The sequence below is a fragment of the Uloborus diversus genome, chromosome 3, assembly GCF_026930045.1.
Source record: "Uloborus diversus isolate 005 chromosome 3, Udiv.v.3.1, whole genome shotgun sequence".
NCBI lineage: Eukaryota > Metazoa > Arthropoda > Arachnida > Araneae > Uloboridae > Uloborus > Uloborus diversus.
Window position 1 is genome coordinate 65,309,395 of NC_072733.1, and position 135,117 is coordinate 65,444,511.

Here is a 135,117-nt window from a genome sequence, read left to right on the forward strand (position 1 = left end):
TGTTTGTGTATGTGTGTAGGTGTATGTATGTGTGTGTATGTGTTTGTACGTGCGTGTATGTATGCGTGTAAGTATGTAGGATATTGACGCAACCTGGAGATGGCTTTCGCTAGAAGAACAGCATCGTGAGGAGCCGGTCGACGGTGATGCTGCAGAGGGTGCTGGCGGGAAAATAAAATGATAGCACATCAAAACAGTCAAATGAAAGCAATAAGCAATTGTGATTGCTCAAAAAAAAATTTGAAGCACGTTTTACGTTTTTCTCATTAATTGGTTGTTCAAGAAAACATCCAATTCTGCTTTGTTTTTGGAAATTTAGGCATTTAAGCATCGTATCTACTTCTATATTGTGAATGTCCAAACATGGCGACTACGTTTCACACGTTGCTGAAAAGACGTTTCGATCAAAAAATGTTTTTTCCCGATCGACCTTCTCATCCTCACACTGCAAAAAATAAACTGTTGTTTTTACAGTATAATACTGGCAGCTCACATTCCAAAGAAAAACTAAAATTTACAGTTCTAAACTGTCAAATTTGCAGTAATATACTGTCTTATAACAGACTTTTATTGTGAAATTTACAGCGCTAAACTGTAAAATTAGCAGTAATATACTGTCTTTCAATGGAATTGCCCTGTGAAACTAACAATGATTAACTGTAAAATTAGCAGTAATATACTGTTTTTTAATGGAACTGTCCTGTAAAACTTACAGCGTCAAACTGTAAACCTAGCAGCAATCTACTGTTTAAGGAATGACTTGACTTGTAAATTTAACAGCGATAATATGTAAAATTAACAATAATATACTGTTTTTTTAACGGAATTGCCCTGCAAAATTAATAGTATCAAACTGTAAAGTTAGCAGTATTATGCTGCGAAATCAGCTGAATTGCACCACAAAAACAGCAGTAGCATACGGTTTTATAAATGATTTGTACAGTAAAATTAACTGCAGTAAACCATAAAATAAATAGTTATCAATTTTTATGCAAAACGTATCGTTGTCTCTTTTCATAGCCGAAATCACTGCTTTTACAGCTGAAGAACAATATAGAAAAGTAAAGCAATTAATTATGTATGTACGGTGTAGAAATCAGCCTACATACGAAATCTGTTCCTTTTCTAAAGTTTTTCAGCAACAAAAATAATGTTTTAGGCTATGAAAAGCGACAAGTAAATAAATATAAAAGCCTTTTACATAAAAATAGTTAACTGCTGCTAAATCTATGTTTTATTGATATTAATTTCATTGTACACAAAATAAATCAATGCCCCCCCCCCCAAATCTCTATATTTTATAAACACTTGTTAAAGAAGAAAAAGTGGCGCATTTTCATTTCTACAAAAACTTTTAGCTCTACTGCAAACTTAAAAATTTACAAATAGACGGAAATTGCAAAATATGGTCTGAAGCTTTATTTTAAGAACAGTTATTGCCTTTTCATAAAACAAAACTTTTTGATAAATGAAGGTAGTAAAAATGAAGTTTTTTTATATATAACTGAAAAAACTACATCGTATCTTCACTAAAAGTACTTTTTTCACTTCCAGCATTATTGTGTTGCTAAAATGTGCAGCATAATGTGGGAAATGTTTTGCAGCATGCAATCCATTTATGCCTTTAAGTTTATTTTAACTTCATGCATGCAATTATGTGGATTTATTTCCTTTTCGGGTAAAACAGATTATTTTCATGGTTTTCCTCTTTTTTTAATGTTATAAGTTGCACTTGGACCAATACTTTATTTGAGAAGTACTACCGACAAAATTTATTTCACACCATATGAGCAGTATTCAGTATTTAGAATGAACAAAATGGTTATTATTGTAAACTGATTATTATAGATTAGATAATAATTTATCCTATTAACCATTTAAAGTTTAAATACATGAAAACAATAAAAATGTGACGGTTCAAATTTCCAAAGCTACTGAACAGAAACAATTTTTCACTCTTTATAATAAAATCCGTTACGTTTATGAGTACTTGTATTAAAAGTTAAAACTTTGTTTTACTACTCCAAAAATTATGTAACTTTATATTCTGTTATACTGTTTACATGAGAAAAAACGAAACATTCACACCATTGCAAATTGTCAAATTATTTTATTTTGTATACATTACCTATAAATATAGATTAGTCATTTTTACAGTTGAATGAAAAAATTCATTTAAAATCGAATGCTATTTTTTTCAAGATCAACATTTTTACATCACGAACTTGATTCTTCTTTGTGACATCTTTGCCGACTTAGTTGCCATCATTAGAACTTATATTATGAAAGTATCTGTCAAAATAAAAATTGTTAGAATCTCATAAAACTTGTAGACACCAAAAAACATACATGGAAAAATCGAATTACGTAAGTATAAAAATACGCCCTAAAATGGCTAAAATTATGACTCTGAATGATCTGAAATTGCCTTGGGAGTTGCTTTTATTTTGAAACCGCTCAACATATACCTAAATTCTAATTAAACCGTTTATTTCAGGAATCAGTTGAGCGCTAAATATATTGTTTTCAGAAAAAAAAAACTTTCTGGCAGTAATTTGCAAGCGTAACGGTGGTTATTAATGTCTAATTAAAGTAGACCTAATCTGGATACTTTACATAAGAACCCAAAAAAGAAGGAAAATAATATCTTACATTTTCTGTTCCATGTAAAGAAATGCACTTATACTGGTTTCTGAAATACAATTTTAAAATAAAAATACTTATAATTTTCGGTATTTTTGAAGGATTTTGTAATTACATATGAGTATGGTTGATTAAGAATAATATTTATTTTTTCGATCACCTAACTGAAGTGATCGGGAGAATAACCCCTTTTATAAGTCAAGAATTCAAAAAAAAAAAGAAAAAACGGAAAGTTGTCCAAAATGGGAAAGCTAACATCGTTGCCTAAAGAAAAAAATTAAAATGTTTTAAGGATGATAAAACTTGAAACTAGTTTCTTCTTATAATAGGCTCCAGATTATCGGATTGCAATATGTTTACTTCAAAACAATAACTAGGATGAGGTAGAGAATTATTTTTTTAGAAAATGGAGCAAGGTCGACATTTAGGACAACCAATTGGGAAATATTTAGGTATTCATTCAAAACAATGAATACTGTATCTATCCTCTTTTAATCCCCCCCCCCCCGAGTTGCTATAGTAGCACTGAAAACCGTATATAGATGGTTTTTCTTTCTTTCTTTTTTTTTGGTAATCCATATTCCTTTCCAACACTTGTTAACAGCTCGAGCTATGTTCAACTGATACCAGCTTCATCTTCTTTTTCTTTGACAGCTGCACATTATTGAAATCTGAATATGAAACAAAGTGTGACGTGAAATAATTATTTAGAACTCTGTCTGTACTTAATGTGAAATATTTTACTAAATTTTCAAAATATTTTTTTCATGCATTTTATTCCGTAATTGTGTTAAAATTTAATTTTTTAGAGCTTTTTTCTTAAGTAATAAGGAATCAAATAAAAGAGTCATTTGAGTTGAAATAAAACAATACCGTAAGAACGTTCTATCTTATATATCTCTTAATATTTAAGCATAATTTAAAATGTTTCATTTATATTCTATGTCTTTCAAAATGGGGAAGCCTCCCGCCCCGAACCCCGTTTTTAACAGCTATCGATGTCCCTATTTAAGCCACCAGCGACTTTTTTTTAAGGGGCACTTCTTTTGAGAGGATTTAGACAATTTATCTTTAAGTTTTTCAGAGTTTACCTGAAATCTGGAAGAAACAATTCTATATTCCCAAAATCAAGATGGATTAGTTAAAGTCAATTCAGTAAAAAATTAAAATCGGTCAGAAAAATTTAAAGTTTTTAACAAAATAATAAATCATCAAACATGTCAAAAAAGAGTAAATCTGGTAGGGCCAGTTCTAATCATTGAGAAATTGTAAGTCCACATTTGGCCCGCCGTCTTTGTTGTAAACAATGCTACCCTTCTTGAAAATACTTTGCCAGAAGACCGCACCACTTTTAACTGTAGATTTAAACATGCTCACATTTACAAAATAACTGCTTTTTATTTACATTACAATAAAAATAATCTATAATTTTGTTTGATAAGTGTCACACAAGTCTGAATATGCGAAGAAAGTTTCATACGCTGTAATACATCGTACTTTTACGAGAATGTACGTCTAATTCAGCTCTAGCAACAGAAATTTCTATATTCCGGTGATTTTTGAAGTGCAAACTGCCATCTTGATAAAGACTGCCATTCAGTTCTGGTCACAAGTTACGTAGTTCTTTACATTTGCACACACTAAACTAAAAGAAATGATATTGCATTAGTGAATAAATTTAAATGAAGTAAATTCAGGCGGTTAGAATGAAATTTATAGTTTAAATTTTTCCGAAATACATAACCGCAAAAATATAACCGGGCATAAATTCAAAATGAAATCAACTACAATTGTTTTTTTTCCGTGCGCTGGAGTGACAGGAACAAAATATTCGCTAGCAAATACCCCCCTTCTTGGCAAGCCAGCACAAGCAAAAAATGAAATAATACAAGAAATGAATAAAAAATACATTATAGGCTATCCGATTGTGTGCACAAAATATAGCTTAAACATAATGGAATAATTGAAACATTTCAGAAAAAAAAAAAAAAACTCTAGAAAAATATGTCATTGCAATTCAAGCTTTACGTAAATTTTCCCTACAGAAAGGTTTTGTGAAACAATCAGCTAAATTATTTTTAGTTTCTCAACAAATTTTATTTCAAATTCATTTTTGTCAATCGAATTCCTCAGGAAATGGTACCCCACATTAATCTTAGTTCTGCAATTTTCTATTGCAGAACTAGAAAAATCGATCGCAACTAGATTGTCACAGTGCAGAGTACTATTAATCAATCTAAAATTCTGAACTCTTTTCGTGGCCAATTAATTCATTTAAAATTTTTTTGATCCACATAACTTCCTTAGATTGTTCACTAATTGAAATATACTCCGCTTCCATCGTTGACAGTGCTATGCATTTTTGTTTGAATGTACACCATATTATTCGTACCCTATCCAAAAACACTACAAGCGCCCCCCCCCTCCCCGGCATTGGAATCCGGTCGTCGTGATTTGAGGCGTAATCTGTATCAGAATAACAATGATTTATTCAATTTACAGACAAAATTTAGATTTCAGGGATCGTCAAACCCTTCGGTTGTCTCACAAATCTCCTCCTTTAAATCCGCATATTGATACGCATTGCAAACATCTGCTTGGAAATGGACTCAATGTAGCTTATACACAAAAACTGAAAAGAAAGCCTCAACCAAAGGAAAAGAAATTACTGGAGAGAACACCTTGAAAAAAGTATCCCCCCCCCCCATAGCTGGTTGTTACCTAAAATTACCAGTCTGGCCTTGAAGCGCATTATTTCGTTCTTCTCATCTGTTCTGTTGCGTTTTGCCAATCTTCACTTTCTGGCGTTCTCAAACTTTGTTTCAAATTTGAAGGAATTACATCTTCGGAAATGTTAGCTTCCAGCTTACTTGAATTATCCCCCCTATCTTCATCAGAATCTGATATTTTTCTTGAATTATCATCACAAGTGCAATCAAAATATTTTGGGTCATATTCAATGTTATTTTCAGAACAATATCCCTCGACTTCGCGATTCGGACTTTAGAACCGTCGTGTCAATATATACTTTGCCTGGGTATTTCTTTAACCCATTTAATTCTCACAACATGCTATTTTATGATTTTCAGGATATTCATATTCTACTTCAGATTTACTCAGAAGTGAAATAAAACTGTATATCTCTGTTTCCTGTTCCTGTTTTTTTTTCCCCGTCCAAAATTTATTTTCATCGAATTAAACATTCAGAGTTTCTGTCACTTCGCTATTTTCGGGATCCCAAATTCTATAACCTTTCGTATGAAACGCATATCCTACCATGACTACCTGTTTAGCTTTCATATCCAATTCTTTATTTTCTGTTTTGGAATTCCAATATACGAAATACAGCCAAAAAACACGGGAGTGTTTAATAGATGGCTTTCTTCCCTCAAATAGCTCAAAAAAGGTTTTGGTTTTTCTTTTTAAAACCGCTCTAGTGCGTAAGTGGTGGAAGCAACTAGCTGCTTCGGCTCAAAACTGCTTATGCAAACCCGATTTATTTAAAAGTGTCCTAATTCCATTCATTAATGTTGAGTTATAGTGTTCTATGATGCTACTTTGTTAACTGGAGGATTTGTTGATTTTTTCGATTCTTATACTTTGATCGCTAAGGTAAATTTCAAACCGGGAGTTCAGAATTTCCTTTCCGTAATCGGATCTTTCCCGCAAATCTCTCTGTTCTTTTTTTGAAACCTGACAAAATATTCAAAAACCTCACTTTTTTGAAAATTCGTCTATTATTGTGAAAATAATCCCCCTCCCCCTAAAGAACTCAACTGCTAAGGAACCCATCGCATTTAAATGCAAAAGATCTTACCCGGCTTTGGCTTGAATCTCCGTTACAGGTTTAAACGAAATTCCCCGATTTTTCCATTTTACACGGATAACACTCTGACACATTTTTACTTTTTATATGCAGTGAAAGACAGTGAAGTACAGAATCACACTTTTCAGTATATATAATATACTTTTTTTTCTTCAGCATAAACACGTTGGCGCCAAACTTTAAGACTCAAAGGGTTCTTAAAGTTAAAATGTAAGGAAACTGACGAGTTCAAGGTTACAAGAGTTTCAAATTCTACTGTAGTTCTCGAGAATCTACTTTTCTGAATGAGCATGTCCTTCATGCTCATTCAGAAAAGTAGAGGATGTCAATATATGACAAACAATGCATAATAATGTAAATTTTCTACTTTAAATTAAAAAACTGTAATTTTGACGAGAACGCAACACTGCCAGATCAGAAATGAAAAGCTGAAAATTATAAAATATAGCCAGGCACGGCCTGAACTTAAATATATTGGAAGGCGTATAATCTCAATTTGTCGAACGAAACTTACATACTTGCCGATTAATAAAATACTGGTGCATGCACACATTAAGTACGCACAATTAAGTACAATATCTAATAAATTTTGGACATTCGAGAATTCAAAAATTGCAACATTACAATTGTCCCCAAATTTGCCGAATCGCCAGACAAAATTTTCCCAATATGGCAATTTTGGGGAGGTCATAGAGACTTCCCGTGACCTCCCATCAAGTGCCTTTGAATATAGTTTCTAAAATTATTTTTAGGTTCACAAGTTTCAATGGTACTAGTGCATTTTTCCTGAAGTAAAACTTTAATTTCCTACTGACGCAAATATAAAACTTTTTATACACAAGGGTTTCGTGTTTGTATCTAAAAATGCTTATTTTTATTATTATTATTATTATTATTTTTTTTTTTTTTTTTTTTTGAGTGCTTCATTGATGATTTTTTAATTATTGTTATTTTAGTTTTGTTCGATAAGTATGAAAGCTGGCTCGAGATTTCAGAGAATTTCGAGTCGTTCAGACATCAGAGTATTGTATTTCCAGAGGGGCAAAATCTTCAACAGAAAATATCAGTAAACTTGATACTGTTTGCATGTCTCTCGGTTACGTTGTTATTTTATTTATTTACATTTTATTCATCGAATTATGTACAGGATATAAAAGTTACGGCTCTCCTCTGATATGCCCCCCTCTTGGCGAGATTTTAATTTTTCGCTCGATACGAAAATCGCCAATAAGGCGATAACTTGGCAACCCTGGTTTTGCAACTTGAACGCTGGAAAGTAGTTTCTCGAAGTCTCTTTTTGCACGTGTCTGTGTGGTAGGAGGTAGGTGCTCATATGTTTCGCTCTTAGGGAGATTTTAAGTTGAATACTCTAAAATAAAGTTTCAATTCAAACTTTATTTTAGAGTATTCTTTTTCTTGTTGTTTTTTAATGTTAATTTAGTTGAATTTTTTATTTTAATTATGAGTTCGGTTTGTGATGTTGTCCAAATGTATCAATTGAAATTTTTGAATGAATCTTCTTTTTCTTTTTCGTCAGGTCGTCCAACGGGGACGACCTGACGAAAAAGAGTACAAAATACAAGTAAAATAAGGTTGTTGTTTTTTGGAATTTTTTTTGTCAAAACAAACATAATTTAAATATTTTTGTAAAGTAATGATAATAAAAAATGGGATAATTTCCCTAAGAGCGGAACATATGTGCACTGCCTCACGTGAGGAAGTAAAAGAAAAGTAAAAAAGGTAAGTGAACATATTTTGAATTATTGTGTTTTTAGTGTGTTTCTGGTAGTTTCTATTTTGATCTGGTTGGCATTTTTGTAGCACAAAAATGGTGTTAATTTCACATAAAATCTGTGACTTTATTGTATACTGAACGGAGGAGATCTGTGACTTATATCCGACTGTGATGTATATTAAAAGTCGGAGGGATAACGGACCGAGCGGCAGCGAGGTCCTGGCGAGCCCGAGGTCTCATAGTACTTTCGTAATGAGACCGAGGCAGGGCCTCGTATCCCGGAGAAACAACGGAAAAAAATTAATGCATTAATTTCATTAAATAATTAATGACATAATTTGAATTTTTCCTGTTGGCGCTAAAAAAGCATCGCTAAGAACGATGTATGACATATGACGTCATACATAGTTTTCTTGGCGACGCTTTTTTGGCGCCAACAGGAAAAAGTCGCCAAGAGGGGGGTATATCAGATTTGTTCCAAAGTTACTTACGCTATAGCGTAAAGTTTATCAATAAAATATTTAAATGCAAACTGTTAAAGAATTTAAAACTGAACATAAGAAAGAAAAAGAAAAAAAGAAGAAAGAAATCAATCGCGATACGCTAAAAATTTACTAGAAAAGATATAAATTTAAATTTACTAGAAAACATATAAATTTAAATTTACTAGAAAACATAAGAATTTAAATTTTAAGTACTCACATCCTGTATAACACAAAATATAATCGTAAACAAAGTCTAATGTTCTAATAACTTTAAATACGATCAAGAAAGGAATTGATTTATTTTTAAATCAAATTTGAATTTCAGAAAATGTTTAAAAACTATCATCGTGCAGTAAAATATTCAGGATCACAACAACTACTCGGACTTTTGCTACAAAGCAATCGCTACAACTTAGCAACTAAAAGAAACTGCAATGTCAACATCAAAGAATATTGGAATACGCATTATGATTTCAAAATACACACTATTATTTTACATACATTATCGATGATAAAGAAAACTACATTTTGAGAAAAAGGGAATGAATAATATAACTATTACTTACCTTTAACTTGAATTACAGCTGATCAGTCCTGTCTCAGCACACCCTCGAAAAATTACTAACATGGCTATCGATACCTCGAATTCATTCGTTTATCTTCCCGTATGAAAGGAAACACCTTTTGCGCATCGTTTTGCGCAATTTAAAACAGTTTTACAGTTTTTCTCTGTTATTTAGCAAAGCAGTATTAAACTGTAGGAAAATACAGTATATTACTTTAAAAACAACAATTATTTTTTGCAGTGCAGGTTTGTGCTTCAGAAGCTGAAAACTGTTCCCCCCCCCCCCTATTGAGTTTGTGCATAATTCCTGTTCACCCAAGGAATTTTTTTCTTGGGAGCTATTGAGGACCAAATATGGCGAATGCGGATTTTTTTTTTTTTTTTTGGCGGGGGGGGGGGGGGGAGGTGCCACTTCTTCATTGCTAGCCTCATAATTTAAAATTATTTTTAAGGAAAAATCGATAAAAACGAAGATTAGATCTCATAATACAAAATTCCCGGGGAAAAGATTGGAAAAAAAAAAGGCTAAAGTTGGAAAATTCTCTGACTTTTGCCTGACATTTTTAACCATCTCATTTTCCCTGACAATTCCAGGTTTTCCCGTAGCGTACGAACCTTGTGTATGTTTTTCTCACTGTGATTCATTTTTTTTAATTTTTTACATTGATCTATTCCCACGATCCGTCCGTGTTTATTACAAAAATGTGATTTGAATTTTTCTGAAACAAATTCAAGTTATCTGTTTATTTATTTACTTTTCATTTGGATGGGTGAGAAGCACCCTTCTAGTTGAAGTAGTTTTCTAAAAACGAAATTTTTCTTTGGTACCAAATATGTAAATTATGTATATACCAAAAAAAAATAAAACGAATAAGAAACTCGTTTTCATCGATATGAAGTTCCAACAATTTTATTTTACTGCATGGTATATTTTATTACATGGGAACATTTTAAATTCAAGCAGTAAGACAGGCCCATGTCCAGGACTTCCTAAAAGGAGGGGTTATGGCTTCAATGCTTTCCATTCTTAGCTGCATTGTTAAAAAAAACACAACAGGGTGTCAAACAGTTCATTTTTGGTTAATGCTCACAATGAGTGGCGAAGAGGGGGGGGGGATAGTTCGAATTCCCACAACATTAGGTTTTAAGTATATAACCAATTCTGAAAAGATAAGTCTGCTTATTTAAGAATGTTTTTGCTTATTAGCCGGATTTTTGGATTGCCCAGTTAGTCAAGATAAATGAGGTTGTACAGTTCATGACAGGGCTGTTAAGAGCATCAACTTCCAGAAGGTAAATTCTGGCTGCCCTTCTAACCTCAGTACACTCTGGTGGATAATTGCTAAGGACGGATTCCAATAGGTTATGTAGCGCGTGAAAAAGTAAGTGTATTTCGATGCCAAGTAAAATAAACTAATGCCAGAACTCCAGAACATTGCAATGACGATAATTTATTGTGCTCTGAGATGTAAAAGGCGTTGAAAAGTGTTCAAAGGACGAAACGATCATTTTGGGCTTAATACGTAAAAGTGAATAAATGTGATTACCGCCCCCAGGCGTTCCAGCGTAAGATGTCAATATGGGATATGGCTACCATGGAGAGCGATGCAAGCTTCCACACGTCATGTGATGCTTAACACAACATTATCCAGCAGCTGTTGGGGTAATTTTCCCCATTCTTCTGTCAGTCACGGATAAGGGTCTCCTTGCTTATTGAATAGCGTTGTGGACCAGCAAGACAGCTCCCCAAACATCCTAAACATTTTCAATATGATTCAGATCTACAGAACGTGCTGGCCATGCGATGGGTTAAATATTATGAGTGAGCTAGACACTCCTGGACGGTGATTGTTAATGACATCTTACGATGCCATCCATGAAAACGAATCTATCGCCCACAGCACCACAGAACACGTGAACATGAGGCAGTAGAACAACATTAATGTACCACTAGCCGTTATAGTTTGTTTGGAAGCACACGAGTGACGTCCGGCCATTGATTATAATCCTACCCATACCATGACACAACTTGTAGGATACTAGTCCTTTCCTTTTAAGTTTGCCGGCTTGTATGCTGTACCACTCTCATGCCAGGTCAGTTGTCGTCAGCAATTAAACGACAGACTGGAACCTGCTTTCATCTGAGAATAGTACACAACCCCAGTCGACATTTCTCCAAATGCGATGCTGAATAAATCATTACAAACGAGCCAAACACTGACTTGTAGACAATGGGATATACAAAACAAGCTGACGGGCGTATAGTCTTAGTGCATTCAAACGTCTGGCTACAGTGTTCCGGGATATTTGCTTGCTAGTAGCAGAAGGAAACTGCTTTGCTACCTCAGTAGCTGTGTTGCGCTGGTTTCTTTTCGTTTCTAGCACCAATCTTCTTCTGACGTCGTATTACGTACACGATCTACCTCGTGACATCCATTGGTTTGAAAAGATTTCCCAACTCTCGAAACAACCCTGTAGCTGACGTCGAACTCCCTAGCAACATCTAATTTTTCCTGCCCTTCTTCGATGTTGCCAATCACGCGGCCACCCATAAAATCATCTAAGGGATGTTGGGAAGACATACCGATAAATGCAGGTTCGTCAATTGATTCTTTCCCGTCAAATTTTGCTTTTGAACAACAATGGTCATCACGCACTCAATCCTTTATATCGCTTATCAGCACTATCACGTGACCAGCAACGTCATGAATCTAAAATTTGCATACTCACAACACGTCTTGCTGTATCCCGAACTCATGCTAACTTTCATATTTCCATTGCCTTCCGTTTTGTGGTTGCATCGCTGCTATTGCCTTCCGTCCTTAGCAATTGTCTACCAGTGTATTCATTCATTTTACTGCTTGTTTAGATTCAAACCTATGACCTGTTAACTGTGCGGTACATTGAAACAAGAACTTAAAAAAATTTCACAAAATCTTTTATGACATATGTTTTCAAGTTTTATATTCTAAGATAATGCATAGCAAACTATATAGGAAGGGGTTCGTTGCAGATGCAAATTACATTACCAAACACAATCACTATTCATCTTTATAGCAGCAACTACTTATCTCTTTTTGTGAAATGCCCAAGTCATCATGGCCTCCTTATAAGGAGCAATATTAAAAGCAGTGAATGCTTTTGATTTACAGTACAGTCAACAGTTCCTCCATCAATGTTTTTCCAAAATATGATTTTAGTCGATAAAGAGTAGAGGAAAATCATAAATTGCCGGAAAATTTCAAAGAAAATTTTATATATTTTTTATTTTTTTAATGCTGCACATAAATTTCAACATTTAAGTTAGTTACAAGTCAAATGTGCACTTTTCCTTCATATGGTTTTTTATTATTTTCCCCAATGGAAGGGGTTTAACCCCTAAAACACTCCCCTTGGATGTGGCTCAGACGTAATCACATTGTTTTTTAGTGTCATATGAGAAAGAAAACCAGAGAACTGAATTACAACGAATATCCCTCCTATGCCAAATAAAACTTATCAAGTTAAAAAAGGAATTAAGTACAATATTAGTAACTTTTTTCAAAGATTTTCTATATTTAAACAAATAGCATTTAAATTACAAACTTTTAATTCAAAGAAAATAATTTACATTTTGATTGAAGATTTTAAAGAGATAAATAAATATATATATATATATATATATATATATATATATATATATATATATATATATATATATATATATATATATATATATGGTGTTCCAAAATTATCTTTACAACTTCAAAAATTCATAACTTCGAAAATAAACAAGATATTTTGTTCTGTCTTTTGCATGTATTACTGCAACTAATAAGTTTTTTTTAGTACACTTCAACTTGCGCACCATTGGTGGCCCTAAGCACTTCCAGTCTGTAATCAATTTATTTGTAATCATTTTAATATAATTTTGGAACACCCTGTATATATTTTCGGCCCTGTTCTGCCACATAAATTATTTCTAAGATTCAAAAATTCTGTTGGATAATTTACAGCTTCGTCAGCTTCTGTATCGAACGATTTGTATGATACCAAGTCGCCAGGTCGTATCTTGAAGTTTATAAATCGTCAACCTCCACATTTTTTGCTGCCAAATATGGCTCTTTCTGCCAGTGTACTGCATGTACACTGCAAAAAATAAACTGTTGTTTTTACAGTATAATACTGGCAGCTTACATTCCAAAGAAAAACTGTAAAATTTACGGTTCTAAACTGTCAAATTTGCAGTAATATACTGTCTTATAACAGACTTTTATTGTGAAATTTACAGCGCTAAACTGTAAAATTAGCAGTAATATACTGTCTTTCAATGGAATTGCCCTGTGAAATTAACAATGATTAACTGTAAAATTAGCAGTAATATACTGTTTTTTAATGGAACTGTCCTGTAAAACTTACAGTGTCAAACTGTAAACCTAGCAGTAATCTACTGTTTAAGGAATGACTTGACTTGTAAATTTAACAGAGATAATATGTAAAATTAACAGTAATATACTGTTTTTTAACGGAATTGCCCTGCAAAATTAACAGTATCAAACTGTAAAGTTAGCAGTATTATGCTGCGAAATCAGCTGAATTGCACCACAAAAACAGCAGTAGCATACGGTTTTATAAATGATTTGTACAGTAAAATTAACAGCAGTAAACCATAAAATAAATAGTTATCTATTTTTATGCAAAACGTATCGTTGTCTCTTTTCATAGCCGAAATCACTGCTTTTACAGCTGAAGAACAATATAGAAAAGTAAAGCAATTGATTCTGTATGTACGTTGTAGAAATCAGCCTACATACGAAATCTGTTCCTTTTCTAAAGTTTTTCAGCAACAAAAATAATGCTTTAGGCTATGAAAAGCGACAAGTAAATAATTATAAAAGCCTTTTACATAAAAATAGTTAACTGCTGCTAAATCTATGTTTTATTGATATTAATTTCATTGTACACAAAATAAATCAATGCCCCCCCCCCAAATCTCTATATTTTATAAACACTTGTTAAAGAAGAAAAAGTGGCGCATTTTCGTTTCTACAAAAACTTTTAGCTCTACTGCAAACTTAAAAATTTACAAATAGACGGAAATTGCAAAATATGGTCTGAAGCTTTATTTTAAGAACAGTTATTGCCTTTTCATAAAACAAAACTTTTTGATAAATGAAGGTAGTAAAAATGAGGTTTTTTATATATAACTGAAAAAACTACATCGTATCTTCACTAAAAGTACTTTTTTCACTTCCAGCATTATTGTGTTGCTAAAATGTGCAGCATAATGTGGGAAATGTTTTGCAGCATGCAATCCATTTATGCCTTTAAGTTTATTTTAACTTCATGCATGCAATTATGTGGATTTATTTCCTTTTCGGGTAAAACAGATTATTTTCATGGTTTTCCTCTTTTTTTAATGTTATAAGTTGCACTTGGACCAATACTTTATTTGAGAAGTACTACCGACAAAATTTATTTCACACCATATGAGCAGTATTCAGTATTTAGAATGAACAAAATGGTTATTATTGTAAACTGATTATTATAGATTAGATAATAATTTATCCTATTAACCATTTAAAGTTTAAATACATGAAAACAATAAATATGTGACGGTTCAAATTTCCAAAGCTACTGAACAGAAACAATTTTTCACTCTTTATAATAAAATCTTTTACGTTTATGAGTACTTGTATTAAAAGTTAAAACTTTGTTTTACTACTCCAAAAATTATGTAACTTTATATTCTGTTATACTGTTTACATCAGAAAAAACGAAACATTCAAACCATTGCAAATTGTCAAATTATTTTATTTTGTATACATTACCTATAAATATAGATTAGTCATTTTTACAGTTGAATGAAAAAATTCATTTAAAATCGAATGCTATTTTTTTCAAGATCAACATTTTTACATCACGAACTTGATTCTTCTTTGTGACATTTTTGCCGACTTAGTTGCCATCATTAGAACTTATATTATGAAAGTATCTGTCAAAATAAAAATTGTTAGAATCTCATAAAACTTGTAGACACCAAAAAACATACATGGAAAAATCGAATTACGTAGGTATAAAAATACGCCCTAAAATGGCTAAAATTATGACTCTGAATGATCTGAAATTGCCTTGGGAGTTGCTTTTATTTTGAAACCGCTCAACATATACCTAAATTGTAACTGAACCGTTTATTTCAGGAATCAGTTGAGCGCTAAATATGTTGTTTTCAGAAAAAAAACTTTCTGGCAGTAATTTGCAAGCGTAACGGTGGTTATTAATGTCTAATTAAAGTAGACCTAATCTGGATACTTTACATAAGAACCCAAAAAAGAAGGAAAATAATATCTTACATTTTCTCTTCCATGTAAAGAAATGCACTTATACTGGTTTCTGAAATACAATTTTAAAATAAAAATACCTATAATTTTCGGTATTTTTGAAGGATTTTGTAATTACATATGAGAATGTTGATTAAGAATAACATTTATTTTTTTCGATCACCTAACTGAAGTGTTTGGGAGAATAACTCCTTTTATAAGTCAAGAATTCAAAAAACGGAAAGTTGTCCAAAATGGGAAAGCTAACATCTTTGCCTAAAGAAAAAAATAAAAATGTTTTAAGGATGATAAAACTTGAAACTAGTTTCTTCTTATAATAGGCTCCAGATTATCGGATTGCAATATGTTTACTTCAAAACAATAACTAGGATGAGGTAGAGAATTATTTTTTTAGAAAATGGAGCAAGGTCGACATTTAGGACAACCAATTGGGAAATATTTAGGTATTCATTTAAAACAATGAATACTGTATCTATCCTCTTTTAATCCCCCCCCCCCGAGTTGCTATAGTAGCACTGAAAACCGTATATAGATGGTTTTTCTTTCTTTCTTTTTTTTTGGTAATCCATATTCCTTTCCAACACTTGTTAACAGCTCGAGCTATGTTCAACTGATACCAGCTTCATCTTCTTTTTCTTTGACAGCTGCCCATTATTGAAATCTGAATATGAAACAAAGTGTGACGTGAAATAGTTATTTAGAACTCTGTCTGTACTTAATGTGAAATATTTTACTAAATTTTCAAAATATTTTTTTTTCATGCATTTTATTCCATAATTGTGTTAAAATTTAATTTTTTAGAGCTTTTTTATTGAGTAATAAGGAATCAAATAAAAGAGTCATTTGAGTTGAAAGAAAATAATACCGTAAGAAGGTTCTATCTTATATATCTCTTAATATTTAAGCATAATTTAAAATGTTTCATTTATATTCTATGTCTTTCAAAATGGGGAAGCCTCCCGCCCCGAACCCCGTTTTGAACAGCTATCGATGTCCCTATTTAAGCCACCAGCTACTTTTTTTTAAGGGGCACTTCTTTTGAGAGGATTTAGACAATTTATCTTTAAGTTTTTCAGAGTTTACCTGAAATCTGGAAGAAACAATTCTATATTCCCAAAATCAAGATGGATTAGTTAAAGTCAATTCAGTAAAAAATGAAAATCGGTCAGAAAAATTGAAAGTTTTTAACAAAATAATAAATCGTCAAACATGTCAAAAAAGAGTAAATCTGGTAGGGCCAGTTCTAATCATTAAGAAATTGTAAGTCCACATTTGGCCCGCCGTCTTTGTTGTAAACAATGCTACCCTTCTTGAAAATGCTTTGCCAGAAGACCGCACCACTTTTAACTGTAGATTTAAACATGCTCACATTTACAAAATAACTGCTTTTTATTTACATTACAATAAAAATAATCTATAATTTTGTTTGGTAAGTGTCACACAAGTCTGAATATGCGAAGAAAGTTTCATACGCTGTAATACATCGTACTTTTAGCATGCTGTTTTGGTTCCTTCGATTTTAATAACATGTAAAAACAAAGAATCAGTGTTTCAAAATTTACTGGAAAATTTTTAAAAAATAATGAAAGAAATGTACGTCTAATTTAGCTCTAGCAACAGAAATTTCTATGTTCCGGTGATTTTTGAAGTGATAATATTCAACTACCCGTAAAATCTAATATTAAATTACAAATTAAAAAAATTCAGACTTAAATGAATTGTATGACCGATCACATTTCAATCAAAACAAAATAAAATTTAGTTTATCTTGTTCCAATACATAGTTCTTGATTGTAACATAGAACCTGACAACGGGCCACAAAAATCAGCTTCAGGGGCCCAATACGGCACGCAAAATGTAGGATAGGCTTCAGTGGCTAAGAACGCTCTAAAACTCAAAAGCATTGGTGAATACAAATTACATCCGAAAACACAAAAATATAAATAAAAAGACATACTTAAAAACTTCCGTTTTCCGTTGCCGGCATTCATGTCACAAAGTGAATCATCGCAACATCATTCAGACTAGAGGCTTCTTTGAAATTCCAAACGGAACACAGATGCAAACTGCCATCTTGATAAAGACTGCCATTCAGTTCTGGTCACAAGTTACGTAGTTCTTTACATTTGCACACACTAAACTAAAAGAAATGATATTGCATTAGTGAATAAATTTAAATGAAGTAAATTCAGGCGGTTAGAATGAAATTTATAGTTTAAATTTTACCGAAATATATAACCGCAACCATATAACCGGGCATAAATTCAAAATGAAATCAACTACAATTGTTTTTTTTTCCGTGCGCTGGAGTGACAGGAACAAAATATTCGCTACCAAATACCCCCCTTCTTGGCAAGCCAGCACAAGCAAAAAATGAAATAATACAAGAAATGAATAAAAAATACATTATAGGCTATCCGATTGTGTGCACAAAATATAGCTTAAACATAATGGAATAATTGAAACATTTCAGAAAAAAAAAAAAAAAAAAAAAAAAAAACTCTAGAAAAATATGTCATTGCAATTCAAGCTTTACGTAAATTTTCCCTACAGAAAGGTTTTGTGAAACAATCAGCTAAATTATTTTTAGTTTCTCAACAAATTTTATTTCAAATTCATTTTTGTCAATCGAATTCCTTAGGAAATGGTACCCCACATTAATCTTAGTTCTGCAATTTTCTATTGCAGAACTAGAAAAATCGATCGCAACTAGAGTGTCACAGTGCACAGTACTATTAATCAATCTAAAATTCTGAACTCTTTTCGTGGCCAATTAATTCATTTAAAATTTTTTTGATCCACATAACTTCCTTAGATTGTTCACTAATTGAAATATACTCCGCTTCCATCGTTGACAGTGCTACGCATTTTGTTTGAATGTACACCATATTATTCGTACCCTATCCAAAAACACTACAAGCGCCCCCTCTCCCCGGCATTGGAATCCGGTCGTCGTGATTTGAGGCGTAATCTGTATCAGACTAACAATGATTCATTATATTTACAGGCAAAATTTAGATTTCAGGGATCGTCAAACCCTTCGGTTGTCTCACAAATCTCCTCCTTTAAATCCGCATATAGATAGGCATTGCAAACATCTGCTTGGAAATGGACTCAATGTAGCTTATACACAAAAATTGAAAAGAAAGCCTCAACCAAAGGAAAAGAAATTACTGGAGAGAACACTTGAGAAAAGTATCCCCCCCCCCCCCATAGCTGGTTGTTACCTAAAATTACCAGTCTGGCCTTGAAGCGCATTATTTCGTCCTTCTCATCTGTTCTGTTGCGTTTTGCCAATCTTCACTTTCTGGCGTTCTCAAACTTTTTTTCAAATTTGAAGGAATTACATCTTCGGAAATGTTAGCTTCCAGCTTACTTGAATTATCCCCCCTATCTTCATCAGAATCTGATATTTTTCTTGAATTATCATCACAAGTGCAATCAAAATATTTTGGGTCATATTCAATGTTATTTTCAGAACAATAAACCTCGACTTCGCGATTCGGACTTTAGAACCGTCGTGTCAATATATACTTTGCCTGGGTATTTCTTTAACCCATTTAATTCTCACAACATGCTATTTTATGATTTTTCAGGATATTCATCTTCTACTTCAGATTTACTCAGAAGTGAAATAAAACTGTATATCTCTGTTTCCTGTTCCTGTTTCCCCCCCCCCTTCCAGAATTTATTTTCATCGAATTAAACATTCACAGTTTCTGTCACTTCGCTATTTTCGGGATCCCAAATTCTATAACCTTTCGTATGAAACGCATATCCTACCATGACTACCTGTTTAGCTTTCATATCCAATTTTTTTATTTTCTGTTTTGGAATTCCAATATACGAAATACAGCCAAAAAACACGGGAGTGTTTAATAGATGGCTTTCTTCCCTCAAATAGCTCAAAAAAGGTTTTGGTTTTTCTTTTTAAAACCGCTCTAGTCCGTAAGTGGTGGAAGCAACTAGCTGCTTCGGCTCAAAACTGCTTATGCAAACCCGATTTATTTAAAAGTGTCCTAATTCCATTCATTAATGTTGAGTTATAGTGTTCTATGATGCTACTTTGTTAACTGGAGGATTTGTTGGTTTTTTCGATTCTTATACTTTGATCGCTAAGGTAAATTTCAAACCGGGAGTTCAGAATTTCCTTTCCGTAATCGGATCTTTCCCGCAAATCTCTCTGTTCTTTTTTTGAAACCTGACAAAATATTCAAAAACCTCACTTTTTTGAAAATTTGTCTATTATTGTGAAAATAATCCCCCTCCCCCTAAAGAACTCAACTGCTAAGGAACCCATCGCATTTAAATGCAAAAGATCTTACCCGGCTTTGGCTTGAATCTCCGTTACAGGTTTAAACGAAATTCCCCGATTTTTCCATTTTACACGGATAACACTCTGACATATTTTTACTTTTTATATGCAGTGAAAGACAGTGAAGTACAGAATCACACTTTTCAGTATATATAATATACTTTTTTTTCTTCAGCATAAACACGTTGACGCCAAACTTTAAGACTCAAAGGGTTCTTAAAATTAAAATGTAAGGAAACTGACGAGTTCAAGGTTACAAGAGTTTCAAATTCTACTGTAGTTCTCGAGAATCTACTTTTCTGAATGAGCATGTCCTTCATGCTCATTCAGAAAAGTAGAGGATGTCAATATATGACAAACAATGCATAATAATGTAAATTTTCTACTTTAAATTAAAAAACTGTAATTTTGACGAGAACGCAACACTGCCAGATCAGAAATGAAAAGCTGAAAATTATAAAATATAGCCAGGCACGGCCTGAACTTAAATATATTGGAAGGCGTATAATCTCAATTTGTCGAACGGAACTTACATACTTGCCGATTAATAAAATACTGGTGCATGTACACATTAAGTACGCACAATTAAGTACAATATCTAATAAATTTTGGACATTCGAGAATTCAAAAATTGCAACATTACAATTGTCCCCAAATTTGCCGAATCGCCAGACAAAATTTTTCGCAATATGGCAATTTTGGGGAGGTCATAGAGACTTCCCATGACCTCCCATCAAGTGCCTTTGAATATAGTTTCTAAAATTATTTTTAGGTTCACAAGTTTCAATGGTACTAATGCATTTTTCCTGAAGTAAAACTTTAATTTCCTACTGACGCAAATATAAAACTTTTTAAACACAAGGGTTTCGTGTTTGTATCTAAAAATGCTTATTTTTATTATTATTATTATTTTTTTTTTTTTTTGAGTGCTTCATTGATGATTTTTTAATTATTGTTATTTTAGTTTTGTTCGATAAGTATGAAAGCTGGCTCGAGATTTCAGAGAATTTCGAGTCGTTCAGACATCAGAGTATTGTATTTCCAGAGGGGCAAATTCTTCAACAAAAAATATCAGTAAACTTGATACTGTTTGCATGTCTCTCGGTTACGTTGTTATTTTATTTATTTACATTTTATTCATCGAATTATGTACAGGATATAAAAGTTACTTACGCTATAGCGTATAGTTTATCAATAAAATATTTAAATGCAAACTGTTAAAGAATTTAAAACTGAACATAAGAAAGAAAAAAAAAAAGAAGAAAGAAATCAATCGCGATACGCTAAAAATTTACTAGAAAACATATAAATTTAAATTTACTAGAAAACATAAGAATTTAAATTTTAAGTTCTCACATCCTGTATAACACAAAATATAATCGCAAACAAAGTCTAATGTTCTAATAACTTTAAATACGATCAAGAAAGGAATTGATTTATTTTTAAATCAAATTTGAATTTCAGAAAATGTTTAAAAACTATCATCGTGCAGTAAAATATTCAGGATCACAACAACTACTCGGACTTTTGCTACAAAGCAATCGCTACAACTTAGCAACTAAAAGAAACTGCAAAGTCAACATCAAAGAATATTGGAATACGAATTATGATTTCAAAATACACACTATTAATTTACATACATTATCGATGATAAAGAAAACTACATTTTGAGGAAAAGGGAATGAATAATATAACTATTACTTACCTTTAACTTGAATTACAGCTGATCAGTCCTGTCTCAGCACACCCCCGAAAAATTACTAACATGGCTATCAATACCTCGAATTCATTCGTTTATCTTCCCGTATGAAAGAAAACACCTTTTGCGCATCGTTTTGCGCAATTTAAAACAGTTTTACAGTTTTTCTCTGTTATTTAGAAAGCAGTATTAAACTGTAGGAAAATACAGTATATTACTTTAAAAACAACAATTATTTTTTGCATTGTATAAAAATTGCATTTCTCTTGCGTTTAGGGGATCAGTAATAAATTAAAGAAAACAAAAATTGTTTTTGATCATCATTCATTGTAAAGAGCTGAGAATAAGTTGTAAATTTCAGAAAATAGTTGCTTATGTACAATTATTTTACATATTTTTGATCAAGTATCACTGATACTCATGAAGATATGAGCATTTCTTCCAAAACTACAAACTTTATTTGAAGGTTTTTAGCTCATAACACGCAAAGTTTTCCATCAAAGCTTTCCAAACTTTTAGAAAACTTAAAAGCATACAAGAGAAGCATAATACTAAAATTTGAAGCTAAAATAATGAAAATTTGATAAAGTATAGACATTTAAAGCAATTAATTTTTTACTGTGCATGCGCGAAAGATAGCAATTTGTAACTTTCACAATCTAAACCCAACTAGATTATTCAACTCATAATACAATTCCACTTTAATATCTTAAAAATTCAGAAAGTTATCAGCGACCTAATGAGCCGAATTTCAACAATTCTTGGATAGGCGACGTGTCATGAGGGGTTGTTCGCAAGTTTTCAACATTTACTTGCAGCCATTAAGTGTGATTCATGATAAAAATAGATAAAAACAGATTATTTGCGAACGATCCCTATCGACTCGTCGCCTATCCAAAAATCGATGAAATTCGGCTCATTAGATGGCTGATAACTTTTTCAGTTTTTAATATATTGAACTGGAATTTCATTATGAGCTGAAGAATCTAGTTGGGTTTTAGAATGTGAAAGTTATAAATTGCTGTCTTTCGTGCTTGAGCAGTGGGAAATTAATTTCTTTAAATGCCCATATTTTAACAAATTTTCATTATTTTAGCTTCAAATTTTAGTAATAAGCTTCTCTTGCATGCTTTTAAGAGTTCTAAAAAATGGCAAGCTTTGATGGAAAACCTTGCATGTTATGAGCCAAAAACTTTGAAATAAAATTCCTAGTTTTGAAAGAAATCCTCATCTTCGTAAGTATCAGTGATACTTGCTCAAAAATATGTAAAATATTTGTACATAAGCAGCTTACTAATTTCTGAAATTTACAGCTTATTCTCAGTTCTTTACGATAAATTATCAAAAACAATTTCTGTTTTCCTCAATTTATTACTGATCCCCTAAACACAAGAGAAATGCAACTGGTATAGAAAAATGACAGCTGAAACATGCCTTTTGCATGACAATAGTTAATAAGCAATTGCTCTTTTATTTCTTGATAAATCCTTAAAAATGTGAGTTTGTGAAAGTGTCCCAATGCTTTTGGTCATATAGTGTGTGTATGTATATATATATATATATATATATATATATATATATATATATATATATATATATATATATATATTCACTGGTATAAGAAATTAAGAGAATTTTCAGATTTGGTCAATCATTTTCAGAACTACTGGACCGATTTTAATGAAATTTGGTATGTACATACATTGAAACAATACAAAACAAATAACCACCTAAAATTCAAAATGCACAAGCATGAGCATAAATAGCACTCGTTAGAGTCGTATGGTATGAAACAGCAATTGCAAAATTTAAAAAAAAGGGGGATTAGTAGGGGGTTCGGTCTTTTCTAACAGACATATAGGCCTCGCAGTGTGACTCCATACTTGAAATAAAGCAGTTTATGAGATCCTTAAGCAATTATTTTCACTCGTTCAACAATGTCGTTCTCAGGCTATGGATAGTCCCCGGAAGGGTGCTGCGAGATGTTATTGCCCTCCTGAAAGCGTTCCAAACATGTTCTACAGGATTAGAGTCTAGAGATCTGCTTGGCCAATCCATCGAGTGAATATCCTCCTCTTCCAGAAGTTCGTCGACCAGAAGTTCTGTATGTGGTCTTTGTTAACATCCATTAAAACTAACTTGGGGCTAACAGCGCCCCTCAAGAGGGGATCAAAGGGCTCCATGACCACATCCCTATATCTCGCAACTGTCACAAAGCCTCTCTCAAAGACGTGGAGGGGTGTGCGGCCATCCAACATGATGCCTGCCCAGACCGACAAACCTCCTCCTCCATAATGATTGATTTTGCGGATATTGGAGGACAAATAGCGAGTTCCGTTTCAGTTTAAACGACTATTCTTGTCCTACGTTTACATGGATAGAAGCAGGAACCTGCTACCTAACCTCCAATATCAGCGAAATCGACCATTATGGCGGTGGTGGTTTGACGGTCTGGGCAGGCATCATGTTGGATAGCCGCACACCCCTCCATGTCTTTGAGAGAGGCTGTGTGACAATTTCCAGGTATAGGGATGTGTTTTTGGAGCTCTATGCTCACCTCTTGAGGGGTGCTGTTAGCCCTGAGTTATTTTTGATGGATGTTAACCCAAGGCCACATACAGCTCTTCTGGTCAATGAATTTCTGGATGGGGAGGATATTCGTTCGATGGATTGGCCGAGCAGATCTCTAGACTCCAATCCTATAGAACATGTCTGGGACGCTCACGAAAGGGCAATAGCAACTCTCAACACCCCTCCGGGGACCATCCATAGCCTGAGAACGTTGTTGTAGAACGAGTGGAAATAATTGCTTAAGGGTCCCATGAACTACTTTATTTCAAGTATGGAGTCACACTGTGAGGCCTATATGTGTGTTAGAGGGGACCATACGTCCTACCAACCCATTTTTTTGTTCAATTTTGCAACGGCTGTTTCATGCCATCCGACTCTAACGAGTTATTTATGATCATGCGTGTGTATTTTAAAGTTTGGATGGTTAATTGTTTTGTATTGTTTCAATGTATGCACATACCAAATTTAATTAAAATCGAACCAGTAGTTCTGGAGATAATTGACCAAATCTGAAATTTCTCTTAATTTCTTACACCAGTGTGTGTATATATATATATATATATATATATATATATATATATATATATATGCGTGTGTGTGTGTGTGTATATATGTATATATATATATGTAAAATGTTTAAAATTTGAAAAGAAAAATAATTAATTGAAGGGCTCAGGGCAAGAATGTGATATGCCATAATGTGAATTTTTCATTAGGCCAATTTCCAACTTATCCATTGTCATGTTCATTTCGAAACAAAAATTTAGCAAAAAGTCACTCCTTGTATCTTGTCACATTTCTGCCCTGAGCCCTTCAATTGATGTTTTGGAAAATTTTGCAAAATCTCAAACCATCGGGGTTTGAACTGACGACCATGCTGGTAAAGAGCACATGTTTTCACTACACTGCTAGACAGGCTGAAAGATAAAATGCTTAAGTAAATTTTAAGCACTTTGAGTCATACATTGCACAGCTATTAAATTTGCATGTGCAGCAAAAAAGCTGTTTAAATTTACTAATTCCTTCAATACACACCTTTGAAGATGTAATTTATACCTAGAAATTTATTTCAACTTTGATTATTATTATTATTATTTTGTGATTTTTTGAAGCTTAAAACTAAGAGCATATTCAGAAAAGCTCTCTTGATACTTTGCTACAGGACACCACTTTTTTAGTACAAGTACTTTAAATGCTTTTTTTGAAATCTTTTTCTTCGTTTCTTTCTTTTTGAGTTTCTTTTACCGAAAAGTAGGCTAACATGAAAAACAAAAGCGTAGTTCTCATCGGTAACCAATTGGTTTGGTTCAGTGAGTTCCATTAAAATATTTTTAGGGAGCTTTATTTTTAGGAGACAATATATAGCATGCATAACTGTTCATTACAAAGTGAAAAGAAACTGCATTCACTAAACACAAAAAACATCTATATAAGAAGCTTTAAGAACATTATTAAATATGACACCAACACCCTAGCCTATGCTACCCCAATACAAGATACCGGTAGCGAAAATGAAAGCAATGTGGCGAAGGTGTATAATGATGTCAGGCCAATTTGTTGGGTTTTTGCGTCCCGTTATATTTAATCAATTTTCTCTCTTTTTTCAATTAAATATTAATCAAGAGAAAGCAAAATTACTTTTCATAATCAGTGAATTATGATTGATTAAAATCACATTAAATATAACGTTTTCCTCACATATGCAAATACCTCATTGAATTTCCTTTGTAAACATGCTTCCATAAAAAGGAATGACAAAACACAATAAAATTCATAAGACATATAAATTTATTATCACAAAGCAATTTGTCACATAATCTTGTGAATTTTATACCATAATTCACATACAATGAGATAGAATTACAAAAAAAATGAGGTAAATGAACATAGTTGTACCTGCGGTCAAAAATTGCAAACAATATTTAATTCATACAATATTGAAGCAATCAAAGAACATAATTATACCTGTAATTCCAAGATTGTAAACAATATTTACTTCAAATAATATAGAAGCAATCATTGTCATGTGTGGTAAATTTGTAGAGAAAACACATACACAAACATTAAACAAACTTATAAAATATATTTCTAGCTTTAAATAAAATATATTAAGAGTATTTTAAAGAAAACTAAAATTTTGCTAGGCATATAAACATGTAACAAAAAATAGTACTCATTTTTTACAATATAAGTATATCTAATATTTTTAAATAAAACTTTACTCACATAAGATGCAAAAAGGCAAATGAAAATGATTTTGAGTATGATTTGCACTAGATATATTGATCTCAATGATATGGTACACTTGGAAATACATAAAAGCATTTTTCATCACAAGCATGAAGTATATACATATGTTTAGAAAAAATTAAAAAATCTGAAGCTCTAGTCTTTGTGTAGATGAACAAAGCCAAATTTGGCAAATAAAAGACGGAAAAAGATTTTGTTACGTATATTCACTATTGACACTGATTAATGATTCTGTCTGTTCATAATCTATGCTGTGAACCCTGAAAAATAATAAATAGCAATTAATACAATACATGATGCAACAAAAGTCTTCATGTACAGTAGACCATCGTTTTACGCAGGGGTTTTGTTAAACGGAAATAAAAACCACATAAATTAAGACTTAATAGTAGTGTTAAAATAGGTTCCGTAGAAGAAAAAGAATATTAAATATTTTATTGTAGTGATAGATAAATATTTATAAAAAATTTTATGTGTATTTATTCCGATACATATTCACAACGTGCATATACAAAACATGAATTAACTTAGTGTTAATAGATCATTTGTCATTGTCAAGGAATGGCTCCAAATTTGCAGTGTGAAAGTTTTTGGTTGTTTGTCAATGATATAGGTATTTTGTAGGTCTTTTGTCACTTCTCTTCTTTCAGTGAGCTCTGTGTGGGTGAGTTTAATAACTATTTCTGGAAAGAGCTCTGGAATCATTCACAAAAAATATCTCCGCTCACCCAAGCTTGCTTATTAGTACTCTAAAATAGTTTCTTATGTGTTATCTGCATTTTCAGGAATTTGGATTTTGAAAGAGGTGAAAATTTGATCTGTTTGCAATGCTGCATCCAAAAAAAAAGTCATCCATGGGAAATAAAATGAAGGTCTCAAATCTTAAACAGTATATAATCAAATTGGCGTAAAATAAACCCACATAAAACAAGGGTCTACTGTAACATTAAACTTACTTATGGACCACAGAAAGAGTGTTTAGTATTTGAATTTATAATTATTGCAGTTTGCTATTAATTTACATTGAATATGTTACAATTTTTAATAAGAACTATGTTTTGTAAGCCCTAAATTTTTTTTTTTAAAAAGTCAATTTCAACCGTTATTGCACCAAAAATCACCCAATAAGATAGACATGCATTCAAATGACACTTCCATGTGATAAAATAACTGAAAGCCAAAGCTTGTGCCAAGTGAAAATTTTAATAGAGGCATATATTTTTTTCAATTGTTTGAATGTTTTTCCCTAAAGTTATAGTATGTTAAAACCTCCTTTGTTTTGAAAAACTGGAAATTAGAGCTGGGCCATGTCTTTCTTTTTAATGCTCCGTTCATCAAAGGATCGCTCATTCTTTAGATCCATTCATTCAACTCGTTCATTTTAATGACTTCATTCATTTAAAAAACTTGCAGGAGATTTATCTGCACAACATACTCACGTATATTCAAAATGTTTCATTAGATCAGTAATATTACTTGGTAGGAATATAACAAAAATTATATAATAGAGTAAGAAAACATGCATATGAAAAATGAATCTAAAAATCTTTATTCAGGTTTAGATGTAAAAAGCAATTATAGTTCATTCTTAAAGATATTTCTCAGTTGTCAATTGGTAAGATATGTTTCCCATTCCAAAAATTGCAAGACCCATTTCAGCATGTCAAAAAATGAAGTTACTAAATTTTACTATATAAACAATAAATAAACTGTTTGTGACATCAGAAAATTTGCAAAATTGAACTGACGTGAAATAGAACACTTATTCTAAATAGAACTATCATACCTCCAAGTAGTCACAGTATGGTCAAAGATAAAATAAAAGAAAAAAAAATTTTGAATGTGTACTTAAGGTTACATTTAAAACTAAATCAATAAAAGTGAGAACTGCCAAAAAAAAAAGGAACAGGCAACAAAAAATACAAATAAAAAAAATGTTATGTTAAATATATGTACGTTAAATATGCATAAACTTAACAACAATATTACAACTATAAAAAGTCTGTTTTTTAAATAAAGACTGGCGTAAGTTTTCGAAACTAACCTTTTTTGACCCTAAAACAAACATCTGGCAACCATGACATCTACCCCAAAAAAAAGAGGTGGGTTCCTTCAAATATTTTTTTTCGGCTACAGCACTGTATACACACATATAGCATTACTAATAGACTGTATAGACCATGTACAACGGAAAAAGTAACAAATATATTGGTAGCTTAGCCAGAGTACCAGATAAATTAATTAAAAAAAAAACTCACCTAAATATTAGGGAGCTTCCAAATTATTCCACAATACCAATGAGAACAGAAAAAAAAACACTTTTTTAAATAGGGGGAAAATTTACGACAGTAATTATCCTTATTAAAAATCTCTGGATATTGAATGTAAAGGAAGCAACTTGGAAGTTGCCAAGCAAGTTAAAAATAAAGCCAAATCAATATAGATGGTAGTTTGGCAAGTCGAAATATTTTTTTAGTTAGGAAATCGTATGTAAGTATGTCCAATTATTTTTTAGTTTTTAGTTCCTCTTTGTTTTTTGAAGTCGGTTCTTATTTATTCGAAAATAATTTTTTTTTCTTTTTAGTGCTGTAAATATGAAACGCTGCACACGAGCGGCTACTGCACGATAAGACAATCCAGCTTCATGTAGGTTGACGATTCTGCCCCATTCAAACTCAGAAATTTGCTCAAATTTTGCTTTCTTTCGACGAAGAGGCATAGTAAAGATTCAGTTAACGTTTACTCTACCATATAACCACTGATAATCATACACGCCTAGCTACAGCCGTCTATTTATATTCGGTTCGATCCGCCGTTTAGAGGGAGCTGCTCAGCATAGGCATGCGATTCCGGTCTGCAATTCTAATCATTTGCATATCATGCCCTACTTTACATTTCCTGCAATTTTCAGCTCACTCGCGTAAGTCCTTCGTGGTGTTGCAATTTTCACAAACAGGAGTGTATTTACAAAAAAAACCTTTCGTTGTTTTAAGTTCATGTTAAGAGAAAATTCTGACATTTCTTGCAAGATAAGGTGAGTTTGGAGCAGAAGAGAAAATTAATTGCAAAGTTAACACTTTCCGGTCCATTTATAAAGAAAAAAAAAAATTCTGTTCGGTAAATGTAAAGACATTATAAAATGTAACTGGAGAGTATTAAAAATCAGAAAAGTATTGTAGGATTGTGTTTCAATACTTCATTTTACGTTCATAAAAATTGCGTAGCAATTCAAAACAGGTATCAGAAACTGCCTGACATCGAGCCGCAATGGCATAGTTTAAATGTTGGATTGAGTCTGATGTAGGACTACAAAGGGCTTAACACTAGAAAGACGGAGGCGGTCATTTTGACCGCAAATAATTTTCAAACGCTCATATTTGCTGCATTTAATTTTCAAACTCTTTTCTCTTTATTGAGTTTTCGTAACTATTTATTAACATCTAACAAAAGTAAATTTTATTTTTTTAAGCTCATTATTACAGTTGCTATTAGTATTTATACCTAGAAAGACTGACGGTGGTCATTTAGACCGCTGTCATTTATACTTCCGGTTTAGTTCACTTTTCTCTTATCAGGTATGTACACTATGGATTTTTTGTTATTTGTCACGGTGAATAGCATTCTTTGTAATTAGTGGGTTTGAGTAGCATTTGCTGATCAAGTGCAGTTATTTGGACCATTAGGAAAATGTGAAACACCTGTTGGTTGGTTGCTTCTTTTTTTTTCTGCTGTTATAGCAGGGGGCAAAGTTGAGAAAGGTTACTTTGAAAAGCATGTGACCGGACACATAATATTATTTTGGTTTTGAAAAAGAATTAATTTATAACAAGTGGATTCTAAAAGCATGTGCTGGAATTATATCGTGCACCAAAACATGTGTTTTGCTTGAAACATAGGCGTTTGTTTCCTTCGAAGTTCTTGAAAGGTTCAGTATAATAATTATCTTTATGATGTAGCAAAGAACAATAAATTCCTGCAACTGTTGCAGGATTTGTCTAAAATTGATTCTGGTTTGGATGTGTAGTCTGAATTACCTGAAAAGGAATACATTCCTAGCGATGAAAATAATAATCTTCATCAGTTGATTGCGATAATTTTTCGAAATCTAGCATCGCAAAAAAGGATAAAGTTTTTATCTGAGAGAAAAAACAAAAACGATGTCAACTGAAATAATGCGGAAATAAAACTATGATTATTTGTTCTGATTGCAAAAAGACAGTTTGTAACTCATGTACAGGCAAAGTGATAAATATGATTATTTGTAAATATTGTAAAGAAGAGTAATGTAAGTAAATTACGATATTTGTGCATTTAAGAAATGAAACACCTGAATAGTTGAAAATACTTGTTAGTGATTACATGCTTAGAAAATGTTCTCTACTTTGTACAATTTTAAACTTTCGCAATATCAATTACTTAAGGTATATATGCTTTTCACTTGATAGAATATAAAATTAAATTTAAAAAAAAACTGTCTCAGACTAATTTACAGGTTGTATTATGATTAAATTGTTAAATGAATTTATAATGCATCAAAACAAATCTTTTCTATGATTAAAAAACCTGAAAATAAATGATTTTCACATTTTTAAGTATAGTTGTCAAAATGACCGCTGGTAGTCTTTCTAGGTAAACAGAAAACTTCGTCTTTCTAGTGTTAATCTATATTCAGAAAAATAAGAAAATTTGTAAACAATTCTGAAGATTTTAATACTATTTCAAACATTTTCAAAATAAATATGATCTATTTTAAACAGTTAAAATATACAAATTCACCTTTGAGTGAATTGCATATTTCATGAAGATAGTGGAGCACAATTTGTCTCCCCCCCCCATCACATTTCTCTTTATATATTGTCACCTCAGAGCAACACTAAGACATCGTCTAATCCCAGGAATAACTCTAAGATATCCTACTGTTGCTCTCAGGCAATGATATACAGTGGAACCCTGATTTAACGAATTCATTGGGATAAAAACTTCTACACGTTAAATTGAGGCTATTCGTAATCTTGGGGTGAGAAAAAAATGAACTTACCTTATCTAAAACCCTAATTAGCAACTGCACAAAACAGGGTGTCTACTCAAAAAAAAAAAAAAAAAGTCAACTTTGCTAACTTTTCCAATTTTCCATACCAGAAACAATTTTTTTCCAGGTGCTTTTTTAAAGGTTAGTTCTGCTGCTATCGCTATTTTTTTTAATGGTTGTATGCACTTATGTGACATTTTATACACATTACGTCTATAATTCATCCCTAAAACAGGCTTTGTTTTTTTGGGAAACTGAGAACTTTTAAGAAAGCACTTCATTAAATTGTAAAACATCAAATCACACAAGAAAAGGGCCATTGGTTTACCAGCTTGGAGTCTTATTAAAAAACCCTGCAATTCTGATGCCACCGAAATAAAGGAACCCAACTTTGTTTCAAAATTTCACTGCACTTTAACATTGATTTTACTGTGTCATAGGTATTTGTATTCGGTTCAACGTTTGCATACTCTGTCTTTTGACTAAGACTTTTGAGTGTGGCAAAATGTCTAAATTCCTCTGTGCAACAGCTGAGCTCTTTACACTTTTTATTCAGCATTCCGTGACTTATTACACACTAGTTAATATGAAATTTTAAAGTACTGAGTAAGTAGATGCTTTACAATTTCCATGATACTTGACTCAAAATAGTTCTCTTTCAACTTAATAGAGAGAAGAAAATACTGTGCCATTTAAAGCCTGCTGCATAAGATATGGTTTTACAGTTTCCAGGCCATGTAAAGCATTTTAAAAAGTAACAGATTTAATGGAAGTGTCATTATCGCCTTTCTGCATCAGGACCAATACTCATTGGTTGCCCTCTTGCCTGTTAAAAATGGCTGATTCCAAGAAAAGTATTTTTCTGCTTCAGACAAGATGCGTGTATCATTTGGAAAACTTCAATATTTCCCCAACTCAATTTAACAAAAAAAAATTTTTTTTGGCTGTTAAAATAATTCATTAATTTGGGGTTTATTATTTGGTAAATAAAGGTTTTCGCCTTCATTTTATTCGGAGAAAAAGAAAAATTTGCGAAATCGCATAATTTGTTAAATAAAGGTTTGTAAGCAGGGTCCGACTGTACTAAGAGCTTCCCAACCTCATAATCTCTCAGAAAAACAAATTGACAATTTGTTCACTAAATTTCAGGTCTGAATTCATTGCTCTTCATAAAATCAGTACAACAGCTAAATACTTATGTGCATTGAGAGTATGCAACTCATTAATAATAGCATTCACACTAGTCCAGAAACAATGATTTTAAAACTTTGTGTAGTAAAAAAATAATACATACCTTTGAGATTTTTTCCAGCATAAACTGACTAACTTGTTTAAACCAATTAGCACAGGATCCCAATTTTCATAATGCGTCAAAAAAGCAACAGCAAAAAATGATAAAAACATTGGCAGTGTTCCCAAAAAGAATGGCAACGGATAGTCAACCTGTGTATGTGATAAAGGTTAATCATTATAAATAACACTTAAACAAAAGAAAAAAATAAAAATTCAAACTAGAACTGATGCATAAAAACTAACTAAAATATTAAGACATCATGAAATGAAGAATCTTCTTTAAATTAATTAGATAGCGCAATGAAAAGAAAAAGAAGTTTTAATGAGCTCATACAAGCATAATCTTATTAAAAATATACTATTGCGGAATCTACTTGCCTTTTTTAAGAAAACATCAAATAAAATTGTCAATGGAATAGTTAAGGACACAGACAATGTAGCTATCAAAGAAGATGTCAAGAAACAGCCCCTGAAACATATAACAAGTTGAAAAAAATATATAAAAAAATAATAATAAATAACATTTTTGTTACATGACACATCCTTTCTAACAGAAAAAACTACAAATTGCTTAATTGATAAAAAAAAGATTTGAATTCCACATTCTTGTTGGAACTTTATATTTTTAAGATAAAAGAAGTAAGTACTTGTGATAAATAGGCGACACTGAGTGTATATTAGCAGTAATTAGTACTAACTAAACATTTCATGTTGAAAAAATTAAAAAAGTTATTAACTTAAAAACCAGTTAAGTTGGTACATTGTCTACCTTTTTCTCATTATTATTATTTAAATGTTAATGAGCATAGCCAGATAACAGCACTTTGGAAACGCCAGAAATAATCTCACGTCAAATTGCCAATATGTAGAACTTTTTTAGTTTAAACAATTATTTTGATGAAGATTTGGCTTTTTAGCTTCTTTTCCTAAAAATGTTTTCAAAAAGATGATAGGCTGCTGCAACACAAAAATGCTAATAAATGAATAAAAATAAATAAATAAATGATTAAATATTGAAAAAAAAAAAAAAACTGAGAATTAGGTATTAAGATGGAAAACTTTGTACCTAACTGTCCTTTCAAATAACTTGTGAAGTAACAGTCTAATTCAAACAAACCACTTTTTGTTCTAAAATTTTACCCAGGACACCACATTACACAAAATACGTTTCGATTTGAGAGCTTTTTTTCTTTAATTTTGACAGTTCAAATAACTCAACATTAGTGTGCTCAAGGAAACCTCGAACTGAAAAGCAGATAGCTTTGAAAATATTTTATGGGAAAGCCTTTTTGATGTGATATACATGGGTCATTCTCCAGAATGTGAAAATTTTCAACAAAAATATTTTTCCATTTCACAAAACCTTTTCTTTTTGTTCTTCTTCATTCTTATGTGAAAGTGTTACGTACTAGAAGTAACCATAAACATAGCTTCGCTAAATTCCAATTATTTTACTCATAAATAAAAAAAAATTAAAATACTTTGTTCATGGAAATTAAAAAAAAGGAAAAAACTTAGAGTGTTTGAAAAAAGAGGACAATTTAATATCAAAGAAGAATGAATAAAACAACACAACGTGTATAATGTACAAATACAGTATTAAAGTAGAGCTAAAAACTCAGCAAACAGCTGTTTCAGGGCTGTCAAATGCAAGCCCCTTCATTTGTGCATAAAAGAAGAATGAAAAGCCCACACAATGTAGACAAATGACAAAAAGATGTTTTGTCGTTTAGTCTACATTGTGTGGGCATTTTGTTCTTTTATGTACTGATGAAGGGACTTGTATTTGACAGCCCCGAAACAGCTGTTTGCTTAGGTTTTAACTCTATTTCAGTCCTATTTTTTTAATACTTTATACACATTGTGTCGTTTTACACATTCCATTGTACAAAGTTTTGGACTGCATTTTAAAAATCACCAAAAAAAGTCATTTTGCTACTTGCAAACAATTGGTTATTTTAATGATTATTGTGAATCTAATATCAATTTATCTTAATTTACGTAGAGCTTAAATTTTAGTTATTCTTTTAATCCAAATTAGTGTTGAAAAATAGTATAGTATAAATATATTTCCAAATTAGTAAATTTGAGAATATACTGGTATTTTATAATTTTGGTAGACTGTCTAAACTTGATGGGGATTTCCCCTCCATCATTTATCCTAATCTTAGAAATAATGACATTGATAAGGTCTGTCACGGAGGTGAGGAATTTTCTATTAATATAGCCCTAATAAATATATTTTTCAGGGAAAGAAATTTTTTCCTTGTTGCTACAATCTGCACATGTTAAGCATATGGACACATGTAACTTCGTTTTTTTGACGTTACTTTACTTCCCTGAAATTCAAGGTCACGGAGGTGAGAGTTACCAATAACCAGACTTGGTTTTTAAAACAAAATCTATCTTCTTGTTTTTCAATGAAAATCTTAAAATTTCTTTACGGCTGAAAATCAACAAGTGGGCTCCCTTGTATCATGGGAAATAAAATTTGATGCCATTACTGCCACCTGTTAATGAGAAATGACATTTTGTGTTTGAGTAATGGATGTGAGAATTTATAGTGTGACGTAATTCTTTATCCTACTAAAACGAACTTAAAAACAATATTAAACATTAAATATACTTAAACAATTAGTATTTGAGACACTTGTGAAAGAAATTATAAAAAAAAAATAAATATATACTTTTGATGAAACAAACTATTAAGAAACATAAACAGTCACACCAGGTGTGTGACATGCCACAAAGGTGAGAATTCACATGCTGTGAACAAAAATATATTAACATAAAAAGTATTATTAAAAAAATATTGGCAATTTGTAATAGATATATTTTTAATGAAATTATGAAACATTGTTAAATGAATAGTTTTTTAAAGTTTTTACCACCAAGACAAGTGAGACAGAAAAGTTACACTTTTTGAAGAATGATCCTCATAGGTCATTCGTCAAAAAGTGTAAATTTTCTGTCACACGCCTCTTTATAGTTTTTGATAAGGGAAGTGTATTATAGGTTTTCTTCAAGGTATTTTTAAATGCCTTTGGCATTATTTTAGCACGTTTGTAGTGTTTCTATGGACAAAACTTTATTTATGTAGGAAGTTCGAAAAAAAAAAAATGCTCTTTATATATTTACTAAGTGTGACATTTATGAAACTGAGGTTAGGTTCTCACCAAGGGATGGAGGTGTATGTGTGTGAGGGGGGGGGGGGGTGGAAAGTGCACTCACACCTACAGGGTATCTGCTACATTTAGAGTTTTGAAATTCATGATCTTCCATGACTTCTGCTCATAACTTTCCATGACTTATAGAATGCAATTTTTCCAGAAAAAAAAAAAAACATTAATTTTTCACAAGAATATCTAAATAAGTGTTTTGTGAAAATTAAATTGCAACCATCTGAGCTATGCTTTGGACATATGTTTCTAAAAATTCAAATTAAAGTGAACGTAACTAGCTCAGCTACTATTATAACTAAAATTATGTACCAATGACTACTGATACACATGAAATAATTAGAGCTTTAACTTAATTATTTTGCTATCAAGGCCATACAGTTATAAATCGTAATAATTTTGAAAATATTTTTTGAGTTCCAATAAATCATACAAAACTTTTTACGTAAAAATTTAAATGTAAACAAATTTTTAATTTTTTCTCTGCAAAATCTGGTTGAACACATAATAATTTTTCAATCAATAAAGTACTGTAAAAAATTTTTAATTGCAAAATTATTTTTCAAAATAAATGAAGCTTTAAACATGCAGCAATAATGGTGTAAAACTACTGGTGAACAGCAACACATTTAATCTTGATTTTTTTTCCTTTTGCATTTTTTAAATACCATAAACTCCCTATTGTCCGCGATTCATCTAACAATCAGGAACATTTATTTTCAGTGTAAAAAGCATATACCAATAGCTGTTTTTTTTGCTGAAAAATTGCAAATTAACTGAGTAGTTTTTGTTTTACTTGTGCTTTCTTCATCGTACATATACTTGTTCTTTATCGATGTTAAGTTCTGTAGTGCAAAAATACAAAACATTTTTACTGTACTGTATATGTTTTCACTGTTTGAGGAAAGTATTATGCATCAATATAGCTAAGTTTTTTTATGAAGGACAATTTTAATTAAGTGAGTTTGACCAAAGAAAAAAGGGGTAACTGTCAGATACAGATACTACTTTAAATGCTTACTTACTATTTGTCCCTGACATTCAAATATCCTTATCAAGTTATGCAAAATAAGCAAATACCACTTTTTTCCCTAAGGCTTTTTTAATATTTTGCATTTACAAATCACCCAAAACTTGAGATTTAGGTAAATTAAATTATTAATGACCACCTGGTGACAATAACTCAATTTTGCTAAAATGCAGATACCACATCTATGCTTAGCACAGCAGCATGTAGGAAGACTTAAGCATAATTTGTTTACTACACATAAGAAAGATTTAATAAATCATTTACCATATGCAATAACTATATCAAAGCAAAACAGGTTTACTTACCACAGCCAAAGTAGTTCTGAAAATACAGTGCCCACCAAGCCGTTGCAGAGCAACAATAACCACTGATGTCTAGATGGCCATTGAAATTCTTCAACTTTAGTATAATGCAGAAAAAGAAAACCAGGCCACATAAACAGCAAATTAAACAAGCCTACAAATCCTGTCAAGAAACAAATCCCAAATGAAGTATATATTATATAAAACTTGCTTCACATAAATATTCTCTTATTTTTAATCATTTAGGAATTCAATCAGGTTTTAAGAAGATGGTTGTTTTACTGATTTTAAAAATAATAAAAACCATTTTTTAACTAATGGGGGGAAGGGCAGTGATTTTTTTTTTTCTCTTATTTTTATAAAGAAAAACAGATAGGTAGAGATGGAAAATGAGTCAGATCAAAGCCACTTCATTGAATGATATCAATTTTTGTTAAATACAGAAAGGGTATGATTTGTGGACACATGTCAAATTCCATTCTATGAAAGAATAGCATGTAAGAGTTCCTCAAGAAAATAATAATTTTATTCCATATTATGTTTTACTTTCATTCAAATTAGTCACAAGTCTTTAAAAAAGGACTCATGGACTGATGCCCTTTACATAACAAGTCAAGTAAGAAGTCATAACAATGTAAATACTTTTTTTTTTACTTAATTTAATTATTTAGGATAAAAAAAATAATTTAAAAACCCCAAAAATAAAGCTTAGTATAAGATTAATCAACTTTATGAAATGCTCCTTGAATTCGTTTTTGCTCATACAGTTTCAATTTGATAATAGATTAATGTATAAGAAAATCAGAAATGAAAAATATAAAATGCAAAAAAAAAGTCTCCTATACATAAAATTACCCATCTTCATTAAATTTTTCTCATAGAGAAGCATTGCATTTTCTATCTTTTTCTTGTTAAGTTTTGAAGGGTCAGTAATTCTTCTAGAGGAGGGCAATTTGATGACATCACAGGAACTTCAAAAACAAACTAATAATTTAACCAAAGAACAAGGGAAGAGAAAAAAAAAAAATTAGCAATATTTCCACAGAAGGGCTATTTTGATGGTGATAATTAAATCACTCTCTCTCCCCCCCTCTCTCTAAATACACACAGTGGCTTTACTACGGAGGGGGTGAAGGTTGTTTTAGCCAGATGTCATCCTTTTGGGAGGGGGTGATACCCAAAATGGGTTTATGAGTTGATGAAAAATATAAATATCGCAATTCTGAAATTTTTTTTTTACAATATTTCAAATTATATTTAATACATGAAGATGAAAAATAGCAGCATCACTAATTCTGTTTGTGCTTGGTGAGTCACTGGTGTGATTCCTACAAATGGATTTTAGAGTTTATAAAAAAAACATAAATACTCTTCTAAAATGTTCTCCCAATATTTTTAATTATAATTAATCTATCAAACGCTGTCATCACTACGGGTGGCTTTTGCACTGGGTGACACCAAAATTTGTTTTAGAGTTATTAAATAAATGAAAAATTTTGCATTTAGAAATGTTTTTCCCAAAATTTTAAATAATGTTTAATTTATCACACTTCATTTATTTTATTTTTCATACTAAGTTCATTATACATCTGCTCTAAAAATAACTTTCTTGCATTTGTTTTCGTTGAATTTACAATTCTTCTCTTCAGAGACCAAAGAATAAAAGTTTAAAAGCCTACATCTCTGATGAATGTTTTCATTACATGAAAAATGAAGCACAAGGAAAGAAAACCCTGATGTTTTTGACCATTTTACTTTGAAAATATTAGGTTTTTCAAAAAGTCAAACAGTTCTGCCAAAAAAGTAAGATCATGTAGCACCCATAAACAAATAAAAATGATAGAAATTACTAGCATGTATGAATGAAATCTAATTTTTTTTAAAAAAAGAAACATTCTGAAAAACAGAAGAACTATTTTCAACCCAACTGGAGTGCATAATCGCCTAGGCAAACTTTTACATTGTATGGATTCATAATTAAAATTTGCAGGAAACCTAAAATTTGGCTTTCCTCACAAACCGAAAAAAAAAAAAAGTTGCTTCTGACAGTTTTAATTAATATCCTGTTTGACTCTTCTTTTCCAGGTGATTCAGGGGGGGGAGGGGGGCCGCCATAACAAACTACTGCACCAGGTGTCACCCATGCTAGGTGCTCCACTAGGTATGTACCTTCCACGCCAGAGTTAAATAACCAATCACAGATGGCAGGTGGCAGCACAGTGCAGTTGAGCATATATAAAGGGTGTGTGAGGGCTTCAGAAAACATTTCAATCGTTGGCGTAATGCAGAAACGAAGCGATTTATCCGACGTCCAAAAGGGCATGATCATTGGCTTTTGGGCCAAGGGTGGAAGCATTTCCGAAGCGGCTGAGTTTGTGAACTGTTCGCGTGCCGCCGTGGTAAAAGTGTACCGTGCATGGCAAAATGGGACTGTCCAGAATCAGCGACGTGGCAAATGTGGTGCACCACAGGTCATAGATGACAGAGGCGAACGACGGTTGCGGATATGCGTTCGGGCAGATAGACGGGCTACCGTTGAGCAACTGACCGCCAAAATGAACCAAGGCGCTACCAAAAGTGTCTCCCAAACTACTATTCAGCGAAAATTGCTGCGTCTGGGCCTCCGAAGCAGACGCCTGGTTCGTGCACCTATGCTGACTGCTGTTCATCGACGACGAAGGCTAGAATTTGCACGCCAGTACAGCAGCTGGACGTCCACTAAGTGGCGACAGGTAGCGTTTTCAGATGAATCGCGTTTTATGCTCCATCGGGCAGATGGACGTTGGCGTATAAGGCGTGAAACCTTTGAAAGGAACCGCCCTGCAACCATTGCCGGAAGGGTCCAAGCTGGAGGCGGGAGCATTATGGTCTGGGGAATGTTTCTCTGGCATTCTCTGGGTTCACTGATCATTGTGGAAGGCACGATGGATCAATACAAGTATGTATCTGTCCTTGCGGGCCATGTCCACCTCTACATGCGCATTATTTTTCCTCAAGATGATGGCATCTTCCAGCAGGACAATGCATGGTGCCATACAGCTGCCAGTATACGTGCGTGGTTCGAAGAGCACCAGGATGAGTTTACTATCCTCACCTGGCCAGCAAACTCACCTGACTTAAACCCAATCGAGCATCTGTGGGATCATCTCGATCGAGTTGTTCATGCCATGGATCCTCAACCGCGTAATCTAGGGCAGCTGGCCACGGCATTAGAGTTGGCATGGCTCAACATCCCAGAGAACACCTTCAGGGACCTAAGTGACTCTCTTACTGCATGTCTTGCAGCAGTCCGCTCTGCGAAAGGTGGTTATTCTGGCTTTTGACAGAGGGTCACATTAATGTGACTGGACTGTGTATATATATATATATGCTAAGAAACATTAACATAAACTGTATTGTTAACCTTGACAATTAAAACAAATTAAATTAAATGAAGCTTCAGAACTCAGTTCAATAGGCGCCATAGGCAGCACTTTGATACTAGTAGACAATAAATTTACTAGCAATATAAAATTTGAACAAGTAGGAACGAAAATTTGAAAAAAATACTAAAACACCCTGGGGCCTCATCAGGGGATTCTGATCCTGATGAAGCCCCAGGATGTTTTGGGATTCTGTGGTTCAAGCTTTCATTCTTACCTGTTGAAATTTTATATTGCTAGTAAAAATATATATTTTTTCATGTATAACAGTGAGCCTGCTCAAGTCTGTTGTCACTCCAATAAATTTCTGAAAAGGAAGAGCTTATTACAAAAGTAGGATCCAGGTATAGTAAAGTTGTGAACACAATGAATTTGCTTACAGTGCTGTCTTGCTACAAAATTTAGGGATACTAGTCTTATCTCAAAAACTGCATGAGATACTTGAAAAATCAACCACAAAGTTGATCAGAATGATCAAGTGAAGAAAGGATTGACATCTTCTATACAGTAATGTTAAAAAATATACGCTTAAAACTTATTCCAGAAAAAAGGCATCAGATACGATAATTGCTTGAAATGGGTATGTGCACTTACACAAACAGTACAGGAATTTTGAAGCTCTATAATGAACACATACATCAGCATGTCACCTTTCAGGATGTACAATACGCAGTGGGTATTTCAGTCCTGTGTCCACATGTGTACTTGTGCAGAAATACAGCATTTTAAATATTACAACTAGATGAGCCCTATTTCCAGTAAGCACAGTTGTGTTCACCACAATTAACACTAGAAAGACGGAAGCGGTCATTTTGACCGCAAACGATTTTCAAATGCTCATATTTGTTGCGTTTAGTTTTCAAACTCTTTTTCCTTCATTGACTTTTCCTAATTATTTATTAAGATCTTACAACAGTAGTTTCTTCTTCTTTAGGATTATTATTATAGTCGCCATAAATGTTTATACCTAGAAAGACTCACTACGGTCATTTTGACCGCTAGTGAACCTTTCTTTATGCATCCGTTTTCTTCTTTTCTCTTATCAGTTGTGTGTACTATGGACTATTGTTAATTGTCAGGGTGAGTAATGTTCTTTTGAGCTTGAGTAGTACCTGCTGGTCAGGTTTAATTCTTTGAACATTTAGGAAAATGCGAAATGCCTGCTGGTTTCATGGTTTCAGTTTTCTGCTATCTGCACAGAGGGGAAAGTTGAGAAAGGTAAATTTGAAAAGCATGTAACTGGACACGTGAAACTACTTTCGGTCAAAAAAGAAGTAAATATAAACAGGTGAATTCCAAAAATGTTTGCTGGAATTCTTTTGTGCACCAAAACATGTGCTTTGCTTGAAGCATTGACGTTTATTTTCTTCGATGATAATGAAGTTCTCAGTCACATAATTATCTTCATAATGTAGAAAAGAACCGTTGACAAGCAAAACTTAGAGGAACATTAATTCCTGAAACTGTTGCAGATTTATCTAAAACAGATTATGGTTCGAATGAACAGTGTGACTTATCTAAAGGGAAATATATTCCTAGCGATGAGAATAGTTCGCGTTCATGAGATTATTGCGAATACTTTTCGGCGCCTAGATTTGCATAAAAGGGTTGTTCTTCTGAGTTAGAATCAGAAGAAACCTTGCTACTAAAAACTGATGCTCAAACTATAAAAAGCAGTGAAAGAAAAAGGGAAAAGGATCCGACACCGAAAGAAAAGGGGAAAATTTCAAAAAACAGAACTCCTATTTCTCTAATTTCCTCCAAGTCACCTCCACTGATCAATTGTGCTAAATATACATAAGTATATACCTCAGGAAAAAGATTAAAATAGTGTGAAAATAAGCTATGCGGAAATAAATTTACGAGCATTTGTTCTGATTGCCAAAAAAAAAAAAAAAACTGTTAATGGCTAATATACAGGTGACCTGATAACATAAGCATTTTGAAATACTGTAAAAGAGTAATGTACGGTATCTTGCGATTTAGATATTTTTTAAACCAAACACATGCATGGTTGAGTATAGTACTTGTTAGTTATTACATGCTAAGAAAATGTCCTCTTTTTTGTACAAACTTGCTCGTTCTCAATGCCAATTGTGTAAAGCATGTGTATTTCACTTGATCGAACATAAAATTAAAAAAAAAAAAAAGCTATCTGAGACTTATTTGCAGACTATATTACGATCAAATTGTTAAATTAAACTCTGACATGTTGAAACAAATCTTTTCTATGGTTAAAAATCTCGAAAGGAGGAAATTTCCGATATTTTAAGTATGGCGGTCAAAATGACCACTGCTAGTCTTTCTAGGTATACGCAAAACGCCGTCTTTCTAGTGTTAAACAAATGTGCATTTTCTACTTTTTCATTGTGTCATTATTATGAACAAAATTTTTGAGTAATAATTTAATAATTTGATGGCACCTTGTACATAATACTGTTTTTGCAATACGAACAATAACACAAAATTTGGCTCCATTGACAGTGGTAATAATTCATTGGCTCCATTAATTTGATAATAATTCATTGCACTGCCCAGTGCCTGTGGCAAATTTACTATATCTAGACTCCACTTTTAAGACTATAGCTCATGCTGATCAGAAAATACTGGGATGTCAACAAACTTCAGATATACAAAAAAAAAAAAAAAATATTTACTTTATTCAAAACTTAAAAAATAATTGAATCCAAAAAAAAAAAAAAAACCTACTGTGCAGGATGCAGAGATTGCACACTGAATGCAACCTATACATTATTTTGCTAACATAAGGAAAAGTAAGCTTACATTATTTTACAGCATTTGTGAAACTGAGTAGCAATCTATAAACATCTGCTAGTGGTTTTCTTACTTATTTCCTAAACAGTGGGCAATATAAAGAATGTTGAGATAAAATAAAAAGTTGCACAAGTGTGGTCTTTTTTGTTACATTTCTCTACTTTTACTTCTTAAATCATTTTAAAAGTGGGAATTTTTTTTTATTCTTAGAGTACAGAGATTGAAATTACCCAATCAGCAGAAAAATCCCATGTATACATGTTATGGGGGTCAGCAATAATCCAACCTATAGTCATGAAGAAACATACCCGCATCTTTTGGGATTGTGAAGTGCTTTCTGCCTGTAGGCTTAACCATCTTGGTGGGTATATAATTGAACTTGGGGAGACATTTCCTTTAGAATACAGCTGAATTTTGTTTCAGCAACTACAGTGAAACCTCCGAATAGCGAACAGTCAAGGGATCAGAAGTTTTGTCCGTTATTGGGAGGTGTCCGCTATTAGGAGGAACTACTTAATTTACCTTTTTCAAAATGGGCAGTTGTTCTCTTTGTACAACACAATCGAAACAATTGCGATAGGTTTACTACATTTTACGTCAAGCGTAATTAATCTGTTTTTTCTTAATAAAGGTATACTGACAGCACACACTTGTCTTAAAAAGCATTTAATCAATTAAAGTAATCAGTGAAAACAGTTTGACATCTCTTTTTTGCATTACCAACGGCGGCGATTCGGCGGAGCCACCACACACTTTTTATGGTTAATTTACTTATTTTATCTCAAGTATCACTATTGCATGATTGACAGTTGGCAATATGACCTTGAATATGGGCAAATCTTTTTCATGTCTAAAAATTAAACTATCCAACGAAACCACGGCGCCATAAAGCCGACTACTACCGGCGCCGGTAGGCTCAATTGCATCTTCCGAGAGCCCCAGTTAGAAAAACTGCCCAGTTTCCTTTTTTTAATCGTAACTTTTGAATAGTTATTGTGTACAAAATTCATTAAAATCTTAAGAAAAACGAACGTTAATTGTTAGACTAACATCAGTTTTCACTTATCTGCTTCAATACTCTCAAAACTAGCCGTTACAAAATTATGACTTTTTTTTTCTTTTTCTTTTTTGCTGCCCGCAAAAAGTACCATGCCTTTTAGTTCGTTTTTTTTCTGCCCCCAACTTTTAAGCCCCAATTGCTGCCTCTGCCAATTACCACCCTTTTAATTCCAAGAAACAGTGATAAGGAAATGGGGAGGGGGGATATCAGTTGTGGAGGATGAAAAGTTTTGTAAGGCAAGCAGTTACTAAGATATTCTGTGAAAAGAAGAAAAAAAAAGGAAGTGCTACGATCGCAAGGGAAATTTTTTGTGAAATAACTGTCCGTTATTCGGAGTGTCCGTTATTCAGAGTGAATTACATGGAATGGCCTATATTGGGGGACTGGGACTTGCAAAAATGTCCGTTAATTAGAGGTGTCCGTTATTCGGGAGTGTCCGTTAAGGAAGGTTTCACTGTAGTTCCTTTTAGGGACTTTTGATATAAGTAGGTCACTTCGGTCAGAGTGCTTGCTTTTATTCAAGTTATAAGCACACTTAAAACACTCAAAATTTTGCTTCATACATTATGGTGCTGATTACTAAAAATTTGCATTAATCAAAAATATATATATACTTGTACTAACTGTGTCAGCTGGCTTTGCACAATCTACCTTGAAAATAAAAAGTTTTATCTAGAGATGCGGATTCAACACTCATTCTTTAACAAAACAAAAAATTTCTGTCAAATTTCCCGACAGAATAATGAGCTAAGTCTTTAACAATCAAAATGAGCAAAGTCCTTTAAAATTTGAGCATTAGTTCCTAAAAATTCCCATTTAAATAAGGAAACTTCATAAATGGAGCTAACACTACCATAAAAATTCTAATGAATACAGAGAAATATATCTACAATGGTCATTAGAATCAAGGCAAGAGTCCCAGAATAGCCTCAACGGACACTATAAATCCTGGCTAGACTGAGCAACAGCCCCCTAAAATAACCAGTACAATCTCAACATTTGTTCCCGAAAAACCTTACTTTACTACTTATCCCAGTGAGAAAAACAGCCCTTAAAGATTAATATCACAGTAAGTCGTCAATCTCCAAAAATTGCCATTAAAGTGAGGACAATAGTCCCCCAAACTCTAGAAAAAGAAAAACACTCCCTAAATTCAATATTATGATTTGGATATAAGTTTCTAAAAATCCCTCTTTGAATCAGGGTTAGTTTTGAAAGAACATCAACAGTCCCCTTAAAAATATCTGGATAAGGAAAATAAATCCAAAAACCTGTTTCAGAATGAGAAATTTTTTTTAAAAAATAACATCAACATTTTCTCTTTTAATCTCCTTCAAGTTTGGAAAGATAGCTTTAAAAATTCTCCTTCGAAAAAGTTTTCCATAATTCTACATTAGAATAACAAGGTTAGTCCCTCAAATCCATATGAGCATCAACCATTCTTAAACAACGTAATCAGTAATTATAAATGTTCCAATTAGATTAAGGTGAATACTAAAAGTCTCCATTAATACTACTGAACCTTTTGATTATCTTCTACCTGCAGTAAAAAATGTAATAAATTACGGAAATATTACCATAATAGAAAAATTTTTAATACACTGATTATAGAAAAAGCAAGAATTTTATTTGCTCACACTCGAGGAAAAAAAGGACAATATATTTTTCTTCTCAATGATTTTTGTCACGCTAATTAAAACCGAGCTCTGATCAGACGAATTTTCAATTTAAGATGATTTCAAATCCAAAGAAAGAAGATCTTAAAGTGGGGCTTTCCAAGGAGCTTAAATTTGAGTTGATCCAATAATTATTTTGGGCAGAAAGAGCCATTTTAGGATCCTGTAATTCAAATTAAAATGGTTTGGTACTTTTGTGGTGTTCGAAAAAAAACCCTACGACCCTTCTCGGGTGTAAAAGTACCTCCCTGCCAAATTTGATCAAGTACAACAAAAACTGGATTTGTATACGGAACATACACACACACACACATATTTACGTGCACATATATTCTCTGCTTTATTTACATGGATTAGTTTACATATCAGTGAAAACTGAAGTATAATTCAGTGCAGTGTTACATGAAATGTTATTAACCAATTCAATTCTCGTTTTTTATTGAAATGTATTAACCAGTAAAAGAGTTCTTATGTAATTCATAAAATTCTGTTTATATTTTTAACAGCCTACAGGTTACTATAATGTTAGGGAAAAATGGAATCCCTGTGTATGTTTTAAAATATTAACTGTTTTTTACAAAACTATTTATTCCACATTGAAGACATACTAACCGAAAAACATTGGAATATCTAGAGTATCTTCATCATCTACTTTTCTTCTAAGCAGCACAACGTAAGCAGCATAAAAAAATGCTCCAAGAATTGACCACACAGCACCTGGAGGGAAATTATACTGCATGCCTTTTTCAGCATTAGCTATTATAGCTACACCAGCAATGCTGTAAAAAAAATATTTTAACAATGAAAGTATAATAAAAGCATGAATTATTTAAAACACAAGTTCAAAACAATGAATTTCAGTTCCATTATTTTAATATAGTCAAAATCTGCAGAACAATTTATAAGTTGGAAAAAAAAAGACAAATTTTCAAATTATCTGCCAAGACATGTAAGAAAATACATAACAAAAATATTATCCATTTTTCATCAAAAAAAAAGAAAAGAAAAAAAAGGGCCAATAGAAGCTGAGCTGTGTTGAGTTAGAAACAACATTCACACAAAGGGGGAAGGGGGACAGATTTGATCCTTGCTTTCAAATATAAAAAAAACTTTCCCTTAAAGATAATGTGAGCTACCAAGGGAAAATGGACATACTGGATAACCCTGTGACTTATCTCTGTCACAAAAGTGATCCTAAAGCTCAATTGAGACAGTGAGAAGCAAAGGGATGTAAGTGGACAGTTTCAAGTTTTGAGGAAAATGCATTTAAAGATGAGGTACTAGGTAGGTTTCATTGAAAAGTTTTTCTTAACCATGTTGTATAACAAAACCTACCAGGGCTACTAGTACTTTCTCTTGCCCCAAGACAGAAGAGTTGTACTGGTTATTTTCAAAACTTAGATTTTACCACTTATCATCCCTTTGATTCTCCCTGCCTTAATTGTTGAACAGAGATCCTATCTCATTCTAGTGTGTTTTGCTTGTAGGAGAAAGCAATAGCTTGAATAATAATGAGGTGTAAAAAGTGTAACAAAAAAGAGAAAACAACCAAAGCTAAGACAGCATTGTGGGATCTGACTGACTCACAGATGATCCAACAAAGGCTAGATAAGGAAGTTTTTGCTGAGTGTCAAGGTATATCATAATTTTATAGGTAGTTTCAGCCAGGTTATTTTAGTCCAGGGTCTAACTCAATTTTTCTGAAGAAATGAGAAAGTCATGAACTTTTGTATGCACACTTATAATTCGAAACTACACTCCATGTCCAAAATTAAGGTCACAACATAAAATCTGAGAAAACTGAAAAATTATTCACAGTGCTGCCACAAAATTTGGCGCAGAGGTATAGTACAATGGGAGAGAGAACATAGAAATATAAAAACATGGAAAAAATTTTAATTGGGAAAACAGAAACACAGTACAATCCACTCGCTCTACAATACGACTAATAATTCGACTTACGGGAAATGGCTATAACGAGTTTTTCTCGAGAAATAAATTTTAGAGCTAACGTGAATTTCTTGCCTGGAACATGAAAGTTTTCGCTAAGGAATCGCTATGTATAGTATCATCTTCAATACTGGCTACTAAATATCAGTTTCGTGAAAGGATTTCTTTCCTTTAGCATCACTGAAGTGCGAAAGTTCCCACACTTACTAGTCAAATCATCGCTTTGATAGTGGATACAAAAAACACTACTCCATATTCTCCACTCTAAATGTGAAAGTTAATTTGATATAGTAAACATTCCTAAGTGTGCTGTGTCAGCTTAAGCTAGGGAAGAGTAAGGTCCTTAAAAGAAAAGGTGAAGACCCTCGATATGCAGAACAACATTGCTATCGATCGGATGAGTTTCACAGTACCAAACATCATCATCTTTAGTTTTTTAGTTATAGTGATTATTATTACATTATCCACTACAGAGCAGTGCAATAGTATGACATTTCCTAGTTATATTAATTATTCCATACTGTACATGCAGTATTGCACTTTGTCTCTCCTTCCTATTGATCATTCATTTTGTACATCATAACAGTGGAAAACAATGTTATATACTTAAAGAACGGTTTAAAGGGCGATTCCACGAAAAGTAGTCCTGACACACTGAAATATTTTTTTCACACACATTGAAAACAAATCTTTTTTTTTTTTTTTTGATTAAAAAAAATCTACTGTATTCATTTTCAGCATTGATTTTTTGATAAAAATGTTTTTTCTATGAAATTTTGGCCATATTTGGTAGCACACAGACAGCACCAAAAAAAAAAAAAGGCATACTTATAAAGATAAATTTAAAAGCCATGTTTTTCCTAATCATTAATTTTTCTTGAAAAAAACTATGAAATAACATTAAAACAAATGTTCTACTATAACTATGAGTTAAAAACTTAAAAGTAAGACCCCTTCTATTAAAATTTCAACCCTAGAAAATACTCAGACCATTTTTTTTTCGGTAACACATGTAACGTGTAAAGTAGTAAAGTTTTTCTAATAACCTAAATTAGAGGGTTAAAAGAAAAACATCTCATATTATTAATTAACTTGATATGTTAGTCATATACCCGAAGTTTCATCTTTTTTACATTTGGTAGAAAATATTTATTGGAGCTTCATAAAGGAGGTAACACACATAACGCTTTTGTATAATTTTCTTCAAATGTTGGATCTTTACATTTCAGTGTTAAGGTAAAGTTATTTTAAATGATTCATCTACAAAGATTGTGTGCCAACTCTAAAACTATGTCTCAGTGAAAAAATGAGATAATGTTTCATGTATGCATTTGAGCTTAAAAAGGGTTGTGCTTGAAGAAAGAATAAAACCAAAGCAAAAACTATTTCCATACCTAAACAAAAATTTTAATTAAATACTTGTTATGCATGGCAACGAGGTTAGTGACAGCCTGAAAGAAAAGCTAAACTTTTGGTTTAGGCAGAAAAGTATCAGTAAATTCAGAAACATTAAAGTTTAAAGTTCAGTCATCAACTGATTTCCTTAACATAATAAAGGATCCTACACATTCATCCAAAGTATTTTTATTCAATCAAGTTGATATTGACTTGAAGATAACCTCTGCAAAAATGTAAAATATACTCCAGGTATCAAAAGAATGAATGTTATGTCAGCCATGAAGGGCAAAATCATGGCATGCAGATGATCTGTAAAAGATTTGATAGTGAATTTTGATGATTGATCAAATAAAACAAAGGTTGTTACTGAGCTACAAGTAGGTGATTGGTGTTATGTGGATAGGTAAAATTCAAAACCACATAACTTACCACAAAGGTTACCATCTCTCCAAAAAGGATGGCCCATTCCTTTGGAGTTCGACAGAGCAACTCTCTGCACCCCAAATGGCCCCTTAAAAAAACTCTATAAAATGAATACCTATAAAATATTTAATGGTGCAGTCTGCACCCTACCCCCTCCCCTTTTGGCCCCCCTTAGTTAACAATCTTGAGGGCTTTTAGTTCACGTGATTTGAAATTGACTTAAATAAATCATATTTTAGTACTAATGTGACATTTGATAGAAACTTATTTCACATGCGGCCACACTCATAACACTCTTCAGTCACATTTGTACAGAGTGTATTCATCTTGTACTGGCAACCTAAGAACTTCAGAAAAATATATTTGCAAATAGTAATATTAACACAAGTAAACACTTAATACACATGTTTAACAAATGTGGTTCATTTTACTCTTAAATCTTCAGTTCATTCCATTTCTTTCATTTTCTGTATCCCAAACATAATGCTTTAAAATTTTATGAAAAAATTTAGAACTATCCACAATAAAAAATATTGCCATTAAAATAATCTTAGATATTCTTCGTTATCTTACTAAAAGAAAGTAAAAGATATTTTAAAAACTTCATTGACATTTTTATTATTCGCAAAGAAACAGCGTCAGAAAGTCACACATGTCACGTCAGAAAGTCACAAATGTCCCGGTGGAAAAGTCTGGTAAAATTTTCTTCCCAAACCATGGTCTGCTTCAATTGTTAAACTGAATTGGTTTCCTTCAGTAAATTTCAAGTATATAAATGTTTTTGTGCAGTATTTGTGACTCCTCAGTTGTAATATTCACAAAAAGTTTCTGTTAACACACGTAATGCAGCAATTTCACCAAATCAAAAGAATATTTACTGCTTAAAATTTTTTTTTAATCTCTAAACACACCTTTGATACTTACTTCTCTCTAAAAAAACCTTGATTTTATTCTTTTATTCTTCACAGAATTAAACATATATATACAAAGTTCCAAATACCAAGCTTTATAAAGGGTAACACACGTAACAAAATTTCAGAAATTTTTTTACAACAAAAAATACATCAAAACCTTCAACTTTTTTTTAATTCTTAAAACACATGAAAATTTAACAACTAGTTTAAAAAACTATGAAAAGTATCCAGTAAGTTTGTTATAAAGGGCATTAAAGTTGAAAAATGTTGTGTAAAAGTAACACACGTAACAAAAGAATCGCCCTTAAAATAGTCTAAAGGGTGTTTACAAGTGTCTAGGATAATTGTTTATATTTATCAAAATGTCGTTTTCATACCCTTTTCCACAACCCAAAATTTCGACTTACACAAGGGGTGTTGGAACGCTTCCATCCAGTAAGTCGGGACTCGACTGTATATCAAAAAGTTAAGAGAAAAAGCATTTATCTCGGGAAAAGCCTGTCTAATATGGATTGTGACCTAACTGCACTGTCATACCAGTTTCACAATGAGCTTTCATACTGTTTATGAGGGTGTCAATAATTGCTTGGGGCAACAAAGCCCATTCTTCCAAAAGCATAGCTTTTGACTCATGGAAGGTATTAAGAGGGGGTTATGATGTGAAATAGCTCTTCTTAGACTATCCGAAACATGTTCAATAGGATTAAGATGCGGAGATCTCGAGGGCCAGACCATGCATCGAATATCCTCTTCCTCAAGAAACTCATTAATGATTTGGGCTCTGTATAGATGTGAGTTATTGTCCATAAATATGAAAACTGGGTCAAAAGCATCGCAGAACAACCTTACATGGTTTTCAAGGATCTCATTCCCATAGCAATGTGCATTGACATTTACACGTATCAAAGACGTGCAGTGTGACATGACTGCCCAACATTATGCCACCCTAGACAAGGATTCCTCTGCCTCCAAATCAGTAGAAATCAATTAAGAAAGAGGGATGTTAGTGACCTCCTCGCTCTCTCTAGATGAAGAATTGACAATTATCGCTCTGTGTGGTAAATATCGACTTATCACTGAAAAGACTTCCCTCGCCCCACATTCTTGATGTGCCTAAAACTTATGTGTTCAGCTCCACAACAATGAGGCTCTTTTGTTGGATGCAGTCAAGGGGACACACTGAACTGGTCACCGGGTATAAAGGGCCCTCACAGCTAGATGTCTGTATACTGATAGTCAGGAAATTTTTATTCCAGACATAGCAGCAACTTCATAATCAAGTTGAGGAGTCATTGTTAGTCTACACAGTCATGTACTAAATGCCAAATATCGACGATGCTCGTGTCCGGTCTTCTGGTTACAATACCACTTGTTTGGAATTGATTCTACATCCTGGAGGCCACTTTCAGCGTAACTTGTAACTATCAAGTCACCTCCGCTTGAGACTGCCCAGCTTCAAGCCTGCCAGCGGCTCTCCAGTTAAAAGAATTGTCTAAATAATTATGAGAATTCATTCCCACTGGAAACAGGTTAATTTTTTTTTAACCCATTAATGCCGGTTTCGAAAAAAACAATAAACTGTGATAATTTTATTAGTATTTATTTATTTTATGTCTAGTAAGTGCATTATATACAAATTTAATTTTTCCCGTTAAATTTTCTATTTTTATTTTTACGGTAGATTTTTCTACCAACCGGCGTTTGTATGGTGTGAGCACATTTTGTTTGCAAATTTTGCATTTATTGTTTGATTGCAATAATTGCATTGATTACCACTTATAATTATTTATAATTGTAGAATATTACTTACACTTACATAAAAGAGTTTTCTAATTACAATTTCATTTATTTCAAAAGAAAAAAGAAATGTGTTCATTTTGTAAAATAAAATTTTATGAAATATGAACTTGAAAAAATCGATACTAAAAATGTAGTAAAATTTCGAATTGAATATATTTTTAACCGAATATTTATGCATCACAATCTTCTTGGAATGAATAGCGAATCTTCTTTTCAAAAAGTCTGGAACATTCGCCATTCTTTTACAGCACTTTGCAGAAATTGCCCCACCCAAAAAAAAGTGACCTCCACATTTTTTTTTTTTTTTTTGCAACAATTTCTAATACCGTATTCTTCTACGGATCAAAAAGGTCTATCCAACAGATGCACTTGCTATGTGTTTCAATAACTACGATATTGGAATAATAAAATTATTTTTCTCAAAAGCATCTCATTTACTGTTTGATTCACATCATGTCCTGAATACTTTATTGCTTGTAATTGCTACTGCAGTACTGCCGTTCCATTTTACAGCATCATCTTTATTGCAGCATTACCACATGCTGTTCTTGGTTGATTGTGTGTGCATTTCTTCATTTCATTTCTTGAACCCAATGGAACATACATTTGTATACTCTTTCAATGTATAAGTTGAAAGAATATCATTTAGCACAGGAATAAAAGTAAAAAATTGCCCATAATGGCATGCGTTTCCTCTGGTACTAAGGTTCTTATTATTTTTCCATACTATACCAATATACTATACAAATACTATACCAATACTAATATTTTATGCTATACCAATTCGTCTAGGTGACGCAATATGGTACCGAAAAAAATAAAAGTCCGTATTACGAGAATAACACCCACAGCTTATATTCAAATCAAATCGAATTTCCTCTTATCAGCTTTTTGTGTCCATGACGTCCATAATAAATTAACAACAATACTAAAATACTTAAAAAATCTTTTAAAAATATCACTTATTTGTACAAATTTTAGATTAAACACTTCATTTGCCCGAAGCAAGACAGTGACTACATATTCGCCGGTTGGTACAATTTTCTACCATTGAAAGTAAAAGAGAATTCATAACACGAAATAAAGATAAAAATAACGTTTTAAAAGTATATCTGAATCAAATACACTGTTACAATTATGGTACAATTTTTAAACCTTTTTGAAATTACTAAAATACATGCAAAACTTGCATTTTACTTTTTGACGGAAGACGAATGCTTTTGGAGTTATAATTTATTCAAGTTTTAAGCCTACTGTTATGACCGTTTTTAACAAAGATACAGTAAACATATTTTTTTCCCTTTTTGTGATTATTTACTATGTAAAATTTACAGCTATTGGGGATATAGCATCATGTGAGGACGAATTATAATTTTTTTCCCGGTTGGTATATTTTTGTACCAACCGGCATGAATGGGTTAATGCAATATTCACAAAATTTCAGGCAAAACTCCAATGTTTCTAAACAGTTTAATTTCAGCTGTTTATCAAAAACTAATACTAAACAACTTTTTTTTCCAAACCAAAAGTTAAAATCTTATTACCAGTCCTTCATAATATATGAAATATATTTTGTTTAAATTTTACTGGTCTCACATATGAAGTTAATAGTAATTGTTGTATTTTAATAAATAGTTTAACTGGGTAAAATGCAAAATTTAATTTTGGGGTTGTATATTTTTTTATTTTACAAAAAGTCAAATTCTGTCATTAGAAGAATACATTTTACCATACAAAGAAAAAGATTTTTTCTGCACAAAATGATTCCCTTGTAGTCTGAGTTTTTAAACCTGATACATTTTTTATGCTTATATAATGCTTAGTTTACTGAGTGGAGTCAAAGCTTTACAAAAAAAAAAAAAAAAAAAAAAAAAGAAAAGAAACCTTTCTATTAATAGTCAACTTAACTGATGAAAAACTGCAAGCTGCATCAAGAAGTTGAAAGAGCAAGGAGCATTCCCTCCCGTAATTTTTATTAGCTTATTTCTGTGAGTTTTTGTATATGATTTGTACATGTACACTTGAACTATCCTTCTCTCTTGCACAACAAGGCAAGGTAAACCTATCAATTCAACCGAATAACTTAATTCCGGTGCTTTTAAGCTTTAATAATAATAATAATAATAATAAAAAAAAGACTCAAATGTGAGTTTCTTTCTCCAAAAGCAGCAGAAAAAAGTAGAAAATTGGATTAGAATTTTGCTGAAAAAAAAATATTAAAATAAGTGAAGCCAAAGTTTTAAAAAAGAAAAAAAAAAAACTTTTGATCATGAGTCAATTTAAATGGCATAAGAACTGCAGCCTGTATCAAGGTTTTGAGACAGCAAGGAGCGCTTCCATCTCATTTATTGTATTGTCTTACATGTATTATTTTTGTATATTAAGTGTACATCTAATGCATTGTATTGGATTAATATTTCGATACTGGCACATCGTCCAGATAGGGCCCAAACTCTGGTCCAGCTGGTTAACAGCCAAGGTTCTACCGATTGAGCTCGTCAGCTCAGTTTTTCACAACACAAGAAAGACTTATTAATTAAACAAAACAACTCAGTCTGGTGCTTTTCAGATTTATGTTTTAATCGTTGCAGAATGTTATATTTATTTAGTTGAAATAAATTCATTCAGCATAGTATCTTGTTCTAGGCATACTTAAAGTAATTTGAATTTAAAAAACATTTTGCATATTAATCGGTTACAAATTAGTTCATTATTTACGTAATCAGCTGCGGTTGGTTACAGATTATTGTGGATTAATCGATGCGTCCCTAGGTGCAACATTTAAAATTTCAGAGAATACTACAAGTCTACATAAGCATTACTTTCTACAAGAACTTACCTTGTAATTACTGCCAAAAGTTTTGAAAGAGTAAAACGGTCTCCACTATTAGCAGGGAACATTGAGGCTAATATCAAAGTAAACAATCCCGAGGAACATGACAAAATATTAACAATACCAGCTTCAGTATTTGACAAAGCTTCTTGATAAGACAAATTTCCAAGAAACCACTAAAATAAGAAAAAAATATTATGTTTTCAGTATGCTAGTACTTTAAATTTATTTTACAACCCGAAAAGAAAAGAAAAGGAGAAAAAAAAAGGAACAAATAACAAAAGAATTGTTATCATAAACTGGGGTGACATTGCCCAGTTTCCAAGTTTGGAGTCAATTCTTTTGTACTTGCTGCAAGAATATTGGAATAATGTAAATTTTGCAGTTTGGGGGAAAGCAAAAAAAAGCATAGTGCATTTTATTTTTGACTCGCTTGATGTATTTTAAAAAAATTAAAAATTGGGCGGGCAAAGTCAACCTGCTATAACAGGGTTCATACACTTGTGGTTTAAAAAAATTCCCTGACTTTCCCAGGCTGTTTTCTTAGAAAATTCCAGGTTATTGCTTCATTCAAAATTACGTTTAAATAACAATATTTTCAAAATAATTAAAATTGTTTCAAGTAGCCCCAGTGTGGAAGAACTAAAACTTTTCCCCTTAGATTAAAAAAAAAAATCTTGGATTTTTTTTCCTTTTTTATTCTTTCAAAATTTTAAGTTTTTTTTTTTTTACATTTTGTTCAAAATCGTTTTAATTTGTTTACTACTTATTGAAAACAAAGTACTTGCACCTTTTTTTAGCATTTCTTTGATGCCACGTGTCATTCTTAATATTAGCTTTTTGTTGTAATCGCGCAACTATCTTTTAATCTGCTTTTGGTTTACAATACTTTTTATTTTCTTATTAGTTTTTAACACAAAACATATTAAGCAAAATACAAAGCTATTTTTCAGTATAAATGTGATTAACTTATTGCATCGATTGGAACACCATATAATGCATAGTAACAAAAATCAACATTTGCCAATCATACACCAATGCCAATAATCATCAGTTTTTTTTTTCGCACATTAAAGGATGCTTACATTAAATTTTTTCTTTTCTAGAATATAATTATTTTTTTAATTCATAATTAATTGCAAATTTTATGTTACTTTCAACAGTTTACATTGAGATAAACATTCAATTCTGTTTTTGGAAATTTACGTCTACTTCCATGGCGCAACAAGGAAATACGGCAACTAAGTGAAAAATTTAAGATAATAAGTAGATTTTTGAATTTGTAGCATGAAAGTAATTATAAATAATTAATAATCCTTAAAAAACAGAAATAAAGACCAAATTGTCAGTTTTTAGCACATAAGCTTCTAAATCAATTAGAATAAAATAATATTCTGATGATAAAATTTTGCATTTTTCTAAAAAATAATTAAGAAAAATTCGAAAAAAAAAGGGCCATGTTTTACATTATTTTCAATAATTTACATTGCAATAAATATCCAATTTCCTTTTCCGAAACTTAAGCACTTAAGGTCTTGTGTACCTCCTTCATGGGAATGACCAAATATGGCAGCAAATGTCAAAAAATAAGAATTAACCAAAAATATTTGAATTTGTAGCATGAAAACTTAAAAATAATAAATATTCATGAAACTAAAATTCAGTTGAAAAGTTTTTAGCATATCTGCGTCCAAGGCAATGAGGTAAGATTAAATTTTATGAACAAAATTTTTCATTTATCAAGAAAAGTATTTTAAATAATAAAAAAGAAAATATAAAAAATGGCAGCATATTTTGTGTTATTTTCATTAGTTTGCAATTAAAGAAAACATTCAATTATGCTTTGTTTTTGGAAACTTAAGACATTTATAGTAGGGGAGATAGCGACAGTTTTTAATACATTATTTATATAAAGCCAGAATTTTTTTAAATCTTAGATTAGTTTATTTAAAAGAAGAAAACGCGAATCTACCGAAAAGTTATCGTTGCAACAATTAATAAAAAAATTTTGCAATATGTTGCAAAAACTTGTGAAATTGTCTTATATATATAAGGCTGAAACTCCGTAGTATTATTGATTACGTATAAACATAACGAAAAATATATGTCTACCGCGTCCGAAGCGTTGCCGTGCCGTGTCTACCACCCACGCAAGATGCGAAAAATCAGTCAAATTTGACTGAAATATATAAGCCTAAAATTTTTTTAAATAATTCTTTATAATGTATAAAATATAAAACAAAAGTCTACCAGTTGTGTTACGTTGCAAAGGCATGATAGACGCCACGGAATGTCGACCTCATACCTCTATACATACCGTTTATCCGGCCGCTAGCGCTCGCTCAAAAAAGTTTGCTTATCGTCCCGAAATTCAAATAAATAAAGCTGATTTATTTTTTAATAAATAGTTTAAATCCTATTTTCACTAACATTTTTAGTCTACCGTGACTAAGAGGTTGCATAGTCTTTGGTAGACCTTGCTTAAAATATAAGGTAGTTGGAAAAGTATGATTATTTTATCTTTTCATTCTTTATAAATGGAAATTTTTCAATTATTATTATTTTTTTATGATTACAATTTCCTATCATATTTAAATTGATATTCATACTTTTCTTACATTATTCATATGTATATTTTTAATTTCTTCAAAAATATTTTGAATCACCACCATTTCAAATACATTTCGTAAATGAGGAAGTAAAGCTGTTTATTCATCAACTGCTAAGAAAGAAGAGGGGAGAGGGGAAGGACACGCCTATAAATAACCTTGGATCTGGGGCCTGGGCTTGAGTAAGGCCCTTATAGTGGAGGAGTCGATGCATCCGCCATTTTGGAGCAAACTTGATTCAGTGCTTCGGGGCGACAGCATTGCTGCTGATGTTTATATTTCTTTAGCATATGTTAAATTGGGTCAACAGATAATAGCCATCTGCAGAACTAAAAAATCTGCCTTACTGCATTTACTGGAAAATAACAGATTTTTTTAAAAATAATAAGCACTTTTCATAATGCACTCAAAAGGACAAAATAACTTTTCTGGGTCAGAAAGGACAATTTAAGAATTCCTGTAGTTTTCAAAAATTTCCAAGAAAATGACACCACAAACAAAGAAAAGTGCGGGAATGTTATCTAGCTCTCTATCATAAATTTGAGTGTTGAAACACGCATTTTTTTTTTTTCCTTAATGGGAAAGTTTGGTTTAAAATGACTTGAGCGCACTTTTTTTCATTTGTGAAATCTTTTTCTTCAAAGAATTAAAAACTACAGGAATACTTAAATTGTCCTTTCTGACCCAGAAAAGTTATTTTGTCCTTTTGAGTGCATTATGAAAAGTGCTTATTTTTTTTTTAAAAATCTGTTATTTTGAAGTTTTTCGTTTTCAAACAAAATTTTACTTTAGAATTTGATTTTTTAGCGTTAAGTTGTACCTTAAGGTTAAACAAATCATTTAATGAAATTCTGAAGTCTGTAAGTGGTCTAGTTGCTGAGTATACGCAAAAGAATGGTTCTCAACATAGAAGTATCTTGGGATAAAAATCCTAATACGTCTTTTTACTTAGCCCCGTTATCGATTATTGGCATAGATGAGGATAAAAACCCTAAGAAAGCAACGACTGTGAATAAATTTCATTCTTGCTCCAGAGAGGACTTGATTCAAAATTTTCATTATGATTACTATTAACATTACATTTGCAAGGCAACAAAATTTGTAACAATGGATTTTATATTTAAACATTTAATGGGGAAATTACATCAAATTTGCTATTTTCCATCCTAACCGAAGCAATGATGTTATTTCAGAATTTTAAATTTTCAGCCTTAAGTTGTACATTAAGATTAAGCAAATCATTTAGTAAAATCCAGAAGTCTCTTAGTGATCTAGTTGCTGAAATATAAGCAAAAGCACGCCTCAGATTACTCCATGACAATCAGGCCAAGTGTAATAAAAGTGCTAAAAAAACATCAATTCTGAACCACCAAAATTTCTCATCAAAAGTGCTAAAAAAACATCAATTCTGAACCACCAAAATTTCTCATCTATGATGGATTCTTTTTATTATATCCAGGGTTTGCGTTTACGCGCTATAGCGGGTTTTTTACGCAAATTCACGGGAAAGGGATGCAACTTAAGCAAAAAATCGGGTCCCAGGGACCCAGAAAACCCAAAAGATAAGAACCAGAAAAAAAAAGGGAGAAAATGCTAAAGATCTATTTAGTAAATGCTTTTAGCTTCAAAATGACCAGGAGAATCAACAGAAAGGACCCTAGGGACTAAAATGACCCTATCTGTTTATCACTGGATAAGACTGGAGCTTACAGTGACCTCCTGGGCAGAGCTCAGGGAGCAAGTTCACAAATAGCCCATTGTACTGTATTCTAAGAATAAGCTTTCCCTCAACTTTTGTCTTGAGGAAATTCCTAAAAACAGAAATGAAGACTAAAAATGAGAGAGGTTTTCAATGCAATCTTCAGGATTAATACAAGACAATTGTACAGTAAAAATATTGCAATTTGGTATTCATGTAACCAGAATTACTTTTGAAAAACATCATTTTGCATCCCCATTAAAAAGAGGGGAGAAAAAAAATGACGAATATTTTCCAGATCGCGCTAAACACAAAGAGTTCGGAACTTTACATTTTTCTTGTTAAATTGCTTATGAATACTTGAATTTTATACAAAAGCACTTGAACCTTGTTTTTTTTCTAATAATTCATCTCTTTCTGATGGGTTATTTTTATTTGGACTTGCAAAAGTCGGGTATTAATCGATCGTTAAAATCGCGCCATTTTCAAAATGGCGCGATTTTAAAAATAGAACAAAAATCAAAACAGATATTTTGAACAAGTCAAAATAAAGTCAATTATACTGATTTAAGATTGCAAATGAGCAATTTTCACACTCATATGAGAAAATGTTTCGTTTTTGCGATCGCGATTTTTGCGTTGGTTCATTCGCTTGCGATTTATTATTATTATTATGTAATTGCCAATGATAATTGGGAAGGGGGGGGGGGGTCTGTTTGCTTTTTTCACTAAGAAAAATTTCCAGGAAAACAAAAGTTAAGGGAGTGCTTTTTGCTTGATCAATCAGAGGCACTTGTTTTATATTTTATGGTAAAACCCATTTTTAAAGTAAATTTTGAGTTAATCTCATTGTAACTGACCAAATAGTTTCTCACATAACTGAGTCTTGCAAGTGTATTTTTTGAAAATAATTTTACAATGATAAAATCACAAAAAATTAGGGTAAAAATAACCAATTTATTTTATTTCATGCCTCCCCCCCCCCCCCCAAGTATAAATATTTTTATATTATTCATTTACGCACTAAGATTTTCTGTTTAAAATTTAAGGAACTCATTTTTTCCACCAAAGGACCCAAATCTATTTCATTAATGGGTCCCTGGGACCCATGTTACGGATAGTTGAGAGCGAACACTGATATCTAATGAAAGAAATTCCATCATCTTATGCTATGATATTGAGAAAATTATTAAGTATGTTCAGCAGTATTCGTAGTAATTGTTTTCGACAAGTACCCCCGTTTCCTTCCATAAAAGATAACGAACATATCGTCGCCTCAGAGCAACAGTAAGATATCTAATCCCAGAAATAACACTAAGATATCTTACTGTTGTTCTGAGGCGACGATATATTAAGCGGAACTCACAGAGGTCAAAAAATTCAGATAGGAGACTCTGCAACACGTCCCTCTGACTTTTTGAATTAATTAAAAATATTACTTTTAAAGAAGATTTGCTAGAATATTTATTAAAAAACTGGGAACGAGATAACAAAGCGACTTATTTTGAAGATAAATTTGTGTATATTAACTACAAACAGTGTTATAGATTTGAAACCATCAACAGAAAAGTTGTAAAAATAGTAGATCATATTCAATCGTGCCCCAGACTGCGAAGAATGCGACACAAAAATGTTTTACCATCTTTGTAATTTTTGAAGAGCTACAGCCTCCATATGACGTCCACCAAGGAGCGTTAACAAATTTGAGTAAGTATCAGCCATCGCACAATGTAAAATGCAAGTCACAAATTCGAATACAACTCGAAATTTCGGAAGAGTTGTGCGCCGAATGTACAGACAAAATAAAATGAAAAAAATCAATGATGCAAGAACCATTACGTTTTTAAAAGTTTATAAAAATTTTGGAAAAAGATAAAGTAGTTCTCGTAAACGTGAAGAGTTTTAATCCGTCATCCTTAACCCTATGTTAGTCTGAACTTTGAGAACATTTCCTCAGAACAGCTTGCATTTCGCAAATTTGGACAAATTCTCATTTAAAAAATCTGACAAGTTTATCTCTTGATTGTGGGTGGAAAATTGAGGACAACTGAAAAGTTTTTAATGGTTTACTGAAAACAATTACTGCAAGCAATAAAAGATGTTACATTCGAAGCACAACCTTCTGCCTCAGGTAATCATTTTTTTTTTCAACCAGACTTGGCTTTTAATAAAATTCTTTCTTTTTTTTTAATCAATTGTTTTCTACTACAGATATTGATGATTTTACCGAGACAGCTAATTAATAGTACCGACATTCACAGTGATGATGATTATTGAACTGACAATGATGCTAAGTTGAGCGTAAGACATTTTGAATATAAATTCAGCAACGAAAGCGAAAACGAAAATTATTTGGGCGAGTCAGACGTGAGCGGCGATGCACCTGATGAATAGTTAGTTTAAATAAAATTATGTTCCTTGCTACAGTTTTATAGGTTACAACAAATGGTAACCGCACGGCTTTGACCGTAATAGAAAAATTAAAAGGTCTTTTGGTTCGCCTGTATATTTACAAAGAATGTATGGTGAATTTTCTCGTCAATTGGCTTGTACCCATGTTACAGTTCCACGTTATGATAATTTCGTATCTCGCCAATTGGCTTGTGCGCATGTTATGGTTCCACGTTATGATAATTTGGTAATTTACACGTCCATCTTATGATAATTTTATTCTTAAAATTGGAATAGAAAAAGAATCACATCGAATTTTCGAAAAATCACTTCGAGATGCACACCCCCATGCTACAAACTAACTTTGTGTCAAATTTCATGAAAATCAGCCTAATGGTCTAGGCACTATGCGCGCCACAGAGATCCAGATATCCTACAGACATCCTCCGGACATCCAGACAGGGAGACTTTCAGCTTTATTATTAGTAAAGATTAATTAATAAGTAAAGTACTGTTTATTTGATTATTTTTAATTATTTATTGTTATGTAAGATCAATGCAAAAATTTTTATTTCATAAGTACTTGACCATAAAAAAATAAAAGAGGCATAATTTAAAACGTAAAGACATTATTAATGAAAAATAAATTTCACTATATTTTGTACATAATTTTAATTTTAATAAAATATTTTTTAATTTTGTTTAATGTTAAAATTATTTTTTTAATGTGCTTAAATCATTCATATTTTTCCAACTACTTTATATTTTAAGCAACGTCTACCAAAGACTAAGCAACCTCTTACCGCCTAATTCACCATTAACCTGGGGCCACCAAAACCTCGCGATTAAGCCAGAAACCGGTCCTTAACCCGGAGTTACCGCCGATTTCGTATTCACCGTCAACTTCAACTACGCGCTGACAGGTTTCCGAAACCTTGCGTGGTTGAAAAACCTAACCAAGCTCCGGAGCAAGGTTAAAGGCTTGGTTTGCCTTCTGAGCATGCGCATTACAAGTAAACATTAGAAGCAATGGCGGTTCGAGGCGATCTTCGCTTGAAGGTAAGATATTTTTATTTCCTGTAAATGAAAGTTTTTATTTATGTTATTGCTGTTCTGTACTGTATATGTCAATAGTATTTGTTCATAAATTTCAATTTTGGATTTGATCAGTCGTTTTTTGCGCTTTAAAAGATGAAACTTCATCATTTTCCATTCCTATTCCGTAGTTTATTCAAAATATTTCAGCATTACGAGTAATGATGTGTCAGTGAACAGAAAAATAGTAATTCCAGAGTTGTGGTATGACATATAAATCTCAATATTAATAATTGCACATTTGGTGCCTGAGTTGGAAAGTAGTGTGACATATAATATCTACTAAGTAATCTGTATGTACTCGGTACTGCTCGGTCTATTTCTGGTATACTCAGTCAAATTTTAACTATGTTTCCTGCTTATCCCGAGCAATTTTGAAATATTTCACAGATTTTTTTTTAAATTTTCAGTTTGCAATCATTTACTACTGTTTGACTCTTAAAATATGACTGTATTGTATATGAAAATTAAGAAAAACTGAACATGTAAAGCAAAGTAAATTTTTAATATGCATATGTCACTTCCACCATTCTTTTTCAGGGTTCATACACTTTTGGTTAAAAAAAGTTCCCTGACTTTTCCAGGTTTTCCAGGTTGTTTTTTAGAAAATTCCAGGTTACTCGCTTCATTCAAAATTTAAGTTTAAATAGTAATATTTTCAAAATAATTAAAATTGTTTAAAGTAGCGATGCAGAAGAACTGAAACTTCTCCCCTTAGATTAAAAAAAAAAAAACTTGGTTTTTTTTCGTTTGTTTTCTCTGTCAAAATTTTAAGTTTTTTTTAAACATTTTGTTCAAAATTATTTTAATTTGTTTACTATTTGTTGAAAACAGAGTACTTTCAACTTATTTTAGCGTTTCTTTGATGTCACGCGTAATATTATAGCGTTTTGCTGTAGTCCTGCAGCAATCTTTTAGCATCCGCTTTTGGTTTACAATGCTTTTTATTTTCTTATAAGTAGGTTACACGAAACATATTGAGCAAAATGCAATGCTAAATTTCAGTATAAATATGATTAACTTGTTGCATCAATCAGCATACCATGTAATGCATAGTAACAAAAATCAACATCCGCCAATCATAGGCCAATGCCAATAATCTTTTTTTTTTTTTTTTTCACATATTAAAGGACGCTTACATTAAAATTTCAAACTTTCTTTTCCAGAAAGTAATAGTTAATTTTCAAAAATTCATAACTTTTTGCACGTTTAATGTTATTTTCAATATTACACATTGATATAAACGTCCAATTCTGTTTCTGGAAGTTTAAGTCTACTTCCATTGTGCAAACGATCAAATATGGCGACAAAGTGAAAAATTTAAAATAATAAGTAGATTTTTGGATTTGTAGTATAAAAGTAGTAATAAATAATTAATAATCATTAAAAAACTACAATAAAAGCAAAATAGTCAGTATTTAGCACATAAGAGTCTAAATCAATTAAAACAAAAAAAATGTTATGAAGATTAAATTTTGCATTTTTCCAGAAAATAATTACAAATTATCCGGAAAAAAAGGGCACAATTTGTGTTGTTTTCAATAGTTTGCATTGCAATTAACATCCAATGCCGTTTTCGGGAACTTAGGCACTTGAAAAAGTCTTGTGTACTTCCATCTTGGGAATGACCAAATATGGCGGCTGTGCCCAAAAAATAAGAAATAACTTTTTTTTAATTTGTTGCATGAAGACAATTAAAAAATAATAAATCTTCATGATATTACAATTCATTGAAAAGTTTTTATCACATTTGCGTCCGAGGCAGTGAGGATAAGATTAAGTTTTAAGAACAAAATTTTTCATTTCTCAAGAAAATTATTTCAAATAATAATAGAAAAACAATTTGCAGACCATTTTTTGTTGTTTTCATCAGTTTTCAATTAAAGAAGACATCCAATTCTGCTTTGTTTTTAGAAACTTAGGCATTTTTGGATCGTATCTACTTCCATCTTGTGAATGACCAAAGATGGCGACTACGTTTCACACGTAGCTGAAATGATTTTCCGATCAAAAAAAAAAAAAACCATTTTCCCCGATCGACCCTCCCATCTACAGGTTGTGCTTCCGAAGCAGTAAATTGTCTTCTCTCCTGTTGAGTTTGTGCATAAGTGCTGTTCACCTGATTTTTTTTTCCCTTGGGAACTACTCAGAGCCAAAAATGGCGGCTGCTGAAGATTTTTTGGGTCGCCACTTTTTTCATTGCTTTAAAATTGTTACAATTTTTTTTTAAATACATCGATAAAAATGAAGATTAGATCTTATAAAACGAAATTCCCTGGGAAAAAATTCGGAAAAGAAAAATTTTGGGGACACATTTGGAAAATTCCTTGACATTTTTGACTAAGTCATTTTCCCTGATAATTCCAAGTTTTCCCGGAACGTACGAACCCTGAACCGAAGAGAATGTTGTGGCAACTCATCTAAAACTTTAGGCAGTAGAAAGAAATGCGTTTCCCTCACTGACTCCATGTAAGAAAATCTTCGCTCTTTTGGCGCATTTTTCGTTGTGAAAAAAAAACGTTCATTTTTCGATTGCAGTTTTTAAGTGCCAGCGTCGGTTTAGATAAAAATTTATAATTTTTTTCGTGAAATCACAATAAAAACGAAGACTAGATCTCATAGTACTTAATTCCTTGGGAAAAAAATGGAAAAAAAATTTTTGAAGGACAAAATTTGAAAACTCCCTGACTTTTCCCTGACATTTTTGACAGTGTTATTTTCCCTGAATATTCCCGGTTTTCCCGGAATTCCCGGAGCGTACGAACCCTGTTTTTAAACGTGGGAAAGTTAAAAAATATGGCACTCAAAAGTTTTTTTTATTATTATTGAGCTACAAATATTTTATGTGTGCAAATTTCTAATATTTAAAAAAGCTATAATAAATTCCTAAATTAGTTGAAATTTCATCACATTTAATTCAGTTTTTTGTCTATATTTTAAACTAGTGGTACCCGCACGGCTTTGTCCGTAGTAGAAAATTAAAAGGTCATTTGGTTCCCTGTATATTTACAAATAATGGATGATGAATTTCTCGCCAGTTGGCTATGTTCATTCACTCTCCCATTCCACGTCATGACAATTTTGTAATTTATTCATCCATCTTATGATAATTTTGCTCCGGAAAATGTTCTTAAAATTGATATAGAAAAAGAATAAAATCAAATTTTTGAAAAATCGCTTCGAGGTGCATAACTCCATGCTACAAACTAGCTTTGCCAAATTTCAAGAAAATCGGCTAAATGGTCTAGCTGCTATGTGCGTCACAGAGATCCAGACATCCTGACAGAGAGACTTTGAGCTTTATTATTAGTAAAAAATACAATTGTAATTTTTTTCTTAAAATCTGTGAGGGTGCTTAGTTAAATTTCACATTCAAACATATCACTATGTGTGCAAAATTGATTTTAATGTTCCAATAAGTGTAACATGCTTCACATTTATGTCAATGGTTATTATTATTTTTTTTAAGATACTCTGTATTTGACCAAATACGTACTCGCCCTGAGTGCAGCTTGGTTCCACACTAGTTGAATGTAAAGTAATTTTGAAAAAGCCCTAAATTTCTACATTGTATGAATGTCAGCGTATGCTATGCTATAATCTCTGTATGGCCCCTGCCACATCAACGCCATCCGAAGAGATGGCAATCATCTTTTGCCCTCCCCCCTCACGCAAAGAATAGTAAAGTTCTGAACATTATTTTAAATTAATTATTGCTTAATTGAACATGTATTCTGAATTCATCAGATCATATGTGACATAAAAGACAAATATTAAATAAGGCCCGGATCTGCGTGCCTGCAGACTTAAGGGGTCTGACGATCCACGAAATTGAAAAAAAAAGTAGCTCACTCAGACTTATTAACGTTGCAAATGCACACTGCTTGCTTCTGTCGAGGGGCCCTAGAGATTTTGTTGCCAGGGGGTCCAAAATTTGTAGATCCAGGCCTGAATAAATCTATATCATAGCATTTCAGAAACTATTTTTAAAAAGGAATTATATTGGAGGGGAAAAAAAAACCCTTCAAGTACTACGTGGCAAAAGGTTCAATTAATGGGGCTCTCTCTTATCTTGTTACCTGGGGCAATTGCATCCCTTGCCCCCTCTTCAGACAGCCCTGTTCGCAAAATCATGCCAGGAGTCTCTTCTATTTTCACCAGTAGGTAAGTATTCAAGCATAACACTGTAAACTACTTTGACTGTGTAAAATTTGGGTCTTAAAATGACTTTGCTGTCCCTCATTTAATTTTAAACTGAATTTAATTAAATGAATTACTATACATTAAATAAATACCTTTGTGCATAAGAAGTAAAATAGGAAATAGCATCATCAAAAAGAAAACTGCAGATTGCTACAGTCACGGGTTTTGGTGTTACAAGAAACGCCTTTTTCAATGTAAGAGAAATGAGCTTATGGATTGAAAAAAATAAAGACATCCACTTTTGTCGGGTGTTGGTTTTGACCTTTTTATCTGTTATTTTACAAATTATTACAAGTATATGCTTGAAATCCCAAACTGATATTTCAATAAGTTCAAAATCCTTCTCGTGTATGTCAGTGAATTTTTGTTTAGCTCTATTGATAAATACTACTTAGCGGAATAGCAATGGTTGAAAGTACTCCTTGTTTGGCCTAAGTGCTACTCCGTATGGCACTGCCTAAAGCCCCTTCGTTAAACAGAATTGTATTTTGTGCAAAAGTGGCAACGACTTTAATGTTCTTGTACATAAGGGCAAAAAACTATATTACACATAGTGGCAGTTCTTTAAAATTTCAAAGTTTCTTGGAAGATTTTCTAATTTCAAATGTATTCAAAAAGCAGCAAATAATGTTAACACAACCTATTAATGTTTTGGGTATAGTGTAGAATTTTACATGTGCTCCTATTGTTGCCAGCGTGTGTTAGAGTTTTGGTACAACTGATTCGTTTTTTTTTTTTTTAAATTCAAAAAATTATTTTTATCAGCATTTTGACTTAATTTGTTTTTCAGTTGATTCCGAATTGACTCTGGATACTGAAATTTACAACTTGCTGCAATCTATCTCAGGAATCATATAACTGCTGTCTCTGTCAAAAGGAAGTTGTAATTTATCTTAATTGGTTTTCAATTGTATTACTTTGTATTTGTTTTTAAAAGATTAAATCCTGATTATGTACTCAATTAGCTGAAATAAATTTTACTTGCTTCTGTAACTTGTTTTATATTATTAGTTATTTTATACATGAAACAAAAAAAAAAAAAAAAACTGATTGTCAGTTAAAATTATAATTACTAACTATAAATTATGCTCTGATATCATTAACTCAACAATAAGGTGTCCAAGTTTAATGGGTTCTTCATTATTTTAATGTAACTTATTTTGCTTAGCATTTGAATTGATTTAAAACAGCTTAATTAAATTAAATCACGGTTTGACTAAAGTGATTAAAATAAATCAAACAAAATTCAATTATCAATGAACTGAATAAAAAGTCATTGATGACAATCGTTTGTCAAAACATTAGATATATCTTTACTTGTTAATTGATGTTTCAATGTGTTCAAATGTGAAAGATTTTGTGTAACAGATTTCAACATTTCAGAATAAATTATTTTTAAAACTGTACACTATTGCTCTTTATGCTTTATATATTCATTGAAATAGTGAATTAAATAAAAGTTTTTTTTAATTTATAAATATTGTGATGAAAGTAAACTTTCAGTATAGCATAAAAAAATTTTTTGTACTTTTAATAGGGAAAGTAAGTAAAATATTTTTTTTAAAAAATTCATTTGCACTTGAAAGCATGCTTCATTCTTGTTTTACATTCAGTGCAATGCCGTATAAAAAAGAAAATAGAAATAATGGTTTCCTTTTATAAAAATTAATGTAGTGAATTAGTACGCAACTTCAACTCTTGGAATTTTTAACCTCCAACTCCACAGCCCTGTCCAAAACTTAAAAAATCTTATTATTTTCTATTTTATTTTGATTATGTTTGAAAGTAAAGTCATTGTAAAACTTGTGAGACACGCAATTACAGTATTGTGGCATTTAATTGAGAAACATCTTTTTTTTCTTTTTATCATGTGTAAGTTTATTTGAAGATGTACTCCAAATCAGCCGAGTTCAAATTGCAGTTATTATCAAAGTATAGGTGTTCCTATTCACCTGGTAAGTAGCAGGTCTTGAAATTCTTCCACCCGAGAGGTAGGTATTCCGCAATGTTGGTATCTCGCTTGTTGTGGGGGTAATTTTTAGCCTCATGGATATCAGCTTAGAAAGTTAGTGATAAATAGATTGCGCTTAGAAAACACTGAAATGACGTTAGAAGAAATAGGTAAAATCTGTGGAGTGAGTACAAAAAGTGTCGAGAGGATATGAAAGTAGTTTCAGACAACAGGAAATGCTCGAGTCAATTGCACTAGAAAATGCAACCAAAAGGGATAAACTTCGACTCGTGAAGACAAAATTTTATATTGAATGAGTGTTATAAATCCTTGAACAACTTTCCAGGGCCACGGCGGGAGCTGGTGTCAATATTGCACCTTCAACAGTGCGATACAGGCTGTTAGAACACTGGCGGAGAGGATGTTAACCCTACAAGAAACAGCTTCTCACGTCTCTTATAAAGAAAACAAGGTTAAAATGAGTAATGAAATACAAAACATAGACTAAGAAGTTTTTTTTTCTGACAAAACAGTTTTTGTGATTCAGGGATTTAAATCCAAGTACGTGAGAAGGAGCAAAGGAAAACCTCTTCAGCAGAATACCAAATAAGCGCCCAAGTATCCGCCCAAAATCAGGGTGCTCACCCCGCGTAAAAATCACAAAGATCCCCCCTCCCAAAAACAATAGCCCCCCCCCCACTAAAAAGAAAAATGCCCCTAAAAATTTCAATGGCGCAGTCTGCGTCATAACCCCTCCTAAGTGGGCACCTCTCCTAAAAAGATGTTTCTGGGTTTAAGAGACTACATCTCCTCTTCTCGTAGAAGGAATAACGAACAATACCAGCTACAAAGTTATACTGCCCTGAAAAATGCTTTCAATCGTCTAAACTATGGTGTAAAGGAAGTTGCTTTTTCCAAAAGGCAGCGCACAGTGCCATTTTGAAGCATATTAACAATTTGTGCTCAAAAAACACACTTACTGTATTGGACTGTTTCGGGAATTCACAGAACTTGAATTAGAGAGGAAATTTATGGGCTGTATCAAAAAACAGCCAAGTGAGAGGGCACGGATGGAGAAGCTGATTTCCGCCACTATTGGCTTATGGTTAAGATATATTGACTAAACTATACGGACTAGTCTAGTACATACCATGCCGAAACGTGTCTGTGATGTTATGTCTAGCGGGGCACACTTCAATTATTAGTTTTGAATATTCATAGAAAATGTAAGTAAAACTGAATTTTATGGAAAAAAAAGCATTTCTTCATGTTAATGAGGCAGTAAAAAAGTCTTTTGTTGCACATTTATAAGCCATAAAAAGAAAACCATTGAAAATGTCCTTTATTGTTTCTTATTAAATTGATTAATAAAAATAATAAAAAATAATAATAATGTATCTATATTGAACTTGTTTTATCTGAAATTATTATTACTAGAGATATCCTGGTATGAAAGAGGTTTAAAATAATATTTTTAATCAGATATAACATTTCTTTTATTGGAATAAAATGATTTGTCACTAAAAATTTAGTTTCTTTAAGAAAAGAGATAAGCAGATTAAAATTATCTATCTCCGAAGCTTTATAATAAGTTTAAATTACATCCGTAATTGTGTAATTGTGTATGCGTAGATTCAAAGAAATAATAGCAAAAGTAATACATTTGTTTACACTTGAATTTACACAATTAGCTACTCAAATTTAACTCCGCGTTTGTACTTACGCCTCTGACTTTTTAGAAAAACTTTAAATCATATTATTTGTTTTGTTTGGTAATGAACTGTGTTCAATTATTTTTTTCAAATCAAAGAGAGCAAATGCTATCTTCGTCTCGCTTTACTTTGCAACGCAGCATGGAATGAAACAGCAACAGCGAACGGTCGTTCAAAATGTAAACAAAAAACGTAGAAAATCATGTGATCATTATTGACCAATAGGATGCGTAGTGTGCTGGCAAAGTTGAGAAACCACGAAGTTTGGAAACTCCGGGGCCTTTTTCGCCGGTGCGTGACCGGTGAATACCGAATATTTCACCTTGCGGTTTAAATCTCAATGCCGAGTTAACGAACCTCGTGGTTAAAGGCGTATGGTTAGGTTAACGGTGAATTAGGCGGTTAGTCACGGTAGACAAATTTTAGTGAAAATAGGATTTAAACTATTTATTAAAAAATAAATCAGCTTTATTTATTTGAATTTCGGGACGATAAGCAAACTTTTTTGAACGAGCACTAGCGGCCCGATAAACGGTACGTATAGAGGTACGAGGTCGACATTCCGTGGCATCTATCATGCCTTTGCAACATAACACAACTGGTAGACTTTTGTTTTTATATTTTATACATAATAAACAATTATTTCAAAAAAATTAGGCTTATATATTTAAGTCAAAATTGACTGATTTTTTCGCACCATGCGTGGGTGGTAGACATGGCACGGTAACGCTTCGGACGCGGTTGACATATATTTTTTGTTATGTTTATACGTAATTAATAATATTACAGAGTTTCAGTCTTATATATATAAGACAATTTCACAAGTTTTTGCAACATATTGCAAATTTTTTTATTAATTATTGCAACGATAACTTTTTAGTAGACTTGCGTTTTCTTCTTTTAAGTAAACTAATCTAATATTTAAAAAAATTCTGGCCTTATATATATTGTCGTAAAATTTCGGTCGCTATCTCCCCTACTATTAAGTATCATGTCTACATCCATCTTGTTAATGACCAAAGATGGCGACCACGTTTCACATGTAGCTGAAAAGACTTTCCGATCAAAACAATTTGTACAGTTTTTACTCAAAATGTTTATAGTATTTTTTCAGGAAACATCAATAAAAAATGAAGATTAGATCTCATGGTACGAAATTTCATGGGGGAAAAAATTTGGGGTTCAAATTTAGAAAATTCCCTGACTTTTTTTACTATGTCATTTTCCCTGACAATTCCAGGTTTTCCCGGAGCGTACCAACCATGTTAAACGGGTGACATTGCCCACTTATACTTTTCAGAGAAACATCTTCAAATATTTTGTTGAACAAAGTAAACTTTATCAGGGATGAACAGAACCACAGTCTATTAATTTAAAATATTTATTAAATAAAAGAATGCAGGAAATTAATATTAACATTGAAATGCATGGGAAGATCCGGAAAAACATTCTGCTTTCTTTATACACTACAAAGCAAGGTAGTAGTTCATTAGTAATAGCATGAGCAAAGATCAGAGAGATACTCCCTTTGGAGCTATTCGTACTGCTTTTAGGATACTTCACTCCATGTTGAAATATCGAAATATCATTAATTTGGAACAACGGTCATCACTGAGGTCAGTTTCATCGTAGTACAGGGTGTTTTCGGGTGGAATAGTACACAATGATTCATATTGATTGCCAAAATAAGAAGATATACATTCAGGACCTCTACTCAGCTCTTAATCAGGACATATTTTGACATTTACTTTGAGAGAGCTGTTTTTTAGGATGATTCAAAAATGACAAACCAATCTTTCCTCGGAAGATGATTCTTGAACTTCACGCAGACACTTTCAGCTCAAGGGAAGTAACCTTTAGCAATAAGCCATATATCCATAGATGACAGAGGCATGTCCTAATCAGTGCACACCAAAATTTGTTTGATTATTTTGCTTTCATCTGGCAGTGGTAGGCATGATTTTCCTTCAGGTTGCTTAATGTTTTTTCTTTGAGATTTCCCAAAGTTATTTAGAGAGCTAAATGCTTTTCAGCCAAACAGACAACCTTGCCAAATTAACAACCCCATCTTAACAACATCACAAATTGCCTAGTCGAGCACAGCATTTATATATGAGAATATGAGACACATGACGGTGCCCCAGTTTTTCTTTATATGTGCACGGCATTCTGCTAAGATTGCTTGAAACAAATTATAATATAGACATATATTAATAGATATAATCATTATTGATTCCTACATTTTCAAGTAAGGATCGATTTTTTATACAGATCAAGTGGGCAAAGTGACCCAAAATTTCTTGTAATCCCGAGTGAAATTTCTCCACAAGGATTATAGCTAGTGTGTCTGGTTTTAGAAAAAAATTAAAAAGCTACTTCTCCCTTATTATAAGAGCAACAGGAAAATATAACAGGCAGTATTTACTGACTCAAGATTACTGACTTTACAGTGCAGATGTAATTCGGAATACACTAAAATTTCCTTGTACAGCCTTACAGACAACGAAACAACTTGTTTGACAAATAACTTATCAAGCATCATTCTGCCCCTTCCTCGTGCATTCTGCACAAAGCTGAGATGATATTGCACTACCTTAGAGATTCGAAGCAGAATCTTGATGTACTAATTTTAATAGGAGAAACTTTTAATTAAAATCGGGCAAAAGCCATCCCATTTTATGGCAATTCTAAAAGGGGGAAAAAGTCAGATCTCTCAATTTGCCTTTCTGTGAATCTGATCTCAGTAGATGGCAGCACTATGCACACATACTGGAGGTCTATGCATGACCGCTAGCTGTGAAATCCGTGAACGAATCACTGAACTCGTGGTTGTTGCTCTGCGCCCCGGCAAAAGTATCAAATATCTTTTTTAGCATCTCTTGCCGTTGCTGTCCACCTTCAAAAGATGTTCTTCTGGTGTGTGCCTCGAAAAAGTTCATGGTGTTCGTGAAAGATGAGGTGCAAAGGATTTTAAACAGCTTGTAAATAATTAAAATATTGCTATGGAACTCATAATCATTGTGAACTCTTTCTTTGCTGGCTGTATCCCCATATATTTTTGATAGAAGTGTGCACACTCAATATTATTCAAATGAATTTACATCAATTATGTGTCTATGATAAATAAACAAGTTTGGTAAGTTAATATTTGCCTATTATCGTAGTGTAATTTGCATGTCTCTTCACGGCCATTAGGTCTACATCATTAGATTCTCATGATTTTCAGCTAGGTCTGGCATTTCAAATATGCCAGAACAAATTTTCCACAATGCATATATTGTAAGAATGGCATACCATGTATTGCCATAACTCCACTATTTTCCATTAACAATTCAGAAATTTAACAGTAATGTTAACTTTCGTGCTTAGTATACAGTAAACTCCTGATTTTTTGCGGAATAGGGTGGCACGGTAATCATAGATAATCTGCAGAAAAAGAAAAACCTCACAGGGCCCTATTAAACTGATGAAACTACCTCTTTTATTGATGGGATTGGAGAACCCATAGAGTGAAATGAGAAATATTGTGAATATCAAGAGAAGCATTTTCTACATATTTCATATAAATATTTTATACATATGCATTATTACATTTACCGAAATTGATGTTATGGTAATATTTCAACTTTAGTTTTACATCAACCAAGAAGGTCGTCTATGTGGAATTTCAAATTAGTGTATTATCATGGCAAGTTGGGTTGATTAAGTGCCTCGACTACAGTTCTAATGATGAATAGATGCTGAATCATAAAAGAGAACATCAGTTATGCTGGATGACAAAAGCTCTCTATGCTCCTTCCCGCCCTAGAGATATTGGCACCAAAGCCAAATCCACAAGTGGTTCAGTTGAGGTCCTCTTGTACACCAGTTCTTGTTTGCATTATTAATTGAGATGTAATCAGCCCTGCTTGATGACAAAATTGTTTTATTTTACTACCTCTTCGAAATGAATGCTCGTAAAAATGTGATCAGATTCTCTCCCATAGGGATACATAATGAATACAGTAGCAGAAACATTGTGATGCTAAGACATGAATCAGATTCTTGAGTAAATCTTCAGTCTGTTTCTTAGTTGGAGGAGAAAAATCTTACTTTTTAAAGAAAAAAATCTTAAATTTATACTGATGAAAATTTGCACTGTATTTTCTAGGACATAATCCACAAATATAATGTTGTTCCATTAGCATTTTATTTTTTGATCATTTTTCATAGTCGATTTCGGTTTGACAATTAATAAAAGGTTGGTTTATCTTGAAGACTGTTTACTTTTTTATCAGCGTTGCAGACTTCTGGAAAACATTCTGCTGATGGCAATTGTATACCAGTTGTTATGCAAATCCTCACATTATTGTTTGAATTACAGTAGTCAAACTATATGTGTAAATTGTTTGATATTTCCAACTTGTGAAGAGATTAGAGAGCAAAATAATCATCACTAATCCACACTAGAATGTTTGTATAATGCATGAAATTGAATGAAATGTAGTACACATGTGTAATAATTTTCATTCAATTTCATGCATGATGTTTTGAGTTAGTGCATCCACAAAAAATTAATCAATTATAAACACAAACAGATTGTTTCCAAAAAAAGGTCAACATAGGTTAATACACCTCAAACATGTGCCCAAATACAAAACTTTTCATGAAATCAATAATTTTTTTTATATAGAAGAAAGTAATAAAATGATTATCATTTTTGAACCACATCATTTAACTCTCAGAAAATTCAAAATTTGTCTTCTACTAATCAGCCATAATGGGGTTCCACAAAGTAAAAGTGAAGCACTAAGGGTTCAGCTTCCTAAAAAGTTTGGGCACCACTGCTATATACTACATGTTACTGTAGTTGGAACAGATGTTTTAAATAACAATTAATTTTGCATTAGAGAAGTTTGCATTTGTTTTGCCATTAAATTTTAATTTGGAAATATTTTGGCACTTAAATTAAAAGTAGTATTCAGGTCAAATGCACGAACAAATTATTTAAAAAAAAACATTTAACCAAATTTATTCTACAGTAAATGCAAGCAATTGGCACATACTGCAATATAACAGAAATAAATAAATATATGAAAAGAATGGTTAATTCTAAAGGAAACTCTATTACCAAAGCTAAAATAGCAACTTTGGATCCTCATTGAATAAAGCCCAACTAGAGCCTATGCGGAGAAACTTTTACCGGAGCTTATATCTACACAGAATGGACCAAAATCCAGGATTTCATCCAGATCCATGACCTTCGAGGTCGTGTTGTTTGGTAGTAAGTTATTTGAATACTAAAGTCATAAATGGTGAAACAGAGTGATTTATTACTAAAAGTTTGTAAAAGTAATGTCAGGGGAGAGAATGACTTTCAAAAACTAATGAATAATAACAAAAAAAAAAAAAAAAACAGTTCAAACAATTCCTAAAAACCATTGAAAAAAATTGGTAAAGTGCCCAAGTGCTTCAATCATTACAGTTTTGTCTAAGAAGAAAAATAAACTCAAAATATGGAATGGTTATGAATGGTTAGCAGGACTCTCAGAAGACTGTATATCTCTCGAAACTTCCTGAAGAAAAATTGCAAAAGATCACAAATTCTGGATGTTTAAGGAGTGTGATTACCCTTGAGAACTGATATCAACCATTGAATTGTTTTGATAGTTTATGCTTTAAAAAGATAAATTGAGACAGTGAGAGCGAAAGGGATATCATAATTAAAAATTTAGAGATAAGCAGTACAAATAGTAGGAGAAGATGCCTCTGCTTTAGGGCAACTGATGGTACCAAAACCTTTTTTTTTTTTTTGTATGTTCTGTTGTACAGCATGATTTAGAAAAAAAAATTAATGAAAGTCTAGGATCTAAACTTTAAACAAGTTTTACTCAAAACTTTAAATAGTCCACTTACATCCTTTTGCTTCTCACTGCCTCAATTCTTATACATAAATTAAATAATAATACATACTAAAATGCAAAACAATAGAGCAACATGTGCAACTTGCTTCATCGGTAATTTATTAGCAGCTTTAAGAGCAGTTTCTTGAGCTCGTAGTGATGCAGCATATGACAATCGTGCAAGGAGTGCGTCATCAGCTTGTGACTCTACAAGATAACTCAAAAGGGATTAATCAAAATGGAGATCACAGAATGAACAATCAATTGAGCTTTAATTACAAGATTTACAATTCATAATTTTAAGATACCATGCTACAATTTCGATCTTAAAAGTCAACACTTTCAAAACTAAATAGCTAAGAGTAATACAATTAGACATAAATAATACAACTAATGAATTAATACAATATGTGACATTACAAGTATGTTTAACTAAATACTAAATGCTGGGTGAGTATTCTGTTACTTACCTATAATACACTTTTATCAGTATAACAAAATGACGTAGAGACAGACATGCAAAACATGTTTTATAAAAGCATAAGCACACATAATAGTGGAAATACATTGGGAGATTGGAAAACATCACCAATGTGAGCAGTGGTTGTTGGCTATTAGATGAAGTGAGAATACGGAAAATAAACTAAAACATTGATTTTTAATACTGAACAAAAATGTGAGCTGTTTTAATAACATGTTCAAACAAAAATTTCTTGAAGCAATTTACAATTTAACTTTGTTCATTTTTTTTCCTGCATTATAGTTTGAGATAAAGCACTATTTGAATCACAATACAGTAGATCTTCAATTAACTGTAGTGATTGGGACCAGACCTCTTTCAGTACATTGAACATTTCGGATAAAAGAGGTACTGAAAATTGCTATCAGGAGATAGAAGCTTAACTCTAGTTTTGAAAATGTTTGTATTAACAAAAGGACTACTATATATGATGCTTTTAACTAAATGATTGCAAATTTGCACAATAAATGTTACACCAATCCGAAAATGGAATGTAAATTTAATAAAACATACTACAGTAAACTTGAATGTTTATTGGGTTGTAAATACAGTCAACTGCATTTTTCGTCTTTAACTTTACAGACAATATATAGTTAAAAATAATTAGTCAACAAAACAATACAGTCACATAAGATTGCTCTGGAATTTAATGGTATTTTAAAGAACATAATATTTGGTGTTTGAAAAATTTACTGATGGGTTTAAGAAGAGAACAAAAGTGATAGAAAATTCAAGAATGATTTGCATCTGCAGAAGAAATAGATGATTCCGTTGACCTTGAAGAGATGCTGTTTACTTACCAAAAAAAAAAGGAAGGAATGGGGAAAAAAAAGAAAAAATACAAAAATAAATGAAAAAATATTCAGTAATCCAACTTTAGTTTAACGAGGCAGATTTCACATTTTAGCAAGATAGTGGGTTTTTATGCAAATTAATCGGAAAGGCATGCTACTTCTGAGTGATTTCGTGACCAGGGGCCACAGAAATTCTAGAAAACCGAAGCAAACTAAACCCCTGCCTTGCAAAAAAATTGAAGAAAAATGGGAATTCATGAAGTAATGTGCTTTTATACTTTAATGGCCATGTTGAATCATCAGAAAAGAATGAAAAGGACCTCCTTTCTTTATCAGCTATCCAAACAGCCTTATGGTACAATTATAATATAATGATTTATTCTTTTTATGCAATTTTGAGGATATTTTTTACGACCCGACTTAAAAATTCATGAATAATACTTAATCATTTTTTACCAGAATTTAGATGAAATTAGAGATAGAGAGTAAAATTTCCTCTAAAATGAGACCAGAACAAAGTTTCTAGAAATAATAGTTTTGGTTGTAAAGAAGAAAAACTATGACTTTTTGCTGAAAATTGCTGTTCTTTGTAACTTAAGCCTATTTGAGGCACATACTAATATTATCAAAATGACTTTAAACTTTGAAAATCATTTTCTGGTCTATTGGCACATTTGAGGTGGGTGCCGCAAAAGATTACATGAAATTTTTTTTCCCCATATACCTTGTGACCACCCTAATACAAACCCTTCCAAGGGCAACGTCTTCCCCTGAAACTCTCCAAAAATAATATTCTTATGGAAAAAGAGTAAAATACTCTAAAAACTTCAGTGTGGCAATTTACCTCATGACCCATACCCCTACAGATACATTACTATAGGTAAAAACTTAGAACTATCAAATTATTTAACTTTTCACAAAAAAGGGATCTTTAGAAAAATCTTGGGACAGCCCCCGAGAACAATGAAGACGAAAAACCAAAACTTTAACACTGACTAAGAAAGAATACTTTGAGATCAATGGAAGTTGTGATACAAACTATGTTTCAAAAATTCACCTAATCAACAACAAAAGTTAACACTTAGAGGTCTATTCCCGAGCATCACTTGGGTTGTTGTTTTCGGTGAAGTTTTGTTCTCTTAGCTATATAAGTATTAGTTATATACGTTTTTAGCCTTTCTAGGCGTTATCTATAAACCTTTTACTTTCAATATATATATATACAGTCGGATCCCGACTTACGAGAGAGATGCATTCCAAGGTCCCTCGCATAAGTCGGAATTTCGCGTTGTGGAACAACGTATGTTTAGAAATTTTTTATAAGCATACCCAACTATTTCAGATATGTGTTAACACCCCTCAAATTGTTTCAAACAATTTCTTAGCTATATATTACCGTATGCTTTATAAAGAACTGACTTTTCACTGTATTTTAGAAAAAACGTTACTATTTAACATGATTACTCTGTTATGAAGCACAAAATCAATGATCAATAAGACACATGTACTTTAATAGTAGTGTACTTACAGAAAGAACATTACTGCATTATAAAAGCACTGAACAGTAGATATCGTAATTTTAATTATAATTTTAAAATTTGTGAAGTTTATATGCAGTGTGAGAGCACTACTATTTCTGGTCTGGCTTCCATTTTCATGATGTTTGCATTTTGCTCAGACACTACTCTGCGAGCTTCATTATTAAAACTAAGTTCTGAACTTTTGTGGATTTCCTTTTCTTGAACTTAAATTGTACGTATCAAAGATTAACTCACCCCTAATTGTCGTGCTACCTTCGAGGCACTTTATAACTGTTTAAGCATCGAGAATCTTTACCTTTTCTTGCATTGTCAGAAACTTTCTGTTTTTCTTCCCACTTTTGCTAACTTGAGATGAAAGTCCTTGTTTGGGAACCATTCTGTTTTATCAACGTTCATAAGGAAAAAAAAACCGTTAAGAATTGGAGCGGTAATTTGTATAAACTAAAGCAAAGCGTTGTTTAGACTGATACTATGTGTGAACTTCCGCTGTTAGTGATGCTAAAAGGATGAAAGTCTATTCACGAAACCAATATTTAGTGTCAAGGAAGCCCATTCTAATGCTCCGCTGCTCGTGCTCGTTTCCAAAAAATTTCACGTTGCAAGCGAGTAATTTGGGTCAGCAATAAAAAATTCATTACTCATGAAAAATGGCGTTATAGCCATTTCGCGCAAGTCGGATCGCGCTGTAGCGGGATTCGAGTATATACATATATATATATATATATATATATACATATATATATATATATATATACATATATATATATATATATATATATATATATTGTTACAAATCCTGTAAATAGTAATTATTGTAGTAACGTAACCTGTAAATAGTTTTCCGTAATGAATATACAACCCCTTAACATATGGCTCAAGTATACAACCCCCTATTCTTTTTTTTCTTATTTCATTCACTGATTTTATCAATGGAAGTGTAGTTGTAGAACGTCCTAGCATTTTCTGGAATATTTGAGAGATTTCTTTTCGGTGTATTTAAGCCGTTAGCGATGGATAAACAGTTAGTTTCGATTGATATTTCGAACTGAGAGCATTTTGCTCTGTTTATTGCGAGGCATTTCGCTGTGTTGTTTTCGTATTTGGAAGTAAATACGTGTGTAAACGGTGAGTTTACGGTGTTGTGTGATAATTGCTTAATTGCTGATGAATAATTTAGCAGTTGTTGAAGATCTTTCCTGTACATAGTGTAAATAAATTTCCTGTGTTTTTATCAAGAACTGTGTCTTCATTTCAAGAAAGTGGAAGTCGCACCGAATCCGTTACAATTTGGCGCCCAACGTGGGGCTTCTTCTGGACTTTCTTGGAGTAAGTGTGACTTTGGACATTTTTTTCATAAAAACTTTTTGAATTTGGACTTTAATTTTATGGTGATTACTCGCGCAATGGATGAACAATTAAAACAACTTCTTGATGCAATCAACTCTGTTAAAAATGAATTGACCAATTAAAAAGACCAATTAAAAAGTGATTTGACTGCAAGTTTTACTGCAAATCAAGAACAATTAAAAAATGATATGGCGACTAATCAAGAACAATTAAAAAATGATATGGTGGCTAATCAAGAACAATTAAAAAATGACATGGCAGCTAATCAAGAACAATTAAAAAATGATATGGCGGCTAATCAAAACCAATTGAAAAGTGATTTAACGGTGCTGAAAAATGACCTAGTTTCTAACCAAGAGGAAATTAAAAACGATCTTACTTCGGTAAAGACTGTGATGGAAAATAAATTTAATGAGATAGAGCATCGAGTTGATGCTATTGAAGGAAAGTTTGAGGCAGTTGAAGGCCGATTCATCGCAGTGAAAAATAAAATCGAAGAGAAATTTGAAGAAAAATTAAGTTACGTTGAAGGCCGATGCAATGCTGTAGAAAATAAACTGGAAGAAGAAGATAGAAAATTTCATCAACTTAAAGAAGACATCCTTAAAGACCTGGAAAGGAGATTGGCGACCGCGGAAAGCAGCTCTGTACAGTTTGGCGCTCCCACATCGGTTGCTCGACCGTCGATTAAACTTGCCACATTTGATGGGAAAACTTCGTGGCAGGTTTACAAAACTCAGTTCATGATAGTGGCGGAAGCGAACGGATGGGACTCTGCTACCAAGGCCTGTCATCTTGCAGCATCCCTGAGAGGTGACGCAGCGGACATTCTCCAGACCCTTCCGGACTGCCAGCGCCTGGATTTCGCCGCCCTCACAGCTGCGTTGGAGCTTCGCTTCGGTGAGAAGTGCCAGAAAGATTTCAGCCGACTCCAGTTGAAGTCCCGTTTCCAGAAAACTGGGGAAACCCTGCAAGAGCTTGTGGCGGACATCGGGAGACTGTCTCATCTTGCTTTTTACGACTGCCCTGCGGATGTTCGAGACAACCTGGCACTCAACTACTACATCGACGGGGTTCGAGATCCAGAAATCCAGAAAGCTCTACGGATGGCAGATTTCAAAGACCTGAATTCTGCCATTGTGTATTCGATGAGATACGAGGCCGCCCAAGAAGCAACCCGTGTGGATCGCCATCTAATCCGGACTCAGGAAGCTGATGAGTCTGATTCCAGGTCGTCCCACCTCGCTGAACTTGAGAGGCAACTCGGTGACTTGACAAGACATCTGAGCAGCATAACAGCCCAAAAGAAACAAGAGCAGAAGTCCTGGAAATGCGGTAGTGAAGGACACCTGCGAAGGAGTTGTCCGGCTCGCCAAGCTCCACGAGGGAAGGAAATCACCACCACCAGAGCTCTTCAGATTTCCTCTTCTAGTAGTGGCAGTGATGGTCTTTTCATTTACGCCCATGTAGATGGGAATCCTTGCAAACTGATTGTCGACACTGGAGCCAATGTGACAATCGTTAGGACAGATGTGGCTCGTGAATTTGGATTGAAACTGCTGTGGACATCGCCACGCGTAAGTCTCCAGACTGTGACAGGTGACAAAATCGAGATTGACGGTAAAGTGGACTTGGAAATAGTGTTTGGGAATGCCACCTACCATCATACGGCATTCGTCGCTAATATCACGGACCCCTTCATTCTCGGATTGGACTTTTTGAAGAAATATGACTTCACTCTCGACTTCAAGACTAATGAGCTGCACTCGATGAGAGAAGACATAGCCGTTTTCCCTGCAGAAAGTGATGTAAAATCCGCTCATCAAATAATAGCCCAAACAGATTTATCGATTCCCTCAAGGTCAGAATCATTAATACCTGGCTCCCTTGAAGAAAGCAACAGTTTTCGATTTGGACTCATTGAATACCCTAACCTAAGCAATAACCTAAAAGGAGTGCTGGTAGCATCTACGCTTGTGGACCTTTCCAAGAATGTAATTCCTGTGAGAGTCGCCAACGTGAGTGAAAGGCCAAGGAATATCCGGAAAGGTGAAGTGTTAGCAACTTGTACTCCAGTAAACTGCATCATTAGAAGAATCAATTCCCCGAGACTATGTCTTCTGAGTTTTTGACATCGAAGTTAATTGGGAGTGCACCATTAACGAAAGATCAAAGAACTGCTGCGGAACAATTGGTGGACGACTTCAAGCATCTGTTTTCATCTACATCGGAGGATGTGGGCCGGACGAATTTAACGCAGCATAGGATCTACATTGGAGAACACCCCCCTATTAAACAGCATCCAAGACGACTACCGTTCGCCAAGAAGGAAGAGGTTGAGACCCTCCTGAAAGAGATGAAGGAGAATGATGTAATCGAACCATCATCCAGTCCTTGGGCCTCTCCCATCGTCTTGGTCCGAAAGAAAGATGGCTCCACCAGATTTTGTGTCGATTACCGACGACTGAATGAAATCACCAAGAAAGACAGTTACCCTCTTCCACGGATAGACGACACCTTAGACACTCTTTCCGGACACAAGTGGTTTTCGACCCTGGACTTGAAGAGAACTACTGGCAGGTTGAGATACACCCTGATGACCGAGAGAAGACAGCGTTTACAACTGGACAAGGCTTATGGCAGTTTAAAGTGATGCCCTTCGGCCTCTGCAATGCACCAGCTACGTTCGAGCGTCTTATGGAGACAGTGTTAAGAGGACTTTCTTACGAATCCTGTCTGGTCTACTTAGACGATATCATCATCGTGGGACGCAGCTTCGAAGAACATCTGGCAAATCTTAGGAAGGTGCTGCAAAAGCTTAAGGAAGCCGATCTGAAGTTAAGCCCGTCCAAATGTAATTTGTTCCGCCGGGAAGTGAACTACCTTGGTCACATCATCTCTTCTGAAGGTGTACAAACCGATCCAGAAAAGGTATCTGCAGTCAAGAGTTGGAGTCGTCCCGAAAACATCCTTTAGCTGCGAAGTTTCCTGGGGCTCTGCACGTACTACAGGAAGTTTGTAAAGGGTTTTTCCAACATTGCACGACCTTTGCATAAGCTGACGGAGAGCAAGCAAAAGTTTGAATGGTCCAAAGAATGCGAAGATGCATTTCTACGACTGAAGGAGGCTTTAACATCAACGCCTATCCTCGCCTATCCTCAGCCTGAAAAATCCTTTATCCTGGACACTGATGCGAGCAACGAGGGCATCGGAGCTGTTTTATCCCAAGAAATTGACGGAAATGAACATGTCATCGCTTACTGGAGCAAATGCTTATCAAAGTCGGAGCGAAATTACTGTGTCACCAGAAAGGAGTTACTGGCCATAGTGAAAGCTATAGAACACTTCCATCATTATCTCTACGGCCGAAAATTTCTGCTTCGGACAGATCATGCATCGTTAACTTGGCTTTTGAACTTCAAGAATCCAGAAGGCCAGATAGCCAGGTGGATACAGCGGCTCCAGGAATATGACATGGAGATCAAGCACCGAAAAGGGTTGTCTCACGGTAATGCAGACGCTTTATCAAGAAGACCCTGTCCTGAGAACTGCCACTATTGTTCCCGAATCGAGAAACAGTATGGAACGACTAGCCCTACCGCCTATCAGGTGACAGTGACTCCAATATCATCAGAACCTGATCCATGGAGTGACGACCAAGTTCGAAAAGATCAACTTGAAGACCCCGACATAAAACCAATTTTGGAGTTCATGGAAAGTGACAGTCGGCGACCTAGCTGGCAGGACGTTTCCATCTTCAGTCCTGCAACAAAAAGATACTGGGCTTTATGGAACTCGCTCCATTTACGGAACGGCGTGCTACACCGAAAATGGGAATCTGACGACGGCAAAACATCTAGGTGGCAGTTACTACTTCCCCGATCAAGGATTTCAGATGTTCTGAAAGAAATACATAGTAGTGCGACTGGAGGACATTTTGGTGTTCTGAAAACCCTCAATAAAGTTCGGGAGCGCTTCTTCTGGAGCAAGGCGAAGGATGACGTGGAGAAGTGGTGCCATTCTTGTGACGCCTGTGCTGCTCGTAAAGGACCGAAGAAGAGAAGCAGAGGGAAGTTACATCTGTACAACGTTGGAGCTCCTTTCGAACGAATTGGGATCGACATCCTGGGTCCTCTACCAAGAACTGCTGATGGGAACAAATACATTCTTGTTTCCATCGACTACTTCACCAAATGGCCGGAAGCATATCCCATTCCAGATCAAGAGGCTACCACCGTAGCAGAGACTCTAGTCCAACATTGGATCTCGAGATACGGAACACCTTTGCAGATTCATTCCGATCAAGGGAGGAATTTCATCTCTGCTGTGTTTAAGGGCCTATGTCAAATTTTCGGAATTGAGAAAACTAGGACAACACCACTACACCCACAATCGGACGGCATGGTGGAGAGATTTAACCGCACAATCCTGAATAATCTCTCGCTTATGGTATCCAGAAATCAACAGGATTGGGACAAGAAGCTACCTTTGTTCCTGCTGGCCTACCGCAGTGCTGTCCACGAGACTACCGGATACGCCCCATCTCAGATGCTCTTCGGACGAGAGCTTCGGCTACCTTGTGATCTCGTCTTCGGTCGTCCTCCGGATGCGCCTGCATCGCCTGAGGAGTACATCCAGGATCTCCAGGCCCGGTTGGAAGACGTTCATAACTTCGCACGAGAGCGAATCAACATCGCGGCGGAGAAGATGAAGACCCGATACGACACAAGGTCTACTGGACATGAATTCAACGAAGGCGACAAGGTTTGGTTATGGAATCCCATCCGACGGAAAGGTCTGTCACCCAAATTGCAGTCGCATTGGGATGGACCCTACAAAGTCCTTAACCGACTAAATGACGTCGTAGTGAGGACCCAAAAATCACCTAATGCAAAACCTAGGGTTGTACATTATGATCGGTTAGCCCCATACTATGGCCATAGTTCATGAGTATTACGTAAACAACCATGGTTGATAGCATAAAAGTTGTAGATAATTTTTGCTTTTAATGTTTAGTAATATTTCTTGTTATTATTGTGTTTCTGTATCTGTTAGTTATTATTTAATGTGTGTAATTGTGAACTTGTGATAGAAGTTTGGCACCCTTTCTGGGGATTGTACTGCCCGGGACGTGCAGTCCTTAGGAAGGGGGCAATGTTACAAATCCTGTAAATAGTAATTATTGTATTAACGTAACCTGTAAATAGTTTCCCGTAATGAATATACAACCCCTTAACATATGGCTCAAGTATACAACCCCCTATTCTTTTTTTTCTTATTTCATTCACTGATTTTATCAATGGAAGTGTAGTTGTAGAACGTCGTAGCATTTTCTGGAATATTTGAGAGATTTCTTTTCGGTGTATTTAAGCCGTTAGCGATGGATAAACAGTTAGTTTCGATTGATATTTCGAACTGAGAGCATTTTGCTCTGTTTATTGCGAGGCATTTCGCTGTGTTGTTTTCGTATTTGGAAGTAAATACGTGTGTAAACGGTGAGTTTACGGTGTTGTGTGATAATTGCTTAATTGCTGATGAATAATTTAGCAGTTGTTGAAGATCTTTCCTGTACATAGTGTAAATAAATTTCCTGTGTTTTTATCAAGAACTGTGTCTTTATTTCAAGAAAGTGGAAGTCGCACCGAATCCGTTACAATATATATAGTAGGGCTGGGCGATCCATTGATATGTCTCCCAAAACCGGTATGTATCCTACATCGTTAAACCAGTGGATTGCTGCTGTTTTAACCTCTAAGTTTTTTACACTAATGTTAATTAGCACATTAGCACTATGTCAATTCAATCTGGTTTAACAATGAAGGTTATAAGAGTTAGACCTTCATTTCTCCCAAAACATGTAAGGAGTGCACAAGTTTCTTATTTATAGAGGAAAGATATGTTAATGAACTAGTAAGTTTATCATATAGTCACTTGACAGAAGAAAAGTAAATTTAAAGAGCAAAATAGCAACAAGAAATGCAACATGTATTCTGGTGTTACAAGAAGTGGAGTTCCTAGCACAAGTGCCACGCTGGTTGGTAACTCGTGTGTCACCGACCTTCTCCCCCTCCTTCTTATGTAAATAAGAAATTTACATAATTTTCAGAAACAGCTCAGTTCTCTTTTTGTGACATAAAAAAAGTTTGGAAGAAAAATATTAACTGCGAATCCCTTTTATGCAAAATTTGTCCTAGATTATATATGTAACCTCCCCCCCCCCGGCAATACTGGGCATATTTTTGTTAAATTTGTTAGATTAAATATAATTTATGATACATTGTTGGAAATTTTCAGAATTGAAGTATTTATATTTTTTATAAATTATGAAATCCTCTTTAAGAGTCACCCAGTGTGGCCCCCTTCTCCCGCTTCTGATTACAAGGAACCTTTCTTTAATGCAAGAATATGCAAGCTTTTGAATGGAATGCATGACTATGCATCCATTTATTTACATCTTTTTGCATTAAAAAAATAGGCTCATTGTAATTTTAAAACTTGTCTTCCATATTTTTCACTAACTTTGCTTTTAGCACTGCTTTACAATATAAAGAATTTCTTTCTGGTGCTGACATATATTAATTCGTATCTGGCATGAAATATAATTTTTATACCTTGCATATATTTTGTAAAACTGTTAAACAAGCAAGTTCAGTTCTTTTAAAAAAAGCCTTACATCGTGATGCATCGCAGCATCACGATGTAAGGTTGGCGACACATCACAATATTCAAATTCGAGTTTGTGCTTTAAAATGTACCATACAAAAGCAAATTTTATTGAATAATGTATATTTACAAATTTAACCTATTTACAGATATTAGTCTAGCATTTAGGTTAAGTTTTTAATTAAGTCTATGTAAATTTTTATGGTTAAAAATGTTTTCCTATGCAAACTTTTTTTTTCATTTCATACATGCTTTTTTTCAATAATTTGTTACTAAAAAGTGATTTGTATTTCATTCAAATTGATTTTTCATTATGAAAGAAAACATCTTCACGTATGTATTAAAATAAAAAGACTTCCAAGTATATTTAGAAAAACCATGCAAAGCGCCAAAAAATCCCAGTTCGGAGGGAGATATTCTGGTAAAAATAGCTCAGACCTGAAAGTGTTAACTTTAAACTAAACAAAGAATAATTCAATGATTTGAAAATATTGATAAGTCAACCTTCTGATAAAAGGAAAAGAAATTTAGGAAAAATGCTAAAAACAGGAATTTATAATCAGTCACTAAATTGCTTGAATAGTATTTGAGTATAACATACCAGACAAATGACGAACTTCAGTCACTTGGTTAAAATGAACAGATCGAACACCTGCAAGAAGTGAAAAAGTTGATTCATTATTAAAATTAGAATTCCTAATAAATCAGGTTTACCTTACTTAAAACATCAAGTTTTAAACAAACATACTTTTATTTGAAATAGTGTCATCTGACTCATTTCCACTACTTTTTTCGCCATTGCCATCATGATATTTAATGGGAATCCAAATAGATTCACTCTGTAATATACATGAAACACATTAATTTTGGGGGGAAATTCAGACACATCTACTACAGAACCTTTATTCATTCAAGGGACTGAAAATAAATAAGTAGCAAGAAGTTAAATCTGGCTATGCTAAAATGAAATACAACCAAGAAAATAAAACAGTTTAAACAAAATAACTTTTTATTCTTCACACTATAATGATTAAGACATCAAATCTAAGAAAAAATTTTTAGAAGAAAATCAGTTATTTCACTATAAGTTTTGTGTTTATTACTTCAAAACACATTTGATTTTCGTAAAAAAACTTTTTTATATTATTATTCAGAAGGAACACTTTTACTATTAAAAAAAATATGTTCATGATAACGAAAATTAAAATTCCTAGCAAAAAATTATAATACATTCAAAAATGTTTAAGATTTATGTTCCAATGCTTTTTTTTGTTGATATTTTTTCAAGTTCAGTATGCCATACTAAATCACTTTGATATCGGCAAGCCGTGAGGTAATTTTATTTTCCTGTACATCAAAGTATTACTTGCTATATTCTTACTAAAAATTAAAATGTACATTCAGAAAGATAACATTATCAACTAGTAGAAATGTTTAAATAGAATTTTTAATATTTGTTCAATTTTCATACATAAAATTTTAACCTCACAATCAAATGATAGTCCTAGAAATAGTCTAGTGATAGTAGTAACCTTTTATCTCATCACAGGATTTGTAATCATTCATCCTTTTCAAGGTCATTAATGACTTTTTATTTTATAAGGAGCACAAATAAGTCTCTGCCATTTGACAAAATTGGCCCCACCTAAAGGCATAGCTACAGGGTGGCAAGGAGGGTCAACTGTTCCTCCCTAGAGATGCAATAAGAGCCTGATTAATTAATTATCATGTAATAAAATTGCTTTTCCAAGCTCAAATTTGATTATTCATTATTTTATTCATTTATATCTCAACCTTGCATCATTTCACTATAGTTACTGGTTAGTAAAAGGTTTTACTAATTACCAGAGACAAAATATTATGATGCACAATTGTTTGCAAATTGTTCTTCACATTCTGAAAAATGTTTTTGAGCATCAGTTTGAATTGAGCGCGATGAGCTTCAATTCTCAGAAATATTGGAAGAATAAAATAAGCCGTTTTGCAAAAATTGCTATAATTAAATGCTTATATATAGCAAAGTACATGAAGCTGAATAGAGTATCCAAAACTATCTCTAATAAATGTAAATTACTTGAATATCATTTCTATTTAAATGATAAAAAATCAGTGTGAAACAAGTTTATTAAACAAATAACAAAGGTATAAATTAAAAACAGAAAAAGCTCTAACTTCAAGCCATAGTGTATTTCATAAAAAGTACAAATGTTGTAGTATATATCTTTTGACTAATACAAGCTAACTACAATCACAGAAAAATCGATGCACTAAGAAAGAGACTACTAGTACTATTCCTTGCTCAAAACAGAGGAGAGGTTCACCTTCAATTTTGTAATGGTTATCTACAAATTTTTAATTTTGGCACTTACATCCCCTTGTTTCTTTGTGCCTAGTTCTATAAGAAAAGAGAGTGGCCCCATTCCCTAATTCTTATTGGTCTAACAATGGCTTTAAAGTAGGCTTGCCAGATTTCTGAAATGTTCAACCACGACACTGAAATGCCCTAACCCCTCACCCACCAGCATTGCTAATATTCAAAAGGGTACACACCTGTGGCTGATTTTTGGAGTGTAGGGCAGCTTATTCTCAATGCTATGAATAAATGGTTACTGACTATGTACAAAAAACAGAGGTAATAAAAAATGTTCAAAGTTCATCTGCTTATGTCATCTCACTTCTTGAATGTAAATATTTACTTTATTTTAGTTAGAAAAAACACTTTAAATGAGGAATAAAAATTTCAACAGTATTAAGATATACTTTTCATTTTAATACTGTTCAAAAAAAAAAAAAATTCAAAAATTGGAAAATTTCATTTTCCTTTTGTAGAGTTTTTTTTTTTTTGGTTTATATCTTGTAAATATCCTCCCAAAGTAATCCAGTTTTAATTTTATAAGTCAATGTTACAAATGATGTAGTAATTATCCTAAATAATCTTTCACACTTAATTATTTTTAAATCTTTTTGGTCATTTAAAATCAAATTTGGATCATTCCATGTCAAATCGCCTAAATTAAATAGTCGAGCGTGCCGTCATGTCTCCGATTTTTTTCATTATTTTTTTACAAATAGATATCTATGAGAAACGCCCAAATTATTTTTTTTAGAATTTTTGAATAAAAATTAACGCTTTGGAGATTTTTTTCAAAAATTCAATTTTTGATCATTTTTCGGAGTCACCGTTTTGGCGTGAATTCAGAAAATCTTTGTAATTAAGCTGAATTTGGTATCAATTTCAAGCTAATATTTTTCTCACTCAGTGAACGACAGAAAGTATTCTATAAACAGTTGGGTGTTGCCACTATTTATCTAAAGTCAGTTTTTATGTTTTTTCAATTGGGACATTAAATAAGTTATATCTCTGGAGTACCCACTACGATCTGCATCAAATTTTTTTTTTTTTTGTAGCATATTTAAATCATTCTCTTGCTATGTAGAAAAAAGTAGAAGGGTGTTTTTTGTAGTTTTAAAATAAGAAAATAAAGTTTGTTTTGCAGATAATACAAGTTTTCTATTACTTTAAATCTCTTTTAAGCTTAAAAAAGGCCCAAAACTTTTCAGAACAATTAATACTGGACTCTCAAAGGATTTGTATCAATAGTTGATTGCTAAAAAGTTGTTTACTTTTGAAAAGAATTGTGCAAAAACCTCCGTTTCAGACTTCGCAAAAATAAATAAATAAAAAAAAAAAAAACACTTCTGATTGAAAGTGTACTAAATATTAAGAATAATACTTTGAAGAATAGTAAAAACAAAATTTTGGATAACATTAGTCTTTAAATGTCCAATTTCATTTAAGTAACACTGGAATTATTTACTTTTGTTTGCACAAATCACAAAACAATCACTGTCCACATAAAAGCAAGAGTTTGAACCTAGAACTCACTCTGGCAGGTGGAGAGACTTTCATGGTCGACATAGTACCGTGATTCCTCACTAGGTAAAAGCACTAGCTGATTAGAGTGCACCACCACCACTACCGGAGCACACAACCCATCCCCCACATATTAAGGCTCATATAATAATTCCTTAATAATTTTTGTTCGAAAATATATCGTTCAAACAACAAGGAATCTCTCGATAATCGAAAATTCGACATTCAGTTATAACCTCATTAAATAACGCATGCAAGAAGCAATCATACGATTTTAAAACCATTCCAAATCCATCCCTCTCAAGAGCGATGGTGCACCACCTACAGAGCTTTCCCCCAATTGCAATACCCCCAAAAGAAAAAAAAATCCCTGAAAAACTACAATCCTGCAGTTTGCGTCATAACCCCCCCCCCTTTTGTAACCCCCTACGAATAAATTACACAAGAAGTAAACCACTTGTCTCATTAAGAAATTAATAAACACTTTTATGCCGAGAAGTAACAGGAAATAACCAACTTTTGTAGCACAAATATCAAATTTACTACGGACACATGTTTCGAGGTTCATTACTCAATGGTGTGGTCCAAAGTGGATGTAAGGGGGAAAAGGTCCCCTCAGGTTTTCAACTAAAGTATTCCCCCTTTTTTTACATGGAATTTCATTTAGTTTTAATACCTTTCAAGTTAGAACCTTATTAGCGTCCCCAATCTTTACTGCCACCACCAGGACACACAACCCATGTCATCCACAGACCCGTTCATGTGTTCATTCATTAACACCTTTCGCTCAAAACATGTCCAACTACCAAACCATCCCAAAGAATCTTTCGATAATCAAGCATTTGACAGCATACATTCAATTATAACACAATTTGAATGAAACATTCAAGAGGATTTTTTTTGATCATAACACCATTTAGATCACAGCGGTGTCTATTCCTCAAAATGTGTTGGCTTACATTTTCACCCTGGCGACCCCTCCCACTCCCACAAAAACACTATAAGGATACTCTCTAAAAAAAGATGAACATCCATCAAGCAATGCACAGAATATGCGCCGCTCCCCCAACATGACCCACTTCTCCTGTGGGCTCCTCAGCACAGGCCCGTCATTCCAAATTTTTCTGGGGGAAAGGTCAAAGGATATATACTCAATGCAAATTTTTTCGGAAGACAACAAGAATGTCCATTCATATGTAAAAATATTAACTTTTCAAAACCAGTCCTCCGACCCCCTAAATGACGGATCCGGCCCTGCAATTGAATCCCTTCAGAAGACAGTACTGCACGAGTGATAGATATCTCGAAAACTCAACATCTCAAGAAGTTCACAAAGCGAGAACTCAAGCAGTTGATCGCTCGAGTTCTCAGAAAGTGATAATCGAGAATTCGAGCAGTCCATCGCTCAAGAACTCGGAAAGAAATAATCAACATCTCGAGATGTGTTAATCAAAAACTCGAGATACGCTAATCGAGAACTCGGGTTGTGATGATCGAGAACTCGAGACCTGATAATCGAGTGATTCGATTATTAGAACTCGATTATGCCCATCACTAATAGCTGCTTTCAACAAATTTCTTGATTTCACATTCTTAAACTTCAATAATCTCAGCCAATCATGTTCAGCCAATGATTTATTACAAATCACACAAAAACTCCTGTTTTTTAAAAAAATTAATTAAAAGGGCAGTTTTTGAAAGAAGTTTTGTAATAGACATGGCGTTTTTTTCACTTATCGGTACCCTAAATGCTTAAAAAATCCAGGTATTTTTCCATAGTAATTATTTTTTCGAAAAATGAAAAGCGTTTTAATGTTTAATTTTAAAAATAATGCTAAAAACATTCCAATTAATATTTTAACATATTTTAGTGGATAAGTGATTGAAATGAGGGAGTGATGTTTCAAGGGCAGGCTTGTGTAAGTCTTTACCTTATGAAAAAAAGGTTTGTTTTTGTCACCAAGTTTTGTTAAAACTTCTAATGGGCAAGGAAGGGGCATTGAAGGTTAGCTTAAAAGGGGCAGGATGCAGTGTCCTCCTAAAAATGCCTGGGGGGGGGGGGGGCTATTAACAGAACACAAGAAAATCTTACTGCTAAAAGAATTTTGCTTACAAGTAAGGGTTCTGCTTCTACATAACCACAATCATTTTCTTCTGTTTCTATTGGAGCAGGATCCACTAGCTAAAAAATTTAATTTTGAACTGTCAGATACTATCAATTACTTAAAAAAGAAAAAAAAATTACAAACACGTACACAAAGAGGAAGGGAGAATAAAATTACTTACTGTATACTTTGGTCTCTTTGCACACTGGTTCCTCCATGGTTTCCAAAAGATAAATCCCAATAAATAAAGCATAAACATAGTTGTCTTCACATATGTGCTAAAGAATGGCTTGCTGTAGTTCTCATCCTTGAAGATATACTAATAAAAGAAACAATGCCTGTAAAGAGCTATTCAAAATATGTTTAGATAGACAATTTATAACATAAAACTAAGTTGACCATATGTGCTGTTCTTATCAGTACCTTCCAAAAGCACAACATTACACAACCTGAGTCACTTTTCTCAGCATCACCCCACCTTTGCATTATGTCTTAGGTTTTACCATCAGAGGGATCTGCGAGATAGATGCCCCCTCCCCCTCCTTCCCTACATGGCTGTGATCTGCAACATAGAGTCATCTAGAAGCTATGGATATCTTTGCAGTTATTGCACCTGGGAATTTCCCTGTGCTGGGTAACAGCTTTAATAATTTGCTCTTACTTCAAGGAACCCCATTTCTGTTTACGACTAAAAGACAAAATGTTAACGATCTAGGAGTCAAATAACAAAGCTGAAAAATGTGTGTGATCATCATTTGATTACCTTTCCTCTCCATAGAAGAAACTATTAATTACGTGAAAATTTTCATATTTTGACAGATTAGCACGTTTTGAGGTGTGCTGAACCTATCTTAACCAGTTTTGGAAGCTATCCTTCTGTTTGTTGGAGTTTAGCATGTATTTGATCGATTTCTTGAGAGCAGTCTAACTAAAAACGTAATGCATGGAATTGAAAGAAACTTGGTATTTACATGTGCATCTCCATGTGAGCTGTTGATGATTAGTTTTGGCACTAATCTTTTCAGAGGTTGACCCAATTAAACAATTTCCACTTTTAGCGTGACTGCTGTCTGTCAAACATTAACATAAGGATTCATACTAATGCATACTAATTTTATTTTTATACATCTTGACTTCAATGGGAGAGGTGTAGATCAATTTTTCCACCTATCATTTCAAAGGAGTGACAAAACAGAATGATTTTCTTATCAAGCATTACTGCTTATAACTCGGAAAATAATACAAGAATTCAAACAAAAACTGAAATACAAAAGGACCTCAACTGAAGCATTTGTGGATTCACCTTTGGTTTTGGTGCCTATAGCTCTAGAGAAGGACTTTGAATGCTTTTGTTGTCCAGAATGACTGATATTCTATTTCATGATTCAGTGCATGTGCAATGTGCATTATTAGAACTGTAGCACTTTATCTATCCAACTTGGGTGTAATGATACATGAATTTGAAGTTCTTCCAAGATAGCTGTTATTGTTGTTTCTAACCCTCTGGATGTTTGATGAAGTCAGAAAAGAAATAAAATAACCCAATAAATCATTGACCCTTAAAAAATCATGGGCAAGAAGAGGGGAGGCATATAAGTCTTCTTTGTTAAGACATAGGCAGCCCAGGATATGTTCGGCTGAGTCCTGCACTTGGAGCAGACTGCAAAAGTTTTTCTGCCCTCAAAGAATGAGACTCTTCGTATGTCCGCTCGCTAATCTAGGAATTGCCAATTTAGACGCTCTATCTCAGTTGAGGTGAAAAGAGCCCGGTACCATGGCCACATACTTCCACTCCTTCAATATATGACGATTAATTTTGGACTAGTGCTCTGAGTAGATAAGGGCAGAGGAGGAGGGTGTCGAGAGACTATAGCCCTCCTTGGCTAAGCGATCCGCTTGCTCATTTCCAAATATGTCTACGTGGGATGGTATCCACTGAAAATAAACATCATGAAACTTTGATATACATTGGAGGTTATGAAGGATGGAGATGCTTGTTTTGACTCCAACTTGAGTCCAACTGTATAGATGTTGAGGGCAGCTGCAACTGTCTGATAGGATCCAGAGTTCCCCAAAGTCACTTCCGTTAATGATTGCTTCGAGGCCCAGATTAATTGCAGTAAGTTAACTTTTAAAGACAGAGGATAAATCTGGGTTACAGAAGCTAATGGAAAAGTTATGTCCAGATTTTTCAATGTAGACCTCACTACCTGCACGATCGTCCAGTCCACTGCCATCTGTATAAATTTTAATGGCATTAAAGGAGATTTCATTTATAACTTCCAATGTTAGGAGCTTAAGATGAGTCGAAATGAGATCTTGCTTTGTGACCGGAGCAGACAAGCTTAAGTGGTAATGGACTCTAGAGAGTCCCTCAGAAGGACTCAGACAAGATTTTAAGGAGTGGGACTCGACATCAGAAGAAGGTAGATGCAGTTGTTCTACTTGGCTGAATGGGCTGTTTGTCTTTAGTATCTGATTATTGTGCCAGTTATTGAGGTATATAGACGTTTTATTATGATGTTCATAGCTAGAGTTTGTTGAAATATTTGGCGAGCATAGCCTTGCTTCTAGTATAGAGAGGTGGAAGATCAGCCTCGTAGAGGACTATTTCTTTTGGACAACTACGTCTCAGTCCAGTGATTATTCTTGCAGCACTGAGTTGAATCTTTTCCAATTTGTCAAGGTTGGTGTTAGATACGCAGCAGTTCCCAGGTAAGCCATACTCCAGGATAGGTCTAATGAAAGCCAAATAGGTGTCTCTCAATGTAACAGCATCGGCTCCCCAGTCTTTGCCCGCAATAAATTTGAGAATATTTAACCCAGGGGAATGCGCAAGGGGGTGTTTTACACCCCAGAAAAACACTTTGGCACGTAATTCGTACTCCCCCTTTTTTTAATGGACCAAACTCAGTGTAGCTGCCTTGAAGGTCACCTTCTAAGATGGGGGACATTCAAAGAAGAAATTCCTTTCATTATTCATTGGAATTTCAAGTCTGGGGTGTCGGACACCCCGTTGCGCGCTCTCGCAGTAGTCTTTTTTCGTTCATGTGCGTTGCTTGCAGAAATAAGATGTCTAGCTATATGCGTTACAATGAAGAAATGCAGCATTTGCGTAACTTATTGAATGAAGTTTCCAGTGATGATGAATCAATATGTGAGTCAGATGATGAAATATGTGATGAACTAAATAGAAGTGAGTACGATACAGATTCAGAAAATGATGAATCGCAAACGGCAAGTGATCCTTGGATTCGAGCAGCTTTTACTTCGGAAGAGATGGTGAAACTAAGTGGATGAAGAATAAATATCGCCCGAATAAACGAGTTTTGGCAAAAAATATTGTATTTAAATTGCCTGGAAATATAAGAGAAGCCGAAAATGTAAAAACTCCTGAAGAAGCTTGGTCTGCTGTTTTCAGCGATGATTTGATTGGAGTCCTGGTAGACTGCACGAACGTTTATATAGATAAAATTAAAGAAAATTATTCTCGAGAGAGAGATATGCAAACAAAACTACTAAGGATAAAATAAAAGCATTCATAGGTTTATTATACATGTGCGGATTGCATAAGTCATCTCACGTAAATGTAAGGGATTTATGGCATGGGCGCCCATATGCAAAATTGTAAGGGGGGGGGGGCTCAGATATTTTAACCATGGTTTAACATGATATTTTCCCCATGAAAACCTATTTCAGGACAGATTAGAGTCATTAAAATTGAGCATTTTTAATTACTTATTAAAGAAATATTTTTACATTTTTGCAAAGAAAAAATACTAAAAACAAGGAAGTTCTAATTTCTAATTCCCCTTGCCCTCCTATATGGCCGCCCTTGATTTATGGGCCTGCGACAGAACTGAAATAGACATTTTTCGTAAAAATTTGATGTCTTATCAAAGCTTTCTTTTCTTCATGCGGTGCCTCAGATTCGACGATATTAGAACAAGACAGAGCAGAAGAGTTTTGGACAAGTTAGCGCCAATCAGAGATTTTTTTGAAACTTTTGTGAAAACTTTTGAAAGAGCTTACAGAGTAGGAGAATACATAACCATTGATGAAAAGTTGGATCCGTTTAGGGGAAGATATACATTTCGAAAATATATGCCAAAAAAGCCTGCAAAATATGGCATAAAAATTTTTGCGCTTGTTGATTCAAGGACATTCTACACATATAAAATGGAAATCTATGCGGGTGTCCAGCCAGAAGGGCCTTTTAGAATCTCTAATTCTCCAAGCGATATTATAAAGAGATTAATCGGAGGTCTTTACAACTCCGGACGAAATCTTACGGTAGACAACTGGTACTCGTCGTATCCGCTGGCTCAAGATCTGTTGAAGAAAAATATAACTCTTGTAGGGACAATAAGAAAAAATAAAAGAGAAATTCCATCAACTTTCATAGATTCAAGAAGCAGGGAAGTTCATTCATCCTCATTTGGATTTCAAAAGGACACAACCCTAGTATCATATGTTCCAAAAAAGAATAAAAGTGTTGTTTTACTTTCAACTATGCATAATGATGATGGAATCGATGAAAGAACTGGAGATAAAAAGAAACCCGAAGTAATAAGCTTTTACAACCTTACAAAAGGAGCTGTAGATGTAGTTGACGAGATGGCTGCATGTTACTCCACTGCCCGAATTTCTAAAAGGTGGCTGATGGTGATTTTCTTTTCAATTTTGAATGTTGCAAATATAAATGCTCGTGTATTACTTCTGTCAACCAATAAACCTTCTGCAGAATTCACGAAATGGAGGCATTTCATCAAAAAACTTGTATTGGATCTTATACAACCCCATATAGATCAAAGAACAGTCGCTGCAGAATTGCATAGAGAAACTAAAAAATAATGACTATGCTTCACAGCAAACTTCTCCAAAAAGGCAGAAAATGTGTTACAAAAGGTGCTTTATGTGCCAGAAGTAAAGAACGAAAAACAAAATCAGTCTGTAACAAATGCTACAACAATGTTTGTAAAGAACATGAAATATCTATTTGTTTGAAATGCAAAGAATAAATTCATGTAAGTACAATGAATTATGTTTTTCAATGTTATTTATACATATAATTGATTAAAGAAAAGTGATTTTACTTTATATAAAATTAAACGTTAAAAAATCCCTTTAAAAGTAGATTAAAAAAATAATAATAATCTGGGGTGTAAAACAGCCCTTGCGCGTTTTCGAGTGCAGATTATTTGGCGCGCGCTGACGGGTTAACCCATTCCTTGCCCCGGCCGATACAGGATCGGCCGCGCAGTTTGTGTTAATACTGCCCCGGCCGATTCAGGCTCGTCGCAAGAAAATGGTTCCTAACTGCCCTCGACGATCCTGTGTCGTCACGGCGTTTCTAGCAGTTTTTGCCTCGGCCGAATATGTGTCGGCGATCCTTCCAGGGGCAGAACCCTGTTATTGCGCTTCTCTGTTGGGTTCTGGAGCTTTTAGGGGAGCGGTAATCAAGCTCTTTTCTTAGACAAAAGGGATGTAACTTATAGTATTTCACAGAACTTGTTGTAATTTATTTTATTTTACTAAGATATTAACTTTTCAAGTACTCTTTGATGGGACACGTATAATGCTTCAAATAATCAGGCATTATATTTTTATCTTTTCGTGGATGCTTTGTTTCTTAGCATTCTGGCATTTGAACTCCTGATTAACAAGTGTGAAAATATTTCCTTACATATTTATCAATATTTCTATGCCTGAATAAAGCAAATAAACAGAAATATGTTTTTCTTGTTATCAAAAATCCACCTTCTTACGCAAGTATCCTTCACTAAATTGTTCATAATCCTCAAATTTTATGATTTATTTTACGCAATATTTTTTTAAAAATTATCTTACGTATCTTAATTTTGTACCAGTACGTTTTTTTTTATTATTATAATGTGTTTACTACGCTTTTTATTTATTTGTATACTATTATTATTTTTTAGTGCTTATTTATTTTTAAATCATGATATTTTGAAACGTAAATTATATCTTTTTATATTCGCGGCACCCTTTGATGGATTTTTAGTGATACGGTTTTGAATATTTTTTATTTCACGAAAAAAAAAAAGACGACCGCATTGACTATACGTAAAAGTTGACTATGTAAAACATAAAACAGATACGACAGTACGAATAAAATGATAATATCTTGAGTTCTTTTTTTTGTACGCTTTACTCATAAGAAACAAAAAATTCCTTTTCTCCCATTCTTTTTCAGATTTTATTTATTGTCTTAAAATAGCTCCAATGTTTTAATTGTACCTTCTTTTATGAGATTTTAAAAATATAAATTAAATATTTGGTTTCTTTTCAATAATCAAATTGCCATAATTAGTAAATAATCCTATGAAACTAACTAAAATTTATCGAAGTATGTTTTAAAAAAAGATTTAAAACCCGACTCGATTTCAAGCAAGATCTCCTTTTTTTTTCCTTCTGAAGACATGTTCCGTCATATAAGCATAAAAGCTTGCTTTGAAATTCCTTTCTGAGCTAAACTGTTTTGTTGTAAGAAAATAATGTGGAAGGGTTGACCACAAAACACTAAAACCTTCTGACCATTCTTTGAATGGAACTAACTTGCTCGGATGTTTGCAAAGAGGGTCCTTGGAGAATACAGACCTCCCAGTCGGTCTAGTTATTCCTCTCTCAGCTGGGGGCTTTTAGTTGCATGCACAAAAGTATCCTTTAGGGAAATAGGGGATTAGCCGCAAGTTTTGATCTTTTGTAATCATTTATCTTTAAAATACTTCCCACGCTTGAGCAACTGATATCTGGGCATTCAGAAGGGATTTAAAAGTCACCTGAATTACGATAAAAGTCGACCATAGTCCTGCCATCAAAGGGTTCTGTGTTTATTGGTCGTTTTGAAGTGTCACAATATATCAAAAGGCACCGAAGAATACTTTTTATCCTCTTAGAATATCATTCCCACACTTAAAGCGTTTTTGTCCATTCAGCGTTTTGTCCGCTTGCTCACACGTTGGATCGATCAGTCAATTGTTTGAAGAATGTTTTGTTGAGGCCTTTTGAAAGATAGATCATCTTACGTTTAACAGTAAAAGAAAAAAAAAGATATACTGAGATAAAAGCAAAAAGAAAAATAAATTAATAAAATAATTAGTGTTATGAAAATAATTTCTTTTCGTCCAATCCTCTATTGTTTCTTATTTTCCTGGTATGTACTGCGTAAATGTATGAATATTTCAGCACATATTAGCAACCTTGTCTTTTATTGCACTATTTAATTCAGCGCTTAAAAACAAATAAAGCGAAGCGATTTTCGAATGCAAGCTGAACAGCAAAAACAACATTAAAATACCGATAGCAAAATGGGGAGAAAAGTGTTATTACAACGTAGCAAAAAGCAACTCCGTTTCGTTATCTGCGGCATGCGCGTTAAGGGTTTTCGGGCTGGTCATCGAATGGGTTAAGCGTTTTCTACATTTAGAGCAAATATATTCTATGTGCTTGACTTGAACATTCAGGATCTAGGACATATGCGAGATATTTTGGGTGCTTTTCATAAATAAGATTCTTGTTGTCCATCATTAGCTTTGGTTGAAAGTTGTATAATCTGTTGTTGGTGGTAAAGAAAGTGGCGATGGACTTTTCAGGATTAAAACAAAGTTTAAACTCCAATGCGTATTCTAAAATAGAGGACAAGGCGTTGTTGAGATTCTTTTACATCTCATCCAAATCCCTCCCAGTGCACCAGATAACAATGTCGTCTACGAACAATCCAACATTCATCTCCACTGAGGGTGTCCTCTCAATGCCTGCTAAAAATAGTGAAAAGAGCATAGGGCTGAGGACAGAGCCCTGAGGGACTCCCTGACCAAGCATAACGGGGTCCAAAAGAGTGTTATTAAAATTCACCCTGATAGATCTATGATGCAGGAAATCCGAAATCCATGCCAAGGTGTTACCACGAATATTGAAAGTGTCATGAAGTTTAATTAGCAGCTTGTGCTTCCAGACTCTATCGAATGCTTTTGTAAGATGCAGAAGAGCAGCCATAGTATGGTGGGTGTGCAGAAGATTTTGGGCGTCCCTAATGCTCTGACAGAAGAAAAGAACTTGATCTACAGTACTGTAGCTCCTCCTGAATCCATATTGTTCACTTGGTAATAAGTTCTTGCTGTCTAAATAGTACTGAATTCTGATTAGTATCATTTTCTCCATTATTTTGCAAGCAGTACTTGTTAGTGCGATGGGACTAAAGTCCTTTGGAGCCCAGCTCTTTTTGCCTGCTTTCTTGATAGGAATAATGGTAGCTCTTTTCCCTTCTGTTGGAAGGCGGCCAATTTTCCAGGATAGGTTTACACCATGGGAGCAGGAGATTTAGTCAAATCCAAAAAGGCCATAGCTAGAAGAAGTTCTCGCTGTGAGAAGTCTCCAGACAGGCCCTGATCACCCACATCAGAGGATCGACAGCCATGTATGATGTTTTTCGCTCTTTTCTTTATAGAATTATCTTCTCCAGTGAAGACCAACTTGCTAGTTGCCTGATAGTATGCAGCTAGGCCATTCGCTGCAGCTTTGGCCTCCGGGAAAACCATTCCATTAGTGTCGACAGCTGAGTTAGTCTCTTCACACTGTTCTTGCGCTTTATTGATGTTCTTAACAAGTCGCCAAAGTTTTGTGTTTGTAGTTCTTGAGTCCAGATTTTTGCACTATTCTCCATCTTGATTCTGTAGTTGTGAGTAATATTTTTTAATTTCTGCATTAATCTTATTGATTTCTGTCCTAAGACCAACATTTGTCATTTGAACCTGTTAGCATAAAATATTATTTTATTTTATTTAGTTTTTATTCTCGGTCCACAGCCGATAATTTAAAGAAAATAATTTAAAGTTAAGTGTACCTACTTTAAGCCCAGTCTGGTAAAAGTAGAACCTGTCAACTAGTTGGTGCTAACATTTCAATCGACGATTCCCCCACGCCATAATTAATGGCGACTGTTTACTGAAACCATCGGAGATTGCATGTCTCGATGTGTCGATTCAGAAAAGTTGAGTTGTCACCTGATCGACTCGAATTAATTCCACTCGTTGACCGCACGTGCTATGGAGAGGAGTACGAAGATTCGCGGTAGTGGAATATGCAAATGAGTGATGGTCGAAGTAGAAGTTAGTGTGGTGACGTCATCGAGGCATGGAATCTCATTGGTTGAAAAAACATATATATTGTGGCGAGTGGCAGCGATCAACAGCTCCTCTCTCGTTTTTCTTCTTTCAACTATCCCCAGTGGTTGGTTCTGAACGTGTAGCCTAGTCCGGCTCACGTGTAGGGGGGTTTTTTCCCCGCGATGCTAGCGGGGGTTTTTGTGGTATGTGATGTTTAATATTCCAAGTCCTGGAATTAGTGAATCCAGGTGAAGAACCTGTTGTGTTGTGTCCGGCCAATTAAAATGTCGGGGATGTGAGTTCCACGTGTCTACCTGTGATGTTCACCGATCTACGAATTGTGTAATGGTGCTTTTCATTCGGACATTCCTGAAGTGTGATTCGGCGGACCTTTTGTGAGTTTTCTACCTGATCCTTCGGAGTGGCAAGTGACTGCATCGACATCTTGGTGACATTTTTCTTTATATTTTGGAACCACTTTTGTTATGATATTTTGGGGGTGTATTTTATGGGGATGTTATTCTAGTCATATTTAATAAATGTATTTTTCTGAAACATGTTTTTTGCTTGTCTCCAACTTGACATTACACGGCCAGTTAATGTTGGCTTAGTTTAAATATCTTAACTTCTGGATTTTAAACTTAACTTTAATTTATGCCAACAGAACCATCACTGTTGTTTAAAGACTTAAACAGTTGTTTTCTCCTATCTAAGAGTGGTCCAAGATAGTTAATTACGCCAAACTGGCTGATATAAAACGTAAAGCTCTAATGTTGTCATAAAACCAAATTTTTGTGAATGCGATAATACATAAGTATTGATTGCTCATATGAAATACAGAAAGGAAAGTTTTGTTATGTCCACATAATACTTCACTGACCATTCCAGGGTCCTTTACAATGATGGATTTATCAAGTCACAAATTGTAAAGACTCCCCATGACCATAAGGGGATAAAAAAAAACATGATAAATGTTTTATACAGTTCTGTGAAGGACCAAAGGGCCCCTAAACATAAATCTGCCACTGGCCCTCTGTACCTTTCAGAGGTAGTTTTACTAGCTTTTAAGGGGCCCTAAAGACAGCTTTTTTTCCCATTCTGACTAGGGACATCACCAGCCCACTATCCACAGAGGAGGTATTAATTTGAGATGGTACCTTGGAAGACTTTGACCACAACTGGTTGAACGTGCACTATTCAAATTAGAGCACATGGTGGATCTTTGACCATAGTCAGTATCGAACCTGTGACCTTTTAGCCACAAACTCAGTGCTTTACTGATTGAGCTATCTCAGCCCATATTCGCAGCATACTATTTAACTATATACCAAAAGCAACCTTTTAAAAAATTATGAGGCAGTTATGAATAAAATATACTACCTTCAATTTAAAATAAGGCTGATGAAAACATAAATTTCCCATTTAATTGTATCAACAGTTACAATCATAACTGTCTTTGCAACAAATTAAATTAGCATGAAGAATGAAATTAATGCATTGTGAAACTGATAATAGCTATAAATTTTTGCTCTATGTCAGAAGGTTAAGTACATACTAAGTCAAACTGAATTGCAATGCCTCACCATAGTCATGCGGTGATGTTTTATGTGACTTCACTGATGTTACCGTCATAACTGAATTGGACCCAGAAGGGTTTAAGATGAGTTAAAAAGATCTTAAGCAACAAAGCTAAAAGCGAAAAAGAAAAGCGTTGTTAGCAAAATGCGAAAATGTTGAAGGTTGTTCACATATCTTTCTAAATGCCTCAATGTCTTTCATCTACATTTGAAAACTAAGTTTAGCATGATATCTTTAAAGATACAAATATGAAGTAGCTATTTTTATTTTTAGTTTGAAATAAAGAAAATAAAATTGTACTAATTATTGAGAAAACATGAAGTCTTAAGTTTAAAAGCGAACTCCCTTCCTTCAATACATGCCGCACAGGGGGGAACCATAATGCTCATTAAGAATAAGTCTTGTTGAACTCATAATAATTTTAACATCTTAGCTAAGATTTCTAATAAGATTAAGTTGAATATTGCCATGCTAACTTCTTCTCTTAGATTGTACATTATTTATCTAGTTTTTTATTTGAGCAAAAAAGCAAAAATGCCTTGTTTCATTTTCGTATTTTAGATAGTATTTTTGCATCTTGTGAAAAATGTGACCATAGCAGAAACCCTGGGACACAGTCATTTTTTAACCTTGTGAAGATGTTACATAGTGATTTTAATGTGATTTGACACAGAATATTTTGTTTTGTTTTTTTCTAAAATCAATTAATTCACTATTCTGTCATTAAAAAATTATTCAAAAGCAAAGTTTTAACAGAACGAATTACATCCATAAAGCATAGTTACCAAGATTCAGTTACATCTACAACGAGGTTTGCAAACTATGCAACTAGGACCAAAGTGAGACTAGGACAATTTTATTACATCATTACAATCAAATTGCATAATGAAACCATTATTTCTTGTCACAGTGAAATGTTCAGAAGGTCACATAGACATAATACCAAATTGAGATGCCTCATGAGAATAAAATTTTTAGGCATTTCAGTTAAACATGACTTCACAGTAACATTGCTAAAAAGCCATTCATTTATATTAGCATTAACTATTTGATACAGCAGCTTTTATTTCAACTTGTGTTAAGCCCAGATTTGCATACCTGAAGGCCCCAAGATGCACAAAGTCTCAGGCCCTAGAAATAAGGGCTAAAATGACTTTTTAAACAATTGCCAATTTTAAATTTAAAAACATTGAATAGAGAAAAGATTGGGTTTTACCAGAAGGTTGGAAGGAAGCTTTTACCGATTCTTTTACATGGGGTCCAAAATTTTTAAGAATTTGTCTGCTAGCAGAAAATAAATTCCTAATAGCAGAGTAACCAAAATTGATGAATATGTGATCATCACACATCAATTACAATGCATTGCTTCAAAGTCTCAACAGATGATAAAAACTTAAGAATGTCAGTATACAGGGAAGTTTTGGTACTGATGACCCTCTAATGATGCCTAGCGATTGTTTTGCAACAACATGAAAATGTTATCAGACCTAGTTAAATTTGAAACTGTCTGCAAACTCAAACAATTTCTTTAAAAAAAATTTCAAAAAAAAAAAACACTGTTCTTCCCCAAGGCTTACTTAGCGGCCAACGGAAAATATAAAAGTTAAGAGCGAGTTGATACCAGTAAGGAACCAGCATGTTTTTGTTTTCTTTAAATCCCCAAATGTAATTACACACCTGTTTCACTATTATCAATTAGGGGAATATCAAAATTGTTGACAAACACTTTGACAACCTTTTGCTATTTATACCCATTGTGCTAATAATAGGCAGAATATAACTTGAAACAAAAGTACTGTAACCATTTTAATACACACTAATACATCTTTTAAGTACAGTAGAAGACCTTTAAACTGCTCATCTATAAAAGACAATTCTCTATGAACCTCACAACATTTTAGAAGTAAACAACAAGTTCTGTACAACAGACCCTCGTTTTAAGTGGGTCTTACGCGCTTACATTCCACGGAAAAGCCACATAAATCGAAACCCAATAATAGTTTAAAGTAGGGGTTTGGTTCCATAGATAACAAAATACTTCATTATAGTGATGACTAATTGTACAATAAGTTTAATGTGTACTTATGTCGACTTTTATGCACAACATGCATAAAGAAAATATAAATTAATTTTGTGTTCCATTTATAAAGAGGAGCTAGCTATGATAGTCTTTTGGCAATCATTCAGAATTTTTCTCTAATTCTTTACAGAGCATTAACGCATGCATGATCATTTAAGTCATTTCCATGATAGAATCTTCCTTCACTAACAAATCAGAAAGATCATTTCTATTGTCTAGGAATGGCTCAAAATTTTCAATTAGTCGAGTCAATGCGTGCTCAAAAGAGGGGTGTAGCGTGCGTGTCGTCATACGTCGTTTTCTTGGCGACGCTTTCTTGCAGGGTTTATGCTACGATCGCATTTTGCGCAAAATGCGAAAACACTATCTCAATTGCGAAAGTAAAGCAAAGCACTTTCGCTTTTTTGCTAAACTAAAAAATAAGTTAATTTTAAAAAAAAGGAAACTTAATCCAAGACAGGAAGCACGCATGGCGATAGTCAACTTAATCTTTAAATCTCAGTAAAGATGCTTAAATTACAATCAAGTTCAATACTTTGTCTTATCCAGCATTATGTCCCCTCAAAAACTGCATTATTAGGAGGAGGAGAGTGCTATTTTCTAAAAACCAAACATATTTTTTCTTAATGATAAGCATAATCCAAGACTTATTTTATGCTTAAAAAAACGCTGCTGTACTAATTGCTTTAAAGATATCATAGAAGAAATTTTCAATTATTTTCAACTGGAGATGAAACACAGAGGCATTTAGAAAGATATGAGAATGTAAACATTTTTTAGCATTTTGCTAAAACTTTTTCCTTAATTTTAGCTTTTATGCTAAAGAACTTTTGAACCCAGCTTAAACCCTGGCGCCAACAGGAAAAAGTCGCCAAGGGTGGGGTATATCACATCAGTTCCTAAAAGATTTTAACTAATTTCTATACAGACTGATGCATGAAATTAAAAGAAACTAAGAATTTAAAAAATAATGACAAATTTACTTACTTTGGTAAGTTCAGAAGAAGCTACCCAAATGATATCAACAATAAGCAAAACTAACGTACCACACATCAAGCGATTAGCATTATTAAGTTTTGCCATCTAGTAAATGCACTCTTTTCACTCTACTATGGCTTGAGAAAATTACAGGCAGACTCATGATCACACATTAGATAAAACGAATTGATGAGAACATCCTTAGTGGTATTATTAATTCTTCCATTTTTGATGTTAATACCTGCAAAATATTAAAGAGTTTTAAATGTTTATATAATTATAGCACTTTCAGTGAAAAAAAAAAAAAAACAAGTTCTCCGCCCCATGCCGTTGCTCAATGCTGCCTGTGGATAGGTTTGGTATTTTGTCCACTGTTTACTTCCTTTTACAAAAAAGGAAGTATTGTAATCGTGAAAACATTTTCACTCAAAAATTGACCTTCATTTTCATTTTACTCACCCCTGATAGAATGTTGCGTTTTTTTTTTTACTTGACCACACGCGGATAAGTGCTAGACCTCAAGATTCAGAAAATTTTCAAGTGGCCAATGGCCACTAGACTCAAAAAATTTGGTGGCCACCAGTTTTTCGGGTTTTGAAAACAGCGCTCTAGTACAAGAATGGGGGGGGGGGCGATTTCAATTTGTATTTCTTGAAACAAAAATTATGAAAGTGATGCTAAAGGAATGCTAACAAGAAATATAAAAAATCATTAAACCAAAAATAAAGTAGTGTACACAGTGAAAAAAAAAGTATTTCCCATAAAAACAACAACAAATTCCTTTAAAATCTTTTTGTAAATCATTGCAAATGCCATGGTAGTAAAAATCAACATGCACTTTTTAGGTAACTAGTTTAATGAAAAGAATTAACTGTAAGAAAATTAGCACGAAGGAAATCGAAAAAATATTAGATAAACATATGATTTGATTTTTTTCAATAATTAAGATTTTTTTTTTTTTTTTTTTGGCATAAAAATAATTAACTACAAACCTCCTCCAGTAATATACAATTTGGCATTTACCAAGAATATATTTCCAAAAAAAAAAAAAACATTCTTTTTGCATTATTTGAACTAAAGGTATGACCAAACATAGCGACTACGTTCCATACGCAGCATCTCCATGTTAGGATGACTATGAAGGGAAAACGATCAAAGACTGGCTATTTGGATTATATTTTAATCTGATGCGATTGAAGATTAAAAAATTACCACAGTTATTCGAATAGAAACTAGCCCCCGTTGTTTAAACGATTTTCAATGGAACGTATTCCTAATCGATTGCGAGTATTATCGTCCACATCACAGCAGAAATATAAGATATAGTTTATAGAAATATAATTTTTTTTCTTTCTATTTTTAATGATATATAGGATTTTTAATGAAATACATTATTTATGGGACAACATGGAACGTTGTTTATGGCAAAGGAATGATTAAACGGGGCTCACAGGGGAGGGGGGACTTTCTGCGGTCAAAAACAAGTTGCCTTTTCAAGTTTTAAATTAAATAATTTGTCTTCCTATTTTGACGATTGTTTCAGAATAAAGGCTGTTTGAGTAATTTGGGAATCAAATAGGATCGGAACGACCTTCGAGGGTTTATGTAAAAAAACATACAATATGATTTTTTTTTTTTTCACTTTTAAAGAATCGAAATTTGCAAAATATTTTCATACTTTTAGAACAAGATTTAAAGCAAAACATAAACTGCTTTAGAAAAAGATCAATAATTAATCCTTAAAAAACTACAATTAAGACAAAATAGTCGGTTTTTAGCACAAAAGCGTCTAAATCAATTAGAATTTTAAAAAAAAGTTCTGAAGATAAAATTTCGCATTTTTCCAGAAAATAATTACGAATTATCCAGGAAAAAAGAGCACATTTTGCATTGTTATCAATAGTTTGCACTGCAATGAACATCCAATGCCATTTTCGGAAACTTAGGCTCTAAAAAAGTCTTGTGCACTGCCATCTGGGAATGACCAAATATGGCGGCTACGACAAAAATTAAGAAATAATTTTTTGAATTTGTGGCGTGAAAACAATTTAAAAATAATAAATCTTCGTGAAACTACAATTCAGTTGAAAAGTTTCTAGCACATTTGCGTCCAAGGCAATGAGGATGAGATTAAGTTTCAAGAACAAAATTTTTCATTTCTCAAGAAAATTACATATTTAAATTAAATTTTAAGAAAAAAAAAACAAGTTGCAGCACATTTTGCGTTGTTTTCACTAGTTTGCAGTTAAAGAAAACATCCAATTCTGCTTTGTTTTTGGAAACTTAGACATTTAAGCATCGTTTCTACTTCCATCTTATAAATGACCAAAAATGGCGACTACGTTTCATTCGTAGCTGAAAAGACTTTTCGATTAAAAAACGATTTTCCCAATTGACCCTACCATCCGCAGGCTTGTGCTTTAGATGCAGGAAAATGTTTTTCTCCCGTTAAATTTGTGCATAATTCCTGTTCACCCTAGGAATTTTTTTCTTTGGAACTATTGAGGGGCAAAAATGGCGTCCACGGTCCTTTTTTATTTTATTGCCAGCGTCATTTTGCCTCAAAACTTTTACATTTTTTTTTTTCAGGAAACATCGATAAAAACGAAGATTAGAACTCAAGGTACAAAATTCCCTGGGAAAAAAATTGCAAAAAAAAATTTGGGGGGGGGGGCAAAATTTGAAATTTCCCTGACATTTTTAACTGTCGTTTTCCATGACGATTCCAGGTTCTCCGGAACGTACGAACCCCGTTTAATAACCGTATTTTCCTGTGCATTATCCGCGGACGGCCTATAATCTGCAGGTTCTAAAATGGGCCTGAAGAAAAAAAAAGTTTCGCATAATCGGAGGCAGTGTAAAAAAAAATAAATTTAATATACCATTTGAGCAACTAAACATGAAAAGGTTATTACTTTGAAGAAATAATCAAAATTAATCTGAAATATAATCTAAAATACAATGATTTCTTCTTGAAATCATGATTATAGTATGCTAATTACTTGAAAAACAAAGAGTCAAGACAAAGGAGCAAACGCTCTAATCTTGAGCAAATGACTTCCTAATTCACTGTATTCTTGCTTTTTTTACATGGCCTAAATCGCGTAAGAGGAGCATTCAAGCATCGTAAAATAACCAACATACAGGCAGGCAGTGAGAAAGAACATGCAAGCTTTGTAAAATAAACAACATTTAGTCGGAGTACGATCTCTATCGGTGAATCCTTATAGTACTGATGCACTGAAATTCTTTTCTTGGGATCTAAATTAAAAATAACCCCCCAAAAAAGTTGGCGACTGTAGAAATTTTTTGGGGTCGCCAAGTTTGAAAACTGAGTCGCCACGTGGCGAGTGGCGACCGTAAATCTTGACCTTTAATAAGTGCCTAAGAACGTATAGACATGCGAAATATCCATAATGACGATTCCCAAGTTGAAATTACAACGAGTTTTCTCGTGATGTATGTATGTACGTGCGTATGTATGTTGCATAACTCAAGAACGGTATGTCCTAGAAAGTGCACCTCCCCTTTTGGTTGCATTCGGATGTTTCTAAAAGGGTCTTTTGCCCCTTTTTGGGGGGAAATCACTGTTAATTTCGAAGTAAACTCAAGTGGTGTTATCATTTGGCAGACACTTGGCGATATATCGCCAGTCTTTTGGTCGCCAAGTTTTGTCGAATTTTTTTTTTATTTTAAAATCTGATTTCAATTTGATCACTGTTGGTGATATTTAGAGAGTAAACTATTGAATCACATTGCCAGTAATGGGGAAATGACATTAAATTGGAGTAAAAAGGAAGTCATGTGGTGCACACATCAGCTCATTTTATAAAAAGACAGGGAAGCTGGGAGAAATTGGACAAAATGAAAATCCGATGTTTCGTAGGCATAAAATTGCTGCTATGGTGCAATAGAATTATTACATATTTGAATTCATTTAAAATTTTATTGCATTATTTTTTAACAATAAAAATTTTTTTAAATCATTCACATAATTAAAATAAAATTATTGTATGTCTGCCATAATCTAACAAATCTGGTAAGAAAATGTTAATTACACTTTGGTAACAAATAATCATTTGCTGTAGAAGTAATCAATTTCAACAAAATGAAGCAGTTAAACATAGTTGCATTCAGGGGCGGACTGACCCGGTCGGCTGGTCGAGGATCCCCGACTGAGCCCACTGTTTAGGGAGCCAACTTAAGTTGACGTAGACCCTGTTTCATTAAACAAATTTTCCTTAAAATATTGCTTAAATTCCTGCCCTTCAAATTCAAGTCGAAATTGTGTATAAAGTAAAATGGGGAAAGTTCTATCGAACCATGGGTGCCCATATGCAAAATTTTAAGGGGGGGGGGGAGAGATTTTAACCGTAGTTTAGCAGGATATTTTTAACATAGAAACCGATTGCAGTACAGATTAAAGTTATTAAAATTTGACATTTTTAATAACTTATTCATTAATGGCTGGAAAAGAAACGTTTTTGCATTTTTTTCAATTTACAGTTAAACGGTTTTTGCAACGTTTTTGCAAAGGAAAAAGTACTAAAAGCAAGGAAGTTCTCATGGGGGGGGGGGGCTTAAGCCCCTTCTTACCCCCTATATGGGCTCCCTTATATTGAACTGAGATTGATGCTATACATCAGCGGTGCATAACATTTTTATTTTTACCTTGGGATATTGCGGGCAAGAACACAAATATAAAATTCATTATTTTTTCTAAATAGAGTGGGAAAACAAAGAAAATGAAAGACAATAACAAACCAAAATTTGCTTCCATTATTGCTGCATGCCGAACTTTGAATCTGGTTTTTAGAAACCATACAGGACTACTTTGTTTCAAATTCTGCAACTATCATTCATAAGATTGAATGAAGATGATTAGTAGGTTTGAAACATTTCAGTATATTTTGCCTTTCATAGCATTGAACATGACAATGGGCCACATAGATCAGTTTTGCGGTCCCCATGTGATCTGCAGGCCATAGGTTGTGCACCACTGCTATGGGTACATGTACATTTATATTTCAGTTGTAGACCAGCTATCTTTATGCATCCATTCCAGGGTGAAAGAAAGCCAAGAAGACAACAATAGAAGCACTTGGGATAAGGAAACAACTTTTGAAAAAAATCGAAAAGTTGCTCTCTGCAGCCTGGAAAATTGTTGACTGTCCATTTAGAGTTGGGGCAACAAATATGAGGGGACAATATCTGTAAATGCACATTCTGTGACTCACTTGAGTAACATTTTGTCAGCAATAAAGGGATTATATACTATTTTTGAAAACCTTACTACACTGGTGAGTATAACTAGTGGTTGTAGCATTGCATCAAAATAAAACATCAGAGATATAGATGAAGACTTAAGTAAAATATTTAAATGAAGTGCTGGAAGTATACGTTCATCAGAAATAGAAAAATGTATTAGTCAATCTGATATTTGTTGTCGACATCAACTTCATGATAAGACACATCATTTTTAAATTATGAACTCACTATTTTGACACATTATTCACATTTTGTGCAATGCCACTAAAAATTTGTCGACGATATAAAAAGTAAAAAATGCAAATCAAAATGTAAGAACAGCAGGCTTAGTCTGACATAAGTAAAAAGATTAAAACATCTAATAGCATTGTAATGAAACATTGACCAAGTAGAACAGCAACAGATACTTACTTACTTTTAATTTGAAAACTGCGAGTTGAAGAATGTACCAACAGCTAACCCACAAGCATCGGCGACGTCGGTAATTTCAATATTAAGTAAAAATCTTAACAAGCATAACTTTAAAATCTAGCTTCGGATAGCAAGAAGCGATTCTATTGACAGAACACATTACGAAAGAGTATGACTAATATCTGTGTTCCATATATTAAACACACCCTTTTTTAAACAAACGTAAAAATGTGTTGTCCTCTGAAAAAATTTAGATGACTATCTCGTGATAATATCAGAGATAAATGCTGATACAAGAAAAATTTAAGAGAAAAAACAAATGATTAGTTCCATTTTGAAACAGAACTATTTCTCCAATCTTCACCTCAACCTCACGTGAAAACAGTTTCCAGATTCCACACCAAATTTCATGCGAAATTCATCCATCTGCGCAGACGCTTGCACGTAGGGTTGCTACGTTTAGTATTAATCGCTCATTTAGGAGCATTTTAACCATTAAACTTTGAAAAGCGTCTTTTTGCGCATGCGCAAGAACATCAGTTGAAGTTGTGAGAGCAAAGGCACATGACGTCATATAGGAGGCGACAGGTGAAGCTTATGTGGTTGGCAAAACATTCAGGATTTCTCAAAGAGTTCTATAATAGATTACAAGGGCGTATATAAAGGAGGGGCTGAGGGGGGCCGGGCCACCTCCAAAATCTGGAAAAAGAAATTTAAATAAAGGAAGTTATTTTTGGTTTTAGTTTCTCTCACAAATAATTTCCAAACGTTTTGCTACAAAGAAAAAATAAATAAATAAATAAATATGTGATAATAATACTTATAATTCGTTAGATCAGAGATTTCCGAACTGGGTGCTGCAGGAAGAGGGGAGGGGTGCCGTGAAGGGACCATGATAGCAATAATATATACATAAAACCAGACTAGGGCTGCTGTGGGAAAATTCTATTTCTTCAAAGGGTGCTGCAAATCATTAAAATTTGGGAACCCTGCATTAGATGGTACTAGGCATTGGCAATGGTGTTTAGAAGTGGGCTGGGGATCGGAACCGGTAAGTCAAGAAAAGAATAGGGCTCGACCGATGGCATTTTTTGGCCGATGGGCCGATGCCGATTGTTGTCCGATTGTTCAAAGATGGCCGATGGCCGATGGCCGATTGTTTTCCTCCAAATGGCCGATTGCCGATGGCCGATGCCGTTGGCCGATGGAAAAAAAATCAAACAGAAATAAATTGATAAAATTGTCAGAGATTTAAAGGATGATTGATTCATTTCACTTTACTTCCTTTCTACGAATAAAGAATTGCAATCACAAAAAATTTAAAAAAAATCAGATTTTCACCTAAATTTTTATTTTACGATCACCCAATTTAAACTTCACAAGTTTTTTCGGCACATCTGTACATGCATATGTACCTAAGAACATGTAGATGACCGAAATATCCATTTTGAACGCTTCCTCAGTTAATTATCGCAAATTCTCTTGTGATGTCTTCATGCGCGTAAACTTACGTCACTCAAAAATGTTATGAAATAGTAAGTTGAAAACTCATACGTACGTAGTATGATCTAAAGGTTAGAGGACAAGTTGTATAAAACCTTACCCTGAATAGTTCACATTACCGAAGCAAATCTATCTACAAAACAGTCACCTTGAACGACTATGCATTTCTGCCAATGTTCGTATAGCTTTTAGAAGCGCTCCTGGAAGACATTTTCGCAACTTCCTGTAAGGCCTCTTGCGCTGCTGCTTTAACTTCCTCGTAGGGAAGAAGGCGACTTTCGTGTTGAGGATGCACGGTTCGATTGGTCAATACTCTGATATGAAAAACAAATAACATAACGTTTCGTCGGACTTAGCTCCGTGTGACTTTTACCTGTTCCCAGCAAAAAAATATTTGCATGGACGATACTTTCCTCCGTCAGGAGAAGATAAAGCTGCATCATAGAAGGTAGCGAAAAATGGCTTTCAGAAGTGTTTCCAAAAGTTATATGAACACTGGCAGAAGTACATAGTCCCTCAAGGTAAACTTTTGAAGGTGGATGTGCTTCTGTAATGTGAACTATTCTAGGTCAGGTTTTATACAGCTTGTCCCGAACTTTTGGATCGTACTAGGTGTAGTTATGCTTCTCCTTTTTTGACTGCTGTACAATGAAAGATAAAGAACAACAGCAGAAAAAAAAAAAAAAAAAAGAAAGAAAAAAGGAAGAAAAACAAAAAGACTGTTTAATAAACAATTGATTTTTTTTTTAAATTGAACATATAACTAAGATTTCTGTAATATTGTAATGATGTATGGATTTAAGTTCACTAAACATAGTTAAAAAACATTAAATTATGTTGTTAAATCATTCAAAAAAAACTAAGAATAAAACTAGGAAACCGTCAACAAATTACGCAATTAAATTGGAAAGATTGCACGTAGACATTTTTTAGTCATCAAATTAAAAAAAAAAGATAACAGATAAATTACAATACTAAATCATAAAAGAAATATTTTTTTCTTATTTAAAATTTATGAATAGAAAATTTTGCATTTTTCAAAAAACTAAAACAGTGACATAAATTTTGCTGGAAAAAAAATTGCCATGAAAAGAGCGAGGTTCTTAAAACGCAGCTATAAATAAAATCAATATTTACACAAAGTTAATAACTGAATACATATGACTACTTGATCTGATGTTTGCATACATAATATTGAACAATTAGATTGTTTAATCTTTTATGAAGCTTTACAAACAAGTTCAAATTAAATTGTTCAATTTAACAGTAATTTTCTGAAATTTGAAAAATTGCATAATAGAAAATCCTTGAAACTTTTCTATAAAAACCGAAAATAACTTATTCATTGATTTTATATAAATACATAAAAATAGTTACTTACAACAGAAAAAAAAAATCGATCGCTATTAATGATACAAAAAAGATGGCGCATTACGAAATGGAGGGGGGGGGGTCACCCTCTGATTTTGCAGTAACTCACACTTCGGCCCCAACCTCGGCCTAATATTTGAAGTACAGAACCGCTAAAACCAACACCTCGGAAGAGTTTCTGAATCTATTTCAGCACTTCCGAAGAAAAAATTCAAAAGTCCCTTCGATTTCCGAATTGTGTCACCATTCAAAACGTCTTTCTTTAATCAATTTCTTAAATTAGTGCTCTAAATTCTTTCTAAACAATAGATAAAGTTTGAAAAAAAAAATCTCTAATTTTATGAATGGTGTTAGTTTTAAACAACTCAGGAGTATAACTAGAGTTTAATTTCAGAAATTGAGGGAGTGGGAGGAGGGGCACACAAGTGTTCTAGGAAATTCAAAATAGTCGTAAAAAATAGAGTTCAAAATAATCATAAACATTGAGCAAAAAAACCCTTCCGAAACTTGCACCCGAGTTTGTATTGACTTGCAGTGGCGGATTTAAAATACAGAGCGTTTTAAAATGAATAGCGGGGTTTTGCCATCTCATATTTGTTTCCATAGTCTCCAATTCGGCAATATATCACCAAATGACCTCAGTCTGAGACGCTATCTTAGTTTTGCATGGAAATAAGTAATTAATAGCCACAAAAAATGAGTAAACAGGCTTTTCAGAACACCCGATCAAAACAAAAAGGGAAGTGCACAACTGGAACGTACGCACACCCCACACGCGAAAACTTATCCTTCTACAGTTTACCATTTTGGAGAAGTTATGACTTATGAGAGATACTACGTACATCCAGCAGCAAAAAACAACGCAATAATTAACTTGTTTGGTACCTAAATGCAGTATTAAAAACTCTTTCAGGGGTGACTCAAATAAAAATTCATACTGAAATTTAGTAAACAATTTTATATGAAAACAACCTTTACTTTGTATTAAAAGGTAAAACATCAAAGGTCTTTTTTTTTTCAAAAACATCGGCCAATTCCATCGGCTTTTCGAAGTTTTTAAGGCCGATGGGCCGATGTTTCTTGCAATTTAGCATCGGCCGCCGATGCCGATGCCGATGGCTAAATTGTTGAACCATCGGCGCCGATGCATCGGCCATTCCGATGCATCGGTCGAGTCCTAGAAAAGAACGTGTCTTGGGAAAGCGAAGTTATTTCAGCAAAAAGAAAAGCAAATAATGTGGGGGGGAAATCTCAATCCTTCTGAAAATAAATCATTAAATTATTTTTTTAAAAAAAAACAGATGCAGCTTTTTATTTAGCAAATTAAGTTCCCCTCTATTTCCTTCACCCCCCCCCCTTTTTTTTCTTCCTGGTTTGGGTCTTCAAAATGTTTCTCTCGTCCCTTGTAAGAAATTTAAAATGATTCCTAGTTGTTCGATTGGAGTAATGGTGGAAATTGATGTCCATTGTCGCAAAGACGCATTTTTTTAGGCATTTATCAGACATCATTTTCCAAACATTTCTGGAAGAGGGTCCCCGAACCAGCCTCCCTTCACTACGGTTACTACCAAAAATTGTCTAAAAATGTGCTTTTAAGATTTCAATTTTGAAAAGTTTCGGAGAAAGATTCCTAAAACCTCTCCTTACCTCTAAATGTCTCCAAAGATGACCTAAAATTGCGTTTTACCTTTCAGAAAAGGATTCTCGAACTCTTTCTTTCCAAAGACTGCCTAATGTTGGGAAAAAATCTGAATTGCTTTTGAAAAGAACCTTAAAAAAAAATTTCAAAATTTACAGATCGGGTTATTTTGTCCAATACCTTTTATTTCATTCACCCCCCCCCCCCCGCCCTATTTTTATTTAGTTTTTCTTTTTCCCAGTCCGTCTAAAAATAAGAAAGTCTTCAAAATGCTACATTTTGCAAGCTCCGCCCCCCATCCACTAAAACCATTAAAGAGCTTTTCAAACCTCAAGAGGGCTTCAATGTCAAAAAAAATTTCAGGAGACAACACCAAACGCCTTGCTTTCTGAAAGCATCGAAAATCGTTTAAGATTGCTTTTATTGAGCTTCAATTTTGAAAAATGGCCGAACCCTTATTGTTACCAAATATAGTCCACAGTCGCGCTTTTAAGACTTCAATTTCAAAAAACTTTTGGACGGAGGGTCTGACTGCTCCCGTATGAAATCTGAAAGTGAAAAACACTACGGTTTCGAAAAATTTAAGGTGGAGGGCATTTAAATCCTCCACCTAGTATCACTGAATATCTCGTTAAAACTTCGTTTTTTAACACTAATTTCAAAATAGTTTTTTGGGAGAGACCCAGAACCGCCCTGCCCGTAACATCAGTTATGTTAGTCTGAAACTGCGTTTTTAGAACTTTAATTTCGAAAAGTTGAGCGGAGGGGTGATGGATTTCGCTCCATTTTTTACAAAAATCAATCGAGTGCAACTGCAAAAAGTCCTATTCCTTTCATTACAATAACGTTAACAAATAAAGGCGTTTTTAAGATTTCAATTTCTAAAAATTTCGGCAGAAGGTCCCCAGAATTTTCCCTCCCCGTAGTATTGCCAAGACTAACTGCGTTCTTAGGGGTATAATTCCGAAAGAATTCCACGGGAGATCCCACGGACCACCCCCCCCCTACCCACCAAAAGCTAGAATTTTTTAAAAATTGCCTTCCTTACATTATTTTTTGGGTGCGCCAATGGGTGACAGCATGAAGTCTTTACCCCATCTCGAAAATAGATCAGGGCGCTGTTGTTCCCCCCTCCACCTCAAAAAATTGAAACTACAGAAAAGGGGGGAAGCTAATCTTGGTTATATGGGCCCCCTCCAAAATAAAAACATATATACGCCACTGATAGATTAGAGGAACGAGTCGTATACTGCTTTCATTGGCCGCCATGACCAAGCACGGAGACCGGTTTGAGAGAGATTAGAGTGGCAAGAACGGCTGTTTCGTTATGAAACGTAATGAAATTCAAGCGGCGATAAATGGTTTTTACTGCGTCAAATTGCTGATATTTTTCCTCAAATGCAATTTCAAATGGAAATAACGATGGAAGCTGCTGGGAATTTTTGTCAAATAATTTGAGGTTAAACTGTATAAAAGTTTTAATGAATGATGTATGAAAACAAAATGCACTGACAGAATACAGTGATTTTCAACAGATAAATCGGGAAATTTTTAATCAGTACTCAAGAACAACAAAAAACTCTGCATATTTTATTAAACAAATTATAAAATAGTGTTTAAATTGTCAGGGCCGATCTTAGCAGGTGTGCAGAGTGTGCGCCGCACTAGGGCGGCCAAAGCAAGGGGCGACCGCAGGCCGCATCATATAGTTCTTATAATCAAACAAAATTCCTCAAGAATTTTTCACAAGATAACTTATAATAAGTAGAATAAATATGCTGATTTTTAAATGTTCAATTGTCAAAGTATGTGTCGATTTCCCGACAGCATAGCATAGTTTAAGAAAAATAGAATGTCAAGGAACATTGTGGTTGGTGGTTTATTGTCCATTAATATCTGCTCTTAACACACATGCTTCATTTGGTTGCAAAGTTTGTAACAGAACCGGTAATCAGGCATGGATACAGGGGAGGGGAAAGGCTCCCTTCTGAAGCATGAAATGGTGCCGTCTAGAAGGAGCACCGAGGGCGACCACTAATGTTTACCCCCCCCCCTCCCCAAGCTTTTACAGGCCTAAACAATGAAGACATATTTTATTTATTTAAAAAAAAAAGCTATACTGATTAGATACTCTCGCAAGCATTTCAAACAACAAACTATGTAACTAACTCTGTGTTTAACAATCGTGGATGCGTGGAGATAAAGTGGAAAATTGCGACTCCCTTGAGAGTAACATATATGAATGACGAACTAAAATGTTGTACTTTTCCCCTTTACGACAATTTTTCTGATTAAAATCTTGAATGAACTGCCCGGTTTCAGATCAGGTAGGAGGACAGGCTCTATACTGCCGTGCCAAGCACAAAAGTCCTGCGCTTTTTATCAACGGTTTTTGAGTTACGAAATCCATTCGCAAACATTACTACCAAAGACAGTCTCAATTAGCGTCTTTAGAGAAGCCCCTAATTCCACCCCCTCTCACTTAACGTATTGAAAAATAAAAAAATTTTGAAAAAAAATAGAACCGGCTTCAAAATTGCTCGAAAAAGTGAAAAATAATTTTATTCTTTAAACACCATCGATAATGCTTTTAAACATAATTTTTGAAGTTGGCGCAAAAACAAAACGTAAAATCCTGTGTAACCAAGCTTCGTTCATATTTTTTTTCAGAAAAGCATCCAAAGTTACGAACGAAACATTTATATCGCTATTCAGATATGCCGTCATCAATGCATAATGTATGTGATAGTGAAGAAACTGGTCCTGGTTAAATTTATAGTTGTATTTGAGTTATGGCTGTGAATGATTTTATCTATCGTTTTTACGCCAACTTCAAAAATTATGTTTAAAAGCATTATCGATGGTGTTTAAAGAATAAAATTATTTTTCACTTTTTAGAGCAATTTTGAAGTCGGTTCTATTTTTTTTTTCAAAATTTTTTTATTTCATTCTTTTTAGTGTAAATGTAGGTATTTCAGAAATAATAAGAAGTTACCATCACGAAACTTCACATTTTTTCTTAAAAATGCTCCATACTAAAAAAAAAAAAAAAAACTATTGACATGCGTTAAACTTTAAGCGATTGGCACTAAAAACTTATCTTTGTTCCTCTCTGGAAATCATGTTGAGTCAAACCTAATGGTAGCATTGTGAAAGCTAAGCAGATCCTAATCACTGCATCACCTCGCTTCCAGGTTAGGTTTACCCCTACTATGGAGCAATAGCACTGAAGAAAGGAAGATTTTGATAATTCACATAGGGTTACTATAAATCAGCAGGGTTACTAAAATAAAATTATTTACGCCAAAAATGAGACGACAGCACCAGATTCCCCATTATCGAAATATCCCTTGAAGAAATTTGATGCTTGCTTCAGAGAAGCCTTCATTCAAAATTATCATTACAATTACTATTAATGTTACTGTTATATGGCACCAAACTTTTATAACAATGAGTTTCCTATTGTCGCGTAGATGAAGATAGCGAAGACAATGTGAAAGCCAAATGAAGCGAATACTCGTTAGTCTCAACTCAAGATCTTTATTCAGAGCCACGAATGAACGTTACATCTCCTTATATACAACTTGAGAAAGTGCTGGAACTTTCCAGACTTGGAAAGATACAGAAATTAATAGAAAATTCGAGAAAATACTGGAAACAGTAGAAACGAAATTTTAGTAAAATTCACTTTTTCCTAGTCTGGATTTGAAATCGGGTCGCTCGTGTGGGAGGCGAGAATTCTACCACTGAGCCACCGTTATCCACGGATGAAAAGTGCGAACTTCGCTACAAAATCATTTAATAGGGAAATTGCATAAAATTTACTGTTTTTTGCCCATAACTTTTTTTCTAAAGAACAAATATGGTCAAACAAAGTAATGGGACCTAAGTTGAGCCATCCCCTATCTATTAAAAAAAGAATCATCAAAATCGGTTCACTAGGTGAGACGCTATGAGTGGACAAACAAAAAAAAAACAAAAAAAAAAAAAACATACATACGGTATGAATTGATAACCGCCTCCTTTTTGAAGTCGGTTAAAAATGAGACGACAGCGCCAGATTCCCGATTATCGAAATATCCCCCTGAAGAAATTTGATGCTTGCTTCAGAGAAGCCTTCATTCAAAATTATTACTATATTAATGTTACTGTCGTATGGCACCAAACTTTCATAACAATGGGTTTTATATTTAACTAGCAAAAATACCCGGCGTTGCCCGGGTCAGTAATAATTATGAGAAACAATCGTTACTTGCCCTTGTTTTCTGTTTTAAGCGAAAGAATTTAAAACAAACCTTTTTGACGTGATTAAAAATCGAGCTTCTTCCTTACTCATTAAACTAAAATAGCAATAAGTATAAAGAACAAAATAGTATTCAATTAGAAACGAAAGCACGACATTTAAGTATATACAAATTTGAAGAATTTCCGAAATATGAAATTAAACTTTACATGTTTAAAAAGATTTATCTGTTAGTACTTTTTTTTAAATCAAAAACCTTCTCTGTATGGCTATTGATGTACGAACTGTTTTAAAATAAGTAGCCGCTCGTGTTCCGCTTACACTTGCTTTAGTTATTTTGGGAAATTTCAATTTTTGTGAACACTTGGTGTGGTTTAAAATCTAACCAAATTTGCGAGAATCATTTTGGGACACTTTCGATAATACTCCCCCTCCTTACTAATTTTTATTATAGAAATATTGTTGCCAGATGCTAAGATACTTTTGGTCAAAAAAAAATCTCGCTGAACGGTTTCATCCGAAATGTTTCCAAAATAAGTAATAAAATTTGGCAATTGTTTGAAATCTTGCAAAAAGAAAAATTAATTGAAGTTTTTGTGCGATTTATGGATTTGCCTAATTTAGTTGTTGAATTATTTTACACAGTATTTTTTTTTTTTAAATATCTTTGATTGACGATATTTTGTTTATATGGTGAAAGCTGAGAAACATTATTACGTAGTCTTTGGGCTCAAAAACAGCGACAGTGGAAAAAACTGCCAAATGCATCAGCTACTGAAATCTTTCTGAAAAAATTCTGGCGATATTTCTGCTGGTTGGTTAGATATAGTGAGCAACTGTCCAATCAGCATAAATAATAATAATAAACCATTAATTACAAAAGTTCCGTTTAAAAGTAAAATGATCAGCCAAATCCATTTATTTTTAGCCAATCTTGTGGAAAAACGTTACTTTAAGATTTGACTTGAGAAAAGCCTCAAAAAGTCAGACGAAACGCAAAAATATTCAACAATACATCAATTCTTGGGAGTTGAGATGACACACTAAATAATGACTTGGGTTGATGAAAGCCTTCGAACAGGGAATAAAAAAGCTCATAACTCGTTTTTTATACAACTTAGAAACTTCGAACAGATGCTATCTTCAGCAGAAAAATTGGCGCTTTCGATGGACATACAATGTTAATATGTGCACGTTTTTTTTCACCCCCATATTGGGGCATTTATGCGAAAATTGGGACTAAAATTGGAATAAAAAGGGAACTATCAATCGGATTTTTTTCGAACTGGTCTATAAACCTTCCCAGTACCAAACCGAACAAACGGTGAAAGTTTCAGCCAAATCTGCCGAGTAGTTTCTGAGATCTTAAGGAACAAATTTACCAAACTCCATTTTTATATATATAGATCATTTAACAGGGAAATTGCATGAAATATGTTGTTTTTTTGCCCATAACTTTTTTTCTAAAGGACAAATATGGTCAAGCAAAGTAATGGGACCTAAGTTGAGCCATCCCCCAAGTAGCATTTTATCTTGGCTTAATATTGGCGTGAGATTGTTCACGTTGGCAATGTCTTGGCCAATATTGGCACGATTTTTGCAATGTTAAGCCAATATTGGCTTCCCATTGCATTAACAATATTGTACTTAGATTGGCAGATAATCTTGTGCCAATATTGGCATCTCATTGCATTAGCAATATTGTACTTAGATTGACATACAATCTTGTCCCAATATTGGCTTAACAATGCGCAACCATTATTGTATTTAGACTGAGAGACAATATTGGCAAAAAATTGGTCAAACTCTGGAAAGCCAATATTGGGCGGAAGATTGCTCTTTGATGTTCAACCGATTTTGAAACAAATCTGAAAAATGATTCATTTTCCTAAGTGAACAATTAAACACTGAGCCTGATTACCTGAAGCTCCACAAACTGTTTTAGAATGCTAAAACAAATTTTGAACGTAGAGAGAGTCCTCAAAAAATGGAGCTATTTGAGTTCACTTTAAACGCATTTGTATTTTTTTAAAACCGGCGAAAAAGAAACTTCAACTTTCTCTGCACATTTTGTGTTTTGTTGCTCTTCCTCGCCGCTGCACATGGTAAATGCTTTTGTCCGAATATCGGAGATACTTTCCTTAAAATTTTATTGTTGCCTTCATTTCTTAAATGATATTTTATCATTCTCATCAGTGAAATTTTTTAACTATGTCTAATCCACTCTAAAATTTCAAAAAGCGAAAGAGAAAATCGTTATTGGAGCAACTCAATGAGAAAGCTTTCCTTTGCAGTGATGAACTTTGTCTTCCAAAATAAAAGTAATGAAATAAGGAAAAAAAAAAATTGAAGAAATATTAAATGCTGAATAAAATTCTGGGTAGATATCTAACATTGAAGAAATCGCTGAAACGATGTGAAACAGTGAAAATTTTGGATCGACATTGTGTTTTCAAAACTCGAAATCATAATCGAACAGTGACATTCTAAATTGCGTCGAACATTGAGAATTCTGAACTAACATTTGAAACTGGAGTAAATTCTGGATCGATATTTGACTTTGAAAACACTGGATCAATACATGATGAAGGTTCCAGGTGTTTTATTTTCACGATTCTACGCATTGTGGATGTGGCAGGAACTCTAAAAAAAAAAATCTGGGAAAAAGTGAGAATGTATCATGAGAAAAACTTTCCGTGAAAATTCAAATTTCTACTAGAAAACTGCATTCCTTTTCACAATGCTCTATAACACCTAATTTTATTGACAATAATCAAGTAAACTTTTAGAAGTCTGAATGCAAAATCTGAAAGAAGGTTTTACGGACTAGTTTTATGCTACCAAGTTCATTTCTCTACACTGACTTGCGTTTTGATGATCATAAGACTTTTGACTCATTACGGAATGAGAATTAAGTTCCATAGTCTATTTTCAGCTGAGCATGTACGATTAAATGGCAGTAAAGGTAGTGTAAACTATTTAGCGTCAACCATTGTTACGGAAATAATTGAAGTTCTATCTGATAAAGTACAAGAAATGTATCCAAAGTCGAATAAAACCAAGATGCTTTGATTAACTATGATTTTACACCAGTGTTGAATTTTTTGTGCCAAACCTTTATTTTTGACGTGACATGCCAAGAATTTCTTGAATGTATGTTCAACACCATGATGTTTTTCATATTTCAAGTTAGAACTTTTTTCTAGAAATTTCGTAGGTTTTTTAATTGTTTCTACATGCATAAGTATTGAGCAAAAAAAAAAAAAAAAGGCTCTGTTTATCTAGAAAATTTGAACTTTTATTGATAAATGTTGTGCAAATTCTAGGTCCAACACCGTGGAATTGTCCATTTGCTTTACAAATAATTCTATTTATACCGTTGCCTGTATCAAACTGTTCTCGTGAATGTTCCTTTTCAACCTTAAAACAAATTATAAATTGTTCCACATCATCTCTTTTGCACAAAAAAATTAAGTGTTCATACTCTTTCGTCTATTAAAAGTGATATCAAATAGATTAAAATTTAATAATGTTGAAGAATTTGGAAATTTAAAGGTGAGAGGAAAAACATGTAAAGTAAGCCGTAAGTTCTTTTGCATTATGTTTGGAATATTTATTTGTTTATAAATAAAAATAAATGTTTTTATTTTTTATAAAAACTTAAGACAATACAGAGCTAAAAAGTGATGCCAAAAGTTAAGCCAAAATGCAAAGGGTTTAATAATCATTTTCAACTTTTTAAATTTTCCTTTCATTATGGTAAGTGGAAGTATTTTTTTATGTGTTTTAGTTTTCAAACATATGTACTAGACAGCTAACCGCTTGTCCATTATTTCATTGCAATAAGTGCAACCTACATTTGCATCAATAATAAATGATTTTCAGATTATTCTTTGTTCATTGTCACCTACATTACATCCATTTTAAAAAAGAAAAACTTAACAACTTTATTTGCAGTACACTCAAACCTGTTTCTGTGGGATCCTTTTTCTTTGTGGTACATGAAAATTTCGATCAAATTGTGACTCAATTGACTAACTTGTCTATAAAACAAGTGCTCGGTAGCATTTTTAAGTGATGAATCGTTCTCTGATGTATATTTTAAAAGCGGATTTAAATGGTTGGCGAGATTCAAAGTAGTTGCAAAAGCAGAGCTGTCTTCAGGGTGCCATCTAACTGGTTAAGCTACAAAAAGTGGTAGGTACGGGGAACTCTGAAGTGAAAAGTGTTTTGGATTTTTTTTAAGGAAGAAATTCCTACAGTTGTTTCGTAAGTTTTGGGTTATTTTCAAGTGAGACTGTGTTACGAAAGCATTTTTTTTTGTAGCTAATAGTGAAGTTTTGAGTGAATTTTTTTTATGCGGTCCCTATCCACCACACAAAACTAGGTTTGAGTGTAGTTTGTTTCCACATTTATTATAATGAATGCCAATTTTGTGAAAGATCTTATTATTTTTCTTTGACAATAATTGTTAGTTCATTATTGAATACTTTTTGTTTATGTGAAAATATTAGACATATGCTGGAGTATTTGATAAAGAAATTTTAAAGATCTACTTACTTTATTTACATAAGTGTTCGCGCTCAACTATCCGTAACTTGGGTCCCAAGGACCCATTAATGAAATAGATTTGGGTCCTTTGGCGGAAAAAAATGAGTTCCTTAAATTTTAAACAGAAAATCTTAGCACATAATTGAATAATATACAACTATTTATACTTAGGGAAAAGAAACTATCCACATAGTTATTTGAAAAAGGTATGAAATAAACTAAATTGGTTAATTTTGCCCTTTTTTTCTGTGATTATCATATGTTCAAATAATACACTTGCAAGATTTAGTTATTTGAGAAACTATTTAGTCAGTTACAATGAGGTAAACTCAAAATTTACTTTAAAGTTGGATTTTACCATGAGATAAAAAATAAATGCCTTTGATTGATCAAGCAGAAAGCACTCCCTTACCTTTGCTTTCATGAACATTTTTCTAGGTGAAAAAAAGCAACTAGCCCCCCCCCCCCTCCATCAATTATCAATGACAATTTCATAGAAATAGAAAAAAATCGTAAGCGAATTAACACAACGCAAAAATCGCGATCGCAAAAACGAAACATTTTCTCACATGAGTATGAAAATTGCTCATTTGCAATCTTAAATTAGAAAATTTGACTTCATTGTGACTCTTTTAAAATATCTGTGTTGGCTTTGGTGCTACTTTTAAAATTTCGCCATTTTCAAAATGGCGCGATCGATTAATACGTGACTTTTGCCAGTCCAAATAAAAATAGCCCCTCAGAAATAGGTGAATTACTAGAAAATGAACAAGGTTAAAGTGCTTTTGTATAAAATTCATATTCATAAGTAATTTAACAAGAAAAATGTTAAGTTCAGAACTTTGTGTTTTGCGCGATCGGGAAAATGTTCGCCATTTTGTTTTCACCCATCCTTTTATTGAGGATGCAAGATAATAATTTTCAAAAGTTATTCTGGTTAGGTGAATGCAAAATAGATAAGCTTTTACTACTCAGTTGTCCTGTATCAATCCTGAAGATTGCATTGAAACCACTCTTACTTTTGATCTTTATTGTTGTTTTCAGGAATTTCCCCAAGATAATAGTTGAGGGAGAACTTATTCTTAGAATACAGTACAATGGGCTATTTATGAACTTGCAATATTTTGCTCCTTGAGCTCTGCCCAGGAGGTCACTGTAAGCTCCAGTCTTATCACTAAAATTCCATTGACTAGTCAACAGTAGGGGTGTGTTTGAATAGCTGATACAGAGATAGGGTCATTTTAATCCTTTTCTGTTGATTCTCCTGGTCATTGAAGCTTAAAAGCATTCACTAGATAGATCTTCAGCATTTTCCACAATTTTTTTTCTGGTTTTTATCTTTTGGGTGTTCTGGGTCCCTAGGACCCGAATTTTCGCGGAAGTTGCGTCCCTTTCCCGCGAATTTGCATAAAAAACCCGCTATAGCGCGTAAACGCGAACCCTGCATAAACATGGTCAAACATTTTACTGAAGGAGTTAATTCTTGCAAATTTAAGTTGCTATTTCTGAACTATCCGGGTCAAAGAAAAAGGTACTTAAAAATGATGTTCATATTTATTTTTTTTAAATAGGAATAAAAATTCCTACCATTAATTGTTCAATATTGCAAAATAACTTTACTAATCAGTTATTTCAAATTTAAAAGTTTATTATTAATTTGAATGACAATGAAAACGATCAAGCAAAGATTTTGAACAACTTTTGCACTGTACTTCAATTACATTTACTTTCTGTGCAACCGTAGAATTGCAATGAAACCAAATGTGTACAAATTTTCTATTTGTTTGTCGAGGGAGAATTAACTCTAATCTGAATTCTGCTCAGGAACTTTTGTAACTAATATTTAACAATGTTAGTAAGTTTGGAGCAGAATTCGGAAATATCCGATATTTTCAATTAGCACAAATTAAAGTCTTTAAAATAGTAAATGCTTCCTCAAATCACTCTTTATTTTCTTATGTTATTATTACAATATGTAGAATTAAAATTAAGTTTTCTTTTTATTATATTTCATTTTACATTTTCATCAATTTTTATGGAGTTAGCATTGACTGTTTCATTTTTCTTCTGTTAGCTACTTTTACAGTTATATGATTAAAAAAAAAAATATACATTTTGGTGCACAGTCATAAGAAATTCTCTTTTTTTCTGACCAACATTTAATAACTAGGCACTTTTAGTATGAATTAAATTGATGATGTTGTGAGATTTTGGGCTGTTCTGCTGTGGTCTGAGTGTTGTTACCACAAACGTTTCAACTGCATCTGCGGCAGTCATCTTCAGTGTTTACGTGGTCGAAGCTTCCAGGAAAGCGACTTTTAATTCCTTCTTCCTTTTCGTTGAAATTGTTGGAATCCTAACAATTTCAGTCCTGGTTCAACTGTAACAGCTACCTACACTGCTGGCCACACGAAATGCAACACCAAGAAGGATAGTAGTCAGAGTGAAATGAAATTTTATACACATGATGGCAACCTTACTATCAGAAAGTGATTACAAAATGGGAACAAATTGATCATTTATTACTGGAAAAATCCCAAATGAATGGAGGTTTAAGTCTCCTGTCGGGCTACCTATTGCGTGAATGTACGAGGTAATACAGTCAAACATTGAAGCATATCAGTCTTGTAGGATATCCTACTACACAGGTACTAGAAATGTGCACCTAATTCCATCAAGCTCATAGCCTATGCAATTTACCATCTCAAGTGATCCCAGATATGCTCAATTTGTGACAAAGCAGGGTGATGCACTGGACATAGAAAGTGGAAAATGAAGTCCCCTCACACTCTTGCTGTGTGTGATCAAGCAGTGTCTTCCTGGGAGCCCCGCCATGAGTGCCAACACATGTGACTGAATAATGATATTAACGCAGTTTGGTGTCATGGGGACCGCAGGGTGACCTGTCGTAGTGCTGTGGATCAATATTAGAAGTGACTATGTTTTGTACATGATTGCAACCCATAAAGGCATCCCAGCTGTGGGTGGGGTATGCCGCTGAAAAGCAAAAGCATTATTTGGTAGTTCACAACGTCTTCTCCATAACCTTACAAAAATGTTATTTTTGCGAAATTCGATCTGGATTCATCGCTATGAGAGCAATCAGGAACCATTCGGTTGCTAGCAAATCGATTTGAACTCGAACCTACTCCAAGTGTATGCGACTCTAATAAAGCCTGCTTTTTAGGAGCACACCACATCGACAGCTGTAGTGATGCTATGGGGTGCTATATTGTGTGTGGGACAGGACCACCTCTAACATTGACTCGCTGCACTATCACAACCTAATGGTATATTTTTGTATTTTTGTCATGTGTTGAGACTCGTGTTCAATAGGGCAATGCACCGTCACACACAGCAGGGAGGGGGGTTCCTCTCCCACATTATCACCTTTTCTGACCTGCATGATGTCATGATTTGTCACAAATTGAGCATATCTGGAATGACTTGGCGATAAATTGAACAATCTATGAGTTTGATTGAATTAGTAGTGCTTTACATTAACTGATAGGAATTGACCTATTACATCATATGAGACTAGTATACCTCAATGTTCGACTGTATAGTGTTGTACATTCAAGCTAGAGTTGATTCAACAGGGTACTTAAACCTCCATTCATTTGGGATTTTTCCATTAATAAATGTTCATTTTATTTTCATTTTGTAATCAATGTTGCCATCAAGTGTAAAATTTTGTATCATTCTGACTGCACCTTTTTGATGTCGCATTTTATGTAGACAGCAGTGTATATAACAATAACAATAATGGAAGCCACTATTTAACCAATATTGGCTTAAAATCGGCATGCAATAGTGTCTCAAGAGTGTGATTGCAATATTGTCAAAATGTATCCCCTCCGTGCTTCAGCCAATATTGTGAGCCACTATTTAGCCAACGTAATGCCAATATTGGCCTTAGATCGGCGTGCAAATAATGGCTCAAGATTGCACTAGCAATATTGGCCGATATTGTCAAAATGTATCCCCTCCGTGCTTCAGCCAATATTGTGAGCCACTATTTAGCCAACGTAACGCCAATATTGGCATTAGATCGGCATGCAATAATGGCTCAAGATTGCAATAGCAATATTGGCCGATATTGTTAAAATGTATCCCCTACGAGCTTCAGCCAATATTGGGTGTAAATCGTACGCCAACATTCAGCCAACCAAGTACAATATTGCGCCAAGATTCAATGCTAATCCCCTATCCATTAAAAAAAGAATCATCAAAATCGGTTCACTAGGTGAGACGCTGTGAGTGGACAAAAAAAAAAAAAAAAAAACATACATACGGTATGAACTGATAACCGCCTCCTTTTTGTAGTCGGTTAAAAACAAACTAAAATTGCGTTTTTCAAACATCAGTTTCAAGAACCTTTGAGGAAAGACCCCGGATCTCCCTTTTCTCCAACGCAATCACTATACCTGAAAATTTCGTTTTTAGACGGTTCCGTGGAGCCACAGCTTCTTGCCTAAACTAGCCTGAAATCGACTTCAGTTTCAAAAACACAGTTCGTGAGGGCACACTGAACCCCCACCCGCTCTTATAAAACAATGCTTAAAATACGATTTTGGGATTTATATTTCTGAAAAATTCCGGAGGAGAACTGCCAGGCTTATGTAACTTTTTACGGTACTAGGGCATATCCATCAATCGTCGAGGTGAGGTGGACAAAAGTCCATAGATATATTTTTCAGATATTAATGTTGAAAAATATCCGAAAGATTCGTAGAAGCTTCCCAGTTTTGTTAACGTCACGAAAGATAATATAAAATTGCGATTTTAGAAATATCCGCTTAAGAGCCCCAAAACCCTTCTTTTCCAAAAAATAGCCTATAATGGATTTCAGTTCGAAAAATATTTTGGTTCGGAATATTTTCACGTTTCCCTTATTGTGTTCAAATCTAGCCAAAAACGGGTTTTTGAAAAAATAGTGCCAAGAAATTACCGGAGGATAGCCGCCAATCCCCTACCGTCACCAAAGACGGCCTAAATTTGCGTTTTAAAACTTATATCTCGAAATCTTTCGATGGGAGACGATTGAATCTCCCTCCCACTTGCAACGTCAACAAAGGTAACCCAAAATTGCGGGTTTAAAAATTTCAGTTTCGGAGATTTTTCGGGAAAAAACGCCGATCCTTCCTGAGCTACGGTCTTAAAAATTAGCTTCAAATTGATTTCAATTTTGAAAGAATTTTAGGAAAGAACTGCAACATTACTTTCACCTAAAGTCTCGAAAAAGTTCCTAAAATTGCGATATTTGACGTCAATATCGAAAATTTCTCCATGCACCTTGAACATACTTGACTCTTTTGTCCTTGCAACCAAACCAACTAAAGATTAACTAAAAATATTTTTCATACGCCAATTTCGATAATTTTCTTGGAGCAAGCCTCCTCCCCTGAACTCCTGACACCTCCCCCCACGCTTCCCCTTCCTCCGTCCCTTCTCTGATGTCACCGAAGAAAGACTATAAAATGCGTTTTTACGACTAGTAAATTTTGGTATCTGTTAATTTCTTCAAAGATATAAATTGCACCTAAGGAGTTTCTTACTAAAGGGTGTCCCAAAATTAATGCAAGATTTGAATTTGCCGCCATTTTTGCAATAAATGGTTGGCAACAATGAAAAAAGAACAATTTGACAGCTGAGAGTTTAGAGTAATAAAAAATGGAGCGTTATACGATACAATAACGCGCTTTCATTATTGAACAGTTGTTTCAAAAATAATGAAAGTTGAGGTTGGTCAAGCAGTTACTGTTATTGGCGCTCGGTATCGCAACACGGTAATGCACGGGTGGTTGTGGGCTTGTTGACATAGACCTTTGAATTCAAATAACCCAATAAGAAGAAATTTAAAAATGTTAAATCTCACGATCTAGGGTGCCAATTCTGATCACCGAAATGTGAGAGTACGCAACCAGGAAATGCCTCATGCAGTAATTGAAATGTTTCACTCTCTCTAGCTGTATAGTACAATAACACTCCATTTTTACTAACCCTAAACTCTCAATTGTCAAATTGTTCTTTTTTTATGGCTGCCAACAATTTATGGAAAAAATGGTGGCAAATTCAAATCTTGCGTTAATTTTGGGACACCCTTTTATAAAAAATTTCTTCCTTTTTATACGATCATTCTTCTGTCCCCACCCCCTTTTTAAATTCGAACTTGACATAGAAATTTAAAGAAAGATTTATACAGACGTTAAAGATTAGTCAAAATATGCAAATTACTCTTGAGGGGCGGCACATTAGGTCTTTGCACACGGGCGGCCGACACCCTAGGATAGGCCCTGTAAATTGTTGGATCTTACTTCATAACAGAGTTGATATAAAGCAGGATTTTTAAAAATATATATATGAAAACTCGGATTTTTTAAATTTAAATCGGATTTTTTTTTATTTAAATACAATTTTTGAAATTTAAATATTTTTAAATATAGTGTTTGATATCAACAAGTTAAAATGCCCAAGTAAGATGTTAAATTAGATAATTCTTTTCCTATATATGGTTAAAAATTCATAAAACCTAAGTTTGAGTAATTCAGAAATCAGTAAAAAATAATTACACATCAGAGCTTGATAAAATCTTGCCACAATATAAAGTCCCATATCCATATGGGTGTATTTCCCAGACATTGTTTAACAATCAAAATAAATAACACCTTTCTTTTTTCTAAGGAAAGAAAAAGAAATAATACGGAATTACATAAACTTAGAAAGAATAAAAATAGCGTAGAACATTGAATTGTTTTCCTGTTTTTTTTTTTTTTTTTTTTTTGGAAAAATAACACTGAAATAAAATACACGAAGAAAAAAAGGAAACCATATGCTTCTTGTATTTTAAATATTTTAATAAAACTCATCAAGGACGGAAAAGAAGACTGTTTTTAGAATTCTTATCTTATAAAGCGCATGCATATTTTTTTTCACTATTTTGACTTACTGTAAGTTGAGGAGGATTGTATGTTTATATTTTAGTGAATAAGTAAATAGCTTAACTAGGGTGGTTCTAAAATACATGTAAAAAAAAAGTTTCTCCTGGATAACAGGACACCCCTCAATATTTTTAGACTTGTGGATAGTAATATTCTGGAAGAATTTTGACTTCTTATTTCAACTGAAACTGCCCAACTCCTTCCCCCAAACATCGTAAGTATGGGGAGGGGCATCAAAAATTACATTGAACTGAAAAAACAATGCTACATATTACAATATACAAAAGTAATTGCATATAAATTGCAAAAAAAAAATATTTACAAAAACACAGTTTGGGAAATTAAATGTTTCCAAATTTGTGACATTCTCCATGCTACGACCAATGTTAAATTGAGCACCTTCTTAAAATTTGAGTAAGAAACTAAAACTTTTACAGCATAATACTATTAGTAAGTCTTAAAATTTTTTTTTTAAGTTCATTGAAAGGTAACCTCGTTTCATATATATATATATATATATATATATATATATATATATATACTTTGCAAGTTCTTTTTTTTAAATGTTAACTGCTACTATGATTTTTTTATATTTTTCTTCGGTTTCAATTAAATTTATTTAATAAAAATATGATTTTTTTTTTGTTTCTTTTAGTAAGATTACTTATAATTAATACTTGTTTGTTCATTGTTTTTCTAATAAAAAATACTCTGAACTTCAGGCCCATCAAACTCAGCCTTTTGAACTTTTAAAAATTTTATCTTTAAAAATCATGATTTTTGTGAATCAATGATACTTTTTTATATCAACTGATTTAAATCACTCAACCCTGCGTCATAAGAAAAAAATAAATAAAACTTTTATGCATCATCTTTTATTTACAATGTCACATTTATTTTTAACAAAACAACCTCTAATTTCAATAACATGAAACAAATTTATTTGCACTATTTATTACTTCTGTATGTTGTATCCAACAAGAATACTGTGCTGCCTTTGAGTAAACTTCGTACAGATTTACTAAATCACATTACCAACAAAAGTTAATTGCACATATTTCACAAGCCATCTGTTATCCTAGAGTTTGATAATAGTTTGAAATATATTTTTATCAAATGCAAAACTACTTATTTTTGTAAACACTAACACAAGCATGAATAATTTTTTTTTTTAAATAACTCATCTAAAAATTTTTAAACTTTGATTGAGTGCGGTTGATCTGTTTGTGCAACCATATGATGAACAAGATTTCACCATTTTAGAACATAAACAAAGGCGAGAAGCAGAATTAAAATCTTTAAGTCGACTCGAACTCATTACAATGCTTTGTATTCTGCCACTCTAATTTTTCCCCTTACTGGAACATGGAACTGTTGCCAGATTCAGTCTCTACCCTATTATAGAACTCTTTGGGATTTCTGTCACGATTTATAGTGGAAGCATGTGGATAGTCATTATTTATTACTAAATACAGTTAAATACCTTTTTGTGCTAGTTATCACAAAAAAAATTAGTGCAAAATATTAAGAAGATGTCTTGTGTCCT

At 33.4% G+C, this 135,117-nt stretch overlaps 1 protein-coding gene across 2 annotated transcripts; it reads right to left on the minus strand.

The window, feature by feature from the left end:
• Positions 1-25,961: 25,961 nt before the first annotated feature.
• Positions 25,962-113,680, minus strand: LOC129218339 (solute carrier family 35 member F5-like). 2 transcript variants are annotated; one of them, XM_054852578.1, is made up of 13 exons: positions 113,328-113,680; positions 107,654-107,885; positions 94,062-94,199; positions 93,889-93,957; positions 88,650-88,740; positions 88,503-88,553; positions 77,107-77,243; positions 55,501-55,670; positions 46,789-46,955; positions 37,247-37,406; positions 33,111-33,201; positions 32,734-32,882; positions 25,962-26,670 (listed from the first exon to the last, which is right to left on the minus strand). In XM_054852578.1, the coding sequence occupies exons 2-13, from the start codon at positions 107,747-107,749 to the stop codon at positions 26,607-26,609; spliced, it is 1,383 nt and encodes a 460-aa protein (XP_054708553.1). In that variant the 5' UTR covers positions 107,750-107,885; positions 113,328-113,680; the 3' UTR covers positions 25,962-26,606. The 2 variants fall into 2 exon arrangements, with proteins under 2 accessions (XP_054708553.1, XP_054708554.1); XM_054852579.1 differs by having other exon boundaries at positions 113,324-113,680.
• Positions 113,681-135,117: the final 21,437 nt, after the last annotated feature.

Excerpts from the sequence above, each read along its gene's own strand:
- LOC129218339 (XM_054852578.1), bottom strand. The coding sequence starts at position 107,749 with ATGGCAAAACTTAATAATGCTAATCGCTTGATGTGTGGTACGTTAGTT. Across the intron at positions 93,958-94,061 it reads CAAAGAGACCAAAGTATACA|CTAGTGGATCCTGCTCCAAT; the intron begins GTAAGTAATTTT and ends TAAATTTTTTAG. Across the intron at positions 88,554-88,649 it reads TGACACTATTTCAAATAAAA|GTGTTCGATCTGTTCATTTT; the intron begins GTATGTTTGTTT and ends CACTTCTTGCAG.